Source organism: Lethenteron reissneri, chromosome 5 (assembly GCF_015708825.2).
Source record: "Lethenteron reissneri isolate LAM-NWPU_2019-01 chromosome 5, ASM1570882v1, whole genome shotgun sequence".
Taxonomy (NCBI): domain Eukaryota; kingdom Metazoa; phylum Chordata; class Hyperoartia; order Petromyzontiformes; family Petromyzontidae; genus Lethenteron; species Lethenteron reissneri.
Window position 1 is genome coordinate 6,836,305 of NC_083783.1, and position 107,345 is coordinate 6,943,649.

The 107,345-nt window shown below is 49.1% G+C and overlaps 1 protein-coding gene across 5 annotated transcripts; it reads right to left on the minus strand.

Annotated features, from left to right (window-relative positions):
- Positions 1-26,934: 26,934 nt before the first annotated feature.
- Positions 26,935-106,637, minus strand: LOC133351823 (fibronectin type III domain-containing protein 1-like). 5 transcript variants are annotated; one of them, XM_061567379.1, is made up of 23 exons: positions 106,418-106,637; positions 102,046-102,258; positions 98,341-98,427; positions 93,867-93,935; positions 91,281-91,517; positions 88,364-88,462; positions 87,000-87,123; positions 83,841-84,028; positions 79,731-79,838; positions 78,097-78,285; positions 75,586-77,229; positions 72,925-73,025; positions 68,760-68,871; positions 61,155-61,652; positions 55,965-56,021; positions 55,007-55,105; positions 53,649-53,873; positions 41,173-41,281; positions 40,071-40,150; positions 37,854-37,883; positions 33,220-33,381; positions 31,808-31,930; positions 26,935-28,216 (listed from the first exon to the last, which is right to left on the minus strand). In XM_061567379.1, the coding sequence occupies exons 1-23, from the start codon at positions 106,485-106,487 to the stop codon at positions 28,107-28,109; spliced, it is 4,734 nt and encodes a 1,577-aa protein (XP_061423363.1). In that variant the 5' UTR covers positions 106,488-106,637; the 3' UTR covers positions 26,935-28,106. The 5 variants fall into 5 exon arrangements, with proteins under 5 accessions (XP_061423363.1, XP_061423387.1, XP_061423369.1 ...); XM_061567403.1 differs by lacking the exon at positions 102,046-102,258; XM_061567385.1 differs by lacking the exon at positions 98,341-98,427.
- Between the last annotated feature and the right edge of the window lie 708 nt (positions 106,638-107,345).

The window sequence follows — 107,345 nt, forward strand, 5'->3', positions numbered from 1 at the left end:
AGGGGAGACCCAGGAGGACCCGTTCAGATACCACTCGCCACTGATGTTAGCCGTGCCCAGGAATCAAACTCAGGTCACCCAAGCTCAAAGGGAGTGTGCTAACTACTGCGCCACCGCTCTTGCCTCCAGTGCTGTTCGACTTTGGAATTATTTCCCATCGTCTCATTGCTTTTCCAAAGCTCTGAAATAACCTCACTCGTTTCAAACACGCGTGAAGTCTTGTCGATTACGACTTTGACCGTGCTGTTTGTTGCTGACCGCTTGATGCTTTGTGCCTCTCGGCCTGTTCTCAGCAACTGTTTTAAATAATAATAAAATATAATAATCCATAATAAATTAATCGATCCACCAGCCATCTCTCACGATCCTCCTACGTCATATATACAATCCACCGTTGCATTTGTACACAAACCCATATTTTTTTCGTTCGCTTTGTTTGAACATTCCACTGTTTTCGTGCAAATTGGTATGGTAACAGTGTACATAAACACGTACTTATCTGGGGTGGGTGGGCGGCTGTAAGCTATTTAACGTATATATTTATTTACCTATGCAGTACTTTCGTCGGAGCGAAACGTAAAAAAATGCCATTATAAAATCACATCTTATTTGCAAAAAAACCCTCATAATACCCCCCCCCCCACCCCGAAGCCAAAACTAAAAATAAATATCGTACATTTAATATAACACCGACAACCGCAGGAAGATAAATGAAGTGGGTAACTTTTTAAGATTGTTCTAAGATGTTCAATTGGTTCCTTACGCATTACAAATGCCGGTGGACCGTTGCAGTTTTTTTGGAGGGTTTTGTTTTGGCCTTTCGCGTAGCGCTGCACGACAAATCAAGGAGGACTCGCGTTTGAAGTGAATTTCGTGCCTGGGGTGGGTGTGGGGGGGTAGGTGGTGGGTGGGTGGGTGGCCGTACCACGCACGTGAGACCGTTTAGGAGGAGAAGGAGGAGGAGAAGGAGGAGGAGGAAAAAGGAGGAGTAGCGCCTCCTAGCCAGCCAACCATTCTCGTAAACGCTCGAACCACGACAAAACATTGGCGCAGTCTCCCCAGGCAACGGCCGATGCAGCAGCAGCAGGCAGCAGCAGCAACCTCCCTTTGCAACCCCAGGAGTGGTGACCTCGTTAACGATGGGGCAGTGATGGTGGGACCGGAGCCCCAACTTCACCGAACTGTAGCGAGAAAGGAAAATAACGAGGAACCGTACAGTACAGCACTCAATGTCATTCGCATATTCGTTTTTGTCCAGTTGCATTTTATTGCACGAATCGCCCTAAAATATAGTGGGGGGGTTTTTGTTCTTCCAGTAACTTAATTTAATTGTGCCGTGAATGGTTCAAAAGTAATTTGGTCGAAGCAAATTTACGTGACGAGATATAATATTGTGCTTAATTGTGGTGTGTTCTTGCAGAGCGCGCCTGACTTCTCCCCGAACGAGTTGTGCAACGTCCGCTGATTTTTATCGGCTTCAATTTGCTCTATTTTATTTGGATTGCTCCTCCGTCGTTCTCGTGACCCGGGGTCATTCTTTGCAAATGCGAGCCTTGAGTTATCACATGGTCAAACAACTGCACGTGAAACTTACCTGTTCATTTGAAAGATGATATATTTTTTAACGATACCCCACCTCTCTCTCTCCGTCCTCACATACCCCCCACCAATCTATCTATCCCTCTACCCCCCCCCCCCCGGATAATTACACGGGGGCACACACAAACTCGGGAGGGCACGACTGTGCAGACCACACCGAACAAACTCGACACGAACTTTAAACACTGAACAGAATGAGCAATGATAGCGTCCGCTGAGTGCGGTGATTCTTCGCTAATTTTCAGAGGAGGGGGCCACTTTGACCGACAAGACATCATCAGTGCGAGTTTATGGAGGGGCCGCCACACCATTTTTAAACCATTTGTGACCATGGCACGACGACGATAACAATGGTGATGATGGGAGGGGGGGGGGTCACTCTTTGTGCATTATCAGGGATGGACCGCAGATCAGGGGGCCGCACTACAGACCTCCATGGGACCGCCAGTGGCTCGCGGGCCTTGCAATGAAGACCCCACTGCGCTCACCGCCTCTCTGGCCCCGCCATCTCCCGAAAGCGGTGTCTCTTCGTGGCGAGAATCATGAAGACCACTTGCGCCAAGGTCCAGCGTGCATTCTGCTCTGGCGCTAACCCCCCCTCCCCCCCCCCCCCCAGTATCAACACGGGGAAAGGCTGCGGCCACCCATCGCTGGATTGTAACTCACTCGCGTACCAACCAACACGTTGTGATTGCCTACAATAACTTGGATCGGTGCACGACACGGTCAACTGGTAAACGCAAAGGTGCAGCCCCGCAATGGCTCGCTCACGCTCCCTGCTTGCAGAAGGGGGCCTCCTCCCCCTGTGGCGAGCTCTCGTGTATCCTTGCTGTTTTGCCAAATCTTCGACGACGACGACGAGCCATAGATTTCGCGAAGAACTGACGCTTTTGACCACCGCCACACGTGACCCCGCCGATGTGGACTAACAGCGCGGAGAGCAACACGTTGGGGCAAGCGCGCAGAAGAGGCGCAATCCCACATCGCCGTGGAACACCGACCGCGTACGCTGCCTCCGTTCCGTCTGCGCACGAAACGGTTAATCCGCGAGCGAATAATCGGATGAAATCCACCCACGGACGACGGAGAGAGCTCGCGGTATCTGCAAGAAACACAGCAGAGCTGCACCCCCCTCCCCAAAGCCCCCCCCCCCCTGCTGTGCTCAACTCCACATCCCTTAACTTCAATACGCGTACACTTTAGAGTGACGATGGCGACCAGCTGCGGGGTTTATTTAGAAGGGACAGCGATTAGAGGCTTGGCGAGAGTTGCGAGTGGCGGTGCGATGTTTGCCGCTGGCTTGTTATGATGTCAGCCCGGTGGCTTCCTGTCCGACCCAATTTTGTCTTCTAATTTGGCTTCATTGTTTATTGGCTTATTTATTTATTTAAGTTTGGCTTCACTGTCACCCCCTCCCCCCATCCCCGCATCAATGAACACGATGGGTACGGGAGTGGTGCGTCCACGTGGCAACCTTGCCTTCCGTCACACGTGGCCAGGGCCTCTAGTGAAGGATGCCTCTGCTCTTGATGTGACACTTTTGGGGAAATAATTCACCGTGGGGGGGGGGGAGTGGTGGTGGGGGGGAGGCGTTGTTGTGAATTCCACAGGGAGAGACGGCCCGGCCATAGCTCTGTTCTCAAGGAAATGCAAGTGGCCTCGTTGCGATTGGCAAACCTTTGGTTATTCACTTGCGTTGATTACAGCTTTTTTGTGATAAGGAACATGTAATATTTTAAGGCAAATGTTGGGGGAGGGGTGCATCTTGTCATCTGAACAATATGGTAATTGAAACAAAAAATCTAAACCAAAGTATGTAAATCAATATGTGTACGTAAAAATAAAACTCAAAACTCTGCACAGATAGATTCAAAAATCTATTTGTTCGCTGTCATCTTCCAGCTACTCCCCGGGGCTCAACACGTGGCTGATCTTCCGAACTCTTACAGCACCGGGGTGCATGGGGGGGAGATATGGTCGTCGCTAAAATAAGGCGAATGTTTAGCAGGTGAGAATAACATCCCAACGTAGATTGCGGACGTTTAAGTCTTCGGCTGCTCATTTCACAACAGACATGTCGACCCCTTATCAGTGCCCCTACCTTACTACAGACCAATCCAGACCTTGTTGGTCACACCGCGCCAGAGGTCGCAAAAGGGTTTTGATTCCTTACCCGTACCCGTACGCGGCCGCACCAGGGTCGCAAATGGGTACCCGTACCCGTACCCGACTGGGTACGGGTAGCCGTTCCCTACCCGTACCCTACCCGAAATGAGTGACTCACCGGAGAACTTGCCAATTCGTTACGAGTAAAGTTACTCGTACAACACACCGGTGCGTTGTACGAGTAACGAATTGGCATGTTCCTTCTACATGACGACCCTTACTAATTGGCTGTTTCGGGTGGTGGTGGGTTTAACGACAAATTTGTATATTTACGCGATCTAACCCAAAAAACCTGTATTATGCATGATATTGTTCGCGAAAGCCTCCTACGTGTTAAACCAAAGGTAAACAAATCACCCAAACATATACACGTGAAACTAAACCATCCTACCTGACAAAGCCCACTGAGGTATTAACTTATTTTTCAAAAGTATCTTCCCCATAGGGGTTGGTCAGTTTAACACGTAGGCTTCTTAAATGTATATTTTACGCCATCTAGCCCAAATCCAACCTCTGTTGTGGATAACATTGGTCGCTGCAAGGCAGCCGCACTCGGTTAGCCGGCGCCAACAACCGCCCAAGCTCTGCATTCCTCTATGCATTAAGGTGTTATTGTCCAATGAATGGCTGTTAATATGTGGAACGAAACCGAACTGCCAGACATCTGTGACTACTGGACATGTGTGAAAAAAAGCTTTGAAGCTCATCACATTCCGCCAGCATACATAAACATTTTGATTCTGATTCTGGAGCACCTGGAAAAAACCCAGACTTGTGAGGGAGCAACGCTCTATCCCACACAGGTTGAACAGGTGAGGTCCACGTTTGCTGTACAGGGACTCCTCTACTTACGAGCATTCGACTTACGAACTATCAGAGATACGAACAAACCTGTCCTGATGTCCAGGTGCCTGTTTGGACCGAGATTCGTAAGTTCTACCGCTGCGCAATAGATGGCGGTGGTGGCATCTAGAGCTGGAGAACGTGCTGAACCTGTGGCATCTACATCGACAGGAGATTAGACAACACATCGACTTACGAACAGACCTCTGGAACCGAACTCGTTCGTTAGTAGAGGAGTCACTGTGCCGCCTTCCATTTACCAACCCTCGCCGCCACAGTGATGGGTTAAAGGTGCGTGCGCCACCACCGTCCAACCGAGACACATTGATGAGAAACACAGACATTGACCAAGAACATTGATCATTCTTAATTTTCGAGCTTTCGTGACTGCAGGAATTATTCTTTGGTTCTTTCGGTAAAGTCACGTATAAAGATAAAATAATAAATTAAATAATAGCATACGACGTTTCGATTGCAACACAAGCAATCATCATCAGGTATAATGAAATAGCAACATAAAATCTAACCAGAAAACTATAGACAGACATATAAGCAGACAGATATCACTAAGATACATAGAGAGAGCAACACAGGTACAGAGAGGGGGGATCGTCTCTGTGGGGTGGCCTTAAATAGACAGAGTTTTCTGGTTAGATTTTATGTTGCTATTTCATTATACCTGATGATGATTGCTTGTGTTGCAATCGAAACGTCGTATGCTATTATTTAATTTATTATTTTATTTTTATACGTGACTTTACCGAAAGAACAAAAGAATAACATTGATCATGTGCAAAAAGTGTGAGGTGTTCAATGAAGCATGGAGACGTTGCACACTGGGAATTAAATTGAGAGACGGGAAGAGTTAACAAGTCGAAATTGACAACATTAGCAGGTTAACGGCATCACACGATCGAGTTCATTGTTAATGTTGTGGGTTTACGTGCCATCGGACCGATGTGCAGAAATAATAGCTAATTGGCACGCTTTGTAAACGTGACAAACCTTACTAATTGGCTGTGTCGGGTCCTGGGTTAACGACACGTTTATATTTGCGCGATCTAACCCAATAACCTTTATTATGAACACTATTGGTCGCAAAAAGACCGCTTCATTCTCCCCTTGTTGTCCTTACCACTCACACTAACGCCTTCCCTGTCCCCAACTTCCCATGGTCACCCATCATCCATCCACTCATCTCATTTCCATCGTCGTTTATTCCACGCATTGCCACCACCGCCGCCTCATTTTACATCACACGTCCCACACACTCAAACTCGTTACATCTCGCCAACCACCTTGTACCATCGTTAGTTCACTGTCCAGCGCCTTGGTTAAGGCGCTATATTAGTGTATGACAACACTGTCGAGAAGCAAGCCAGACGGGATGACGCTGGGCGGTCAAGTGTGGGATGGGACGCGCCCGAGATGACGCCTACCGCAGAGTTGGAGAAGTGAAATCGGACCGCGTGCGGCTGCTCGACGGATCGTCGAAGGCTTTCGTCATCTGGCAGTGGATCGATCGTGGCTGACGATGATTCATGACACAACTCTTCAGCGGGTGGGTGGCTGCTGCTACTTTGGGGATGTTTGGCAAAGTTTAATCCGTGAGACTTTGACTTCGTGTGGCAGGAAGACCGTGGAACCCGAGGGCCGCACGTGATTGGGTGACCCTTGACCCACGCTGCCATCCCCCGGGACTTTTTTGTTTGCAGCTCCAAACCTACACCGACACAACACCTGGCAAGCCCCACATATCCTTCGCCTGGTGTGCAGGAGGTCGTGGGTTCCATTTCGACCCTGACGCCTGCTGTATATTTGGAGTTTGCGTGTCTAGTAACGAATTGGCATGTTCTCTTTACACGACGACCCTTACTAATTGGCTGTGTCGAGTGGCGGCGGGTTTAACGACACATTTATATATTTACGCAATCTAACCCAAATAAAACGATTTATGGTTGTTTACCTGTCTTTTACTTTGCATTCCTATCGTGTTGTTGTATTGTTTGTTGTTGTTTTGAGGTCCTTACCCGCCCCGCTGGAACATCTGTGAAAGAGCTTTATATTTCATCGGATTCCTCCAGTATGAATAAATATTCTCATGAATTTTATTTTTCTCCGGGCCTTCCGGTTTTGTCCCCCCTACACAATTGAGAATCAACGTCACGCGTTTACAGCAGCATTTGGCTGATGTAAATTTCCACGTGATAAGCCGATTCGTCGAGTTACCATTTGTGATGGTCAGATCGCTTCTGAACGAGAGCTATATCGATCGGTGGGCCCTTGCATGGTAAAATAAAAATGTGTAATAGTTTCGTTTGAGTCTCCCTTTGAAGTGCTAACCAGGCGCAACGCTGCTTACCTTCAGCAGGGCTGCCGAAGCAGAGCTGGACATCCAAATATTCTCACAGCTGAGCGGAGCTCAAGGAGTGAGCACCCACTCTGCTGCCGCATTGTTGCTTCAAGGATGTTCTTACTCCCTGCCTCCGATCAATCACTTCTACCGCGGGCAGCGCGTGAATCCAGCTCCGTTTTCGGCAAGTTCCAGCGTTCGTCGGTGGTGAACCCGACGATTCGAAGAGATGTTTTTGTTTTGTTCTTTCAGGAAGGAGACTTGTCTGGGATTTTTTGAAAAAACATTTAAAAAAATCCATCTCAATTTATTCGTTTACACAAATTTGTGTTTGTTCTCCACTCTGGTTGGGGCTGACACACGTATCTTGCAAAGTGCAGGCTTGTTGACTTTTTTCAAACTGTTCGCCAATGAAGGCATGCGCCCTTAACTTCCATTTAGAAATTTGACAGCAGCAAATAAACACAAGCTCTTCGTTTTTAAATGAGGGCGAGGGTCGGGAGGGAGGGGGAGCAGGGAGGGAGGGGGGGGGAGCAGGGAGGGAGGGGGGGGTTATTATATTTTACCAAGTTTACCAGATTTTATGTTTTCGTGACTGCAGGGATCCATACTCTTTGGTTCTTTCGGTAAAGTCACGTAGATATCAAATAAAATTAATAAATTAAATCACGACCTTCCGGGCGCAACACAAGCGTTCGTCATCAGGTGGAACAACCACAGCAAGAAACAATTGCTAAAGTGGGCAAAAAAAAGTCGTGATTTTATTTATTTTATTTATTTTATTTTATACCTACGTGACTTTACCGAAAGAACCAAAGAGTAATCTGCTTGGTTCTTTCGGTAAAGTCACGTAGAATGGAAATAATAAAATCGTAAAATAATAATAAAATAACGTGACTTTACCGAAAGAACCAAGAAGATGAATCCCTGCAGTCACGAAAGCTTTAAATCGAAATTTAACCAAAGAGTAAGTTTACCGGAGTCTGCTTTGGCGCTCACGATTTCACAGAATTCCGATATTGAGTGCCTCTGCATGGGGGACTACATCGTCAGACGCACCGTCTCCCGCCACGGTCAATCCACCGCTGTATAGAGACCTCACCAAGCATTGACCTCTTCTCACGGTCCTGCGATGCATCGATGGAAAGGATCTCTCGCGTTGCCTTCAACAGGCTGTCGGGGAAAGTGTTGTTTGCGAGCACCTATTAATGCCGGAACGGAACACGAGGATGTAGATGGCCAACGCCACGCCCGGGCCGCCTTTGTCTCCTGAGTGCCGATGTTTACGCACCGCATCAGCGACTTGTTTGAGGCTGAGTCGACCAAGCGGAGGCCCAGGATCGGTTCAATCACGTGCCGTTGTTGATGCCCCCGTCATAAATAACTGTGGAATTTAATGATGATGGGGGGGGGGTATAACATCGTTAAAACGTTATATTCAAATGCTTGACGCCAGCTACTGCAAAGTTAAATAGAGCCTAAACTTCAAAGAAAACTGAAAGTAAATCTTGCAAGCCCAAACAACCACTGCTGGAATAACAATCACTCAGTTGGTGAGGCGCGCGACTTGCCAATGTTTATGGAACCAATACCGTCAGATTTCTTTTTTGGCAGCATTTTAACACTTTGTCATTTTATCAATTCAATGTTTTTCTCTTACCAGGCTTGCACCTCCCTCCCTCCCTTCCGCCACACGCCACCAAATCAGCGTGGAGAAGCCACTTAGAGACTCTCGTTTGACTCTCTCGGCAAATCGAACTCGGGCCGTAAGAGAGAATAAATCGAAAATGACAGCCCTCTGCGGAGATTGTTGTTTGCATTGAGAACGTGGCACCCATCCATCTGGACGCGCTTGGCTGGCATGCGCCTTGTGATAGCAGATGTCTCTTTGGCCAGAGACACGAGCATCAGCGCTGGCACACTCAGTGCGGGGGCACAGATTGTGAAATTTGAAATCTTTAGGAAGAGGGACGAGGTGGTTATGGTGGTGCTGGTACAACCTCATTGGAGCCGATGTTGAGTGGATATGGGGGTGCGGCGATCTGGTGAGCTACCATACGTGTAGTCATGTAAACACTCATTGACACCTTAATACATAGAGGATCACAAGGCTTTGGGGAGGAGGGGATTTGTCGCTGGCATTCTGCCTCACTGTTTTTCCCACTCGCCTGTGGTTCCACGCGTCTCTTAATGAGCGAAAACTTTGCGGCGCATTACAAGCGTAACTTATTATCTAAGCGCTTTGCATTATAAATGCATATGTTCTGAACCTTGCTCGTTGCAAAACGATAATTACAACCTCAACTCGAGCTTTAATGCAACCCGTTGTAGCACAACAACAATGCGTGAATCTATGCGCCCACCAGCACATTGCTGGCTGTGTATAACACCATTCAATAATATGAATAATACGTTGAGGTTTCAAGTTCATTTTGTTTGACCAGATGAGAACTCAAAAGAGAAGGACGTTTCTCATTTGCAAGCGTGACCTGCTGAATTGAACCTGTCGATGAGATGGGGAGTGGTAGGCAGGGGTGAGTCCATGGGATGGTCTTTGACTTCATGCAGGGCTGGATTTGGAACCGGTAAAGTCACGTAGAATGGAAATAATAAAATAATAAAAATAAAACATAATAAAATAATTCTCACGAGTCTGAATGACTCTGTCTTCTCGACAGACCTGTTTTCCACCTGAGGACGGCTGCTTTCGTTGTGGCCGAAACGTCGTGAGAATTATTTTATAATGTTCTATTTTTATTATTTTATTATTTCCATTCTACGTGACTTTACCGAAAGAACCAAGAAGATGAATCCCTGCAGTCACGAAAGCTTTAAATCGATATTTAGTCGTCTTCTCCTGTAAGCTGCAGTCCCCCTGTGAGCTCACATCTGTGAGCCATTCTGTCATTTTTTTTTGCTCGTACTGCTGGCAAACACTCTTGTTTCCGACGCCATCTTTTCCATGAGGGCGGATGATTAACATTTTCCAGTATCCTCCTTTTCAAAGTATTTTTTTATGCACACATACACACAAACACCAGTAATATGTTTTGGTTTCTTTATTGCATATACAGTTCGTCTGCCACTAAGGTCTTAAAGCCTAAGCTTGCGAATTATTTTACGTTCCCAGTGGAACTGAAATGCTGTAGAAATGTGGAGCTGTCTTGAACTGAATTTAAGCCAAACGACAGCCCCGGGAGCAAACAATTAACGACGGTAGCTCTCAATTATTGTCCGTGTTGCGGATTTGCGTCTTGTTTCTGTATTTATTTATTACCGTTGTTTCTCCAGGAAGGCGGCGCTGAATCTCAAGATTCATTTTCAGGGGGTTCCTGTCAAGTTTTCGCAGTCGGGGTCGGTGAGGTGGGGGGGTCGACATTGCTAAGTTTCATACCAAATGATTAATTTCCCGGAATTTCTTTAAAAAATGGGATGCTTTCGCCAAAGCCAGTTATATAGTACGGGCGGTTTCTTTTTTCGCTATGAAAAGGAAATCATGGCCAATATTCTCCACCTGAATATTCTCCATCTGAATAACGTGCTCGAAATCAAGGCCAATATTCTCCACCGGAATGACATCCCGGATATCAAGGCCAACATTCTCCACCTGAATATTCTGCATCTGAATCTTCTCCATCTGAATAACGTCCCGGAAATCAAGGGCAATATTCTCCACCTCAATATTCTCTAACTGAATAACGTCCCGGAAATCAAGGCCAACATTCTCCACCTGAATATTCTCTATCTGAATGACGCCCCGAAAATCAAGGCCAATATTCCCCACCTGAATATTCTCCATCTGAATATTCTCCATCTGAATAACGTCCCGGAAATCAAGACCAACATTCTCCACCTGAATGACCAAAATGTAAGCTGCTGAATTGTGTTCCCTTCAGCCGTGTCACAGCACTGCACCATGTTCCAGCACTGTGCTGGTGCATTCAGTCTTGTACATACACGGAAGCACAAACTGCGTGGGGACGGCGGTGATGGTGGAGGAGGGGCGGGTTTCACCAATCAGCGGTCCCCAAGCCCAAAAAACAAACTCTTAATTACCAGGGCTTATTGCAAAGAATCTCGAGGTAGGATAGGATGCACGTGTGTTGGTGTGTGCTGTTCATCTTGGATATGCGTTGCTCAGTCAATGAAGGTCGCCCCGAAAAGCCTCTTCCACTCGTGGCAGACGGGCCTTTCGTGTCCAATGCCAGACAGCTGTTTTGCACTCACGCTCGTGCGCATTAGTGTCTGCACTCTCTCGGTTTGGAGCCTGGTGACCGCAGGCTGCTTGGAGCTCCACCGCGGAATGTCTACGAGGATGACTTGTCGTGAACCAGGCCAGTAAAGGTAAAGGTGCAGCCTTGCACTTGCCCTTCTGCCAACCGGTGGTGACTAATCCCATATCTGCATTTGCCATAAATATGCTAAATTCCTCTTGATATGCAAATTTCTTTGTCAAGGCGCCCTTCCCCCTCCAACCCAGCTTAGATATACGCTGCCAAGTATAGTGGTGCTCATTCAGACACTGTCTTTTCGACAGACCTGTTCTTCACCTGAGGACGGCTGCTTGCGTCGTGGCCGAAACGTCGTGAGAATTGTATTTATTATTTTTATTTTTATTATTTTATTATTTCCCTTCTACGTGACTTTACCGAAAGAACCAAGAATATGAATCCCTGCAGTCACGAAAGCTTTAAAAAAAACTAAATTAAATCACGACGATTTTTATATTTTGTTTGCGTGTTTTCATTTTATATGGGTCCCCCCTCCCCGCCATTGCCATGGATTATTGGGAGTTGGCGAAATGAAAGATGAACGAACACGTATTTAGTTGTTTTGTTCCACGCTTGGTTGTGGCTTTAGACGACTATGCAATGATGATATGGTGCGGTTGTGGCAATATTAATAATTGTGCGTTGTCGATTATGAAAGTTTCAATGTGGGGGGGGGGGGGGGGGATAAAACGTTGCCATAAAAGTTCCTCGCAGTGAGTTTGAATCATGTGTGCCGGTTATCAAAGCCAGACGAACCACAAATAGGAACGTTTGCCCAGACACACACACACAGAAAAAATATACCGCCAGACGATATAAGTGGAAAGAATAAAGCTGCATAGAGTTTCATTAGACCTATATATTATTAGATTATACCATTAGACCGACCATTCACAAAGCCAAAGGTGATTTTCCTTCTCAAACGAGCTTTGGGGCGATGCTCACATTTACAGCACTAAGCCAGTGGTAGACATTCCTCTTCCGTCACGGAGCGAATCGTGGTGAAGCGGTAGTTCGTGAACCGTGCTATGAAGCTGGCGATCTAAGTTAGATTCCTGGGCATGGCTAACACGAGTGGTGAGTGATAGCTGACCGGTCCTGGGTCCTGCTTCCACCAACCCGCAACGGATTCCACAGCACCACTGCTGCACCACCATGTGCTTTGACAAATAGTCCAAATTAATTATCCATCGATCAGTCGGTGTCTCAAGTGAGTGGTCACAACCCAACGGACCAAACGTCCAAATGCTTCATTCAACATGTCCAAAGAAAGCAATCCAAATCTCCATTATGGAAATGGGACAATTTTATTTTTTTGCAAAACATATTTGGTGGATTGCTCAGCCTTGCACTTTGTGGTTCTCAATTGACAAGATCAATGGCAAGCATATTTCAACAAATGCGATTACAGTGAATTGAGCTCGTGAGCAACCTGAACAATTAAATGCAACTGCGAGTATTTGAAGCAAAGTTCTTGAGTAACAGCATGGACAGAGAAAAACAGAAGGCCACGATTTCCAACGCGGCACATCGAGAGAGTTTGATGATAATGATGATGATGCAAAGTAGAACAGGCACAGATCTGTACCGAATGGACCCCTTACGATATTTTCCTTGCTGTTGCTGCTCGCAGATTTGGTTCCCAGAAACGTAACGAGGCAGCTTGGCAGTGGGGTGAAACGCCCCGAGGGGAGGTCTGAGACTCACATCATGTAGCTGTGCTCCACTCACCCAAACAGAAGCCAAACATCCTCTTCCTCTTGCGAACGGTTTTGTACAGCAAACCCGTGAGTTCATGTCCAAATCTGATAGCCACAGTACAGCCTCGGGGGACGCTAATGGATGCCTTCAATGCCTCCGCTCAATTCTAATCGAGGTTCTTGGTGGTTCACGATGTGGTCCGCGGTCTGTTTTTCGTGACTTCGCGTGCCAGTCTTTCTCTGACATTCCAATTGAACAGATGGTGGCTGCGTCCGCCGTGGTAAATTTGGTTCGGTGAGCATCATTGTTTAATTGATGCAGGTCTAATCCAGGGGGGGGGGTGGGTTTAGTGGTTGAGGTCGGTGATGAGACATTATTGGTGGACGTTGCTGATTGTCCAATGTTGTAATCAAATAGATTGTGCCCGGTGGCGTAGTGTGGTTGGAATGGGCCCTTTTGCAAAGAATGAAGTGGGGCCGCCTGTAAATAGTCCACAAATCCCGGTGCCTGGGCCTCTCCAGGCCCTTTTGGACTTGGTGCAGCTGCACCTCTTGTACACCCCATCGCTATGTACCGTATGTATGTTGAACTTCTTTCGCACCGTACGTAGCCAACCGTGCTAATTGGAGGTGCGGGTGAAGGACAAAGAACGACGCCACTGATTGCGACTGACATTACTCGGAGTGTACTTTTCCCGGGCTTAAAGTGGTAATACACTTTCGCATTATATTTATGATGTACAATATTTCATTATTTAAATTTATTTTACTCATTCGGTATTGTAGCTATCATACCACTTATTTCAAGTTGCCCTACTTTGTGCATTTATACTTATGTAATGCTGCCACAGTACTGCTATCAATTGATAATGTATTGTTTAATAATAAATTACAACTCTTTGTCAATCCACTGCTGAATGAAGGCATCTCCACATGGCGTCGGTTATGGGTGGCTGTTTGACCATACCGTTCCACATGTAACAATCACAATAATAATAGTAGATTAAGACAGACATGGTTGTGAAGCAGGCGATGTACGATCATGTAATGTTCATTCATAAACCAAATGTGTAAACATTACACTGACAATTGCCGATGAAAGCTTTTATCATTTTCATCAAGACAATTTATATAAACATACAACAAAAATTGTAGCAACTTCCAATTGTTTCTCCGATCCACAGCTGTTTGAGAGGATTGCTATTCCCCTTTATTCCCTCCTCCGGAAATCAATGAGCCTGCCAGTCCTTTGGAGGGGACACTCATCCCCTCTGTTTTGATGGCAGTAACCCAGCCCTATACATCGGAGACAATGCCACAGCTGTTTGGTTGCTGGGCGGATGGAACAACAACACAAATCCGTCGACACATTTTCACGAGGGCACCGGGTACATTCATAACGTCCCGGAAATCATGGCCAATGTTCTCAACCTGAATATTCTCCAGGTGAATAACGTTTTGGAAATCATGGCCAATATTCTCCAAACTCTTAGGTTTTTTCGGTAAAGTCACGTAGGTAAAAATATATAATAAAAGTAAAAATAATAGAAATACAATTATAAATCACGACGTTTCGGAGACAACACAAGTCTCCGTCATCAGATGGGACCGTCACAGCCAGATTTACTGTATCAAGATACAGTAAATCTAGAATCCTTGCAGTCACGAAAGCTTCAAATCTAGAATTAATATTCTCCACCTTAATAACGTCCCGGATATCATGCCCAATATTCTCCACCTGAATATTCGCCACCCGAATAACGTCCAGGAAATCAAGGCCAATATTCTCCATTTGCACGACCAAAAAGTAAGCTGCTGAATTGTGTTCCCTTCAGCCGTGCCACAGCACTGCACCATGTTCCAGCACTGCGCTGGTGCATTCAGTCTTCTACACGTGTAGTGTCATAGCGTCGGCTGTTGGACAGCGGCTGCAACTGTGACGGACAGACCAGAGGTCGCAAACGGGTTTTGATTCCTTACCCGTACCCGTACCCAGCCGCAGGGTCGAAAATGGGTACCCGTACCCTACCCGATACCCAGCTACCCGTACCCGGCCGGGTATCGTATAGGGTACGAGGACGGGTACCCGATTGCGACCTCTGGAACTTGAATTGTGAGAAGAGACAAGACGTTGGGAAATGAGTGACAAAAGGTTACTCACCAGTAACTCACGTCCTACCCGTACCCGTACCCGGCCGCACCAGGGTCACAAACGGGTACCCGTACCCGGCCGAGTACGGGTAGCCGGGTATAGGGTAGGGTACGGGTATTGGGTACCCGGTTGCGACCTCTGGGACAGACACAGTTCACACGCCGGTGATGGGCGTGAGCACGGTGTGTGGGCAGAGGGGAGGAACGAGGGTACGGGTCACGGAGGACTCCATCTGGAGGCCCCTGGAACCTGCTGGCGGGTTCGAGAAGGCAGGCGCGGGCAGGGCGGACACAGGCCGCACTGGGAGCATAAAAGGAGCCGAGAGCGGGGGGCTCGGGGCTGCCGGTGCTGGGAGTGGACTCGTCTCGTTGTCGCTGTCGTCTCGTCGCCGTCGTCACTAAACGTCTCCGCTAGACACTTCGCTACGAAGGAGAGTAGTTGGCTATCTCAGTCAGTGCCGTCAGTGTTAGACGGCCGGTGTTGTGTACAGGCTAGGCCGAGCTGCTGTGTAGAGTGTGCGGACCAGACCGTGGAAATCGTCAATAAAGAAAGTGCCTCCTGGAAACTCTGAATCGTTGACTACACGTAACATGGAAACACAAACTGCGTGGGGGCGGCGGTGGTGGAGGAGGGGTGGGTTTGACCCATCAGAGGTCCCCCAGTCCAGAAATACAAACTCTTAATCACCGGGGCTTAATACAAAGAATTCCGAGATAGGATAGGATGCACGTGTGTTGGTGTGTGCTGTTCATCTTGGATATGCGTTGCTCAGTCAATGAAGGCCAGTGGCGTAGCTAGGATATTTTGCGCCCGGGGACGAACTATAAAATTGGCGCCCCCCCCCCCCCCCCGTTTAATCACATACCAAAATGTAATTACATGACATGTAGGCTGTGTGTGGCGGGATATATAAACTTATGTTGAGGTGTAGATTTGTGCAGTAGTTTCAGGCTGCCGCGCCCGCCGCAATAAGTTATCATGTAACGTTGTAAACCTAATTTTGGCGCCCCTTTACCGTGGCGCCCGGGGACATATGTACCCCCCTTGCCCCCCCCCCCCTAGCTACGCCTCTGATGAAGGTCGCCCCGAAAAGCCTCTTCCCCTTGTGGCAGACGGGCCTTTCGTGTCCAATGCCAGACAGCTGTTTTGCACTCACGCTCCTGCGCATTAGTGTCTGCACTCTCTCGGTTTGGAGCCTGGTGACCGCAGGCCGCTTGGAGCCCCACCGCGGAATGTCTACGAGGATGAATTGTCGTGAACCAGGCCAGTAAAGGTAAAGGTGCAGCCTTGCACTTGCCCTGCCACCGGTGGACCCCTACTAGAGAGAGCCCTAGCAAGCACCCTCTGGAGGGTAATTTGGCCTACTCTTCCACATTGGCCAGTTGTCTCGGGAAAAGTGAGATTACCCACACATTACCTCACTACTCGCGACCTCCCTGCTTTGGGTGGACAGAGTCAGCGGGTTTTGTCGGTGGTTGCTTTCATAAACTCGCGTCATTTCGCCAATCCGCCGCGGTGCTGAGCGAGAGATGGAATCGAGCCGGCGACCTGGGGATTGCAAGCCCACACGCGTGCCAACCGGTGACAGCGCCGGTGGGTTCGACGTCAATGAATGCCGCTGCCACGTTGCCTGCCGCCCGTGCCAAGTGTGTGGGAATGGCACTGTTGGCAGACGACGCTATTTTCAATTTCAAATCGTCGAAATGTTCTTTATTGCAAGTTGTTAGCCATGAATAACAACGCACTTCCGAAGACCTACCCCCCACCGCCCGCCCCCCCACTCCTCCACGCTTTCTGCCTTCAGACGATCTCTGGACAAGTGCCTTGAAAGAGAAAAAAATGCGCGTACAGTGCGCAATTTTCCATGAACTCATAAATGTTTTGATGCAAAACAATCCCCGAGTTTGTTGTCCAAGTCTTCCCTTTGTTGTTGTGAACGAACTCCGAGGTGGGGAAACAGGAGCCACCGCGGCTCAACAAAGTAACCACCAGGTAGGTTACTTTGTTTTGTGCACCGAGAATGCGAATGCCCTCCGTTGAATTGAGAAAGAAACTCATTCATGTAGGTTTAATGACCACGATGCCGTCAATTGTTTGACCAGGATGCAGGAGGGGAGCGTTGGGTGCAATCGCTCCCGAAAATTGGCATTTCATTGATATTTGACAAAGAAAATGCGTGGAATATATTTTTTTGAAAAAGCTTGACATTTTGGGACCCCCCCCCGCCCCCACAACACTCTTAGAAGTTACGAGATCTGCCTCTGACTGGGCTGTTGGACCAATTTAATGCAATGAGAGTTTCATGTGGCAGGAACCAAAGAGAAGCCGGAGAGAAACACAGCCACATGCGTAGCGGTGGGGGGGGTCACACTCAGCACCACCACCCATCTCGCCATCCAATAATCTCACACCTCTTCTTGGTTCTCTCGGTAAAGTCACGTAGAATGGAAGTAATAAAATAGAGAATTATTTTATTATGTTTTATTTTTATTATTATGTTTTATTTTTATTATTTGATTACTTCCCTTCTACGTGACGTTACCGAAAGAACCAAGAAGATGAATCCCTGCAGTCACGAAAGCTTTAAATCGAAATCTCACACCTACAAAGCCAGGCCCGAAGCCAGCTCAGCTTCGGTTCACTCCGTGAAGAGGAGTAAGTGGACTTGGGCGTGACACGTGTCCTGGAAGGGTAATGACGGTGGCAGCAAAGGATCGGAACACGTTCCCAGAATACGTCCACACGGGAGATGGAGTGATGAACGCTCAATGGATTTTTGCATCGCAGGAATGTGAGCAATGGCGTCCCCTTGACGAGGCCTATCGCCCGGCACTGGATTTACGATGATGAAATTGATATGACACAATTTACGTCCTTCCAAATATTCACAATTGAAAACAAAAGGAGGCCGAGTCTGGCTTCACATGTTGTCGAACAGCTTGAATTCTTCTGCAGAATTCGACGTAAGAGTTGGGATTTTTTTTGTTAAACCCCCCATCAGAGCGTGTGATTCCTGTAGATGTGGTGAGCCGTGGAATGTCGATTTTTGGGGAAGAACTCAAAGCGCACAGAACCACACACGTCTGGATTGTGCTTTCTGCGAGTGCCAGCGCATGCATGCCTTGTGGCTCCTGTGTGCAGACCGAAACTGAAGCACGTGGTAACAAAATATACATTGTGATTAATTTACAGAACGAGGAGTTCGTGTCAGCTCGGTGTAATGGTTGGCACACTGGACTTGCAATCCTAGAGGTCCCCGATTCAATTCAAGTTCAAGTTCATTTATTAGGTATAGCCCTGTGAGCCATTCGGCTCTTGAATCGGGTGCAACCGCAACAAACAAAACATGAACATAAAACATCTTAAAGTGAATTCCATCTTCCCCTTGAAACAACAATGCGAGTTTCTCAAATTTCCCCAACCTCTGTCCACGCGACAGTATACATTGAAATTCTAAATGCTGTTTTGATTGTTTTAATGTATATACATATTGATTTGGCTGTATATGGCGATGCGGCCACATCTGTGTAACTGTGAGCACACTGAGACTTGTAATCCAGAGGTCGTCGGTTTGATTCGATCTCCCAGCGTGGCAGATGAAACAATTGTGCAGGTTTCTTTTAAATTCTCACCATCTCAGTCTACCCCGCAGTAGCAACGGGTTACACTACAAGTTCATCGGTCGACAGGGTCCCGCGTGGTGGGTTAAAGTGCGGATACTCCGGCCTCTTCCAAGTTGGCTGGATTCTCTCTCCCTGAGAGGGGCTGTTCGTCCTCTAGAAAGGGCTCGCTGGAACTTGCTCTCGTCGAGGCCACTTCTACCAGCAGTGGCGTAAGCCAAGCAATTGCAGGGCTGCACCTTCAGCATTCTTCTTCTCAGCAGCTGATTGAATGCTTGCGAGTGAAGCGATCGCTCAGTATTTTATTTTAGCATTTTAGTGGCGGCAGGGGTGGTGGGGGTCGTTCTATACTTTGCCTCGGAGTCAAATTTAAGGAGGTTGCAGCAACAATTATTGGATATCAGTCGAAAGCTGGACGGGGTACGTTTACACGCCTTCTACAGCCCTTTTGCTAATCCACTGCTAGATGACGGCCTCCCTCCCCCACGTGGTGCGGGTCGTGGGTGGTTATTTGACCACACTTCGCCGTTGCCGGTCAAGCGCGGAGGTTGTTGTGAAGGCGAGGGCCTTAGACATGAGTAACACTGACATGGAAGCATAGAAGTAGAGTACAAGCGTGAATTCTGCTGCGTTGCCCTCTTTCTGCACATCATGCAGCCCAGCAGCATCCTCGAACACGTGTTATGTAATCATTGGTTTCATTTAGCGCTGCCGTTTGTGCAAATTAAAGCTGAGATGACACGGAAAATCTTGGAGGGCAGCAGTGAGCCGGTCGCCACGGTGGCGAGATGTTAACTACCTCGCCTGGTATGCAGGAGGTCGCGAGTTTGATCCCGACACTCACAGCCTCTGTATATTAGGAGTGTGCGTGTCTCTCTCCCCGTGGTCGCGTGGATTTTTCTCCGGGACCCCCGGTTATTTCCCACCACATTTAGAAAGCGTGCGTTTGGAATATTTGGCTGCTATAAAATGTCCACACGTGATAAGCCACTCCTTTGAGCTGTCGTTTGTGGCCAGGTCGCTTCTGAGAAAGAGCTATATAGCTCCAGTGGCACTTACCTGGTGAAAATAAAAAAATGGTTAATTTCCCAAGCTCTCCCGTCTTCTATATATTAAGATGTTTTGCATCCAATTTAGCGGGTGTTTCACATGCGTGGTGGTCACCCACCCAAGCACTATCCAGGCTCAAAATCCCTGCTTAGCTCGCGAGCTCCGACGAGACCATGCACATCGCGGGTGAGCCCGTTGGAGGGGTTGCAAATACTTGACGGTGATTCGGGTTGACGTCGAAACGAGCAACAGCTAACGCACATTCCGAGACGAAATTCGAAAGACAATCGAACAGCTCACGGCGCGTTTTGTTGTCGTGCAGCGGTGAACGAGCACGGGGGGTACGAGCGCGAATTTTGCACGCTTCGCGTAATCCCGCTCATTCACCCACTCTGCTCCTCTGTAAATTCCACTTTATTATTATTTTTTCTTCTTCCTTTTTCTGAACAAAGATCAATAATCTAATTTAGACTACCCCCTTTTATTTTATTTTGGGGGGAGGGGGTGGCGGAGGGGGTGGGGCAAAGTGAAAACAGATGTTGCCGAAACGCTGAGATCGCAGCGAGGCGGCGCGCATTCACGTAGAAAGGGGGGCGCAAGTGACGCGCGCGGGCGCAAGCGTCACGTGGGGAGAGGGGGGCCCGGAGAGCGATCGCGAGGGACCGCGACCTCTGACCCGAGCAGCTCCCGGTCGGTTGGTTCGCGGTTCTCTTCGACACGTCCGGGGCCACGTTCCGAGTGTTATTCACTGACGCGGGTCACATCCTCGCAGCGGCAGGCGGCGGCAGCGGCTTGTTCCCTTGTCGGTGAACGAAGACGGTGGCCGCATCGCGCAACGCTTTTCCCGGCCCGTCTGGAACGCTCTTCCTTCCGACGTTAGGAAAGTCACTGGGAGCTAAGCACTTTTAAATCATCGAGATTCACAAACGCATTTCTCTAGAACTGCTTTTTCTGTTAGTTTGTTGTCCTTCCCCCGCACTTCCGATTAGCGCAGGTCGGCTACGTACGGCGCGAAAGAAGTTCAACACATACACACGTGTATACGCACACGCACCCTCCTTTGTGACAAATCTACGTCTGTGTGAGGGCCTCCTCACACAGAAGGGTTATTTTGCCGTGCTCCTGTGTACCCAGTAAACATGCAGCGTTGGTTCCAACGTTGTGGTTGTCGTTGAGCAAACGATAAGTGGTAGATCAACTATGAACTCGTAATCATAGTACCCGTTAGTTTCTCTACTTTATTCTTAGAGGCCGTCCATAAATGACGTCACGCACCTAGGGATGGGGGGTCAGACATTTGTGACGATGCGAGAGGGGGGGGGGGGGGTTTGAGAAATGTGACTTCACATCAAAATGCGCAATTTAAATAAATATAGACAACACGTTCTACTTAATTAAATAGACTTTGTATTACATGTTTTCTCCTACACCATCAGAGTGCAGCCGCACATTATATACGCACTACAATGACAATAGTTTAAAGCGATTTGAAGCATGTTTAGTTTTTTATGGGGGGGGCGGGGTTGGGGGCAGAGCTTTGTGACGTCATATTTGAAGGGAGGGGGTCTGACTTTTTGTGACGGCGTGTGACGAGGGGAGGGGGGGTCAAAAATCGTCCAAAATCACGTGACGTCATTTATGGACGGCCACTTTATTGTGTCTAAAGATACGGTCACGCTTAGACGCTTTACAAATCCAAACTTATATTTGTACCGTATTGTATATTTGCATTGTGTATTTGTCGTGTGTATTCGTGTTGTGTATTTACATTGTGTATTTGTGTTGTCTATTTATATCGTATTGCCTGTGTTGCATATTTGAATTGTGTATCTGTATTCTATATTGGCAATGTATGTTAGTATTGCATATTGGTGTTGCTCTCTCTGCAGTGCGATTCCCATGTTTTCCACTGCAGCGGTGGAAATGTTGGTCGGAAAATATTCCGCTCATGAAGCTCTGGCGAATTGATTCCTTGCCGAAGCCAGCCCACAAGGTGTGCAACTTCGATTCCCGGCCACGGCTAACATCAGTGGCGAGTGAATCGCCTCCCCCCTACCTCTTTCACTCACCAATCCGCACTCAGCCAGCGTGGTGAAGTATGGTCAAACAACCCCCATTGACCGACATTTGTCAAGTGGACTGGAATAGGTTCGACGGCTTCGGAAACAACCTGTACCGTTCCCGATACCCACTCCTATCGCGACTGAGACTCAGCTCCATTCCCTTTCTGCAGCCATCACATCCCCAAATCCGGCACAGCATCCACAGCCTAATCATTGCACTGTCAGCGCCAGCAGAGCTGACTTCAAAGGAATCCGCATGGGGCGAGCCTCGTATTGGCAAAATAAATCAAACCAATCTGTCATATTTCCTTCTGAACGAGTGTAAAACTACCCCTGCCCTATATACTCTAACGTGACCTATTTTCTCTACAGCTATTCATTATCAGTAACATAGCCTCCCTGGCTTAGCGCCTGTGACAAGTGTGATCAGTGACTGGGTAGGGCAGTGGCTGTAGGTGTGCCCATCTGGACAAACTCTGCAACATTGTTCTATTACAGCGTCTAAACCACAGCTGGAGCGTTGGCGCGCAGTGGTTAGCACGCTGCACTGTGAACCAGAGGTCGCAACCGGGTACCTGATACCCGTACCCTACCCGATACCCGGCTACCCGTACCCGGCCGGGTACGGGTACCCGTTTGCGACCCTGGTGCGGCCGGGTACGGGTAGGCCGTGAGTCACTGGTGAGTCACCGTTTGTCACTCATTTCCCAACGTCTTGTCTCTTCTCACAATTCAAGTTCCTAGAATCAACCCACCCGCGCCTGCAACATGGCTTCATCCCAGAGGTCGCAATCGGGTACCCGTACCCGTACCCGACCCGATACCCGGCCGGGTACGGGTAGGGTACGGGTACAGGTACCCGTTTTCGACCCTGGTGCGGCCGGGTACGGGTACGGGTAAGGAATCAAAACCCGTTTGCGACCTCTGCCTGTGAACCCCGGGAGGCCTGAGGTCGATTCCAGGCCAAGGCTATCGGAAAGTGGAGAGTATTATCTGAACTGGACCTGTGCACTATCACCAACCAGCCTGACCACTGTGGTGAAGTATGTTAATGTCTCTAATTGTGGAAGGGCCTCCACGAGAGGGAGCTTGAGAGGGCCCCTCGGGAGGGTATTTAGCCGAAGATTTTACAAATTCAAAATGTGTGTCCCCCCCAAATAGAATGTCTACTTTGGCCCCCCAAGGAGCCAGCACCACCGCTGAATCGAAAATATTTTCCAACATTCCCCACCCCCATTCCCACCACATTCAAAAGTCATTGTACAAAGGCGTGGCCCTGCAATGCCCCGCTCACGCCACTGCTGGCAGAAGGACGTCCACTAGAGGGAGCAAGAGAGAGCTCCCATCTAGTAGCTGCTTTGTCTTACCCTTGGTCACTGGCCAGGCAACTTGGAAGAGGTGTGAGTACCCACACTTTACCCCACCACGCGTAACCTGCCGATCGATGGGAGGGGGGGGAAGGATTTATTAAACCCGCTCCGTTTTTTCGACTTCCTCGCCGGGTGATGGAATTGAACTGGCGACCCACCGTCGCGGACCACTGTGGCAGCGTCCCATGAACGCCGGGGCTGTACGTGTGTAGTGTAATAGCGCCGGCTGGTGGACGGCATCTGCAACTGTGGCGGACAGAAAGTGCACACGCCGGGGAGCGTGTGCACGGGTGTGTTGGCAGGGCAGAGGAACTAGGGCAAGGGTCACGGAAAATCCCATCTAGAGGCAACTGGAGCCTGCTGGCGGGTTTCAGAAGGGAGGCGTGGTCAGGGCGGAGCCAGGCCGCGCTGGGAGCATAAAAGGAGTCGAGAGTGGGGGGCTCGAGGCTGCCGGTTCTGGGAGTGGACTCGTCTCGTCGTCGCCATCGTCGCTAAACGTCTTCACTAGATATTGTGCTGCCAGATAGTAGTTGGCTGTCTCAGTCAACGCCGTCAGTGTTAGACGGCCGGTGTTGTGTACAGGCGAAGCGACTGTGGAGAGTGTCTAGACGAGACCGTGAATGTTATTAAATAAAAAAGGTGCCTCCTTCAAACCTCGTCTCCTAATCACTGACACTACACGCGTGTTGAATCCTGCCCCGTGTGTACATTGATTTGGCTCCTGAGTCGTGAAGTCAGCGTGAATCGGCTGTGTGACGTCGTTTAAGAACTCACAAGTCCAGACAAACAAAATAAACGACGTTAATACATTTAAAAATCTTTTATTATTATTATTCCACACAGTTAACATCACACTGCAATGGCTATTTTGATTGCTATCCAGTCCATTTTGTGTTCCTTAAAGAAGCAAAACGAAACCCACGACAACCTTGTAGTTATGATCGCCCGCCACAAAACAAAAAAAACGATCAGCAACAATATTAATATCAATAACAACAATCGTGAGGTTGATGAACTATCCACCTGCGGATTTGCACAGCGTACGACTGTAGAACGGCTGTGTTTAATAGCACCATGGTTTGCGCCACCCTCCCGCGCTCTTCTTTGGGCTGGTCGGCTCGGCAAGTACAAAGCGCCGTGCCCCACACAAGTAGTGGCGGGTCGGTGGTGGCCGCGAGGCATCGGCCAAAAGCCCTGGGGTGTCCCCAAAACAGCTGAGCGGGCCACGAACTCGTGAAACGAAGCATCGGTCAGTCACCCAAAAATCAGCTCAACATCCAAATGAACATGGCAAGGTAATCAGCGTTAATGCGCCCATTGATGTATCTCGTCGCTATCGTGCCCTAACATCGTATACTGTCTCGTGTCCGCTTCTCTGTCGTTCCACTGCATCTCCATCTCATCTGTGCGCGTGTGTGTAAGCTGAACATCTTTCACACCATACGTGGCCAACGGTGCGACTGTAATCGGAGGTGCAGGGGAAGGACAACAAACGTAACACATTCTATCTCTTGTCAATGTCTCTTCTGTTCTGGACCCCATCCACCTCTTCCCAAATTTGTTTTCAAATTTCCACTTCGGGCACCCAGCGGTAGACAACTGGGGGCCTGCGAAGTCATCGCTGTCACTTGACCAGTGTGTCACACGTGCCACTGGGAAACAACCAACTGCGCTGGTTGTCCTGCACCTCCAGAATGTGGAGGGGAACGGAGGGATGTGTTGGTGACACACGACGCGGGGAAAACGGATGGGAGACTGGGGGAAAACCGCTTTTCAGAAAAGTGATCTCGCCGTGTGCCTCGAGCCTCTATTGATACAGCAAAAAGTAACAGCGCGCGGAAGAGAGTTTGTACCGACCCAAGTAAGTGTTGGAACTGCGGCGGGGCCCATTTATCATAACAACACAGCGATGTAACTACGTGCCGCGTGCAATAGCTCATTTTAATTGGATCTGTGTTGTGTGTGCTCACTTCGCAGCGGCGATCAAAGCGATTAAATCCGAGTAGAACAGACCGATCGTTCAAGTGTGTTTTCTTTCAAAAGCCGTGTCGAAATTTAGTGCATTTTTGCTTTTAAAACAGCTGCTGAAGGTATAATTGTGTTGTACAGTATTTCTGATGAACCTAAAAACGTCCGTTATTAGCACTTAAAATGAGCCATTAAATCGGGCCTTGTGAAGCAAAATAAAATAAAAATGTTGATAGATATTCATTTCAGTAATGCGATAAACTCTAAATCTGTAACTATAGCTCGTTATTTATTTCCATGATAACATCTTAACCGTCCGTAGGAGTCCTAATTACAGAAGCAAACGGACAAGATAAATTATAATATAACATAGGTGATGTCTTCGTAGTGAATGGCTTAGACTTTTATATACACAAGGCTTGACACGTTTGCATGCCAATATGATCATATTCCCAACGTTCCAAATGAGGTCGTATACAATTTGCTCTTGGTGTCAGAGTAGGGGAAGCCAGATGCTGCCGAGTGACTGATTATAATATGGCTCGCGCTCTCATCATATCGCCAGCGTCTGGGGCAAATCATGCCCCTGCACGTAATTAAATGTATGCAGGGCAGTCGCATGCCAGAATGACCTCTGTCATTGACAACAGCTCCACAGTCTTGACTTAAAGTTTTCCTGACTGCAGGAATTCATATTCTTTGGGTCTTTCTGTAAAGTCACGCAGATAGGTTCAAAGAAAAGAACAAAAAAACTACTTAGAGATTGCGGCTCTGCGATCTGCCATTAACATGCTCATCTCTCACATTAACATAGCCACCTCAGCGCGCTCGCAGTGGAGGCCGCTCAACGATCTTACATTAACATGCTAATCTCTCACATTAACATAGCCACCTCAACGCGCTCGCAGTGGAGGCCGCTCAACGATCTTACATTAACATGCTCATCTCTCACATTAACCTAGCCACCTCAGCGCGCTCGCCGTGGAGGCCGCTCAACGATCTTACATTAACATGCTAATCTCTCACATTAACATAGCCACCTCAGCGCGCTCGCAGTTGGAGGCCGCTCAACGATCTTACATTAACATGCAAATTCTTACCTGGCAGCCCTTTGATTGGTGGAAAACCAACCACCGTCACGGTCGCTGCCCACCACTTACATTAACATTAGCTGCCCCGCCCATGCTGCTGACATTTGGGCTACGCCCATTTCAAACCTCTACAAAAACGGTTTGCCTTTAGAAGCTAACCCCCTTTTCCTGATGACGGCCGCTTGTGTTGCGATCGAAACGTCAGTTTTTTTGTTATTTTCGTTGAACTATATCTACGTGACTTTACCGAAAGACGCAAAGAACAGCTCCACAATCAGACATGGCGTGGATGTTGGTTGCCAGTAGCCAAATGGTCACTTGACGCTCACGTGGTTTTGAGGTTTTGTGCAAGTGTGTGTCTGGGTGCATGCGTGTGTGTAGGCACATGTGTGTACGTGTGTGAGGTGGAGTGTGGTGAGCGGATAGTGTAGCTGTTAGCGTGCTGCGCTACGAACCTGACGACCCGGGTTTGATTCCCACTCACGGCCGACGACCAGTGACGATCATCTGAACTGGTCCTGGATCTCCCCTAGGTCGACTCAGGCTCAAATGAGTACCTGATGCGATGTGTGAACATCATCGCCAGGAGACAATGGCGACCGGGCGTGGTGTTGACCACCCACCCCCTCGTGTGCCGTGCCAGCCTTTATAGATGCTCGCGAAACAGCACTTGCCTCAACAGGTCTGCTAAGGCTATATGGGGAATCTTTGTCTCTGTTTTTTTAGGTGGTGAGTGGTGGTGCAGCGTCGAGTGAGCGCACTGCGCTACGAATCCGATTCCCACTCACAGCCAAGATCGCTGACAAATATCTGCACCAGTCATGGGCCTCCCCTAGGTCGACTCAGCCTTAAGTGTGTGTGTGGGCGACACATACGGTCGGGTGTGAGACTGGCTACACCTCCCCTCATGTAATATGTCAGTCTTAATAGGTGCTTACCAATAGCACTTGCCCCAACAATCTGAACGAGAATGAGTTATCGAGGGGATGAGTGTGTGTGTGTGATTTGTAGGTGTGTGTGCGTGCGTGCGGACGAGTGGTGAGTGGCGCACGACCTCACATCGTCTCTTTACAAGACCAGCGGCTACCTGGAGGGTTTCCAAACACATCGCTGATGTTATTTTTTTACGACTCGCTTCGTTTTATATAAAGTTTTTTTTTCACCCAGGAGCCACGTGGCTATGCGCGGAGTCGTGCGTTCCGTGGTGTGTCGGGGGGGAAAGGGGGGGTTGGTGCACCGGTCTGTCAGCTACTCTGCGAGGTTCATGCCGCTTCCAGGACTGGCGTAATGACCCAGATGAGCTCACCAAGCGATCCAACACGTGTTTAGTAAACAATTCCAGACAACGGGCGCGGGACGGCGGCGGTGTAGATTTTTTTTTTACTTGGCGCGCAGTTATATAACTCTTCGTGCGCTACAACTCCACCACGCGTACCTCGATGGGGGGGGCGATGGGAAATGAACGACTCTCCGACGGGATTTTTTTGGGCTTGTGCCGCGCGTTGCTCGGGGCACGGTGTGAGACGTTCCGCTCCGCCGGCTTCTTCAGGAACTCGACGAAACTGGAAGAGGCTCCCGGAGCATTGTAAGCGGAACGTCGGGCACCGTGCCGAACAGCGCGCGGACCGATCCCGAAAACCCACCGACGGGCCAGACAGCACGAGCGTGAGAACACACACGCAGCGCGCGTAACGAAAGTAGAATTTGGAAAACGTACCAAAAAAAACTCGTGCATGAGATCGCTTTGTGGGTCTCCGTGGAGCCATGCTTCACCACTGCTGCTGGCGCTGCTCGGTTGCAGCTCAGTGTGAGTGTGTGTTGGGGGGCGGCGGTGGGGATGGGCGGGGGGGGGGGGCGTTTCTAGAAGTTGCCCGGGACTGGAACGCCGCACTCGTACCACCCGACGTAATACCTCCCGGCGCCGATCTGCCCAAACTCCACGGGCTCCTGCCTGTACCTCCTGTAGTAACCTGCGGTGAGGATGAGAGAGAGAGAGAGAGTCAACGAACCGCATGGCTGGCAACCATAAATCCGTCCGTTTTCAACCTGGATACCGTGCGGGAGAAATTTCAAAATGAGCACGGGCAACATCGTCGCCACGTCGCGGCGACAAAGACACACTCGTACACAATATGTAACAAATGCCGCACTTAGACCGCGTTGGCCAGAGGTGTGGCTGTGTGGCGTCTTTGTATTGTGGCCGAAGTAAGGCCCAAGTGGAAGGGGTGCTGGTCGTGGAGACCAGTGGTCTTGATTAGGGAGGCCGTCATACAAAAAACGTTTGAGAACCACGGCCTTAAGAAATTATCTTGGGCGCCACGCTGACGAGATGTTAACTACCTCGCCTGGTGTACAGGAGGTCGTAGGATCAAGCCCGACCCTGACGCCTGTTGTATATCCGGAGATTGCGTGTCTCTCTCACCGTGGTCGCGTGGATTTCTTCTCTGGGGTCTCCAGTTTTTGCCTCCACATTTTTTAAAACGTGCGTTTAGAGCATTTGGCTGCACTACATTTCCACTAGAAAAGCCACTTCGTTCGGCTATCATTTGTGGCCAGGTTGCATCTGAAAAAGTTATACAGTATCGCTCAGGGTGCCTTACTTGGTAAACTAAAAAAAATAGTTTCGTTTCTTGGACACAACTAATCTCGTCAGCTGTGATGGAAATCCATCGTTTATTAAGTTGACCATGAATGTGGCCTATTTTCGTGCAGGGCACCAGGGGAGAGGAGGCCTCGAGATAGCGCCGAGGAATGTGGCAACGGGGTCCAACTCACGAATATGGGGCGCAGAGAACAGAGAGAGAGAGAGGGAGATTAAACTTGGCCTGCCTCACAGATGAATGAGTGCACGCTGCTGTCTTCTATGGTAGAAAATCAGCCACAAGAATCATTGCATCATTGAAGTAAGAATCATTGAAGAATCATTGAAGTAAAAAATATATCGTGATTTGAAGCTTTCGTGACTGCAGGAATCCATACTCTTTGGTTCCTTCGGTAAAGTCACGTAAGAAAGAACCAAAGAGTATAAAAAATATAGAAACGTTTAAATGTAAAATATATATTTTTAAGTAAAAATAAAAAAATCTATATTCATTGAAGTAAACATAATCCAAAATTACTCTTTGGTTCTTTCGGTAAAGTCACGTATAAAGAAAAAATAATAAACTAAATACTAGCATACGACATTTCGATTTAGCATTCTCAGGAAGAACGTAATCAACCAGGTAGGGTGTTGACTGTTATGTTATCCGACTCTCTGTTGTATTACATTACATTTCTAAGTATACTAGATTTGTGTTTCTATTTAATTTATACCTGATGATGATTGCTTGTGTTGCAATCGAAACGTCATATGCTAGTTTTTAGTTTATTATTTTCTCTTTATACGTGACTTTATCGAAAGAACCAACGAGTAATTCCTGCAGTCACGAAAGCTCCAAATTAAGTATAATCCAAAATGATCAGTACAAGAAAAAAGACAAGGACGTTTAGTGACTCGGCAACTGAAAAATAAACAAACGACATACAGACGCGCGCACACATTTGCAGTACACTTGCACGTACATTTTTTTTTTACGCAGCAGCGTACGAAATGTCCATAAAAAATAACGTGAAGATCGTTTCCAACGGGCCCGCACGTAGCCCGACTGTTTTACAGTCTTGTCGCGCCATCTGTATCCGAGTGTTTATTGTTGTTGATTCTGCATTGGGACTGTTAGGTGTAGGTTTTTACGGCCGATGTAAATCTCAATCGAGGGCACGGCGTTATTCTCTCCAGCCTCTCTCCCCCTTCTTCCCTGCCCTTCCGCGGCCGACCCAACGAGTGCAACAAAAAAAACAGGGAGAAAAAATTGAAGGAAGAAGCAAGAGAGAGGGAAGACAGAGAGAGAGAGAGAGACAGAAGGATTGGGGGGGGGGGGTCTGCATGCAAACATATGGCGGAGATTCGGGCATAAATCTGGTGAGCGCGACACGAATTCTTCACGTCCAGACATCAAAGGGGTCGCAAGGAGGGTTCTGCAATGTCGATAACATTAGACGCGCCATCGAACCGCTGCCCGTCAACGCGCATTGGCTCATGGCACTGCGGGCACGGTGGCCGAAGAACGGGGCCGTGAATTCCCACGGACACAAACGATTCCCTGTGTTGCGCGAAAACAAAATTGCAAAGGGAAAGCCGCCGTTGATGTTGTTTTTTTATTTTATTTCGTGGATAAATATTCGCGTGCGCGCGTCGGTCGGCGTGATTTGGTGCGATCTTAAATTAGCCCGCGGGCAGTCCACCGAAAAAAATTATGCGCATATCCGTATTCTTAATATCGGCGTTAATCACTGCGAACACTGTCGTAGGCAAACAATATTTGTGGGTGCCGAAGTGAAGGAAAAACGAGGTGCTGTAAATTGCTTGCAGAAAGCTTTGTGAATTTTCTACCAGCTGTTTCGCGACCACCAGCCGAGGTCCCAACTTTATATGCTTCAGTCTCCGCATGGGAATCGCTGCACTTACGAACCGAGAGTTTTATTGTTCCTGTGTCAAACAATTAACCCTCAACATCCTGCGCTTAATCAATAAGCACCGACACTTCTCCTTGCCAGCCGAAGGAATCCTTTCGGGACTTCATTCACAAAATAAGTGTGTCGTAAAATAAAAGAATAAAAAAATAAAGCGTTCAGATTTGTCATCCATAATGATTGTGAAGATGATGATGATGATGTTGGTTGATGGTGGTGATGATAAAAAGGTAAGGTCAAAGGTCATCACAACCAATGCTAAAAGTGCCGTTGACTTTAGAACAATGTTCATATGTGTGTGCGTGCACATGTAGATGTGTGTATGTGCATGTGTACATGCATAGGGTGTGTGTACATCTTTTGGGAGCGGTGGCGCAACGGTTAGCGTGCTGCACTACGAACCCAGCGACATGAGTTCAATTGCCGCTCACGAGCAACGGTTATCTGATCAGGTCCTGGGCCTCCCCTAGGTCGACTCAGCCTGGAATGAGTGCCTGGTATGGTGTGTAAGCATCGCTACTGGGGAGACAAAAACAGTCGGACGTGGTGCTGGCCTCCTACCCCCTCGTGTACCATTCTGTCCTTCAGGGGCGCTCACTAATAGCACTTGCCACACCAGTCTGCGAAACGCTATATGGGTGGTGGCCTTTGTTTTTTTTTTGTCACAATTGCCTACCTATATAGGAGTGTTTGTACATGTGTGTACGTGTGTGAGTCCGTAAGTGTGTACGTATGTGTACTCGTGCATCCATGCATGTGTATTCGTGTGTGTGTACGTACGTGCATACATAATATGTTGATACGTTCACACACAAGGCTCATTGCAGTGTGTCAAACATTAACACTGGGAACATGAAGTGCGGCCGGTCGTGGTGTTAGCCACACCACACCTCTCGTGTGTGCCATGTTGGTCTTTCATAGATGCTCCCCTAACAGAAGTTGCTCCAACAGTCTGCTAAGGCTACACGGGGGAACTTTGTCTTTGCCGTGGACATGTGCGCACCACACACACACACGTGTACACATGTGTGCGCGCGCAGTTCCCGTACCGGGTATGATGGACAGCGTATCGGCTGGCGGGCGTGGCCCAGTCTTGCCCTCCAGATACGAATCCACGAACTGGCAGTGGTCCTCTCCTTTTCCGTCCTCATCTCCGATCCCGTAGTACATTCCTGGACAAGCACAGCACTCGCTGAGGGGGTCTCTGGCCAACGAACGGGACGTGCCTGTTGGGGCGGGTCGTAGTCGGCGCACGGGACTTTCCATTGCAGAGGTCAGGGGCAGTCCATAAATGACGTCACGCGATTTTGGACGATTATTGACCCCCCCCCCCCTCTTCGTCACACGGCGTCACAAAAAGTCAGACCCCCCCTCTCAAATATGACGTCACAAAGCTCTGCCCCCCCCCCCCCCAAAAAATATATTTTAAAAATCCTTCAAATCGCTTTAAACTATTGTCATTGTAGTGCGTATTTAATGTGGCGCTGCACTCTGATGTTGTAGGAGACAACATTTATTAAAAAGTCTATTTAATCAAGTAGAACGCGTTGCCTATATTTATTTAAAGTTGCGCATTTTGATGTGACGTCACATTTCTCAAACCCCCCCCCCCGTCACACATCGTCACAAATGTCTCCCCCCCTCCCCCAGGTGCGTGACGTCATTTATGGACGGCCCCTCATTAGCTTCGGTTTGTTTCTCCCGGCGCGGCAGACGAAACAATCCTAAATCCCTCTGCCCGCCCAGCGCTATGAATGGGCACGCCGCAGTCAGCTGGCCGGCAGTTCGCTTTGGTTGTTCCAGCGAAGTGTGGGCACTGCCACCATCTTCCAGGACATCCACCCAGCGTGGAAGCGTAGGCCAAAGTAACCCTCTCTACACAGCGTCTCTCTCTCTCTCGAGTGTGTGTCGGTTGGTGAAGGCGGTAGGACCACGACTGGCTCAGACATCACTGCTCCACCGCACCTCCGATTAGGACGGTTGGCGACGTAGGGTGCGAAAGAAGTTCAACCATACGCACAGTGCATGCACTCGCCACGGATTAGAGTGGCTCTCGGGAGAGATCTCTCTCTCACTCTCGTGGAGGCACTTTTGACAGCAGTGGCATGAAACTATAAACTATTTTTTTTATTTTACCAGGTAAGGCTCACTGAGCTATACGGTTCTTTTTCAGATGCGACCTGGCCACAAATGATAGCCCCATGAAGTGGCTCATCACGCGGAAAATTTATAGCCGCCAAATACTCGAAACGCACGTTGTTTCTAAATGTGGAGGGAAAAACTCAGAGGACCGAGGGCAAAAATCCACGCGACCACAGGGGAGAGAACACACAAACTCTGAACATACAGCAGGCGTCAAGGTGTGGATCGAACCCACGACCTCCTGCATACCAGGCGAGGTAGTTAACATCTCCTAGCCACCGTGGCATGAGGAAGCAACTTTAGGCGAAACAGTGCCTACCGGTGAGCGAGTCGCTCAGGAAGATTTTGTAGCGCAGGGAATTGCAGAGGATGACGCCAACGAACTTGCGGTAACGCGTGCGCTTGACGTACTGGCGACCTTTGCACTCCGTGTCGATCGCGTGGTAGCGGAACGAGAAGGGGACCCAGATGGGCTCCCCACCTTCACGCGAAAAAAAAGAAAACAAAAGCAAAGATCCCCCGCATAGCCTTCAACAGACCGTCGGGGCCAAGTGCCGTTGGCGAGCACCGATTGAGGGCTGGCACGGTACACGAGGTTAGTGAGTGGTCAGCACCACACCTGGCTGCCCCTTTGCCTCACCATTGATGATATTTACACACCAAACCAGGCACTCGCTTCAAGCTGAATGGACATAGGCACACACAAAGGCAAAGATCTCCCGTATAGCTTGCGCAGACTGTAGGGGCAAAGTGCTGTTAGCGAGCACCTATAAAGGACCGGCACAGCACACGAGAGGGTGGGTGGCCAACACCACACCCGGCCGCCTTTGTCTCCCTAGTGTTGATATTTTCACACCACACCAGGTACTAATTTGAGGCTGAGTCGACCTAAGGAAAGCCAAGCACCAGTTCAAATAATCGTCACTGGTATTGGCTGTGAGCGGGAATCGAACTCGGGTCGTCAGGTTTGTAGCGCAGCGTGCTAACCGCTACACTACCGCACACACGCATGCATACATACCTGCATACGCGTGTATATGCACACATAAACAAGCTTATGTTTGAGCAGCAATTTCCATTCATTTTTCGCTCGTGGATTATTTGACGATGGTTTGTCGTCTTTAAAAACCGCGCAGATTAATGTTTTTTTGTGTTTATGGTTCCGGTCAAAAGGAATCGGTCGATTGAAAATCAACAAGAACATAATCGCCTGTATATATTGGACGGGTTTACGTGTTTATTTTAACGTACATAAGCGCAGAGGCGGCACTGGTTGGCAGAGGTGATATACGACCTCTACACACAAAGAGGCAATTGAACCCATACTTGTGTATGCCTGCAGAGGCTCAGATATAAATATTTTTCGTATCAAATTGGTAAAGGAGTTGGAGCAACGCCACGAGTTGATACGTTTATATATGCAGCGCCGTATACGTGTGTGTGTAGTGCAGCGGTTAGCGCGCTGCGCTACAAACCCAGCGATACAAATTCGATTCCCGCTGACGGCTAACAACCAGTGATTATTATCTGAATCAGTCATGGGCCTCGCCTACGTCGACTCAGCCTCAAATCAGTACCTGGTGGCGATGTGCAAACATCGCCACTGGGGAGACAAAGGCGGCCGGGCGTGGTGCTGGCCACCCACCCCCCTCGTGTGCCGTGCCGGCCTTCAGAGGTGCTCGCTAAACAGCACCTCTGGTGCGATGTTTACATGTTTACATCGCACCAGGTACTAATTTGAGGCTGAGTCGACGTAGGGGAGGCCCAAGACCAGTTCAGATAATCGTCACCGGTGTTGACCGCTCAGGTCGCCGGGTTCGTAGTGCAGCGCAGTGCTGGCCGCTACACCACCGCTCCCCACACACACACACACGCGGTGTCCTAATTGCGCCCTGCTTGGCGCATGCACCACTTAAGTGAAGTGTCAACGCAAATAAAATAAATCGAATACAGGAATAGATATTCCAATAAATGCCTGTGCCCTGCCAATGATGTGCGCGCTGATTTGATAGTTGTCAGGATTCCAAACGGACAGATAGATTGCTTATGACAGTCCATTGCCACGGAGGGTGAGAATGCTCTATCAGAATAGCGAGTATTGCCCTAGACCTGATATAAATTAACATTTATAATAATTCACAGTCAATCCACGGCTGAAATCATGCCTTAATATTCCACGTCAGTCACGGGAGTTGTTTGGCCATACTTCACCACACGGGTCAGCATGATTTAGCGAAGGGAGATTTCCAGGACTGGGTCAGGACATTACTCGTTACTGATGTTATCCGTGGCCGGGAATTGAACTCGGTTTAACCAGCATCCCGAAGTGCAGTGCGCTAGCCACAGCACCACCACTCCACCTTCCATCATTTATAAAAACCGTATCAGCGTGGTGAGACATTCATTCAGCAGTGGATTGACAAAGGGCTGCAAGTAAAACATAATAATCTTAACCACAATGGGCAGTCACCTGGCGATAAAAAACAACACGTAAACATCGTTCTTGCTTCCTCCAAACAAAACAAAAATAAATCACTGCATCGTGTTTCGATGTCCCCCCCCCCCCCCGCGCTGTTTCGCCATTTGCAGTTTGGCGTTGCGGAGAGAACGGAGTGGCGTGGCGCATGAAGAGCTGAGCTCACAGAGCAGGGGACTGCATCCTGAGCGACAGCCCCATTACCGTGCCTATTGCGCACACTACCCACAGCTGTCACGGTTGAGGCACGAGGTCCAGCCGCAACATCCCAGCAGCGTCACACGAACGAAGACATCCAACGCCCGTTGTTTGCAACGCCGCAGGGAACGGGTTCTGTTAGCGAGCGCCTATTCGGGACACAGCACGAACCGGGTGGCGGTGAGGACAAACGGGCCACACCGCCTTTGTCTCCCCTGTGCTGATGCTCGCACGCAACACCGGTCTACTCATATTTAAGGCCGAGTCAACCTTCGGGGAGGCCCAGGACTCGTTCAGATGTTCGTTGCAGGGTGTCGGCTGCGAGCGGGTATTCCAACTCAGACCCACAGGGCTCATAACGCGGCGGCGCTTAGCGCTAAGCGCTAATCACAAGCGCTCACTAAAGCACACATAGCGTACCATCCTAAACACACATTCATCTAATTCGACCCACAATCTACACGCACACACACACGCGGGCACACACGCGTTTAAATGTCACTCGTGGCCAGAAGAAATGATTCCTTTCAACCGTAAAATAAAAACTGAAAACCACTTTCTTATTATTTTTATATAAATACTCTGTATAAGTAGTAGATTCGGATGCTAGCACATCATAAACCAAGTTCATCCACTGAAACGGTCCCCCCCCCCCCCACAACACGCGCGATAAATCGTTTCATCCGAAAAATGCACGCCCTTTCTCAAAAGGAGCTTTCTTTCCTGAGAAACATTGGCAGGGTTTTTTCATTATCTCCTAGGGGGATGTGCATTCGCCTATCTTTGAAATGTTGAGCTCATTTTTATTCTAAGGAGGTGGGAGCGGGAGTGGAATTACCATTTTTAAATCATCGAAAGCCACTGGCAGACGAGCGGACTTTGAAAAATAATAAATGCCCCAAAGTTTACCTTGTTGTCATGCGGCAACCGAGGTCTCGGGACAACAACAAAAGCCGGCTGACTGAAAAATAAAAAATCACCGTGCCTCAACGTGCGCCAAAAGCTTCATTCAATAGGCCGCAAGAACGGGAGGCTCGGCTTGATGCCTCTCCATGCACACTGCCTCAATGCCGTGGCCTATTTCGAGTTGCAGGATTTAGGACAAGAATTCGTGGGTTTCCTGAGGAAGTGAAGTCGAGTGAAAATTTGCCACCGAAAAGCTTTGCCCCCGATTGAGACGCAACGGAGATTAATTCGATGCTCTGGTTTAAATGTCCACGCGCAATATTCACTGGTTTCCAAATGCTAAATCATTCATAATGTTTAATAACAATGCTAATGTTTTCATCAGGGAACTCTCAATGAGTCTCAAGACAATTTTTTTTCAGGAGAGTTCTACTACATACAGATGGTTTGGCTAATCCTATTAATGGGTGTCTGACTTCGTACGGGAAGAACCCGGATTACCCCGATATAAACCACACATCATGGGGAATAACACTTAAATCTCCACGCATATAGATTACAGAATTCATTTGGGTTCTGCCACCTCTGCGCCATGTCGCAGCCCAAAAGCCTGCAGGTCCTAATCCCAGGCAATCTCCTATCCAAGTACAAACCAGGCTTAAACCTGCTAAGCTTCTAAGATCTCACAAGATCGAGTGCATTCAGGGTGGTAAGAGCCCCTTCTATATAACACTTTTGTTAAAATGTTGAAGGCGATGCCTTAAGTAAGTGACAATATTAGGCATGGAGCAAAATCCACAATTGTACTGGACTATACTGCATTGTTGATGCTCCCAATCTTCACCAACCGCACTGACCAGCGTGGTGGATGTTGGTCAAATATTTCCCCATGACCCGCATGATTTTGGCAATTGACAAAAGATCGGGGACATGTATTTAGCATGTGGGCACACTTTAAACTCACAGTGCATAACGGTAATGCCAAAGTCGAATGAGAGAGTACATTTTCGCTTGGTCACCTATTGTTTTATAGGAATAATGACAAGCTCTACTCAATGGGAGGTCGCACCTTCTCTGCTGCTGCTTCCACGTCTGAAACCCTATCCCCCCCCACCCAGCCGTCCATGCTGCCGACTCCCCGCCCCTGTTAAAGTCCAGGCTCAAGAACTGCCTCTCCTCCTCTGCCTGTGACTGACAACTTACTTTAAAACATATATACGTAAATACATTCCATATGCATGTCTCATGGTTTTTGTATACCATCTGGAGATGCGGGGTTGCATTTAGACACCGGCTATGATAAAAAATAAAACTGCGAATTCTATCGTAAAGCCAATATATGTTTTGATAGCGACATTGAAATGGTAACTTACCAGGTGCCCGCACCACAAGAAGGGGGTTTTCTGAAAATACAAAAAAACAAAACCATATACACGCGGCAATGAAACACAGATGAATAACATCTCTTGCCAATTGGGACATCTAAATTGGGAAAATTGAAATGAAAGAAATATGCACGTACTATGTGGCGCAAATATGCAACAGATTTAGAAAGAAAAAAAATGAAAGAAAACAAAGAGATCCAGCCAATATTTGCCCCGAGACATCATCATGGCATTCGCACGCAGATATTAAACAGCACCTGGCTGACTTTTCAATAAAGAATAACCTGGCACTTGGCCACGTAAGTTGGCTTTATGCAGCCGCTCGTAATCCCAGTCGTGCTTTCTGAGTTGGGATGTTTGGTCAATGTCCGTTACACTGTTATGACTCGTTAGCTAAGGGAGGGATTTGATGAAACTGCAGAAAAAAACCCATGGCAGGGCAAGGGGGTGAACGTGGACACTGCACACAGAAAGGCGGCCCGAATCAGGAATCGAACGCAGGTCCATTTTGCTGTGAGGCACCAGTCATGCAACTTCACTGGGGGGCCACTGGCCTGAGGGGGGGGGGGGGAGGACCCAATCCCCAGGCTACCAAGAGATGGGGAAGTTGGATGAACGCCAACTGTGCTGCTCCACCTCTACCGTGCACAAAACGTTCAAGACCGTGCGACTATAGCCACCATGCTTTTGGCTGACACTACAAACACTGGCGTGTAAAACGACGGGCCATCATCTGCGCTCTGTGCATCGAGGCCCTGGGCTGAGAAGTCCAATAGGCCATCATCTGCGCTCGGTGCATCGAGGCCTTGTGCTGTGTCATCCAATGGACCATCATCTGTGCACGGTGCATTGAGGCCCTGGGCTGTGACGTCCAATCAACTATCATCTGTGCTTGGTGCATTGAGGCCTTGTGCTGTGACGTCCAATCGACCATCATCTGTGCTTGGTGCATCGAGGCCTTGTGCTGTGCCATCCAATGGACCATCATCTGTGCTTGGTGCATTGAGGCCTTGTGCTGTGACGTCCAATAGGCCATCATCTGTTCTTGGTGCATTGAGGCCTTGTGCTGTGCCATCCAATGGACCATCATCTGTGCTTGGTGCATCGAGGCCTTGTGCTGTGCCATCCAATGGACCATCATCTGTGCACGGTGCATTGAGGCCCTGGGCTGTGACGTCCAATCAACTATCATCTGTGCTTGGTGCATTGAGGCCTTGTGCTGTGACGTCCAATCGACCATCATCTGTGCTTGGTGCATTGAGGCCTTGTGTTGTGACGTCCAATGGACCATCATCTGTGCTTGGTGCATTGAGGCCTTGTGCTGTGCCATCCAATGGACCATCATCTGTGCTTGGTGCATCGAGGCCTTGTGCTGTGCCATCCAATGGACCATCATCTGCACTCGGTGCATCGAGGCCCTGGGCTGAGAAGTCCAATAGGCCATCATTTGTGCTCGGTTCATCGAGGCCCTGGGCTGTGACGTCCAATAGGCCATCATCTGTGCTCGGTGCACTGAGGCCTTGTGCTGTGACGTCCAATGGACCATCATCTGCACTCGGTGCATTGAGGCCTTGTGTTGTGACGTCCAATGGACCATCATCTGTGCTTGGTGCATTGAGGCCTTGTGCTGTGCCATCCAATGGACCATCATCTGTGCTTGGTGCATCGAGGCCTTGTGCTGTGCCATCCAATGGACCATCATCTGTGCACGGTGCATTGAGGCCCTGGGCTGTGACGTCCAATCAACTATCATCTGTGCTTGGTGCATTGAGGCCTTGTGCTGTGACGTCCAATCGACCATCATCTGTGCTTGGTGCATTGAGGCCTTGTGTTGTGACGTCCAATGGACCATCATCTGTGCTTGGTGCATTGAGGCCTTGTGCTGTGCCATCCAATGGACCATCATCTGTGCTTGGTGCATCGAGGCCTTGTGCTGTGCCATCCAATGGACCATCATCTGTGCTTGGTGCATTGAGGCCTTGTGCTGTGACGTCCAATAGGCCATCATCTGTTCTTGGTGCATTGAGGCCTTGTGCTGTGCCATCCAATGGACCATCATCTGTGCTTGGTGCATTGAGGCCTTGTGCTGTGCCATCCAATGGACCATCATCTGCGCTCGGTGCATTGAGGCCTTGTGCTGTGACGTCCAATAGGCCATCATCTGTGCTCGGTGCATTGAGGCCCTGGGCTGGGACGTCGTCTCACCTGATTCCGTGATGAAGGAGAGCTGCTCGGTCGATGGCCCAACACCCAGCTTGTTCTTCACCTGCACCTTAAAGTAGTACCTGTTAGGGAGGGGCGCGACACGTTTAGATGCGGCACTGCAGTGTCTCGGCGGGGTGATGAAATGGCCTCTTCGCACTCCTCTTGTGCTGCTGTCAGCACCCCTCTCTGGGGACGTGGCTTAGTCCATCGTAAGGAGGAAGGAGGTGGGAGACACACGAAGTTATGTGGTTGCGGTGCTGGATGCCCTGCGCTCCAAACCCTGTTACCCGAGTTCAATTCCCAGCTGCGGCTCATGTCGGTGCAAAGTGGTATCTGAAACAGTCCTGGGCGTTAGACTAAAACAATTTTTTATTTTACCAGGTAAGGCCCACTGAGCTATACAGCTCTTTCTTAGAAGCGACCTGGCCACAAATGATAGCTCAACGAAGTGGCCTATCACGTGGAAATGTATAGCAGCCACATACTCTAAATGCATGTTGATTCTAAATGTGGAGGGAAAAACCGTAGGACCTGGATAAAAATGCACGCGACCACGGGGAGAACATGCAAACTCCAAATATGTAGGCGTCAGGGCCAGGATTTAACCCACTACATCCTGCATACCAGGCCAAGTAGATAACATCCTGCCGCCGTGTGTATTATTCTTTGTTTTTTTCAATAAAGTCACGTAAATAGAAAAATAATAATAAATTTTTTATTGAATACAAATAATAAAAATAATAAATAATAAAAGTTTTAAGTCAAAATGTAACCGTGTGTATTCTCACCACCAGGTCAACTCAAGTGTTGAATGAGTGCCTGGTGAGGTGTGTAAACGTCAGTACTGCGGAGACAACGCTAGATGGATGTTGTGCTGGCTACACCATTCCCTCGTGTGTGCCATGCTGGCCTTAATAGGTGCTCGCAAACAACACTTGCCTCAACTGTCTGGATCTTTGTCTTTGCGTGTACGTGCATGTGTGTTCCGGTCTTAATAGGTTGCTCCATCACAGACGACGGTGCCCCAACCCTTCTGTCAAGGCTACAAGGGGTCTGGGTGGGGGAGATTCCCCTATTGTTTCTGCGCGGTTGCTTTCCATGCCTGGTGTTGGCCTTGAGGTTCTCAATGGGCGCGTGCTTGTCAACCACAGACTTGGTCTCCCACTTGTTCTGCAGGATGTCCTCCAGAGTGGCCGAATGGATGAGATACCCTGCGGCAAGAAAGTGCACGAGTGAGCATCGGCATCAATGTGCCCTTTGAGTCGTCGTACCACATGGGCTTCACGTGACTCAAGTTCAAGTTCATTTATTTGGTGTAGCCCTGTGAGCCATTCAGCACTTGAATCGGGTGCAACCGCAACAAACAAAAAACAAAAACACGAACCAAAAACATCTTACAGTGAATATGTGACTGAGTGCAAACAGAAAATCCAAGAAAAGACAGCAAAATATTGCAGAAAAAGCACCGTACACCAACGATGTGTGCAAAAATCCCAGTGGGATGCAAGTCAAACAAAAACAATCACAAGACAACTTAGATTAAGGCCATCAGTCTAACTCTGTACTACAACAAACAAACATGGCCAAACCAAAAAACTTTTCGAAAATCACCAAAATAAAGCCATAAAAGCAATGAACCAGTGGTCATAGGAACTGTGACCGAATTTTCACAATTAACGACGTAAACAACATGTACTACCAAACTCTGCAGCCATAGCTGGCTGCATGAGTCACTCCACAACAGTAGGAGCATCAGTCGGAGTATCAACCTTTTACAGGTAGGAACAATATGTTCCACACTGCCCACCAGGGATTTTTTGTCTGTCTGTCTGTCGTGCATAAATAAATATATAATAGTAACAGCTCTTTGATTGGTGGAGACCTTCTGCCGGGTACGGAGAGGGGAGGTGCCTAAAGGAGGAAGGTCAGGGGAGGGGCCTAAGGGAGGGGGGGGCAGAGGAGTGGCCTAAGAGAGGGGGGGTCAGGGGAGGGGCCTATGGGAGGGGGGTCAGGGGAGGGGGGGTGTAAGGGGAGGGGCCTAAGCAAGGGGGAGGGGCCGATAGTTAAGGGGGCTGGCTACCTGGCCGGCTGCCTGGCTACGTCAAGTCAAGTTATCTTGTACACAGGTAGGAACAACAGGTTCCACACTGCCCACCAGGGATTATTTGTCTGTCGTGCATATGTCTGTCGTGCACGAATGCGCTGTCCAACCAAGTTCCTACCTGCCCGCTCCGAAGGAACGTGTTTCAATGCACCTTTAAGATCGGCACACTAAATCAAAACACAGATCATACAGACTCCGGGCAGCCACCAGAGGCGCCGCCAATTCACCGCAACGTCACGGACAGAATCGCTTCTCGAATCGTCAATGTGAAATTTGCGGCGATCGATGGAGTGTTGTGGATCGTTTGGGCCGGTGCAGCTTAGCTTCTGATATCTCATGAGATCAGGAACAGTCAGGGTGATGTGGGTGGTTTGCAGGAATTTTAAACGTAATGTTGTTCCACAAATAAACATGAAACAAACATTATTAATGCCATGATTTCATGCCCCTAGCAGGCATTTGATGTGATTGGTGAAATCCCGATTTCATCGCCTACTGCTCTAATATTATTTGCCAGATGCACCACTTTTGGATAAAATAGTTTTTTTTTTAAACATTCCGGGTGGCTTTTGTTGATGACTTCCAGCGAAGAAAAGTGATGTCACAGCTGTCCTGACTGCTGTGGGCCCGTCTCAAACATCTGCGCTTCCAATAAATAAAGTTTTTTTTATTTGCACTAAGGTCACATGTTGGCTTCCTGTGCAACCCAACGGTTCACGTGCAGCAGATTTGCAAGACTGAAAAAAAACAACTTGAGAAATGTTCCCATATTTTTAAGCAAAACAATGCCTCTTCTTGGTTTCAAACAAAGTCATCGCCATCATCATCATCACAATTGGTCGCGGTCAATCCACTGCTGGATGAAGGTCTTTCCTGTATTTAAACGTATGTAAAAATGTTGAACTTCTTTCGGACCGTACGTAGCCAACCGTGCTAATCGGAGGTGCACGGTGAAGGACAACAAACTGAACACAAAAAAAACACGTCTAAAGAAATTCACTTTCAATCTACAACGATCCACCCAGCACCTGCATGCGAACTGATTTCATTGCCCCATCTCCTCGGTGGGCTACCTCTTAGACGCGTTCCATGCCTTGGCTGCCACTCCGTTACTATGCTTGGCCATCGGCCATCGACCCTTTCTAGCCATGACATGTCCTGCCCAAGTCCCACTCACTTTTCTCTACTGTCTCGCTTGGTATCAGAGGTCGCAACCGGGTACCCGATACCCGTACCCTACCTGATACCCGGCTACCCGTACCCGGCCGGGTACGGGTACGGGTAGCCATTTGCAACCCTGGTGCGGCCGGGTACGGGTACGGGTAAGAAATCAAAACCCGTTTGCGACCTCTGCTTGGTATACAGGAGGTCGTAGGTTCATTCCCGACCCTTGACGACTGTATATTTGCGCCTGTTTGCGTGTCTCTCTCTCTCTCTCCCTGTAGTCGCGTGGAGTTTTCTTCATGTCCTCCGTTTTCCCCCTCCACGTTCAGAAACGTGCGTTGAAGAGTATTTGGCTGATATAAATTTCTACGTGATAGACCACTTCGTTGGGCTGTCATTTGTAGCGAGGACGCTTCTGAAAAGAGCTCTATAGCTCAGTGGTCCTTAACTAGCAAAATAAAATAAAAATCGTAACGGTTTGAATGATGCTACTAACCAGCACGCATTCTGTAACCCATGTGTTCCTCTTTCGGGCTCTCAATTTAAAACATTTATTCAAGTCAACATGTTTCTGTCTTCACCTGAGCTTTCTTCCATGCCTCAATGGAAACTGCTGCATTTTTCACAGAGTAAGATTCAACTTAAAAAAAAAAGTTCTTATAGATCTCTGGGCAGGAGTAACTATTGTTCGAGATATTTCGGCCCTTCATGTCATAAATAACTGAATTGTGTGATTGAAATATGTATCAGTTGGTTAATTAATGAATTGCCAGGAATGCACGTGATCTCGTCAGTCAGATGTTACTGCCTTCGGAATTACTGCATGAGAGGTGCGGTATGAATAATTAGTGATGATTAATTATCAGATCTCGGAAGCTAAGCATGTTTTGAGCCTGGATAGTGTTTGGATGGGCGACCAACGCGATTAAAACAGACGCAATGGAGAAAACTCCACCGTTGTACTGTACTGACCTCCAACATCTATGCTATCTTGCCATTACCAACCCGCAATGACCAGCGTGGTGAAGTGACATCAAATAGCCAACATGATCCCCATGGCATGAGGAGGCCCTCATCCAGCAGTGGATGGGGCCGTACACGCACACGTGACCTTCTTCTACCAGTATAGATCTGGAGTCGCAAACTATACATCATTGTCGATGTTGTACATCTGAGAAGACCGCTGCTGGCAAGAACAAATGATCAGAGAGCTGACAGCACTCGTGACTGCTGGGCGACTATTCACGTGTTATAGTCAGTGAGATGGCTATTGCTTCTTATGTCATGACGAGTAACTCATGACTGCTGGCTGGTTGGTTGGTTGGATGGCAGCGAGTACTGTTAGCTAGCTGGATGGTTAGGTCATAGCTAGTAGCTAGTTGGATGGTTAGGTGACAGCTGATACGAGTAGTTAACTGGTTCGTTAGGTCATAGCGAATATTAGCAGCTAACTGTATGGTTAGATCATAGCGAGTACTGTTAGCTAGCTGGATGGTTAGGTCATAGCGTGTACTTGTGCTCAATCCATCAGAATCGGAATATTTATGTACACTGGAGGAATATTACGAGCTATAAAGATTTTTTTTTTTGCACAGATGTTCAGCTGCCGGCTTAGGAAGAAAACGAGCGTCGCCGCCACCGCCACCCTCGCAGGCCGCTCGCAGGGAACGCGACTTACACGATGCGCTCAGACTTTTTGTTGGGGGATTCCTTGATTTTTTCCAACGCGTGTAGTTATAAGCAACGCAGCGGTTTGAACGAGCCCTTACATCAGGGGTGGGGAACGTCCGGCCCGCGGGCCGTATAAGGCCTCGCGAAATCATTTGGTCTCTGGCCCTGCCAAGGCAACCGCAGGCGGGACTCGAAATTCAATAAATCTCGGAGCAAACCTGGAAAAGCAGTTGCGAGTAGCAACATCATCAATACCAGCTAACACCACACGCATCGCCAAAGAGAAGCAGTTCCAGCCATCGCATTAGGGGTGAGTTAATAATGTTTGACCAAATATACGGGCTAATTTTTAAGTTGATAATTTTGTATGGCTGGCGAATGATGTTATAAATATCCAAATGGCCCTTGGCAGAAAAAAGGTTCCCCACCCCTGCCTACGTTAATTCCAAACACGCGTGAACCCCACTCGAGGTGGGTGTTGTCTTGTGACCCTAACGGTAATTTCTCACGGCATTGCGGGAGCCTCCTCAATATTGTGGCTGCTTTTGTTGCTTCCGAGTGAAACAACGGATTGATTTATAATTCAGAATTTTTATTTTGGAGCGCAGGGAGAATCCGATGAGCTGTGAAGCTCTTTTTCACACATCTCCAGTGTGTGGGCGGCTCAATTGAACGCCTTCGTAATCAGGGACAATTGCAATGCAGCACTGCGTTACAATGAACACTCAGTGGGCTCCAAGTCATTTGTCATTATCGGCACCTTCAGCAACTTCCACGTGGCGGAATTAATCCTGGGGACGCCTCTTCTTCTTCTTCTTTCTTGGCATGACATTGACAACAACAGCCAGGAGGAGGTCAGTGCGTGTGTTCGTGAGCACGCTGGAGATGTTACAACTTTTCTGATGAATCCGGAAAAATTTAAAATCGAGCATATTCTTGACACGCCGTTTAATCCGAAAAACGTGTTTCGTTTCAGATCGATGCAAAAAGAATATCACGTCCCATTGCCCATGTTTCCTGCCAAACGTGGTGATGTCCACTATTGCTATCACAAATAAATGTTCAACGATTGCGTAATGCAATCGTTGAACATCCAAACAAGTAAAAAAAAATCCAAGCATTTGATATCAGTTATTTTTTGTTATCCAAAAAACATCCCTTGAGCATGTGTTTCTGAGCGACGAGTGATTCTGCAGACCTCTGAGACATTTGCCTGCCCTTTGATTGCCGCTGATAAGACGAGTGAGCAGAAGAAGACACTTTCTCGAAGACCCAAATATATGGAGTGTCGCGTTGTACGGAGCGTTGTGTTGTCTGCGGCAGACACCTGGTCTCTGAGAATGGGAGACTGCAAGGTCTTGCGACGTGGGTTTTTTAAATCCTTTATATTAAGTTCGCGTGCTTGCTTGCTTGCGTGCTTGCTTAGGACCGTGCAAATCTTTCGGTCGTTTTTTAACCCACTTCCCGTGACCCAATCGAGCTGACATTTTCCACACAGACTCGTTGTGCTAGACAATTAATGTTCGTGAAAAAAAATTCCCAAAATGTTACACTTTTTAGGCAAAAAAAAATATTTTACATATATTCAAAATAACTCATTCTTGGCTTTGGCTGAACGTCACAGTATAAGAGCCCAGAGTGTAACCCCTCCACAGGCCGTGGCGAAGTAGCGCAGTTGGTAGCGCTCTCGCTTCCCATGCCAAAGGTCGTGGGATCGATCCCTGCGTCCTCCACAAGCGAATATATTTTTTAATCCTTTATATTAAGTTCGCTGCCACGCATATAAAGGATTTATAGTGAAAAACTTTGTTTTTACGGGTTATACTTATTTCGGGTCGAATTGAGAAAATCGAGTTGGATGGATGGGGAGAGAGTTCAGTTCAGTTCATTTATTAGGTATAGCCCTGTGAGCCATTCGGCTCTTGAATCGGGTGCAACCGCAACAAACAACAACATGAAGAAGAAACATCTTCAAGTAATTACGTGCAACAGATAGAGAGTACTAATGAAGTCCTCGAGCAGGTAAGGGAGAAGCCTTAATTAAGACGATCAAAAAACAGGTAACACGTGGATCGGGCATATATTCAGCATAAGAATATTTATTTATACCGGAGGAATCAGATGAGCTATAAAGCTCTTTTTCACAGATGTCCAAGGTGAAAGCTTGAATGGATTTATGTTGAACTTTATTGCACCATACGTAGCTAACCGTGCTAATTGGAGGGAGGTTCTGCAAGGAAATACGCTGATGATAACGCTGATGCTGCAATGTGATAATGCTGTGTGATGATGACGATGATGGTAATCCAGAAATATGTGAATTGGAAAAATTCTCAGGGGTGAAAGCTTGATGAAGGTAGTTCTGGAAAAGTTGAGGATGTTAGGAAAGATGCTAAGGGGCAGAAAATGATCTGCTGTTTAACAACTTGAAGGAACGGGCTGACGCGGTGGAACAAAGGAGAGAGCTCAAGATCGGACAGGGCGAAGGAGTGAGTTTGAGCCAAAGACACTGACACATGGGCACAGAATCAAATAAGAAAAAGAAGACATTGATTTACGTCCCTCCATCATCCTCAATATATTGGAATTCATATGCTCAAGATCGGACAGGGCGAAGGAGTGAGTCTGAGCCAAAGACACTGCCACTGGGCACAGACTCAAGGAAGAAGAAGACATTGATTTACGTCCCTCCATCATCCTCAAAATATTGTAATTCATATGCTCAAAATCGGATAGGGCGAAGGAGTGAGTCTGAGCCACTGGGCACAGAATCAAGGAAGAAGAAGACCCTCCGTTGCGTCCCTCCATCGTACTCGATGTAGAGAAACGCGTAAATGCGCGGTGAACACCTCGCAATGTCCTCTCCAACGACGCGAACGCTCCCCTGTGCCCTCCCGGTTTGCCAAGACACCCTCCCTGTTCAGAATTCCTGACGCTGCCTCCACCGTCGGTGCCGGCTGTAAGCAACCACCTCCCTGATGTTCTGGGCCATGCAGAAAGTCGTTTTCTAGTGGCCCTTGCAAAACACTTTGCCTCTGGTGGGACGTTGGAATAATAGTGGAACATATCAACTTTCTTTTTTTAAATACACATATGGGCGGCTGGACATATGGACCGTCGCGAAAACTATTTGGGGAGCAGGCAGCCTTTTTTTATTATTAAACAAGGGAGAAGCTCTGACCACGACAAGCAGCTTGTCATCAATCATCATCAGCCATCATCTATCTACTGCTGGAGAATGACCCCCCCCCCCAGTCGACACCCCCCACCCTCTCGCCCCCCTAAAGCTGTCGTCATGTCTCGCGGTCCAGCAATGCAACGGTCCTCCGAGCTCCCGCACACGAGCTGATGTCATCGCTCCGTATAAATTAGCACGAGGCCGAGCCTTTGTGGACTATGCAAAGGCAAGTTTGGCTCAGTGGGGATCGATGCAGTCATCCAAGCAGCTCTCACGAACCCAGACCCAAAAGAAATATTCAGTTGCAACGCCTCACTTGTCAAACGAAGAGGCTGCTTTGCACCAAACTTGTCATGAAGAGGCGAAATCCGTCGCAATATCACACTGGTTTTGTACATTTTTTCTCTACCACGCACCTCCGTGAAAACATCTATAACATTTTTGACACAAAATACGAAGATACCCGCCTGTGAGTTATAACCCTGAAGGCAGCGATTGCTGATTCGCGGAGTGTGATGTTGATCAAGTTTAGAGATCCAGCTTTGAGCTTCTTTGTTGTTAGCAACTTGCTTGATCGGTCTTACCCTGAGAACGTTGGTTGCAAATGCTGAATCGGTCAACCCGGAAAAGTTGCTGGAAACTGCTTAATTGGGTTTACCCTGAGAAGTTCATGGCAACTACTTAATGGGTTTTAGCATGAGAAGTTCATGGCAACTGCTTAATGGGTTTTACCCTGAGAAGTTCATGGCAACTACTTAATGGGTTTTAGCATGAGAAGTTCATGGCAACTGCTTAATGGATTTTACCCTGAGAAGTTCATGGCAACTACTTAATGGGTTTTACCATGAGAAGTTCATGGCAACTGCTTAATGGGTTTTACCATGAGAAGTTCATGGCAACTGCTTAATGGATTTTACCCTGAGAAGTTCATGGCAACTACTTAATGGGTTTTACCATGATAAGTTCATGGCAACTGCTTAATGGGTTTTACCCTGAGAAGTTCATGGCAACTGCTTAATGGATTTTACCCTGAGAAGTTCATGGCAACTGCTTAATGGGTTTTACCCTGAGAAGTTCATGGCAACTGCTTAATGGGTTTTACCATGAGAAGTTCATGGCAACTACTTAATGGGTTTTACCATGAGAAGTTCATGGCAACTACTTAATGGGTTTTACCATGAGAAGTTCATGGCAACTGCTTAATGGATTTTACCCTGAGAAGTTCATGGCAACTACTTAATGGGTTTTACCCTGAGAAGTTGCTTGAAACTGCTTAATTGGTTAATGAACCGATACGTGTGGACTCAGTGGCGATATTAAATGTGCTCTCCAAGAAACCACCACCATCATCAGCCACGATCAATCGGCTGCTGGAAGACGGCCACCCGAAGCCGTTGCCATCTGTCAAGGCCCTACAATGTACCACGATCCGCCTGGCACCTGCACATGAGCTGCTTTCACCGCTCCATCTCCTCAGCGGACGTCCGCTCTGGAACTGCACCGCGATACTGGACTGTCGCCCATCATCGTCGTCCCATCTAGACAACTTGGTGACGTTTTTTGTTGTTGTTAAATGTATGCGCCAAAGTAGCAGGTACCTCCTGAAAACAAGAAAAGTATTTTGTTGGCGAATCTGATCCAGATTAGAAAAAATAATAAATATGTATTCTCGCTTTTTTTTTACCCGAGAAAAGCGGAATGTACATACGTTATGTACATATGTAATGTGCATGTGTGATCTACATACATTATGCATCTTGATAAACTGTGAATAACCCAAGCAATAATAGACCTCCATTTTCATTTTTTTGCATAAATTAACCTCCGCCCCCGCCCCTCCCCCCCTCTGGTCCTTGCACCTGATTGGCTCACAAGTGATGACATAATATTTATCCGTCGATTTAAGATCGAAACAGGAAGAGGATTTCTCCATAATTCTGCCTGTCGCCTGATGATGCTGGTTGTAATAACCAGTGAAACGTCGTACTCGAATTGTAAATGTTGTGGGTTTACTCTCCAACACACAGTTGGTGTGCTGAACTAGTAAAGAATTGGCACGTTTTGTTTACGTCACAAACCTTAATAATTGGCTGTGTCGGGTGGTGGTGGGTTTAACGACACATTTATATTTACACGATCAAATCCCCCAAAAAAACCCTCTATCATGAATATATTACAGCTATCACTGAATACTGATAGATTGCAACCTCTAGACGCTATGGCAGCCTCCTTAATCTCAAACCGCCGGAGTGATTTTCTTTTTTATTTCTCCAAAATGTTCAGACCGCTGCTTTTTTGAGCGATGATCCTCCCTCCTCTGGAGTGAAGAGCCGCATGGGGGCCCATCGCTGTGAAGGTTACGCGGGCGGGAGTGACGTCGCGACCGCCACCGCCGCCGCCGCGACGGCACGATCCAGAGGGCAGCCGTGCCAACAGTTTGGCCCACGCCGCCAAACTTGGCAGAACCGCAAATGAATTGCGAGCAGGTCTCCAGCAATTACATGCTAAGTCGCCACTGATTAAGGTTAGCATGAGAGGGGACGGGGCAAGGTAACGTGAGTTTACGGTTGTTGGCCGTAGCTCTGCGTGCTCTTACACGATAATTGGTGGGGGTGGGGGGGCAATTAACCAGAATTTTTGCCTCATGGGGAATTAAAAAAGAGTGGAAACACATTTATCATTTTTGTCATTCCGCCCAAGCCAACTCCCCCCCCCCCAAATGTATTCACGAGATGGCGTGCCCCCATTCCAATCTCTTACAGAGCAGTGCCACGACCCTCCGTACTGGAGAAACGCCCACAGATGCAGATGTTGTAGAGCCAACTCTGAGGTGCCGTCAGTTGACCTCTGATCCACACGGTAGACTGACTCTGCTGTGTGGCACATCGGTTTGCCGCGGCATAGGACCAGGTGTGCCGCGGTGTTTTCGGAATTATAGGAAGGGAAATAACCTCTAAGCCCCCGCCCTCCCTCCCTCTCCATTGATCGTGCATGCACAATGCGGCAGACGGCCATCAACCTCCACCGCTGGCCCTCTCAACAGACACATTAGCAGCAGTTGCCCTTTAACAACTCTGGCACCCCCCCCCCCCCTCTCAACCAGTCTACATAACAAAGGCTCAGTCCTTTGTTATGTAGACTAGCCGTAGTCTCAAGCCGCACCAACCTTACCATCATAATAAAAAGGGGGCCTGTCCTGGCTTATCCCCCCCTCAACCAGTATATATACGGGGTCGGATCTCTTGGAATTTCTCATTTACTTGATACAGCAAGCGTGCTGTGACGGTTCCACCTGAAGACGGAAGCTTGTGTTGCCTCCGAAACGTCGTGATTTTAATTTTATTTAAATTTTATTTTACTTTTATTAATTTTAATTTTAATTTTTTACCTACGTGATTTTACCGAAAAAACCTAAGAATAAGAATAGACACGCAGAGACGCACACAAAGCCGCAGAGAGACACACGCAGACACACACACACAGACACGGAGACGACGCACACAGAGACGGCAGCAGATACACGCAGAGACGTGGAGACACACGCGGGCAAAGCGACACAGACATGAATACACTCACACAATTGGGCAAATTATTGTTATGGATTTTGGCAGTGCCGGCTGCTCGATTTCCTTTGTTCTCCATAAGATCCATATAGGCACGGGATTGTGAATTCTCTCTCGGCTGCAATGCATTCCCACCCACTCACCCGTCCGGGCATACGGCGAGTGTTTTTTGGTTCGGTGTGCCGTGAAGATCGAGCAAGCTACCAGAGTGTGCCCTGAAATGAGAGAGGCTGAGAAGCACTGCAGCACGAGGAAGCGATTCACCACGCGCTCTGCATACGAGAGTAATGTTCGTCCCGTGACCAGTCAAACCAATAAATAACACTCAGAGCTGAAATATATATAGCCATATCGAGTTCTGAATCGTACGGGTTTTTTTCTTTTTTCTTCGTGCAATCATTAATCACCGGGGGCTGGAACCGTAAACTCACCACACTCGAGAACGCGATTTAATCGCGGGCTGATGAAACCTGGATTCGAACCCAGGTTCCCAGCTGTTACCGGCTCAGCGTTCCTGACCCTCTGAGTCACGCTACTACTTCTTGCTCACAGCGTTCCAAATGGCAACCGCACCGCTGTGTAACGTCTTCGCTTCATCGCAATAAAAAAAATCCGCAGCCGAATCAGTGAACGTGACACATGAGAATCGCAAGGGACTCTGGGCTCTACGTTATCCTCATCAGCGTTCGCGCGCAGCACGTGATTCATGCAACCCACCCTCTTTAATGACCATCGCCCTGCGTGAACGCACCGACAGGAAGGACATCCCCACATTGGGTTTATTCCGCCGGAGGTGGCCGTTTCTGTGCTCTTTGATACAACAGTGGCCACACTGTGGTTCATGCAAGGCATCGTGTTAAAGAGCTTAGGGCAACAGCAGCTACCATGCTCTCCTGACGGCTGTGTGCCTGCCATGGTCTTCTTGCGTTTTGGTTGTGTTGTCCTTTCCCCGCACCTCCGATCAGCTACGCACGGTGCGAACGAAGTTCAACGTGCGTGTGTGGTCATCGACCGCTGCTGGTAAATGTGGAACTTTTGGTTGAGCGGTTCGAACTCAGCTCTTGGTCCACGGGCAATTGGCCCAAAAGTGGGACCGTTTTGGGTGGCACATTTTAACAGCTATTATTTTTGTTTCAAGAATTGTATCGATAAATCACGAGTACATCCGATTGCAGGGTCAACGTGTTCGAGTTTTACGAGAAGAATGTCATTGAGTGAGGGTGCTGTAGAAATCCGATGAGCTATGAGGCTTTTTCTCACAGATGTCCAGTAAAAGATATACTTAAGCTTTCTGTCCATGGTGAACACTGCTCATGGTGGACGCAGGCCCTGTTGGTTAATAGCAGCATTTCCCTGCCAAGGCGATGCCACTCAACCCCCTCGGCTCACGTACGTTGAACTCCATCCTGTTAGCATGTTTTGACTTTCTAGATCGATATTGCCAAGCAGCAGTGAAGCGAGCAACCTCTGGACCGGTTCCAACTTTCAGGGTCTCATCAGCAGCTGAGCGCATGCCCTTGTCTCATGAGCTAGCTTTGACCTCTGAGCCACCCGGGGTCATTTTTTTGTACTCATTCATTCATCAATTTACGAACTAAACAATTTTTTTTATTTTACCAGGTAAGGCCCACTGAGATATACAGTTCCATTTTAGAAGCAACCTGGCCACAAATGATAGCTCAACGAAGTGGCTTATCACGTGGAAATGCATCGCAGCCAAATACTGTGAACGCACGTTTCTAAATGTTGAGGGAAAACCCGTGCGACCACTGGGAGAGAGACACGCAAACTTCAAATACAGAGCAGTCGACAAGATCAGAATCGAACACGACGACCTTCTGCATACGAGACGAGCTGGCGAACATCTCTCAAGACCGAAGCAGCGGAACGACTCTTACCAGACTGCGTCGCCTTGCCCCCGTCGGTCCAGCCGAGGATGACGAAAGAGTGGCAGCCTTCGACGGCCACCACGGTGAGGTTCTTGGGCGGCGAGCCCGGGAGGGCCACAGGGGCCAGCTCTTTGGGGATGAGGTCGTCAAGCGTCTTCACCTGGAAGTGCTCGAGGGCGTCGGACAGCGAGCAGGGCGTGTCGGTTTCCTTGCTCAGATAGCGTACGTGGGGCGCTGCGACGGACGGACGGACAGACGGACGGACAGAAAGACGGACAGACGGACAGACGGACGAACGGACAGACGGACAGATGGACGGACGGACGGACGGACGGAAAGACGGACAGACGGACAGACGGACGGACAGACGGACAGACGGACAGACGGACGGAAGAAGGACCAGAATCAGAATGTGGTTATTTATACTGGAGGAATCTGATGAGCAATGCATTTTTTCACGGATGATCATGGATCGTGGATCATCTCCTGGGATGCCCTGCAGTACCACAATGCCATTCCTCGAGATTTGGCAATGCCAACACCAGAAGCGGTGGCCTGTGCAGAATATTGTGATAAGACCATGTAGGTTGGACAGGAGACACGGCGAAGAAGATGAAGACAGATGATCCAGTAGGAGTGGGTCAGAATGTTACACCCACAAGCAATACAAAAAACACGATAGGAGTGCAAAGTATGGGATGGACAAACAAATCATCCAAAAATATAAATAGAACTTTTTTTTTTAACCAGGTAAAGCCCACGGAGGTATCAACTTATTTTTCAGAAGCGATCTGGCCACAAATGATAGCCCAACGAAATGGCTTAAAATGTGGAAATTCATAGCAGCAAAATAATCTAAATAATCTCAATACAACCATGAAGGGAACGAACGCGAGTTCGTACGCACGCACGCAAGGCTGCGGTAAACGCTTGCGGCGCGCGTTTGTCCCACGGAAGTGACTGAAATTGACAGTGACTTCCAGGGCAAAGCGCGTTTTGCATTATTTCGCAAACGGTGCTTCTGCCACTGATGTGTGTCGCCAAGTTTTTGGCAATTGTTTAGTCAATGTGGCCACTTGTCCACAGGGCAAGTCCCTAATAGCAGTTGACACTGCATTGAACCATCATGACGAGAGCTATCGTGATCCCCACCCCCCCATTGCAGACGCGTGAACAGACTTGACGGACGACGGACGGAGCTCTTCGCGTTCACACATTCCATGTCGGTCAGAAAGCATCCAACAACAACAAAAAACTTCGGAAGTAAAATTCTCGTGGTCAATTTTCGAAACGCGCCAGTTTTGAGCGCGGCCCAACAGTGGCGCTGCCGCATGGTGGTGGGTCGAGCGGGGAACGACGCGCCTCACCGGTGAATCTCTTCCGTCCCGCCGAGTCCAGCTCGGATATCGGGTACATGCGGAACGGCGCGTGGTCCAGGTGCGAGCCGCCACCCGCGGTCTGCAGACCTGGTGGCCGTTACGCCGGCGAGGGCGACGTGACAGCATGGGAGGGGGGGGGGGGGGGAGGTCACACCGCACACACACCACCACACCAGAGCAGCAGCCGCAGGGGACAAACGATCGTGGCAGCGACTAGGGCACAGAGAGAGAGATAGCAGCCGTAGCTCTCGCCGATGTGATTTCGAGGTGCGCTGAAATCACATTGGGGAGAGCACGACGTCCGACGTTTCGGCACGACGTCCAACGTTTTGCTCCCCGTGTTGGGAGCTTCTCACATCCCACATGCGGGAAAGTTGCTCGGGAAATACATTCGGGAGCTCAAGAAGAATATTGCCCCACGTGAAGCGAAAGATCTGACGGGATCTGGACCAACAGGCAGGAAACATTTACACTGGCGCAGAACGGCACAAGGCGGCTCGTTTCTCCGCAGCCACGGCGTCTTACGGGGTAGGTGCCAGGCGAACTGTAGGCCCGACTCACGCCTCTTTTTTTCCACTGGCGTACGCGAGCCGCGCCGAGCCTGACCGAGCCGGCTCGGGAGGCGCCAGGTCGTTTTCCCACTGCAGAAGCGAAGCCGAGCCGTGCCGCTTAAGTCATGCGCAACGAACGCGCCGAGATGCGTGAAGGCGACGCTCCGATGTGCTCGCATTGTTACTGACCGACGTGACGTCACATGCAATGATTGCGTCATTAGCCCCGCCCCTGGCCCTGCTTAGCCCCTAGATTCTAATGTTTAATGATATCAGCTTGAATCCGGTATGTCATGGCAAACGGTGTAAAAACCACCCGCATCACGGCCTGAAGCTTCAAACAACAACAATGTACAGGCAATGAAGCGGGCCTTGTAGGCAGCTATTTTCGGTACCTTCATCTACCAATGGCAGGTCCTCAGATTGTCCGATTGGTCCTTCTCCTGATGACTCTGCATGGGCACGAAAGAAATGAAGGGGTCAAAAGGTTAAGGTTGAGAGGTCGTCAATTTGCCAAAGCCACTGCACCTTTATCCGTCACTTCTTTCCTCTCTGCCGGATGTTGTACAGTTGGCACCTGAAGCCCCCGAGGCTCTGATAGAATTCAACCTGAAGCCGCCAGGTGGATTAATGACTCGGCACTCAGCGATTCGCCACCGCAAGTCACTCGCTCACCGGCGGTCAGCCGCCCCCTTGCCACTCATATGTTGCTGCCATTGCAGTTGATGTTCCCGTGAACGTCACTCGTTGACTCCGTCACCGTGCGCTGCGTTCAGCCACGGCGCTGCAGGTCACGGTCACTTCTTCTTTACCTCGTGAAGCTCGTGTTGGGAATTCCCTCCCCATCGACTCTTTATTTCACAAAAAGTTATTCGAACCTTGGTCAATTCAAGAAACGTATTTAGCAGTGACCCCTATGAAAACTTCAACAGGTTTCGTTGGCTCTTGACTTCGTTTATTGTTTTTGTTTTGTTTTTTTTGTTATTTTCTTTGAACCTATCTACGTGACTATACCGAAAGACCCAAGAATATAAGTTTTCGTTTGACTTTGGGCCTTTAAGCCCGTGCTCATGGACCATAATTTTGGAATAAGTTCGTGTAATAGCATCGCTCCAAGAGGCTTACAAAGGTCAACATGATTATGAGAGGTTAACAAAATGATTGGGGGGGAAGGGAAAAACACACACACAATGCATGCTTCTTCTGGAACAGTGCCAATGTGAGGTTTCTCGGAATTGGCTCGGAGTGTCGTCGTAGTGGAACCAGCGGAGTGGACTCGTGAAACGGTGTGCTCACGGTGTTCCGATGCTAACGAGCAAAATAAGACGTAAACAACAAGCAACACACGTACACGCACACTCGCACGCACGGATAAATTGGACCGGGTGGTCGGCACTTGGAACGAATTCCTGGAATTGACAAACGTGCTCTGTTGTTATTATTGTTGTTGTTCAATTTTTGCAGAACAACCGAGTTGTTGCGTGGCATTACAATTTGAAATTGTTGTGAAACTAAATGCAATGGTGAAATCCATTCATAAGAGTGTTATGTTTCTATTCCCAGTTCAATTATGCAATTTACGATCATATTTAGAGTGGCCTTAAAACATCGAACAATCATCTACCACTCTCAATTACTATCATTGTATGTCTTATTTATTCTGTATTACACAAGAGTAATTAATAATATCGATTTAAAGCTTTCGTGACTGTAGGGATTCATCTTCTTCGTTCTTTCGGTAAAGTCACGTAGAATGGAAACAATAAAAATAATAAAATAAAACATAATAAAATAATATAATAGAATATTTTACTTTATTATGTTTTACTTTATTAGTTTTATTGTAAAACATAATAAAATAATATAATAAAATATTTTATTTTATGATATTTTATTTTATTAGTTTTCTTGTTTCCATTCTACGTGACTTTACCGAAAGAACCAAGAAGATAATCAATAATAATTGAACAAATGTTGCAGTTCACCGCTGGATGAAGACCTCCCGACGCCATGACGGTGATGGAGGTTGTATGACCATACTTCACCACGCTGGTCAGTGCTGGCTGCAGGGCGAGTGAGGTAATCGGGCCTGGCCCTGACGTCACTTTCCAGTGACCGGGAATTTAACTCGGCACGCCGGAGTCCATAGCATCACTGCTCCCTTTCACGTTCACGTCAAATACAAAGGTGCCGCTGTACAATTGAGGCTATTTTGGCCTACTCCTCCACACTGCCTAGTTAAGTTGGAAGGGGTAGGAGTGCTCACGCTTTACCCCATCACACGCGACCTACCAATGGGACTAACTGGGATACCCATTTATATTGCCCGGGTGGCAAACGCAGCGAGGGTTCAAGAACTTTGCACCATTGTTACAGCTGCCGTGCGGGGAGATCGAACCAGCAACCTCTGGATTGCAAGTCCAGCATAAACACACAACCTTTGACGTTTCAAATCAAAATGCCCGATTGTGGTAGATACGTGTCACGTACGCTGTGTCCAATAACCATTTCCACATCGCGAGATATTACAAAAACACGTTGACAACTGCCATTCACCACTAAGTGGCGGTGATGTCACGACAGCACTTGTGCCAGGCTAGGTGCACTATTAAGGCCATGTGAAGTGTTGAAGGCTTGCTGACAGGAGGTCACGGGACAAACCCGGTTGTTATGGGTTTACTGTCTGAGATGACCTATGCTCCCCACATTGTCAACTTCCTGTGTTTTTGCCAACTGGCACTCCGCTCATTGTTGTGAGGGCGACTGCCTCCAACTGCCCAGTAGCCTTGTTCACGATCCTCCTCCACAGATATCGATCTTGACACCGCTCGTACCAGTCACAAGCAAGTCCACTCAGTTCTACATGCTCCTGTGCCACATCAGCACAACTCTCCTGCAGCCCGTGCCACACGCCCAATGCAGCTTCTCTTGCCGGAGGAGCTCACTGATGGGACTGTGTCGAGATCTTTCAAGGATATGCGAGCTCCTAACCCAATCCACCCTGGTAAAACGCAGGATGGATCGTAAGCAGCTCAGCCTGAATGTTTCGAACCGGTGCAGAGAAGGGAGGGCATAACTGTGGGCGAGAATACCTGGGTCAGGTAGCTTCCATACAGCGTTACACACCCAACGAGAAGATAATGCGGCTTGACTGATTCAAACGAAGGCGCACACACACTTTTTTTTTGGGACACTATGTGTTTCCTCGGAGTTGTCATGCCAACCTCCCGCATTCCATGAAAGAAAGCAACGAGCAAATTGGGTTGCAGCGGGACAGAAAAAACACGATTCTAACCAGAGTTATCTTGATCTGGTCAATCGCAGTTGAGTTTTTATTGGAATGTTCCTGCCGTTTATGTACATTTTGTTTCGAATGGGTGTCTCAATGTGCCAATTCAATCAAGCTGTGCGATAGACAGATGTCACTGGTGCTTGCATTGCATCGGACTGGATGCATTTGGTGGCGGTCATCCGAGCAACATAATTAAGGGATTTGTTTTGCCCTCTCGGCCGCCACATGTGCCGGCCGCCGCTACAAATGAAAGAGCGCGGTCCACCGACCGCGACCGGCGTGGTACTGTCGGCAGCGATTATTTTGTATTCTTTTTTTCTGCGAGGAATGCGCATGACGAACACGCGCACACGCACTCACGCGCGCACGCACGCGCGCACACACATGCACGCGCGCACACGCACGCACGCACACATGCACGCGCGCACACGCACGCGCGCGCACACACACACGCACGCACACACGCGAACACACGCACACATTTACGCACACACACGCGCACACACACATATTTACGCACACACGCGCACACACACACGCGCACACACACGCACACATTTACTCACACACACGCGCGCACACACACACGCGCACACACACGCACACATTTACGCACACACGCGCGCACACACACGCACACATTTACGCACACACGCGCGCACACACACGCGCACACGCGCACACACACACGCGCACACACACGCACACATTTACGCACACACGCGCGCACACACACGCACACATTTACGCACACACGCGCGCACACACACGCGCACACACACGCACACATTTACGCACACACGCACACACACACACGCGCACACACACACACGCGCACACACACACACGCGCGCGTGCGTGTGCGCCGCTGGGTGGGAATGAGAAAGACGCTCGTCCCGTGGGCAAAAACGACTCCAGAGAAACCGCACTTTGCGTGTAGGCACGGGGAAATTACGCAAAACGAGAAAGCGACTGTTTGATCTGATATGCTTGATTTTCTTCTTCTACCTCTTCTTTCGTGCGGCTCATGCAGACGCAGAGCGACAACTGCAGTTTCACGTTGAGGTCGGTCAAGCCAGACACGTGCGTCAGGAGCAGCCGGAGTGGATTGCCACCGTGATGTCTGCGTGGTGTTTGTGGATTGGGCATTGCAGCCAATGATGTAATCGGGTTTTTTTTTAACAGGAGGTGATTTGACCACAAACCTGTTGCTGTTGGGTTGAGGTACAATTGGCAGGGTTGAGTGGGCCCTTTGTGAGAATTTTTTTATTATGTTTTATTTTTATTATTTTATTACTTCCCTTCTACGTGACTTTACCGAAAGAACCAAGAAGATGAATCCCTGCAGTCACGAAAGCTTTAAATCGAAATTGGGCCCTGGTCGTTTTAGATGAATTCGATATTCAAAGAGGTAATTTTGATAATTTTGATGCAACGGTTACGAATTATAGTTGTGTTCCAATTCACAATTAGTTGATACGTCAATCGTATTAACGAACTATTTACTCTCCTTTTTACGATAACTTTGGCCCAGTAATCAAACACAACGTCTCGGATATCATTGTTGTCTTTGAGCATTACCATCACACACAGACAATCAGGCCTTCTTCGATCAGGGGATGTCATGCGAGAGCTGTAAAGCTCACAGCCCTTTGTCAATCCACTGCTGGATGAAGGCCCTCCCCACTGTGACATTCATCGAGGGGTAGGGGAGGATGTTTGAACATACTTCACCACACTGGTCGGTGCAGGTGGATGAACGTGACGCAGCACCGGTTTAGATTCCGCTCACAAACTGACGTTCGCCGTGTCCGAAAATTTAACTCAGGTCGTTGGGGCTTCACATCACCGATATTAATTAACAATTTGCGAACGAGTTGAAAACGCACTTCTGTCCTTCCCCCGCACCTCCAACGAGCACGGTTGGCTACGTGCAGTGCTGAAAGAGGTTCAACGTTCATACGTACATACAACGTACAGCCATACAACGCACATATGTACGTACAAAAAAACTAAAATCCCCCGTATAGACTTAACAGACTGTTGGGGCAAGTGCTGTGAGCGAGTAGCAGAAGGCTGGCGCGGCACACGAGGGGGTGAGTGGCCAACACCACGCCCGGCCGCTTTTGTCTCCACCATTTCCGGTGCGTACTATGCACACCGCACCAGGTACATACAACGCACACGTGCGCATACATCGTGCGCACGTGCAATGCACATGCGTAAGTACATCCGCCGACGACTGACCATCCCCACGAGGCACCGCGCCGCGCACGTGAACCCTTTCGCTTGCCTTCCGCGCCGCCGCAGTCGGCGCGTCCGTTGATTGCCGCGCCGGGCGGGCACAGGAAGGGCTTGCCGGCAGTGGTGGTGGCGGCATGCGGGATAACCGTGGTCTCCGCGTCCAGGTCGTAGTCGTACGAGTCCGGCAGCGCCGACGTGGGCTCCTCCTCGTACGCCGCGTGGTCGACCGTCGTAGGCGGCTGCGTGGTCGTGGTGCGTCTCGTCGTCGTCGTCGTCGTGGGACGTCTCGTCGTGGTCCTCGCGGTGGTGGTGGTGGTTGTGGCTGCCGTCGTTGTCGTCCTCCTCGTCGTGGTGCGCCTGGTGGTGGTGGTGGCGGCCGTCGTCGTGGTGGTGGCGAGCGCCGGGAATGTGATGTGGAGGCCGAGGAGCGGTCGGCCCTCGGGCGAGAAGAGCGGGCGTCCGCGCGCGTCCATCAGCGGCTTGCCGTCGCGGCCATAGCCGAACACCGGGAGGCCCTCCCGGCTGAGGATCGGTGTCCCGTCCTCCGCTGCGCCAGGGGATCGATAGAATTCAACGTCAAAGCAGTCGTGTGCAGCGCTCGTCGATTCACTCGCTCGCCGGCAACCGGGTCCGCCTACTTATCACTCGTCTATCGCTGCTGCCACGCTCATTGTTACCGTGAACCTCGCTCGGTGGTTCCTGCACCCGTGTTGAGGACTCGCTCTGGAGAACTGACTGTCTGTCTCCTGTCCCATCCGCACTGCGTTCCTAAAACTACGTATGTGAAAATAGAAATATTTTACCAGGTAAGGCCCACTGAGCTATGTAGCTCTTTTTCAGAAGCGACCTGGCCACAAATGATAGCTCAACAAAGTGGATTATCATGGGGAAATTTACAGCAGCCAAATATTCTAAACGCACGTTTCTAAACGTGGAGGGAAAAACCAGAGGACCTGGAGAAATAGCCATGTGACCGCGGGGAGAAAGAGACACGCAAACTCCAAATATGCAGGCCGTTAGGGTCGGGATCGAAACCCATGACCTGTTTACAGGGCGAGGTAGTTAACATCCCACCACCGTTCCACCACCACTTATTCACGACCCACACTTCTCTTTCTGCTTTTTATCCCGGAACCGCTCTTCTCTTTTCCCAAGTTCTCACTCCACATCCTTTACTTAATTCACAGAAACGTATTCATTCCTACAAACCACACACCATCAATGGTGCTGTTTGTTGCTGATCACTTGGAGCTCTTTTCTCTTTGGGCCCTATGCGCAGCAATCATAATTTGAAGGGGGAGAAACAGCACGCGTCTTTTACGTTCAGTCTAAGTATCTTTGATTTATACCCATTTGTCAATCCACGGCAAGATGAAGGCTTTCCCATTCACTTGTTGGTCACGGGAGTTGTGTCTCCAGTTGTGCGCTGGACGACCACTTTGTGGAACATCAAATAGCGGTGTCTGATAAAGAGAGACTGGCTGCTGCCATAAAAACGTGGAATTTACACCACTGGCAAAAAAAAAAATCTTGACTGTGTAGCTTGATCTTTCAAGAGCTTAAATTCAAGTAGCATCATCACTCCAGCGCCGGATGAAACCTTGCCCAAGCCGTCGCAATCTCGCACAGTCTTGTAACGCAACAATCTATCTAGCACTTGCACGTTGCCCTGATTTCATCACGACATCTCCATGGTGGATGTTATTCTCAGACAGGGTGCTTGCCTTGTTTGCCACCTGATTCGTCACACCCAACATGAGCCATAGAAATTCAGGCTTTTGGTTTCTGCGGTGGCGAGATGTTAACTACCTCGCCTTGTATGCAGGAGGTCGCGGGCTCGATCCCGACCATGACGCCTGCTGCTGTATATTTCGAGTTTGCATGTTCTCGCCGTGGTCGCGTGGTTTTTCTCTAGGTGCTCTAGTGTTTCTCTCCAAATTTATAAATAACGTGAGGGAAGTAAGGCCCAGATGGAAGGGGTGCTGGTCGTGGAGACCAGTGGTCTTGATTAGGGAGGCCGTCATGCAAAAACGTTTGAGAACCACGGCCTTAAGAAATTATCTTGGGCGCCACGCTGACGAGATGTTAACTACCTCGCCTGGTATACAGGAGGTCGTAGGATCAATCCCGACCTTGACGCCTGTGGTATATCCGGAGTTTGCGTGTCTCTCTCACCATCGTCGCGTGGATTTTTTCTCCGGGGTCTCCGGTTTTTGCCTCCACATTTTTTAAAACGTGCGTTTAGAGCATTTGGCTGCTATACATTTGCACGTGATGAACCACTTCGTTTGGGCTATAATTTGTGAAATCCAGGTCGCGTCTGAAAAAGAGCTATACAGCTCAATGGACCTTACTTGGTGAAGTAAAACATAGTTTAGTAAACGACTAGCGCACCAATGTCCCCTGCAGCTACCCTGCGATAGAGTGAAAGCTGGAATTTAATTATCAGTTTTAACTGTGATCTACGTCCAATCCAGCTTGTAAGTGCTTCCACTTGGCACTATCTTCGAAATCAACCGTACGAGGCATTTTCCCAAACCGCCTTCAACTCAAACGATCTGGAACGTTGACAAACAAGAGGCAGCTGATGCTGAGCAGCCTCTCGCGATGAGGCGTCGATACAAGCACGCTGTTTTGTTTTACTGGCAGGATATAATTTCGCCTTTGATATCTATCTATTTAACTGCGGCAAGGGCTATGGAAGAACTTTAAAAAAAAAGCATGCTCCAGCAGCAATGCCCAACCCTAGCCAGATAGACTATCGAGGACCAACACTCTCCGCAAGCCAGGATAAATACTGATATTGCGACAGCGCTCCTCATCAATCAAACACTGGGGCGGAGGGCTCATTTTCTCTGACCACTTGCAGGGTAAAGAAAGTCGAATAGCGGAGTGCTTCTGCTTTGATGGGGCAGACTGCAGCAAGCCACGAGGCAGACACACACACAGAGAGAGAGAAAGAGAATCCACATTGCTGCCCTCGCCGCAAAAGACGTAATAATTTAGTGGTTATGGAAAACGCCTCCTGCATATGTGAGGAGTGGTTTGTGGGAGGGGGGGGGGGCTGCCAATTGCCCATCCTTTGATGCATTTGAAAGAGCGAGATGTCCCCCCCGACTGCCTCTCCCTCAACTTATGCCGAGTCCGACCCCCCCCCCCCCCCGCGCCTGTGCTGTGTCTACGGGGACGTTTTGCAAACTAGGAGCCGAGTAGGCTTTGCCTGCTACGATGGGGATGGTTTGGGTTCATTCGTACGCGTTTGGGTGATTTGGTAACTTTCTCTTGCACTTTGCACTCCTATAGTTTTTTTTATTGTTTCTTGTTGTCACGTTCTCAGCCGCCCACGACTGGACATCTGTGAAAAAGAGCTTTATAGCTCTTCGGATTCCTTCTCCTCCAGTATAAACAACAGATTCTGATCTTCTTGGTTCTTTCGGTAAAGTCACGTAGAATGGAAGTAAAAATAATAATAATAATAAAATAAAACATAATAAAATAATTCTCACGACGTTTCGGCCACAACGACGGCTGCTTGCGTTGTGGCCGAAACGTCGTGAGAATTATTTTATTATGTTTTTTTTTTAATTTTTTTTTACTTCCCTTCTACGTGACTTTACCGAAAGAACCAAGAAGACGAATCCCTACAGTCACGAAAGCTTTAAATCGAAACAGATTCTGATTTCTGGAAGCCGGATGGCTCGAGTTCTTGATCGCTGAGCGGTGGCGACTAAGCGCACGATGAGTAATCGAGCTCTGCGGAGGTGAGGGTTGATGGATCAGAGGAATCTTGTGAGGCTCCCTGCCAGTGGGCGGATCGATAAGCAGCCAATATTCCCTGGCTCGCCAGGAGAATGCAGTACAGCTGCTGTGTTTCATCCGTGCAGGATGGGGCATTGCCCCTTCGCACGTGTGTGCTCTTCACCGGGTGCTCCGGTTTTCTCCCGCGTGTGAATTGGTCGAGAACGCCTTAATATATGGAGGACTGCAGAGCTTGGGGGAGAATTTTGTCGCCGGCTGCTGCCTTTCGCGCTCGTCTGCGGTTCCTCGTCGTACCTCTGAGTCGTTCTCTGTCTCCGCAAGAGAGACGACGCCGCGCGGCGGTGCGTTACAAGTTGGAATTATTAATTCAGCGCGAAGCTACTTGGGCTCGACTGCTCCTCTCTCATGGCACAATAAAAAGTACATTTGGCATTCGCGCAATTATCATGGCACATTGGCTATCACGAAGGCGCTGCGTTTATGCTCCGTAGGCTTGACAGAACGTGTCAGTGCTGAGTCTGCTTGCGGAACTGGCTGACAGTTTCCCCGACCTTCCCTCCATGGTGGGAGGGAAGTGAACCTAACGGAGGTCAATCTCTCTCATGATAGAAATGTTTTACGGATTTGTATTTTTTTTGTTCATTCCACCGCCATGAAGCTGACCGATGCGATGGACGCTCTTTACTCACGTAGCCCCCCCGCCCCCACCCTGGCAAAGTGAGCCACTTTGTCCCAGAAAAAGTGGGGCCACATGGCTCAGTTACAGCCCCCTTGCCCAGGTCAGTCTGCCGTCAAAATCCGAACCAATCACACTTTCCCGATTGACAAACCGGGCTGAGCTGACTCATCAGAACGGGAACATTGCTGCATTACATTGGAATTGGCCAGATCGTGAAGTGTAATTTGAAATATCGGATCATTTTCTGGTGTTCCTCCCCACCTCTGTGCGTATTCCCCAGGATATTAATGGCATTGGCGAGATTGCACACGATGAAATAAATGTGCACCGCGAGAGTTTGTCACGATTTCATTATAATTTTTCTTGCAATGCCGTTTCAGTGAAATCCCACCAGCAATCTCACCGCGTGCACCTGTGGGCAGCCTCCACTCCGGCAACAAAACCCCCATCAGGCATCTTGCGGCATGAATCCGTTTAATGCCGTGCCGCAAACATTATGATTCCCAATTTGGTGCCGCCTTATTAGATAGGGGAGTGATCAGCCGCGCAAGCCGCATTGTCAGCTTATCGACGTATCTACGAAGTCTCTCCTCCCACCGCCCCCTTCCCTAACCCCGAGCTGAAATAACCTTTACAAAGATGATGGCAGAAAGCCGCACAAAGCTAGTGCTCACACCTGTCCTGCATCTTCGTGATCTGCGCAGTCACGTGGGAGTAGGGTCATTGGCTTGCATATCCACATGACATAAGTGTTGATCCAGCGTTATGAGCCACCTCATTCGCCCTAGAGGATCACCATCCCATCGCTTTCAGTCTCGCTGCAGGGCACGTTCAGACGGCTGCTCTTGACGCCTCATTGCAAACCAGCCGAGGGGCTCCTTCCTCCGTGAAGCGATGGGATGCGCAGTCTCATTATGAACGGAACCGCTCGCACGGCCGTCTCACGAGGGAGGGCGGATGGGGGATTGTTTGGTGTGAGTGGAAATTGACAATTTTGTCAGCGCAATACAGCTGCGTTGGACAAAAGGTCGGCTAAACAATTGTGGTTCGAATACAAAGTTAGTATTTGTAAAAAGAATGTAATTTAATCATTATCATCATGATCATAATCATCGTCAACGGCCATGAGCGCTCCACTGTCACACAAGTTAAATTGCACATTTATTTTAGCATAGATCGTGAAGGTATGAATGCAAATCAGGTTGTCACGTGGGCAAATATGCCAATTGATCTGGTTGTTAGTTCTTGTAGGTTTACATTCTGGGAACCAGCACCCTATATGAACCACAATGTAGCCACTTGCATAGACACTGCACCTCCAAATGAATACATGTAAAAAGGGAATTGTCAGTGCGATGGTCATTAAGGGCTGGTTGCATGAATCACGCGCTGCGCACGGACGCTGATGAGGATTACGTAGAGCCGCAGAGTCCCTCGTGATTCTTGTCTGTCACATTGACCGATTCTGCAGTGATTTCTTCTTTTTAAATCCTTTATATTAAGTTCACTTGCTTGCTTGCTTGCGCGCTTACGACCGTGCAAATCTTTCGGTCGTTTTTTAACCCACTTCCCGTGATCCAATCGAGCTGACATTTTGTACACAGACTCGTTGTGTGTGACAATTTATTTTAGTCAAATTTTTTTCTCCAAAATTTTACACTTTTTAGGATTTTTTTTTATATTTATTTACCAATTGCTTAATGGTGGCAGGCAATCATCTGACCCATAGGTGGCAGCCATCTCAAGCCAGAGGACGAGAGGACTCTAGCCGCCACGCATATAAAGGATTTATAGTGAAAAACTTTGTTTTTACGGGTTAAAATTTTTCATTGTGATGAGGCGAACACGTTGGACAGCGGCGCGGATGTGGGGGTTGCACGCCGCCAAAAGTCGAGCAGTGTTGGCGTTCCCTGGTCTGACACTGGTGTCTCTGGTGTAGGACAATCCGTTTTAAAGACAACACGTACATTATCGGAGAATGTTTGTTTGCATGTTCACCGCAAGTGCTGCGAGTGGTCAATGCAGCAACTTGGTTGTTGGCCAAAGGTTTCTATTTGGTGTTTTAACATCTTAACACCGCCAGTTCTATTGCCAGAAAGGGTGCAACCTATTCCTACTTTTCCATAGTTTCGTTTTAGTTTATATTTTAGTGTTTAGTTTAGTTTAATGGTTTTAGTTTAGTGTCTTAGTTTAGTTTATAGTTTAAATTGCATTTCTTTTTAAGCCTGGTCATCAACAACAACAAAAAAAACCCATCAAATAAAATCTGGCCTTTCACTCAATTTGTCTAAATTCCACCTCTGAGGCTAAAAGATGATGGTTTAATTCAATCTTATGAAAGTTCTGCAGGCATGAAAGGCCGTATTTGAAGTGGCTTCAGAAATGTTTTTTGTCACGGATTATCCCCGAATCAACTGCGAACAGTAAGGGCCCATTAAGTGAAATGTGTTCATCTCTTCGCATGCCACTAACGCACAACTGTAAGGAAACCAGACAGAAAACGTTAAAAGGGGGCAATTATAATTGACCGCGATTAATTTCTTAATGAGGTCAAAGTAGGTTTCTCGATTATAGACGGTGCTTATCTTCAGTTTGCAGGTCTGAGCATGAACGGGAACATCCACGTTCCTATGGCAGAGTGACAAATCAATTGCGGTAGGACAACCATTCTTGACTTCCCACGAAGGCGGCGACGTGTGATGTACGCCTGAGGAAAGCAGAGCTGCATTGACCTTTACGTGATGCTGCAAGCCACAATTATCTTATCTTCGCGTAATTCAAATAGCGCCTGACCACGTCGCTTTACAGAGAATTAAGAACGGTACAACATGTGAAGCAGTGGGTGGCGAATCTGCGATGATGCGTGAATTCGGTGAAAGTGAAATTTTTGACAGTAAATGATGACAGTAAATGGATTGAGTGAATGGGGTTAATGAATGATCGCCATATCATGAGAATATGAAGAGGTAACGGGAACGGTGCTGGTTATTGACGGGAAGATTAAGGTTGTCGTAGGGCGAGCTGGGGGTAACAATAAGTGGCTTTCGAGTGAGAAGCGGAACCTAGTGAGCGAAGGTTTTAATGTGGAGGGGAAGTTTGTTCCAGCGAAGGGAGGTGAGAAATGAGAAAAAGTGCGAAAAACAACAACAACAACAAGCGTGGGCCTCAGAGGCTCCGGCTGCAGCCGACCTGTGACCCCACGTGAATGAGCCTCACCCTCGATGCTCTGTCCGTCGCTGCCAATCTTGACCTTGAGTGCCTTGCCCCTGATGTCTTGGAGCACCTGGCCATTGGGCGTCAGGAGAATGTTCTTTTCCAAGTCCACGATCTGCGGAGCAGAGACGCGGCACTTCAGAGACAAGCGCGCGGCGAGAGAGCCCGCGGGCCTCAACGATGCGAGGGATGTCGCACGATCGATTCCGCACACGCGACAATTATGTTTTTCTCTCTTTTTTATGATCAGTGAAAACAAGAAGATGCTCGGTGTAGTCGGCACTTTGCTTCGTTCATCATTTCGTAAAAAAATTTTTTTTACATTTTTTATCTTTGCTTTATGTAAACCCCCACCTCTCGCTCACTCACTCGCTCACTCTCTCGGTCACTCTCTCGCTCACTCTCTCGGTCACTCTCTCGGTCACTCTCTCGGTCACTCTCTCTCTCTCGCTCACTCTCTCGCTCATTCTCTCGCTCAATCTCTCGGTCAATTTCTCGGTCACACTCTCGCTCACTCTCTCCCTCTCTCTCTCGCTCACTCTCTCGCTCTCTCGCTCTCTCTTACGATGATACTTCTACAGAGTTGTATCGAGGTAAGTCTTCCACAGTAGCCTTACCGGCACCTCACTTTTTTTTCTGATTCTACGTGGCTTACTCTGCTCAGGGAGCAGCTGAACCACCTCCCCCCCGCACTCTGCTGTGGCCATCCTCAGAAATTGCCCGGGGATATTTATGGGCACATTGTTGGAATAAACGCGGAAGCGGGCTGCTCGCAGTCAGTGGCATCTCTCGCTTTAAATCAAATGTAGGGCCACGTTTAATGTTTGAAATAAACGGAAGAAAAAAAATTGGCGTGAATTACAAAAATTGACAGATTTATTTTTATTCTTGAGGAAGCATTACCTGTTTATACATAATGGTTAAATATTTGTAGATATCATTATATATTTATAAAAACCATTAAATATTTATACATGTTATATAAATAGATAATAACGCAATACTTTATTACATACCTATATAAAAAAGAATATATAATTTTCCCGTTTTATTTATATGAATATAAAATGATATATAATTATATTCACTAGATATACAATTTATATATAAATACATCAAATATAACCACATATTTGCATGTTTTTACTCTTTGGTTCTTTCGCGGAAGTCACTTAGAAATAAAATAAATTAAACAATACACAGAATACAAAGTGTATTCCATTATCTACGTGACTTTACCGAAAGAACCAAAACTCCTGCAGTCACGAAAGCTTCAAATCAAACATGTTTTTAATACTGATTGTGTTAATTTTATTTTCAACACTTTTCCCAGTCCACTGCTTTAGACCTTCCCGAAGTTGCATCAGAGTTAGCCTGTTAACGTTAATCTAAATTGTCTTATGGTTGTTATTGTTTGACTTGCATCCCACTGGGATTTTTGCACACAGCGTTGAAATGCGGCGCTTTTGTTCTGGAAGACTTTGCTGTTTTTTCCAGTTTTTTTCTGTTGCGCGTAGTCACTTTTAAATGTTATTTATGTTTTTGTTTGTTGCGGTTGCACCCGAGTCAAGAGCCGCCTGACTCACATGGCTCTATACCTAATAAATGAAACTCAAAACTGAACCGAGTTGCGGCGGGGTTGTTTTTCCATGACGCACTTCCAGCGCCTCCGACTGCCTCCCCAGCAACTGAAGACCACGAAAGCAACGCAATCAAATCGCTCGCGAAATCGCGTGACCCAGAGGTCGGCAAACCAAAAAAAATAAACAAGGAGAGACATTTTTGTCTGTTAAAGAGACCGCATGGGGCTCTGTAGCCGCAGGGGGTCGACCTCTGGCGTGGCCTTGAACGCCGGCAACTGCTTTGTCCACATGCGAGCGAGTAGTTTTGCCAAACAAGGTTCTCGCATTAGACAGAGTTGCCCACATTAGAGGTTCCCACTTTAGAATTAATTTTCCCGCGTTTAGAAGGGCGTCAAGGTTGTTGTTGTTGTTGTTTTGTTCTGGCAATTCTTGTGACTGACTTTTACTGCTGTCGGTTCTTTGAAACAATGGATTAGCTCATTACCAATGGCCTTCAAATGTATGTTACTGTTTACACTTAGAATCTCCTTTGCCAGTAGCAAAATATGATCATTGTTTTTCTACCCTTTTATCTGGCAACAAAACTGACACCTTTTCTTTTTTTACAAGGAGTCATGTTTGCATTGACCACAATACCTGCACCAAAAGGCGCACTTTTGGTGTCATCTGGTCCAACACCATGTGAGACTAGGCTCTAAGAAAAGCTGTCTTGGGTGTGGACCAATCAATTTAAAGAACAGTGCATACATTATCAGAGTTGTGTTTTTTGTTTGCATTCGGACCGCAGGTATTGTGTTCAATGCAAACATGACTCCTTGTAAAAAAAAGGTGTCAGTTTTGTTGCCAGATAAAAGGGTAATAAAACACTCATCATATTTTACTGTTGTCGTTGTGAACATATCACCTCTCTTCCATACAAAACAGAATTTCAAAATTGTAACAACCAATCTTGCGGTCACGAATGTGCACGGATAATAGACATGGGCATTTGGGTAACGGACCAGGCGAGTTGTACTGTAATATGTGACTTTTCTGAAGGCATCCGCGTGCTGTGTCAGTTGTGGGGTTTGTTTATCCCTACTTCACCGCACTAGTCATAGCAGGTTGGTGATGGTGGGACCCAGGGTCGGTTCAGATATCAGCTAACATCAGCAATGGCTGGGAATCAAACTCAGGTCACCGGATTCGCAGTGCTGTGCGATAACCACTCCACCACCACTCCACCCCTGATCATACACACTGCATATATCCTTAGCAACTACAAACTCAATCAGTTAAACAAACATTCATTTGGATGGCGCATTGCAGTAATCATATGTACACACGCAGCAGAAAATGCTGTAAAATTAATTATGCACACATGTACTGTGTATGGCTCATTATGTGAGAAATTTAGCTGAAAATAGTTCGTGAAGTGCGCTATGAGATGTTATTAAAATAAAGCGAAAACCCTTGTAAGTGTACGCGTTGGTGTTGTTATAATGATCTATTGCGTGCCATTAATGCAGCGAAGAATGTGAATTACTCATTAGCAGGAAGGAGCCACAAATATCCATTACATCCAAGTTCATTGGTGGAGGTTATCTTGGGCACTCATAAATGATGCCGGTCTCCCAAATTGGCAATTTAACAGCTCAACTACGGAGCATGCAAATTATATTTTGCCTCTTCCATAGCTCACACTGCTTGGGCCAAATAAAATAAAATAAACGTCGCTGCAAAGTTTGTTTTTATTTTATCAAGTTGAGCCAAGCACTTCAAACATTGCACTCAAACCCTCAAATGCTGCACGCACGATTCCACACTTTGGCCATTAAACCCAGATTCATAACCAGGCTCTCAGGCAACGTCGTTGGCTCGTTATCCTTCACACAGTATTGCCTGCTTAGAGGAGTTGACGCTGCCCATCATCCTTTCCAGGGTCGACAAAATAGTCACCACTTTTTAGGGAAGTCAACAGTGGTTGCCCTGCGGGGATAGTAAGACTCACGCCTCGCCATAGGAATGTGGAATGTCGACGACTGGCTCAGGAAACAAGGGATGAGCACCGGCTCAACGCTCGCTTGAGCAGCAAATCAACTTTTGACCGTTTGTATTTCGATTGAAAGCTTTCGTGACTGCAGGGATTCATCTTCTTGGTTCTTTCGGTAAAGTCACGTAGAAGGGAAATAATAAATAATAAAATAAAACATAATAAAATAATTCTCACGACGTTTCGGCCACAACGCAAGCAGCCGTCCTCAGCCGTCCTCAGGTGAAGAACAGGTCTGTCGGGAAGACAGCGTCATTCAGACGCTGTCTTCCCGACAGACCTGTTCTTCACCTGAGGACGGGTGCTTGCGTTGTGGCCGAAACGTCGTGAGAATTATTTTATTATGTTTTATTTTTTATTATTTTATTATTTCCCTTCTACGTGACTTTACCGAAAGAACCAAGAAGATTTTGACCGTTTGTATGACCCAACTGACCCACCCCTCCGCCGGCCACCTCCCATAGCGCTCTCCCTCCTCGCGAGCTCCTCCGCCACCGCGGGGATAAGGCGGCGGGCGTCTCAGTGGCACGACAAATAAAGGACAACGATTTACCCACTCCCTGCCGTTGGGTGCGTGGATGACTTTCATGTTGTCGTTCCGTCTGCTGTCGCCGGTCGGCCTCTCCGGCGTCGACTGGAAGGGCCTCGCTCGGCCTGCGAATCGACGATCGTTTTCACCGTTCCGCACAGCAGTCGCGCGGGTGAGAAGATACAACTGAAGGGCAAACGACGCGGACGATGATCGTTGCAGAGTTGCGCACGCGGTGTTCATACCATGGCGTCGGAGTTCACCCCCATCCCCTTCACCTCTGCCCATGACTGACGCTCTTCCGTTCCCCATACATCGCTCTGATTTGCTTCCAGGAGCGTGAAGCGGTTGGCACGGGCCCCTTGCACAAGGAAAGCAGCGGGGGTCCTCTGGTAAGCTTCTGGCCCTAGTGCAGTTGCACCGCCTGCACACTCGATAGCTACGCCACTGTTCACATCTTTGCCATGCTGTCTTATATCCATCCTGGCCCTCTAGCCTTCTACTCTTCAGTCACGTGATGTACCTCTGGCTGTCCCTTTTCCATTTCAAGTCCAGGCTCAGGGACTTTCTCTCGGCTCCTCTGCCTACGCCTGTATCTCTCTAACTCTATGAATTTTAATTTTGATTTAAAGCTTTCGTGACTGCAGGGATTCATATTCTTGGTTCTTTCGGTAAAGTCACGTAGAAGGGAAACTATAAAATAATAAAAATATAAAACAATAAAATTCTCACGATGTTTCGATTGCAACACAAGCAATCATCATCAGGTGTGAAAACCACAGCAAGAACATTCGAAAAAAGTGGCGGTTTTTTATTAAAGTTGAGAAAAAATCGCCACTTTTTTCAAATTTTCTTGGTTTTCACACCTGATAATGATTGCTTGTGTTGCAATCGAAACGTCGTGAGAATTGTATTGTTTTATATTTTTATTCTTTTATTATTTCCCTTCTTATGTGACTTTACCGAAAAAAATACCTATGAATTTGCTTTGCAATGCACTTTGACTGGTCCTATTTCCCTCCCTACCCGGTCACCCGCTACCTCTTCAGCCTCTCCCCAAAAAAAGGGAATTCCCGTAGAGTGGTCTTGACACGAGTGTCCTCCCTATTTGTACAGCGCGCCGAGATGCTGCCTCGGTTATCTGCTGGATGAATCCAAATTGAATTGCACCTTTTCAAACATTTATAAAGCAATCTAGGCGCCTGCATCTCGCTGAAGACCACTAAGCCGCGCGACACGTACGCGTGTAACTTGTGTTAACGTTTATAACCGGGCATGGCCCGTATTGTATAATCAATGAAGCTAATTTAAAGCACATTGCCCCTGCAAACGCGAAGCAATGCTTCCTTTTGCATTGGACGGGAATATCGTTGTGCTCCACGTGTCTTAGCCAACTCTGCGTTTCATTCTTGCCGTAACAATGAGCCAATGGGACACTACGCCGGTCATAAACCGAGTTTGTGTTTTTTCCATTGTCGCCATTTAGAAGGCGCCAGTCGAAATTTAATTTTTCCAGGAAAGGCCCACTGAGCCATGTAACTCTTTGTCCGAAGCGACGTGGCCACAAATGATAACTCAACGAAGTGGCTTATCACTTTTAAATGTACAGCAGCCAAATGCACTAAGCACACATTTCTAAATGTGGAGGCGATAACCGAAGAGACCCGGAGAAAAAAAAACATTCACGACACCACGGGGAGAAGAAAAAACAACGTGCACACTCCAAACATACAGCATGCGTCAGGGTCGGGATCGAACCCACAAGCCTCCTCCATCCCAGGCGAGCGCAGATCACATCTCGTCACCATGGCGACCTGTCGGCTGTGCGGAATCGAGTTTTTGGGCTCTGCGTCTTGGCCTGGTTTCGTATGCTCATCCCCCGTACGTCCTTAGCTCAGTCGCTAACCATGGAATGGGGGTGGAGGGGGTGGGGGGTGAACGCGTCTGGCCTCACGAGAGACGCGGCTTCATTCCAATGGGAGCCAGCTTGCCACAGGCGCATTCTGTGGGCAGGCCCAGATGGGGGCGATCGGAAGCAGAAGATATCTGTATCATAAAGTAGTAGTGGACTGAGTGTTATACATTAACAACGTATCTATCTGTGCGAATTCGTTCGAACAGATGAGTCAGTCGGTGCCGTAAAACGTTGACGGGGAATACAGCCGAGGCCGCACGCCCGTCCATGCGCGTCAACTTTGACGGCGGTGACCCCATGGCGCGCACGGCACCGAATTCTGCAGGTGCAGGGGTCAAACCTTGCCACCCTTCACGTGGGAGGAACGGCGCTGGCAGGAGAGAGGCGCGGAAGGGTGATGAGTGACCCTCTCTCCACCACCGCCTGCCCTCGCTAACTCCGCACGCGCGCTCGCCCCTAACTCCTAGGCGAGCAGCGCTGTCCGCGGGTTCTCCGATGCGTTTACGGGTTGCGCCGCCGCGCTGCTCGGCGTGGCGGTGTCCGACGTTCTGCTGCAAGGGCTGGGAGCTTCTCCAGGAACTGAATTGAGCGATTACATTCTCTAAATTCAGTTTCCTGAAGAATCTTCCCGGCAGCCCACGGAGTGAAACGTCAGAGGCAGTGTACCGAACAACACACAGTACTTGCCGAACGTACATCTGAGAGATATTGTTTTGAGAGTTACATTTAAAAAAGATAAATAAATGCTTGTAGTTCAGGAGTAAACTTACCGTTGGAGGGACTGCGATTTTCGCCAGAGGTGGGCCTGTAATTCCTGTCATTTGATGTATCAGTGGAGGGATTAGAAGATGTGAGAGGTCTTCCGGCAAAACGACTTCTGGACCCTTGCCACTGTGGTCTGGCTGGCTGCGACGGTGACGATGACGAAGATGATGACGACGACGACGATAACGAAGATGACGGGTAGGAGGGATTTTGCCTGGAGGAGGTCGAAGAGGGAGCGGCGCGGGAGGCGGATGTTCCTGTAGTCCTCGAGGAAAACGGAGACAGAGACCTTGAAGGCATCCGAACGGCTGAACTCGATGATGACGATGTAGATGATGATGATGATGATGAGATTTGCGGCTCATGTGGTGGTGGCAAATCGTCCTTTTCATTGGCATACAGGCTAGAGGAAGAGTGAGGCCTGGTGGCCCTTTCCCGAGACGATTCTGCCAATGAACTGGAACGTTGGGACGACGGCGAACCTTTTGGGAACCTTTCGGAACTCGATGGCGAAGACGCCAACCTCGGCGACTCCGAATCAGTTGATGTCACAGGTGCCAATGAATATGCACTGGAAGAGGATGACGATGATGATGATGATGATGACGATGACGAGGATGATGATGGGGATAACCTTGATGAGGAAGGCACGCGAGAAGACTGCAAAGCACTGGAAGCGATTCGAACGTTCGCAGCTTCCCCAGGAATTTTGTTTCTTGTAGAAGTGGGCGAGTGAGCAGGATTCTGGGCAGAGGGGGAAGACGAAGAGGTTCGCGAATTTGCCGATGGACTTAACGAGGTGCCTGCGTTTGGCTGTCTGTTAAATTTCAACGCTGATGATTCTGATGTCACAGATGCTGATCTTGACGCTGCTGCTTGAGAAGTTGCCGCTGCTGCCGATGTCGATGGCAATGATGATGATGGTGGTGGAAATTTTGACGATGATGATGAAGTTCGGGGCAAATGTGATGATGTTGAAACCGAATTAGACGACGATCTTGCTGGAGACAATCTTGAGGATGGTGATAATGATGAGGAGGATGACAGAGAATTCTGTGACGATGATGATGACGCTTCTTGTGAATCTGAAGTTCTTTCCCCGAAAGAAACTGTCTCTGAGAAAGACGGGAAAATATCTCTGTTCAGTGGTGCAGAGGATGCAACAGGGGGCGACTCAGGCTCATCAACAATTTCGTATTCCCTGCTTCCAGCCCTCTTGGGTGAAGAGGCCTGGGGTGGTGTGGACGATGACGAACCTAATTTGTTCTCTGTCGATGAGACTGTTGCCGGTTTGTTGTCAGGCGCTGGCTGAGAAGATCTTAGCCACGGTCTGGAAGATGAAGCAGAAGATGACGAAGACGACGTTTGTCCTGGTCTTGAAACAATTCTTCTCGGATACGTCGACTGCCCCGGTTGGACAATCCTCCTGTTCTTGCTGACAACTGCTGCTGATGTCTGTGGGGATATGTGTTCTGCCGGCAAACTGCTCACTCCTGTTGATGATGATGATGATGATGACACAGGTGACGATGAAATCCTCGACTCCTGCCTAGAAGACGTCCGCGCATCTGTTAACTCTCGGGCAGCGGGAGACCGCCGCTCACTTGAAGATTCGGCTTCCACGGAAGACGAGCTGACCGCGCTCACGGCTGCAGATGGAGAGGACACAAGTTCGCATTAGGGCAACAACAACAACAACAAAAAGCGAACGTCTTCGCTGACTCGCCGTTGACTCGCAAACGAGCTCAAGAAACCCGGAGCAGTTTGTGCGAAGCGCGCAATTTTCAGTCAGCTAGCCATCCGTCGAGATTAGGGCGAAGCGTTTCTAAGTCGTGAGCCATGACACATGCCTGGCGGGCACACTGGCGCTGGCGAGCGAAAAGCATTGGGCGGCTGATGATGTCGATACGCATCCGGCCCAGGCGCAGCAATGATTGCACAGCTGTGCATCGTGCAACAAACCGGGATGCTGTCACCAATCAAAAACCAAGCAAGCGCTGTTACGGTTCCTTAGTCTTTGCAATTCGTCCGTTTAGTTAGAGACAAAGAGGGTGGGGGGGAGCGTGCGGGTATAACCATGCGAGCGAGCGCATCGCACGGGCAGGTGAAAACCAACTCTTGCCGTGCCGACGCAAGGCCGATGGCGGTCGCTGAAATGACGGCAGGATGGACGCGATGCTGGCGGTGACCTTTTAAGGGAATGAAAGTGCAAAGAGTGACGCCGCGGCTTCTTGCATTCACCGCGAGCGTCTCAGACAGAGAGAGAGAGAGTCGTAAATGGAAAATGTTATTCTATCGCTCATGCCGGTTTTTTTTCTCTTTACAAATCCCCCTTGCAGATATATGAGAGAGACGTAAAACATTCGTACAGAAAGGAGGTTCATTCTTCGGGGGGGGGGCAGGGGGGGGGGGGTAGGCGCATTGGGTCAGACTCGAAGTGAAAGCCGTTGCCGCCCGGCATGCGCGCCGCCCGTTCTTCCCGTCCGTGCGGTACCATCGGCCGAGGCCCTCCTTACTTGGCGGCAGCACGAGGCTCAGGGGCTTAGATAGCGGGCCCTGGCCACGTCGGTTGGCGGCACGAACGCGGAAAATGTAGCGCTCGCCAGGCGAGAGGCCCCCTATCGTGCCCCGAGTGACGCCTCCCGGGAAAGTGATCACTTTGCCACTGAAGGGCCGTAGTGCCGGCGTGTAGGACACAGTGTACTCTGCGAATGGGGCGGTTGGAGGAGGAGCACACGGGGAATGGGATGGGTGGCAGGGGTTGGGGCATGAGCAGGAGAGGTCGTTTTAGATGGGGGAAAGGTGGTAATGGAATGGGTGTGGAGGTGTTGGGGTGTCGGTGGGTGGGGCATGTGTGTTGTTAAGACATTGAAGCGATGTTGGGTTTAGCCGCTGAGTCGTGGCCTCAGCTGGACACAGGAAGCTCCCACATTGGTTCACAGAGCCGCTCATGGTAACGCTTTGCAGGCAAGGCCACGATCTGGACACTGGAGGTCACGCCCCCAAAAGTTATTCCTGCAACTCAGTAATGAATTTCACTTCAAAAAAATTACCGTGCCAAAAATCGTAGCCTTAGTTAAATATAATTAGAAAAAATTCTACCCAGATATTTCTTAAATACATTTCCAACTTTTGCAACTATATTAGCAACGTACGTAGGGTATAAAATGTCTTCCCATGGATAACTGTACCAGGTACTTGCCAATAGACTATGTTCAAATGTGAATAAGTACACACGAAATGATTCGTCGATTCATAGACTAAACGACATTATAACGCTGACAACACGTGCGTCGAGCGATACGTGTAAGAATTTATTATTTAGGATCGATGCAAATTGTACGCCACCCAGATCCACGGTTACATCCTAACGGCTTTACCAAGAGAGAACACATGAGTGAGAACAAAACGAAATGACCACACAAAATGATAGGTTCAATCCAGCTGTGTCAGTGAATCATGGCAATTCATTCGGAACACAGGCGCGTTGAATCATCGCGTGCCAATATAAATAAACATGAGACGCCATTGGATAGCTCTATGTACTTGTTAGTTAAAACTTGAAACACATGAGCGATGGAGGAGGGAGCGATGTTTGAGGATTCGCAAAAGCCAAACTTTGGTCACCGCAACCCGTGCCATCTGTCGACACGTCCACGCGAGCGGAAGCGACCGAGAGACTCACAGTTGCAACTGAGCGACGGTGGAGGTACTTCCAGCAGCAGTGGTGTTGGGAAGCAATTGCAGGGCTGCACCTTTTTCCCTCTTTTTAAATCCTTTATATTAAGTTCACTTGCTTGCTTGCTTGCGCGCTTACGACCGTGCAAATCTTTCGGTCGTTTTTTAACCCACTTCCCGTGATCCAATCGAGCTGACATTTTGCACACAGACTCGTTGTGCGTGACAATTTATTTTCGTGAAAATATTTTTCTAAAATGTTACACTTTTTAGGAAAAAATAAATTATATTTAATTACCAATTGCTTAATGGTGGCAGGCAATCGTCTGACCCATAGGTGGCAGCCATCTCAAGCCAGAGGACGAGATGACTCTAGCCGCCACGCATATAAAGGATTTATAGTGAAAAACTTTGTTTTACGGGTTAATTTTTTCTTTTTAATCTTGCTGCGTGCGTCGCTCTGCGCCCATACCTGTGACTTGTCCCAGCATTCCCGTCGGGGGAGTCCAGAGCACGGAAACGGAGGAGGGCGTCCCGGGCACCGCGTTGACCTCAAAGTCCTCGGGGGGCGACGTGGGCGCTGCCAAAAGGGAAAACGGCGCGAGCGACGATTGAGCGCTGGTACCAGCGAGAGCAAGAGAGACGTCGTCGATCGATGGAATTATGAGAATCAGAAAATGTATTATAATGCAAGAGGAATCCGATGAGCTATAAAGACCTTTTTTTCACAGATGTCCGGTCGGGGCCAGGTATGATCGGGACAACAGCAAACAATACAAAGCACGATAGGAGTGCAATGTACGAGAAAGGTAAACTTATCACCCAAACACATACAAATAAAACTAAACCATCCCCATCCTACCAGACAAAGCCCATTGAGGAATTAACCTATTGTTCAACAGCGACCTGGCTATCACAAATGATCGCTCAACGAAGTGGCTTATCACGTGGAAATGTATAGCAGCCAATTACTCTAAACGCACGTTGTTTCTAAATGTGGATGGAAAAACCGGAGGACCCGGGGGAGAAAACCGGAGGACCCGGGGGAAATCCACGCGGCCGCAGGGAGAGAGACACGCAAGCTCCAAATATACAGCAGGTGTCAGGGTCGAGATTGAACCCACGACCTTCTGCATACCAGGCGAGGTAGTTAGCATCTCGCCACCGCGGCACCTGGGGTCACAAGTGAGGATCTGGGGTTCAGACCTCGAGTTGGAGGAGATGGCTCTGTCACAAAGGGCCACACAGAGTGGGGAGGAGAGGGAGTGGTGGCAGGTAAAAGGGACAACTTTTGTGTCCAGCCCTCACACAAAAATGAGGGCCTCACAATGGGCCTGTTTCGTTTTTTTTGTCGATTTCAAACAACGAGACCGCATGTGGCACTCTGCCAGAAACCCCGTGGACAGCCCTGCCGCCACTAGGTGATAAGCAGTGGTACGGAATTCAATTTTCAATGGCATGGGACTTATGACAGCCATGCGCCTATCTTTCTGTCACAAGAATGAGCGAAAACCTTATTCAACAAAATGGATAATTTCATTGCGCTGCTCTCCATATCGTTTGGACGCACGCAACCTCCCTCAATCCTCCTTCGGAGTTATCTCAATGACGCTGAAGGGCAACTGCCTAAAAAAAAAGGATCACTCTGCGTGGCACTTTAGCTAATGCCTTGTCGTTAGTTATAACTCGAAGCGATGCATTATCTCCCGAAGCATCGGAGTGATTTGCGGCTGAGTAACTGCGCGGTGCAAGGCGGCCAGGAGGCGCGACCGCCCTGAATTATTGCGACGGAAGACGGCAAGAGGCGGAATTCTCTTACAGGTGCCAGGCAAGCGGCCCTGTCTTTTCGCGTTAATTAAAGAGACAATCTGCATTCCGTGACCTTGCAGTACTGCCCCGCCGACAAATTAGTCTTTCGGGGGACCACGACAAGGCTGATTAAGTGCCCCTTGTGTACTCTAACTGTTGCTACTGGCACTTGGCCTGTTTAATGCGTTAACCCGGTGTAACAAAATTAATAGATATTTTTTTAAACCAGTAATTATGCTGAATAATGAGTAGGAACTGGGGTTATTGATTCAACTATTTGGGAAAGTGGCAGAATCCTCAGACACATTTAAATGTTCAACCATTGCCTCTGTCCGTATAAATCGTCAAACTGATAAACTGCGGAAGGGTGATTTAAGGTTTGCTGTGCGGTGGGGTAAAATGTGGGTACACCTTGCCACTTCCAGCCTGCCTTACCCAGTATGGAGGATCAAGCTAAATTCATGTTTGAGGGGTCGCAACATTCGTCGAAATCTGAGCAGTGCTGAGCCCTCTTATGGCGGGACCCCGGGGTCCCATAAGCCCCCGGCTCTCGCATAAACATTCCATTGTGATGTAAACAAAAACTTTGCTCTTTTTCACCAATGGATTTTAAGGATGGTGGCAAGTGTTGTCTTGTTAAACTATGCCTTTAAACTGAAAAATACTTACCTGCAGTACCTCAATTTAAATACAATATCGAAAAAAATAATGTATACCCCTATGTCAATCCTCGGGTTTTTCAGTGTTGATTTGTGAACACACTTTGTAAACAGTCCATAAAATAGTACGCGTTTTCAATGCGCTGTTCATATTGTAACAAGCGTTTATACCAATGTTACTCTACAGAGTAGTGGGTCGCCGTTCCCCTTTCCGCATTGATACGAGCGGTATGTGGGGACTATGGCTTAACCACAAAAAAAAAACAATCTGCACAGATGCATACGGAGAAGAGAAGTATTATAATCAAACAGGAGGAATTGACGGTGCAACGCATCTCATCTGTTAAATATCTGCAGGTAACAGGATTGGCAGTGATTGATCCTGGCTGCAAACATTGGTAGGTCACAAAAATAATGAAGATAAGAGTGCAGTATAACTGTATTATGCATACCGTTATGACAAATAAAGGACTTAATTCGTGTAGGCAGTTTGAGCAGCTTTGGATAAGACTTATGATCCTGCCCATACCCTAGCGTGGAGTGCAGCATTCGCTTGTTCAGCTCTTCTGAGCATTCGTCCTCGCTGCTGCGCTTGGACATGACACGACAACAGAACGATCTGCGCCAGGCGGGTCGCGGCGTTGATGTGCGCGGTGGGACGGAGTCGCCAAAAATAAATGAACTACGATTTTGACTTCCGTTTATTCGGGACCCCGGGATCCCGCCATAAGGTCCAATTTTGATTAGTGAGGCATTGCTGCTGCACTCGGTGATTCTGACCACCACATTCCCATGCCCAGCGGAAAAGAGGGCCAGCCCGTTTGACAAACGAAGCAAACGAGCGTGACCTGGCTCAGACATCTCTCCGTGAACGATGTTTATTAGCCGTGCATGGGAATCAAACTTCAGGCTGCCGGGTTAATACCGCAGTGTGCTAACTATTTGCGTGGCCAAGAGAAGTGGAGCTAGGAATTTCACATGGGTGGGGTGGAGGGTGGGGTGGTCGGAAGGGACAAAGCAGTCCTGAAATTCCAAGCTTTTTTAAATATAGCCCTGCGTAAGTAATAATAACCTATGATTATGAATATGAAAACAATATAAATTGCTGCCACTCCACCTTCGTAGTGTAAATCACGTCCTCCCTTAAATACGTCGACAAGCATCGCCTTCCTTTCACGAGCTCTGCCCTCGAAAACAACTGAAGCAGTCTGCACGAGATTCTCAAGGTCCCCCGTGCCATTCCTCAAACCTTGGGGGGAGCAGTCTTGCCGAAACGCCGCCCGCCACGGATCGGGTGCCCAACCCCAAAGGCCGACGTGGGAACACAGCAGCGGAGGGGGGGGGAGAGTGGTCGAGGGGGGTGGTGGGGGGGGAATGGGAGGGCGGGACTCGGGCGTGCGCTGGATGTGCGGGGGGGGGGGGAGTGGCCGGGGGAGGGGGGGCGGGTGGTGTGGTGTGGTGGTGGGGGGGGGGAATGGGGGGGGCTCACGGGACTCGGGCGGGCGCTGGAAGTCCAGGGGGGGGGCAGGGGAGGGGGGGCGGGTGGGGTGATGGGGGGGGGCTCACGGGACTCGGGCGCGCGCTGGAAGTGCGGGGGGGGCGGGTAGGGTGATGGTGGGGGGGAAGATGGGGGGGGCTCACGGGACTCGGGCGCGCGCTGGAAGTGCGGGGGGGGCGGGTAGGGTGATGGTGGGGGGGAAGATGGGGGGGGCTCACGGGACTCGGGCGCGCGCTGGAAGTGCGGGGGGGGCGGGTAGGGTGGTGGTGGGGGGGGGGATGGGGGGGGCTCACGGGACTCGGGCGCGCGCTGGAAGTGCGGGGGGGGGCGAGTAGGGTGGTGGTGGGGGGATGGGGGGGGGGCTCACGGGACTCGGGCGCGCGCTGGAAGTGCGGGGGGGGGGCGGGTAGGGTGGTGGTGGGGGGGATGGGGGGGGGCTCACGGGACTCGGGTGTGCGCTGGAAGTACGGGGGGGGGGAGTGACCAGGAGAGGGGGGCTGGTGGTGTGGTGGTGGGGGGGAATGGGGGGGGCTCACGGGACTTGGGCGTGCGCTGGAAGTGCGGGGGGGGGGGCGAGTGGGGTGGTGGGGGGGGGGGACGGGGGGGGGGTGCTCACGGGACTCGGGCGTGCGCTGGAAGTGCGGGCTGCTCCAGGGGCCGTCCCGCTCCCCCTGCGAGGTGCGCACGCCGAACTCGTAGGTGGTGCCGCCCTCCAGGTCCTCCACGGTGGCGCGGAGCTGCGACGCCGTCTGGTACTCGTACGCGCCGCTCTCGCCCCTCTCGCGGTAGCGCACCGTGTAGTACCTGTGGCGGGCACGGCGGGTGGGTAAGGAGAGAGGTGGGGGGGGTGTGGAGGTGAAAGGTCGCAAGGGTGGCGAGCGACGGCACAGGCAGCGTTTGCCACAGATGAATCAGCAACGCCGTGTCTATAGCGTCGAGGAGCATAAATTTCGATTTAAAGCTTTCGTGACTGCAGGGATTCATCTTCTTGGTTCTTTCGGTAAAGTCACGTAGAATGGAAATAATAAAATAATATTTCCATTCTACGTGACTTTACCGAAAGAATCAAGAAGAAGGAGCATAAACTATCACGCGAACTCCGCCGGGCATCTTCGCAGCCGCTTTCGGCTGGCCAAAGACGCATCGCGCGGCGCTTTCAGGTGCGCTGCTAACACGGCCGTCTGGAACGCTCTTCCTTCCGATATTGGAAAGCCACTGGAGCCATGCACTTTTGAGTCATCGAGATTGACAAACTCACTTCTTTAGATCTGCTCTTTGTGTTTAGTTTGTTGTCCTTCCCCTGCACCTCCAATTCGCGTGGTTGGCTATTTAGGGCGCAAAAGAAGCTCAACTTGCAAACATACAAACAGGCTGGAAAGCTCTCGTGTCAAGAGCCCGAGCACAGGCTATGAAAGTAAGCAAATCAGAATTGGCTGTGTCCCCATACGCATTCCTCTTCTATTCATCATATGTAAAGCCCTTTGTACATGTACCGTCCTTTGCCAATCCACTGTTGGATGAGGGGCCTCCCCTACACTTTGGAGGTTGTTTCACCATACCTAGCGGCAATGGTGAGTGAGGGTTGGTGAAGGCGTGGGGGCACAGAAGTACAGTATAACAGGGAATGTTTTTTCTTTAAGGAACTCTTTCCCCACGAGCCCTCTGCCCTGTCATCTTTAAAGAGGGGTTGTCTTGCTGTGAGAAAGCTCTTCAGCAGACAACATTTACTGATGGCAAGACAATCTCTGCCTGTAACGAAATCATCCAGCATTTGCCCGATCTCATCAGATCTTAGAAGCTAAGCCTAGTAATATTGATCCTGGACAGTTGTAGTATGGTCAGTCACCAATCACAAACGGTTTTTCATAGATCTTTCGGCGTTAAGTTGTGGGCGGCGTAGTACATGTTTTACTATACTTCTATGCTGCCACATATATGCTCCCCGGCTAGGCTGACCAGTACGCTTGAAGCATCGCGACCCACACGGCATGACGGAGGAGGGGGGGGGATCATCCAGCAGTGGCTCGACGATAGGGGCTGTCGACGTACAAGGCAACCATCTGTGTTCCTGTACCCCAGCGGCGGGTCCGGCGATGGCACACGACGAGGTGCAGGGCTCGTCTCGTTAGGTGGCCCTGCGCAGACTGTGAGGAATGTTACGAGGCCCAAGTCCGTCTGGAGAGTTTGTGTGACCGGTTGAATTTGTCTGCGAATTTTCACGGCCCGGGAAAGAACAGGCGCTAAATAAAACCCGCGCGCGACGGCCTGCTCCAATTTATTTATTGTTTACCAACGAGCCCGAGCTGGTCGCAATTACTGTCTCACTCGCGCTGCCTCCACTAATGGGTCCCCTCAAGTCAGCTGACCCGTTAAAAACGATGTGAACCCCACGTGGGCATCGAGTGGTGGTGTGGCTGGAGGGTTAATGAACACCTGGGTGTGTGTGTATATACATAATTGGCGGTTGTCACCTTGCGTTTGTAACTCATCCAATTGTAATTAATATCACCTGGCACGAAACGGGAAAACGTGGCCGCGCTTTCGATTTACTCCAAGAGCCGCAGCAGATCGTGGTACAAGCACGTGCAATGTTGGAGAAGCAGGTGCACGTAAAATGTTCGCTGGAGCTTCACATAAATGCAGCGCGTGCATGCCCACGTGCGTGTCACAGATCTGCACTTTGCTATGAGGACTGTCGGGACAATTTGGGTGTCACTGAGGATCTATTAACTCGAGCGTGGCACAATTGGGAGCGGTTGTGTCATCACCGCAACGTGGTAGCATTTGTTCCTGCAGTGCAATTGTTGACCACAATTCACAAAGTACTCATTATAGGCTGAGTCGACTTAGGGGTGTCCCGGGCCACATTCACGTATTAATTAGAAGGATTGTAAGCCAGGGCTCAATTTCGAATGGAATATTTTCCATAGCCCTCAACAATCCCCCATACTCTCCCCCACCCTTTGCTCTGCACCCACCCGCACCCACCCCCCTCCCTTACACAGAGCAGGGAAAGAGTTTACAGAACCCAGCCCCGGAAAAGCTCCGGTTGAAATTAAGCCCAGATTGTCATGATCCACACCCCTCGATGAGTTCGATGAATGTGTGTATGTTGAACTTTTTTCGCACCGTAAGTCGTCAACCGTGCTAATCGGACGTGCGGGGTATGTATGTTGAACTTTTTTCGCACCGTACGTAGCCAAGCGTGCTAATCGGAGGTGCGGTGTGGGTATGTATGTTGAACTTTTTTCGCACCGTAAGTCGCCAACCGTGCTAATCGGACGTGCGGTGTATGTATGTTGAACTTCTTTCGCACCGTACGTAGCCAACCGTGCTAATCGGAGGTGCGGGAAATTGCCACAATTCAGTTATTTGCTCGGCGTCACGAAACACGATGTAGAAGGTGAACAACTAAACTTCTACTGTACGTATTCTTAGGTTTTTTCGGTAAAGTCACGTAGGTAAAAAATAATAATAAAAGTAAAATAAAATAAAAATCACGACGTTTCGGAGGCAACACAAGCTTCCGTCTTCAGGTGAAACCGTCACAGCACGATAGCTGTAGACGGAAGCTTGTGTTGCCTCCGAAACATCGTGATTTTTATTTTATTTTTTATTTTATTTTTATTTTGATTTTATTTTTATTTTACTTTTATTATTTTTTACCTACGTGACTTTACCGAAAAAAAACTAAGAATATGAATCCTTGCTGTCACGAAAGCTTCAAATCTAGAATTCTACTGTGCGACCAGCAGGACCCAAGGCAGGTGGTTACCTGGTGCTCCCACTGCCGGGCCTGTAGCCCTTGTCGTAGGAAGGGTCCTTCCAGGTGATGAGCACGGACTTCGGCGAGAGGACCCTGGCGTTCACGTCCACCGGCTCGTAGAGACGGTTCACCTCTGGCGTGTACAGACATGGAAAGTCAACACGTTCGTCAATAACTCCGTGGCCTTGAACCATTTACCGTTCCGAGACGTCTGCAAGGCGCAGGGTTGGGTGTCCCGTTCACCGCCGAATCTCGGAACGCGCGCAAGCGGCTTGGCTTTAGTTTTATCGATTGAGTCGTAGCGCCGCTGTTTTTAAAGACATTGCACTCACTGACAAAAAACTGTTGCGAAACGACTAGCGCCAAACTGGCACACGCCCTACTGCATGGCATGTGAATGCCGATTCCGTTCCGATGACGTACATAGAGGTGCACGTACGTCATCGGAATGGCAAAGGGTTAAAAGGAAACAATATAGAGTAGGTGATGTTTCAGGAAATGGCCCTTCTTCATAGCACATAGAGAGCTCAGAGAGAGAGAGTTAATACATTGGCACGTGAATAGTTACCAATGAAAAGATAATGAGTAACATACACACCACTTAAACTCGTTATATTCATAAAAGTAAACTTCTAAAAATTTCTGTTACTACATAGAGTCAATTGTATTAAAAGTTACAATTATAAAATATCGACTTCATCTTATTACCAAGAAATTAATGAAAAGACAGGGATGGTCAAGGGGCAAATTGGACACGAGACCTCCATTTCATTTGGAGCGCCGGGGCCTATGCCAAACACGCTACACGACTGATCCAAGATGTGAAATTAACATTCACACCAATGTGCGAAATTATTCCCATGAATCGGGGCAGGTTTGTCTCTCCTCGGAGTTATTCTACTAGTCATTGTCAAATTTGCAGAAGAGGAGCTGTCATGTCGTTTGGTCACTTGGACCCTGGCTGGTGCTGAGAGGCAGAAACCCACGAAGATCTGTGCACTCGTTAAATTGCCACGAGTTCAAGGGGTTCACGTTGACCGACCTGGGCGTTAGCCTGCCAGCAGGGGGGTGTGACGATCGCTACGTAGAATCCCAATTTGAGTAAAATTGCGGTGCAATCTTCAAATTCGGCAAATTTGGACCTCCCACGACTCCGGCACGCGAATGGCCTTCGCTTGCCAATGACCGTCAAGTGATCTTCAAGCGACGACCGCTTGGACGCGGACGGCGCCGTCCGTGGTTGCCGACGTGGCCTTTGCACCCCGCAGTAATAATCAGGGGCGGCTGCTGGATTCGAACCGCGAAGCTCTGCAACGAGTGGCGAAAGCCGCCGCTGTACCGCGTCGCGTCACGTGGGCGCGCGTGTGACGCACCTGACACCACCCGCCTGGTCTGTGCCGCCCTGTACACGGGCAGGCTCCGTCCGAGGGCGTTGGCGGATTGCAGAGACAACAGGTAGACAGACTCGGGCGCTGCGCACGGAGACAAAGACAGGGAATCTTCCGTGTAGCCTTTTCAGACCGTTGGGCAGGCACAGTTCGCAAACTTTTTATTTTACTTTACCAGGTAGTAAGGCCCGCTGAGCTGTCCAGCTGTTTTGCAGAAGCGACCTGGCAATCACAAATTATTACTCAGTGAAGTGGCTTCTCACGTGGAAGTTTATCGCGGAATGTGGCGGGGGAAACCTGGAGTACCCAGAGAAAAATCCGCGCGACCACGGGTAGAAGTTGAAAACTCAAAATATATCGGCGTCAGGGTCAGGGTCAGGATCGAACTCGCGGCCTCCTACCAGGCGAGGTAGCCACCGTCTCACCACGGTGGAGCCACAATGTTCCATGCCGCATGCTGCTACCTGCCTGGTTAATGGTGTAATAATTTACACACTGCTGGGTGGACAGAGGTGGTTGGGGGCGATGATTTAAAGAAGCCTGCACCATTGTTTTAATTGCCGCGCCGGGAGATAAAATCTACGGTGCCCTGCTAAGGTGGGCAGGGGCGTGCGAGGAGTCGGTGTGGCGATTACCATCGCAAAGCCACCCTCGGTCTCAACCCTGCACTAGAACACAGCGACGTAGTTGACAATGCGTCTATCAGTGTCGATGACACATCGTTTGATTCTCAATCCCGTGTCAATTATCTGCCTGATTGAGATCTCCAAACACAAAACCCCACATTACTGATGGTACGGGGAGGCCTTCGTTCATCAATGCATTGCAAGAGGGACTCTATCATCATTATTATTCATTAGCGTTCTGGACTATTATAATCTCAAGAACCTTTTTCCGCGCGGTCGACTGAGTTAAATGAGGTCAGAGGCTCCCAGCTGACAGCCCACTTCACAGCCTCCAACCTCCTTCGCTAAGCCTTGCCGTGCGCATTCGGTGCGATGTCTCAGTCTCAATGAGCGTTGGTGCCTCGAACGAAACGTTAAATCACCCCTTCTTTGTTGTCGCAAAAACGCCCAAAGCGCACGCGAGAAAGTCCACCCCGTGCCGCAGCCGCCTCGACAGAGTCAACGTCCCTCCCAGCTCGGACGCGCTCGCTCGCGCACGCAAACATCGCCGCGTCGGTGATCACTCGCGCTAACGAGCGCCTTCCCGTCTTTGACAACGCACTTTCAATTGGGCCAAATAACGAAGCGTGCGTCTGTGTCTCGTGATAACACTGGTCAACAACAACAACAAAAAATTCTGGCCTGGACTTTTGCAGCTGTGTTAGACTAATTTCAGGGTGCTGATTCCAAATCTGATCTCAGACTTGCTCTATCACATCTCATTGTTATGCTATCGGCATACCCCATTTTCATTGATTTTACCCGAAATTAACTCTGTCACTTATGATTGCAAGTTGTTGCGAGTCAGTGACTGCTTTAGTGTTAAAATATGGTGCTGTATTTTTAGGATAGTGTGTTTATAATATCATTTTATGTAGATATCCACATTTATTTAATATTTTTCTTCTGCAGTTTTTATTGAAAATACAATATTTGATATCTCAAAAACCTGATGTGATAGACAAAACCAGATTTGGAATCAGCACCACAAAATTACCTAAAACCCGTTGGAATACCTTATGCCAGATAAAGTGTGTTGACCAGTGTAATGAGCGTGTCTGTACCGGGCTTCGGGACCGTGCCAAGATGCGTCGTTAGAGAGGGCACTTTGCGCCTTTCAACCTTCGCAGCTCGTACCGAGTGGCTGGTTGAGTGTACTGTTGCCCTTCGTTCGCACCGTACGTAGCCAACCGTGCTAATCGTAGGTGTGTACCAAGACATCTAGATACTGCGGCTACAGTTTTTGCGGTGTCTAGCCCAACCACGTGAAGCTCAGCTGTCTTGTGCTTTGTTACCATCAGCCAGTTCGGCATTGGATTCGAGACTGAAGGTTTCTATTTGTTTTCGCTCGCGCTCCGTACTGAGCTCTTGTCAAATAAAAGAAAAGAAAATACTGTAAAGATCCTTTAAAGCATTGACGTAACAATGCCTTCGTGATAGCCTGTTTACTGTCGGAGCACAGGTGCGTGAATGTCACACGTGGGTTGAAAGTGCTGGTAACAAAACAACAAACGAAGTGTGCCACCGAGAAACGAACAACACTGCTCTGGGTCCCTGCTTCACATTGGCTTGTGGGGACGCAGCAGCAGCAGTGGCAGCAGCGAGGAGGGACATACCCACGTTTAGAAACGTCGTGCTTCTGGAGAAGTGGTTCTTAACCTGGGGTGCGAGATGCCCTCTCTGGGGGTGTGAGACATGGACGTATTTTTTTTTTACGTAAATCATCGAAAACACAAATTAAGCAAGGGCACGTACGTGCAAATGCTTTGTTTCATAAAACCGATGTACTTATTAACATTAGACATTGTTTTTTTACGATTGAGAACCAAAGGGGTTGCAAGGCTGCAGTAAAGTTCAAGAACCACTGGTTTAGAGTATTTGGTCGCGAAACATTTCCACATGATAAGCCACTTCGCTGGTCAATCATTTGTGATCGCCCAGGTCGCTTCTGAAAAAAGAACTGGACAGTTCAAGTGGGCATTACCCGGTACAAATAAACTAAAACGAAAGTAAAATTTTGATTTAAAACTTTCGTGACTGAAGGAATTCATATTCTTGGTTCTTACGGTAAAGTCACGTAGATAGATAGAAACGTCTGTGATTTTTTGCTTAACATTTTTATTTTTATTGATTTTTATTTGTACACATTTTTTTTCTCCAAAAAATTCTATCTACGTGACTTTACCGAAAGAACAAAAAAATAAAAAAAATAAAGCATATATTTTTTTTGCTCGTACCCAGAGGCTGGATGCTGTGCGAGCGTGCTCCCTGGGGCAGGTGCACGTAGTCGAGCCGCTTGCCGGCCTCGCCGTAGCCCAGCACGTAGCCCCGCACGTGGCCCCGAGAGCCCCCCTCGGCGGTGGCGGCGGCGGCGGCGGCGGCCTCCGCGCCGTGCGGCGGCCGCCACTGGAGCGCGACGGAGTCGCCGCTCGTGCGAACCCGCACGCGGCCGGGCCTGGCCGGCGTGTGGGTCTCTACGCGACCCGCGCAACACACACACACAACGTGCGCGCACAACGCAGAGATGAAGATCGCGCGTGTGTATGTGTGTGTGTGTAGCCTACGTGTGGGGCAAGCGCTGTCAGCGAGCGGATTTGGAGGGGTGGCCAACAGCACCACGCACGGATCGTTTTTGTTTCCCCGGTGGCGATGTTTACACACCGTACCGGGAACTCGTTTGAGGCTGAGTCGACCTAGGGGAGACCCAGGACCGGTTCAGATAATCGTCACCGGTGTTGGTCTTGAGCGGGAATCGAACTCGGGTGGCCGGGTTCGTAGCGCAGCGCGCTAATCACTCCACACCCACTCCAAAGATCTCCCATATAGCCTTAATTGACTGTTGGGGCAAGTGGTGTTAGCGATAACCTATGAAGGCCGGCACGGCACACGAAGGGTTGGGTGGCCAGCACCATGCCCGGCCGCCTTTGTCTCCCCAGTGGCGCACGTTTACACACCGCACCGGGTACTCATTTGAGGCTGAGTCGACCTAGGGGAGACCCAGAACCGGTTCAGATAATCGTCACCGATGCTGGCCGTGAGCGGGAATAGAATTCGGGTCGCCGGGTTCGTAGTGCAGCTCGCTAACCGCTGCACTCCCAGATCCACGCACACACATGCGTACATACGCACCATCACGCATGAACACATTGACAGGCAAATGAGCACACAGTCTCGCAAGCGAACAGTGACAGGGATACGCTTATTAGGCTGGTTGCACCGTTGGGATGAGTGATGTTAGCGAGCATTCACTCTGACAAGTAGCTGCCACAATGCACATTTACTGAGTAGATGCACACTGACACGCAAAGACAAAGATCCCCTAAATATCTTTGAACAAATGGTCGGGGCAAGTGCTTGCTGGTCGCGAGCACCAATAAAGTCGAGCATGGCACGCGAGGGCGTCTCTCCCCAGTGTTGATGTTTGCACCGCACAACAGGTATGCGTTTAAGGCTGAGTCGACCTAGAGGATGCCCATGATCGGTTCAAATAGTCGCCGCTGTTATTGGTCTTGAGCGAGAATCGAAGCTGGGGTCGCCGGGTTCGTAGCGATGTGCCCCAAGCCGCTGCAACGCCACTCCCCGTAATGCAAACAGACACAGCAGGCGGACTTACCCACACACACATAGGCGGTATGCAAGCCGTGACCAAGACCCCCACGCTGCCCTTCACTAATCACATTTACAATTTGAATAATATATGGGGGTCCAAATGCGACCGCGTCTCAAGACTCTGTACGGCAACCGTGGGCGCGTGCGTTTTATGTACAAGGCTGCTTCAAAAATATGTTAACACTTCTGAGAATGTGTAATAATACCACGATAAATTTGTGTGTGTGCCCCTCCGGGCTTTGGAGACCACCTGGAGAAGATTCCAGGTACGTGTTGGCAATGATGGCGAACAAGTGGAGATTCTTTGACTTTTTGAAGATATTAACATGACATTTGTTATCATGTTACAGTGTATTATCCGTTATTTTTCCATTAAAAACGATAGTCCCATTTAAGTGTTAACAGTTTTTTAAGCACCCTGTATATATAGAGAGAAAGGGATACTCCACACTCAGGCCGGGAGACGACACCACGGGTGGCTGGGGGAAGGGAGTTCCAGACTCTAACCAAGTTATATGAGCAATAGATAAAAGTGACATAATCCTAATCCTGTCTCGATTCATCATAAGTTTGAACAAAAATTATGCAGCTGTTCACAGCTGGTATATTGGAGTGTCGAGTGTGTGAGTGTGTTCAACAAGCCTTGTGCATTGTAAAACAGTGCAACACAAAACAAGCCGGCGTGAAAACGCAAGAGGGGGAATTCTAAGGTTGTTCATGAAATCATCACCGGACCATCCAGCAGTCGATCAATCCCGGCCAAATGCTTTGTCCTTATAGGGGTAATAGTCTCTCGTCCCCCCCACCCCAACGTTGTCACATCTCAGAAGCTTAGCAGGCCTGATCCTGGGCAGTGCGTGGATGGGCGGATCGAAGAAGGGAGGACCCATATTCTTAGGTTTTTTTTCGGTAAAGTCACGTAGGTAAAAAATTAAAATTAATAAAAGTAAATTTTAAAAAATCACGACGTTTCGGAGGCAACACAAGCTTCCGTCTTCAGGTGGGAGAAATTATCTCACTTGATACAGCTATCGTGCTGTGACGGTTCCACCTGAAGACGGAAGCTTGTGTTGCCACCGAAACGTCGTGATTTTTATTTTATTTTTATTTTACTTTTATTAATTTTAATTTTTTACCTACGTGACTTTACCGAAAAAACCTAAGCATATAAATCCTTGCAGTCACGAAAGCTTCAAATCTAGGGGAGAACCCACCTGTCACGGAGCCGTTGAGCGATCCAGAGCTCATGGCCGCGTGTCCCTGCGGGTTAACCCATCCGCCGCCTGCAGAGGACACAACGCGGACCAGCGCCACGCAGCCACACCGCCGCGCACAGCACACGACGCATGTGTATATATATATGTACGTACGTACGCGTGCGGAACTTCTTTTGCATCGTACGTAGCCAACCCCAAGCAACCCGACGATGCCCTCCGTTTTGTGTGCAGATGGCAATGGCAGGAGGTGGCCCATCTCAAGTTGCGGGGAAAAGATTTGGTCTCGTTCTTTTTTATTAGATTTGATTTGATTTTCTGCCTAGGGGGTTAGATGCGAGCTGGGTCACACGTTGCAACCCCCACCACGGCGCGACAGCTCCGCTGAATGAGATGTCTCTCCGTTTGTCAATTGGGTTCAGCGGAGGTGAGATAATGTTAAGCCGTTTGCGCACACTCATCCAATAAGCCCAAATAATAATGTAGAAAAGGAAAACCTAAAGGCGCAATCGCGCAATTGTCTTGCTCACAGCACCGCTGGCAGATGGACCTCCGCTAATCTCGCGTGAATATTACTACAAAAACATTACTTCTGAAGCGCAGGAAAGCAATTCCCAACATTTTAAAGCTGTTTGCACGAAACGGCATTTGTCCAGTGACCCTTGTGAACGGGATGTATATATATGTAATATATAGAGCTGGTCGCACAGCCAACCAGTCCCCAGCGAGGAGGTCATGCGGCGTCATACAGAATTACGTTCCCTGCGCTGTGGATATGCTCCCTCATGCCAATGCCAAAGACCACGACAGAGACATTACGCACACAACCCACAACGCAATGCGTAGCCACGTGCGTCATATCCCAGCCAATACGAAACGATGCAGCACACTGAATTGCATCGGTGAAACGGCGGCCGTGGTGGTTGTGGTGGAGGTGAAATGAGATGGGGCCTCCGAAGCCACCAAAGTCAAACTGGTGGAAGCAATCGGCAGGAACAATGCAGCAGTGGAGGCGCCTTGCCGCAGTTGGAACGGTGCCACGTGGTCTCACGGGGTCAGCGAGAAACGACGGCGTTCTTATTTTCACGCGCGTCGGGGTGATTGATAGGTTTTACGTTTCGGAAAACAGACTCACTCTTTCAGCTGGCGGCGCATGCTTCGGTGCAGAGAGTCAAAGTCAAGCGACGAGGCGGAGGGAGAGAAACGAAAAAGGGCAGCAGAGGTGGAAAGTGGAGAGCAATTGAGGCCAACGGGAGATTTGGTTGGCAAACGAAACGAAAAAAAACGCGAGGTCGTGGAGTGGAAAAGTTTGAAGACCACTGACTTAAGCGGAGTGGTGAAAACCAATCGGGCCACCCGACGCTCTGCGTGTGCCTCTGGTGACCAAAAACCTCTCCGACTACTCGGGGAGGCGGAGAGAGAGGGGGGGGGGGGCACCGGGAGTGAGCGCTGCGCCCTCCCCAGACGCTCCACGCGTTCCGTGCCAGCGACTTGAGCTGCAGCTGCTTGAATGTTTACGCCGATGGGGAAATAATCACTCGGGGGGGGGGGGGCGTGGAAAAAAACCCGCCGGCAGTGTTTAACATATTTAACAATCTCTCTGTGTGTGTAGGAATACGCGTATATTTCAGTGAAGAGTTAAGGTGCTCGCCAAGTTGATTTTTTTTAGTTGCTTTTTTTTGTGTATTTAGAAGAGTTGCCTTATTCAGCGCCACCCCCCCCACCCCGCCGCCCCTGTGTCAGTCCCTGACTTGAGTGGGTACGCAATACAGTAGTTTTAGTGTGCGTGTGTTTTTAAATCCTTTATATTAAGTTCGCTTGCTTGCTTGCGTGCTTGCGTGCTTGCTTGCTTGCTTACGACCGTGCAAACCTTTCGGTCGTTTTTTAACCCACTTCCCGTGATCCAATCGAGCTGACATTTTGCACACAGACTCGTTGTGCAAGACAATTAATGTTCGTGAAAATTTTTTTCCAAAATTTTACACCGTTTAGGGAAAACAAATTAAATATGTAATTACCAATTGTTTAATACTGCAGACAATCATCTGACCCATAGGTGACAGCCATCTCAAGCCCGAGGACAAGAGGACTCTAGCCGCCACGCATATAAAGGATTTAGAGTGAAAAACTTTGTTTTTACGGGTTATACTTATTTTTACTCTTCCTCCAGTGTTGGTGTGTGCCTTGGCTCCTGCTCGGCACACGTGGAACATTGCCCGACTTGCCCCCCCCCCCACAATCCCCCCCCCCCCCCCCCACCTTGGGCATCGCGTTCTTCTCCACCACCACTCCTCTCCACGAGCCTTCATCTCGCTCGGCGCTATTGCTGCAGCTGCTACCGCGACCGGGGCCCCCCTTATAATTTGCGCGATTGCCCCCCCCCCGACTCGCCTCCCGCCCCCCAGAGAGGACTTTGGAGTGCGAGAAGGAGCGTGATCATGAAAGCACGCGACGAGTTGTAACTTAATCGCGCAGGTTACGGGGGCTGCCGCGGGTTCCTTTCCCACAATTAGCTCGCTGCGTGCCTGTCTTTCAGCCCAAACGCCGAGCACATGGGCAGGAAACGGGCAACAATGCGGGTGTTGCCGTTAATTCCGCATCACGGTCACACTCCTGTTACGAACACGAATTCTTCGGCGGTCCACTGCTAGGAGGGTGGGAGGAGGAGGAGGAGGGGGGTGGGCGGTGCCGTGCGCCACCGGGGTTAGTCCAGGACAACGTCTTCAAATAGACAAACTAATCCGCCACGATCAAAGGCTGCCGCTTCATTTCATTTCTTTCATGCCAAATAACGACGTAATCCTACCGGCTGTATTTTATATATTTTTTCTTTTTCACTTACGCGGGCTCACAACGCGCCGAGCGTCGTGATGCGCTGCGTCGTCCAAAATCCGCGTTCGCGTTAAACCCCTGGAAGCGTCATGGAGCAGTCTAGCGACTGGAGCTCCGAAGCGTCGCTCTCTATCTATCTATCTATCTCTGGACACTCTCTGTCTATCTATCTCTCTCTCTCGAGATAGAGATAGATAGAGAGCCTCTTAAGCGAGAGAGAGAGTGAAGCTTCGTAGCCCCGCTTCGGCAACAACGCCCAAACGCGCGCGGAGGGCCTTGACACGCACGCGCGTTGATTTGGTTTAATAAAATTGCATTCGCTTTTAAAAAACGGCCGATGCTGCGCAAAGGCTTCACGCTTGTGAAGTGCTGATTGCGCGGGGTGCTTCGGTGTCTTCAATATCGCTCCTCCTGAACGCGCGGCCGCGAGACGCGCCTCCCGTCGGCCTTCGGACGAGGCGTCATGCCTGGCAACTTACGCGCAAAGCGTTCCTGCGAGCGGCGCGATGGACACGACGTGACTGGGCTTTGTCAATCCACTGCCGAATAATGGCACGTCGTGTTGGCCATGGGGGGAGGGGGGGGGGGCTTTTGACTATACTTCACCAGCTGATCGGCAGTGGTGGTGGGTTGGTGAAGGGGTGGGGTGGAGGGTCTCAAGACCAGTGCCGATATCGCTCCCCACTGGTGTTAGCCGTGGCGAGCGATCGAACTCACTTTGCCGATGCGAACATATTTAACCCTCATACACTTACTTTGTCACAGCAAAGCAGCCCTCCTATGCACGTGAGTCTATATCCACGGATTTAACTTTTACTAAAAACCTGCATTTTAAGATCACCTCCAAACAGCCGCTTAATTTTCTTGCAGCATAGCGTCACGTTTTCAGTTGTATCTTTGGTTTCCCACTCAATTCCCATGTGGAGGGAATAAATATTCTGGCGGAACAAATATTCGTTTCGACCACGTTCATAGTGAGTGAAGTGCACTAACCGCTGTACCACCGCTGCACCCAAGCATATGTGTTTCTGAAGCTGAAATATAATACAGAGAAATGTGTTCCTGTTTAGCAACAAAAAAAGGCAATTAAATCAATAAATGGGTCTGTGGATCATGGCGTTGTGGGATGGGTGAAATTATGCCATTTAAGATCCGGTTAATAAAGCTGTGAGCCACTCTTGCTTGGTGATTCTGTGTCAATTGCAAGCAAATATCTCGACACATTCTTCAATAACACTGCCGTAAAGAGGGATACACGTTCAATCGGCAACTTTTTGGGCATCGCCTCGAACGTTGCCTTTCATATCGTCTCCCTCTGTTGTAAAGGTTTATTTTTTTTCATGAAAACGTCATCCGTTACGTCCTTCATCTAGTCCTATTCTATCCTTGCCTATGACGGCAGCGAATTTGTTCAGGAGATGAATGCCAAACAACCCTCGAGGTCTGCTCGCGACGAGAGAGGACTTCGGGAGGGAGTTTACGGCAGTGTTATTGACGATCGCGAGCCGAGTTCATTTCGTTATTTTTGAGCAACCACTTTCCAACGCAGCAATCACGAGTGTGGTTCGCGCACACGACACACACGGAGCACAACCCCCCGTGGCAAAGGACACACGCGGAGGCGAGGTTCGCGAGCGTCGACCTGGTGCGCTCTCTGCCCGGTACACTGGATGTCCCACGCCGTGCTGATTGGAGGCGCTCACCACCACATAGTACACCTCCCCAGGCTCTGCAAAGCATGGGTCGCGCGACAGCGCAGCGCGCACGCACATTACTCCCGGTGGGTATGGGCGACTTCGTGCCCCCGCCTCGCGTTGTCGCTGCCGTCTACGGACCTAAAATTGCCCCCGTTTTGGTGAAGGGGTCACGGGCGTTCAGGGGAGGGAAGGCGGCGCTAGTAGGGTTCCCACCTGGCCTGGTTTTTTCCCCAGGATTGTCCTCTTGTTGTGATAGTCATCCCGGGAAATCTGTTGGGAATTCCTAGGGTTATTAAGGCTTTTTTTTTGGTCGTCTAATAATACACCGCTCAAGGCGATGCATTTGAATGTAGTTATCCCCTCTGCTGGTAATGTGAGATACTCTTCTTCTTTTCGTGATATTTTCCAGCTCTTTTGGAGATCTCAGAGGTGCAAACCCGAACCCCCTCGTGGGAGTTCGCCCGGTCATCTCTTAGATTGTTGCGAGTCAATTAATCACGGCCGGCCACTTGCGAGGAGGCGTCCGCTGGCCACCATCACAGCCCTCCCCTGCCCTCCTAGCCCCACATCGTGGCTTTGCAGAAACCCAGCACCGCTTAAATGTGCAAGCAATAAAGGGCCACACTGTACATTGTTAGATGGAGAAAATGGTAATTTGCAGATATCATTGCTTACATTCTCGTTAAAATGACAATCGCTTTCCTAATAGTGGAATAAAACTTCCTGATGTGAAGCTTTTTGATTTAGAAACTGCTGGCATTTTTAATTTTACGATATCCAATGACACAATCAAAACATTATTATTATAATTATGTCTTTCATAAAACAGCTTTCATATACACCACCATATCGCCCTTCTGTACAGGCCATAATCAAAGCGTTGCAAATTCTACCAATGAGATATTGATGAATATCTCTGAAGTCGTCAGCATTTGAGTGTGGTCGTATTGCGTGCATCGCATTGCTCAGTGGCTGCCGGAACGCCGACAGTCAGATTCGCATAGTTCTTCCGCTTAAAAAAGAATAATTTGCAGGAATGCACTGCTCGAGTATCCATCATCATTATAATAATCAGGAAACCCAGTCAGGAAGACCTTAATTGACTCCCTCTTGGCTGGCTGGTGCACTCGTTGCTAATTAAAGGGTGGTGACTGTGTCAATAGGTATCCAGATTTGTTAGGAAAGAAAAATGTTCAGCCCTTTGTCAATCCACTGCTGGATTAAGACCTCCTGGCACCGTGTTGGACAAGGGGGTTGTTTGACCATACTTTACCACGCTGGTCAGTGCGGGTTGGTGTAAGGGGAACCCAGGTCTGTGGTTTAGTCATCGCTCGCCACTGAGCTGTGGCCAGGAATCAATTGAGGTCACGGGTTCATTGGTGCAGTGCGCTAACCACTGCGCCGATGCTCTGACCCGAGATATCAGCGCAAAGGCGTTACGAGTACGGCTAATTTGGCGAATTAAATTTTGCGCCACTTTTAATTAAAAGCTCTAGCGAGTTGTACAGTCTGCTAGGGTTGATGCCATACGTTTGAATCGATGCCATACATCGGAGACCCGTGCGTGAATTCACATCTGAGCAGCGTATTTCAGTGCATGAATGTCTGCGATTGGTCTCGAAGGGTCCGCGATTTTGCTTACAGAGCGCCAAACGATTTATATTTCGGCAAAGTGAATTTCGTGAAAGACCCAGCCGAGAACAGCTTTGCTGTCAGGGGTGGGGGTGGGGGGGGGCATCGTTATCCCCCCCTCCCCTGCAGTGGCGTAGCTAGGAAATTTTGCGCCTGGGGACGAACCATAAATTTGGCGCGCCCCCCCTCCGTTTAATCACATACCAAAATGTAATTACATGACATGTCGGCTGTGTGTGGCGGGATATATAAACTTTTAGGTTGAGGTGTAGATTTGTGCAGTAGTTTCAGGCTGCCGCGTCCGCCGCAATAAGTTCTAATATAACGTTGTGAGCCTCATTTTGGCGCCCCTTTACCTTGGCGCCCGGGGACACATGTACCCCCCTGCCCCCCCCCCCCTAGCTACGCCTCTGCCCCCCTGCAATTTCTGCGAGACGCGACAGCGAGCGCCGGGTGGGCCGCTCCCTCGATCGTGAAGAATGACTTCGGCCAATGCAAAACTGTGCATGCATAACCCAGCTGTTGTTTCTTCTTCTTCTTCCCCTTCTATCCACCGCTGCGGTGTAATTGTAGATTCGATTCCACCGTGGTCAATGAGGTGACGCGGCCGGCACGTTTTCTAGGCGAGCGTATTTGTGCACCACACGAAGGCCGGTCCAGCACATGTCCTCACGCGGCAACTTGACGCCTCTGGCTACGGCCGTGTGTTTGTGTGTGTGCAATTTGATGATTGGGGTCCCGTAAAAAAAAGGACCCCCCCACCACCACCCCCGCACTTCTCTCTCTCAGCGAGCCTCTGTCATGGCCAGAAATAGCACAAGGCGGGGGAGGAGGGGGGGGTGTGATGTGGCCAGCCCTACACTTGACCAGTGCTGATATATTCATACACAGCACCAGGTACCTGCTTAATGCCGATTCATCCTGTGACCTTGTTCGGATACCACGTTCCACTGAAAGTTAATGGTCAGAAATCAAACCCAGGTTTCCAGGGTTATATCACGCACGAACGACGACTCTTCCACTGTGTCCCCCAACGCAGATGAAAGTCTCCCGCGTACAATGTTTTCGAACGTGTCGTTGACGAGCAACTTAATAAGACTGGCAAAGCGCACGAGGGGCGCGTGTGTTACCATTTTGCCTGGCCGCCTTTGTTTACCGAAATGTTAACATTTACCACACCATGTACTCATTTGAATCTGAGCTGATCTAAGAGAGGTCCCAAGACTGGTTCAGCTGTTACGTTCCACTGATGTGCATGAATGGAAATTGAATCCAGGTCATCGGGTTCAGAGCACGTAATTATGTTCTAACCACTGCACCACTGCTTTCCATTGCGCTACGAACCCAGCAACTGAAATTAGATTCCTGGCCATGCGCTAAACACCGCACTAGACCGCTCCCCCCACCACAGACTGTTGGGGAATGTGATGTTAGCGAGCACCCATTAAGGCTGCACACGGCAAGGACAAAAATACACATCAGCCGCTATTCGACACTAAGTGGTAGTGGCGTCAACGCAGCGCTTGTGCCAGCCTAAGTGCACTTTGAGGCCATCACGTGAAGTGTGGAGGGCTCCCTGTTGGCTTGGAGGCCACGGGACAGACCCAGGTGTTATGGATTAACTGACCGAGATGACTGGCAGATGCGCCACCTGTGCTGCCCGCATTGTCTACACACAAAGTTAAAGATCCCCCGTGTAGCCTTCACAGACTGTTGGGGCGAGTGCTGTTAGCGAGCACCCATGAAGGCCGGCACGGCGCACGAGCGGGTGGGTGGCCAGAAACACGCCCGGCCGCCTTTGTCTCCCCTGTGGCGATGTTTTGCACACCACACCAGGAACTCATTTGAGGCTGGGTCGACCTAAGGCTAATAACCGTCCGTGAGCGCGAATCAAACTCCGGCCGGCGGGTTCGCAGCGAAACGTGCTGAAACCATGACACCACCGCTCCCCACAAAGACAGACAGACATACACACACACACAGAGAGAAGGGAGCACGGATACACGGGCGGCGCGTACCAACATCCCGGATGAGATGCGAGCGCTGCTCTGCGCCCAGGCGCTCGTACTGCAGCCCAGTGAGGGCCTTGCCGAAGGCCACAATGTAGCTTTCCACGGGCCGCGCCGACTCGGCGTCGCGCGGAGGAAGCCACGACACGAGGAGGCCCTCCTGCCGAGCGCCGGCACTCACCCGCACCTGCCGGGGCTTGAGCGGGTGCCCCGGGAGGGCAGCTGGTGGGGTGCCGCGTGAGAGGGCAGCAGCAGCAGCGTGTTTGTCGCGGTTGCACCCGAGTCAAGAGCCGCATGGCTCACAGGGTTATACCTAATAAATGAAACTGAAAACTGAAACTGAAAGTCGCACCGCCGCAGGGCTGGATTAATTCCCGCGTGGCGGTGGTGGTGGTTGGAGGGGTGGTGAGGGCATCTCAGGGACAGCAACCTCGTTGGACTCGGGTAAGTTCAGAATCCGAATATTGACACTGGAGGAATCCGATGAGGTATGAAGCTCTTTTTACGAGGAGGCCCTCGGTAATAAATACGAAATGCGGCGTATGGTGCCTAGTCGTCGTGGTAGAGTTGGGAGTTGGTCCAAATACCCACCTCTCTCCAGCGCTCCTTGCAGTGGAGGCCCTTCTGCCAGCAGTGGCGTGAGCAGGCAATTGCAGGGCTACACCTTTACCAAAAACGTATTTGGAGCTTCATGGCACTTAGTACTGTAATGGTTGAAACCCAATGCTGCACGGTGGTACTGTGACATTATTATTTGGTTCTTTCGGTCAAGTCACGTATAAAAATAAAATAATAAATTAAATTAAATACTAGCATACGACGTTTCGATTGCAACACAAGCAATCATCATCAGGTATAAATTAAATAGAAACACTGTGGCAGTTCAGTTGTATCCGTTCCACTGATTTGGTAATTTAGCACGTAGGCTTTCGCGACCAATGTTATTCATAATCAACGTTTTTGGGTTTAGATCGCGTTATTTATAAATGTGTCGTAACCCTCCACCACCCGACATGGCCAATCAGTAAAAAAAGTGTCACGTTGTCTTTTGTCAACGTGACACTTTTTTACTGATTGGCCGTGTCGGGTGGTGGAGGGATTACGACACATTTATAAATAACGCGATCTAAACCCAAAAACGTTGATTATGAATGATTTGGTAATGTAAAGCCAGGGGCATGGGGCTGTGTGCAGTGCGAGCACTTGGGTGCCGCGATTCAAATCGTTTGTTTTGAACTTCGTATTTATCGTCACGATGATTCCTAGGTGACGTTGTAAAAGTGGAAATGAAATAGCCAAGCGGGAAAAAAAACCAATGAGGCATTTAGCATCGGGCATTGTGTGGTGGTATAATAGTCCAGGGAAGGAATTTAATTTACAAAAAAATGTATCAGGTCCAGGGACCCCTCCCCCCCCCCCCCCCCCCCCATCAAAACTTAGTCCGGGCCTGCCTCGCACGTATCGTATGGGTGAGGTGGAGAGAGACACGCGGTGAGGAATGAGTTACAAGCAGTGGCTTAACTTCTCACTCGATATTTTTCCGGAACGCTGCTTGCTAGGCCGGCTGGCTGGCTCGGAGTAGTAGCGATTATCGGCGTAAGGCACTACAACGAGAGTACAAGGTACACCTCTCCACAATCATCCTATATTAGTGCACACTGATTCATGATTCGTTTCTTTGGGATAGATCGTCGTGTAGGTTTGATGTCATTTCTTAACTACAACCCTCCACCACCCGACACAGCCAATAACATCGAGTTGGCATGTTGGCAAATATGCCAACTGCTGATTCTGGTTTAAGTTTTTTTTTTATGACATACCTACATGATCTAACCCAAAAATTTACTCATTATGAATCATAATATTGGTCGTTAAAGCTTACGTATAAAATTAATTATTGCAAACCTATATTAATATGAACGGGTGTATGATTGGAAAAAAAGCATTTTTACAACAACTATATGATCATAATGGCAAAATTATTCCCGGAACAGCGTTCCGGAGTGTGCCGGCTGAAATTAAGCAGAACCAGTGGTAACCGCTGCCATGTGCTCAGGTCCGCGTGTGGGTCACACCGTGGATGGGCGAAGCAAACCCTCCGCAGTGGGTGGAATGTAAAATGAGTTTAAGTCAGTGGTCTCGCGTTGCAGCATGAGCGCCGCCCGTAAAAAACAAAAAAAGTGACAAAACACACACACTCGCACGCGCACACGCGCGCGCACACACAACAACGTAATCGGAGAGCAACACATGCGGAGATTGGGGAGCCGGCGAGGAGAGCATGCGGGACTTTAATAAAGAAGTTGGGGGCAGCAGAGGAAGTCGGCAAGGATGAAAGCCCCTTTAAAGTGATTCCTGGGACACACACCGGTTTTGTCTGACCAAGGCTTTGAATTAGGTGGGGTGGGGGGAAATGAGTGGGGTGGTGGCCGGGGGGGGTGGGGTGAAACTCGGAATGTACAATAGCAGTACGAGGCAGATCCATCTTAATACCATTTTTGGCATTTTTCCCCAGGATCGGCCTCCCTGTGCTCTTGGTGTCGTCGCGTTACTCGGACGAAGAACACATTCGCGGAGCAGTGCAGCCCTTCGTGTTGGGGGAACGGCTCACGGAGCTTCCTCTGAGAGCCCTTCGAGTGGCTTCCATTCTACACAGTAGGGGGCAGAGCTTGTTCTCACCCACTCTGCATATGAGAGTATTGTTCACCTTTATGAAATTCAGACCAATATTTTTTATTCTCAGAGCTGGAATTTAGCCAAATTAAAGGTAGCATTAAATAGAATGCAATGGGGGTTATGTTCGTTCGTTTGTACAGCCATTAGTGACTGGGTTGAAGCCATCAACTCACTGCAGTTGAGAACCAAGTTTAATCACAGACAGCTGCCTTGATTCAAATCCAGGATCTCAGCAGTGCGAGCTCAACGCTCTGACATTTGAGCCGCTTCTCCTGCATATCGTTCGTGACACTTATGGGTAGAGATTAGCCCTTCCACCCACTTGAGACATTCAGAGACACTGCTAGCTTTGCTGCTGCTGCTGTTGGCGCAGGATACTGCCTCACTTCTGCACTGGCAGAAATAAATGATAACGCCACAAATATAACCATCCACAGCCCCGAGTCAAGTTCACACGATAAGAGGCGACACAAAACTATTACTGTCATTAGCGAGGTGAACGGCAGTGGCACAGCGCATCAAACTAGACACTTCATAAATATTTATACGACTATATTCTCATCTCGACCGAGACGTCTGGATAGCATGGAAGCAAAGGCCAACTGTGCTCTAGAGGAGCTTTCGAGAACTCCCTCTAGTGGTACATCCCTTGCCACGAGCAGTGAGGTGAGCAAGCAATTTGCAGGTCAACACCGTGAACGTTTTGACTCGTTCTCAAAAAATAGTACAGCGTCGTACATGCACTGAGTTACGATCATTTTGCCACGATAATAATTGTGCAGCCCTTGGCCAACTCACTGCTGAGCGAAGGCTTCCTCACGCCGCGTTGGGAAAGGCGGAGGTTGTCCGACTACGCTTCACCACGCTGCTCAGTGCAGTTTGGTGAAAGGTGAGAAGGGGCAAGACCGGTTCAGATATCACACCGGGTCTTTGCTGCAGTGTTCGAGCGACAGGTTGTGATTGAGGATATCAACCGCTACGGATGTGAGCCATGGGCAGGCGTGGAGCTCGGGTTGATGCCGTTCATCGCGCAGTCAACTAACCACTGTGCCACTGATTCACCCCCAATAATACAACAATCGCATACAATCTACAAGCATTTGTAAATTCTTAATAGTAATAATAATAAGAAAACACATACAATCATCAACATGTTACATCTACCTACTAAACATGTTCAGGCTGTCTTAACGGTCTATGATGAAAAAATTAATGAATCTAACAATTCGTGCAATATATCTTAGCAAATAACTGACTAATATGGCTGCAACGTTTGTTTCTTTTGGTAGTTTTTAGGCACGCCTTCCACTGATTTGTCCGTCTGACCGGACCTGCAAAAGTTACCGCTGAGCGGTGCCTAAGTTAATCAAGTAAATGTTTCTTATCCCATGCCGCTCAGGGGTTCTCGATTCACGAAGAAATATCAGCTCAAATTTAAATGCACCATCATCAAATATTAGCCCACATTTATATCATCTCTCACATCTAGCTCCTCTGCATCTCTATCTATTCTTACCTGACCACATCTATATTTTCGTACGCATTTAATTCGTTTATCTCACTTTCTACATGTCTATATATTCTGTCACTTCACTAAAATTGTATTAATTGAAAGTGTCAGTGGAAGCGCGCCCCGCAAATAAATAATTTCAACCCAGGTGCCCCCAACAGACCACACCACTGGGACCGAGCGTTGTCCACGTACCTCTTTCATCAGCCACACTGCACCCGAGCAGAGCATGCCAAGTCAGCAAACACACTAATACTACCCGCATGGTTAACGTCCTCTTATCAGCTCATGGAGATTTCAATTCACTCGGCTCGGATCGCCTGGGTCGTGGCCGCTTCGCAACGGGGACGAGCTCGGATCCTGCACGGTCGTCCCGAGCCAGGAGAAAAAAAAAAGATCTTGGCGGGAACGCAGCTGGGATTGCACTGCGCTGCCGGAGTGGGGGGGGGAGAGGGAATAACAACTTGGGTAGGAGGAGAAGGAGGAGGGGGGGGCGCGCCGTTTTAGGGACTGGGAGAGGCTTTAGGGTTGTCACGTAGTACAGAAACTCCGGCATCAGCTGGTGGAATTTTTGTTTCCGAAAGTTTTTGGGCTGGGCGGGGTGGGCCCGTTAGCATTGGCTGCTTGACAGAGAGCCAGCCCCTGACAAGGGTACCGTGGGTTCGCAAAGTGTGAAGGCGGCGCCGCGATCGTGTCTACTTGTAAATCGAGACGCGGTGCTGCTAACGATCAATTTGATGCCGCCGCACCGGACTTGCAACACCACCTGTGGACGTTTGCTCGTCGCCCGCCACTGAGAAGCGCTCATGCCAGCATCGCTCGCTCCGGTGATGGATGTTCACTCACCGTGCGCATGGCAGACTTGCATACTTGCAGAAAGCAGCAACGTGTCCAAGAAATCCTGCGCTCTTACAGCGGGCTCTGCATGGGGAGAAGGAATGCGCGCTGTTGACTTTGAAATTAAAATCCGCCAATCGGCCGGAAGCTTTGACTAACTTTTATTTTTCTTCGCGAGACCGATTTGATTATATATTTTTTGTTCATATATTTTTCTTGAATTAGGACAAAAAAAGCTACAAACTGTTCATCATCCACGAGGTCACACTTGAGTGCCCGCTGTGTA

Excerpts from the sequence above, each read along its gene's own strand:
- LOC133351823 (XM_061567379.1), bottom strand. The coding sequence starts at position 106,487 with ATGCGGGTAGTATTAGTGTGTTTGCTGACTTGGCATGCTCTGCTCGGG. Across the intron at positions 88,463-91,280 it reads GCACAGCATCCAGCCTCTGG|CGCCCGAGTCTGTCTACCTG; the intron begins GTACGAGCAAAA and ends CTCCGTGCGCAG. Across the intron at positions 73,026-75,585 it reads AAATCGCAGTCCCTCCAACG|GCCGAGCGAGGCCCTTCCAG; the intron begins GTAAGTTTACTC and ends GTCGATTCGCAG.